This window comes from Rhineura floridana, chromosome 3, assembly GCF_030035675.1.
Source record: "Rhineura floridana isolate rRhiFlo1 chromosome 3, rRhiFlo1.hap2, whole genome shotgun sequence".
Lineage (NCBI taxonomy): Eukaryota > Metazoa > Chordata > Lepidosauria > Squamata > Rhineuridae > Rhineura > Rhineura floridana.
Window position 1 is genome coordinate 224,329,129 of NC_084482.1, and position 144,179 is coordinate 224,473,307.

The 144,179-nt window shown below is 44.2% G+C and overlaps 2 protein-coding genes and 1 pseudogene across 2 annotated transcripts; all 3 read left to right on the forward strand.

The window, feature by feature from the left end:
• The first annotated feature begins 219 nt into the window (after nt 1-219).
• LOC133381782 (zinc finger protein 420-like) lies at nt 220-42,229 on the forward strand (annotated as a pseudogene).
• A 12,525-nt stretch (nt 42,230-54,754) lies between these two features.
• LOC133379063 (vomeronasal type-2 receptor 26-like) lies at nt 54,755-79,164 on the forward strand. The gene is made up of 7 exons (XM_061613672.1): nt 54,755-54,797; nt 61,153-61,237; nt 63,346-63,640; nt 66,232-66,327; nt 68,203-68,430; nt 70,274-70,400; nt 78,260-79,164. The coding sequence occupies exons 1-7, from the start codon at nt 54,755-54,757 to the stop codon at nt 79,162-79,164; spliced, it is 1,779 nt and encodes a 592-aa protein (XP_061469656.1).
• A 13,834-nt stretch (nt 79,165-92,998) lies between these two features.
• Nucleotides 92,999-100,366, forward strand: LOC133379064 (vomeronasal type-2 receptor 26-like). Its single transcript, XM_061613673.1, has 4 exons — nt 92,999-93,295; nt 93,890-94,021; nt 97,070-97,196; nt 99,462-100,366. Exons 1-4 carry the CDS (start codon nt 92,999-93,001, stop codon nt 100,364-100,366), a joined length of 1,461 nt encoding a protein of 486 aa, XP_061469657.1.
• The last annotated feature ends 43,813 nt before the right edge of the window (nt 100,367-144,179 follow it).

The following is a 144,179-nucleotide window of genomic DNA, read 5'->3' on the forward strand; positions in this document are numbered from 1 at the left end:
GCTGCTACTACTATACATATTACCCACACTTCACCAGGAAGTCCCAGGGCAGGTCACAACAATGGAAAACACAACATTAAAAAAGAGTTTGAAACAAATCAGAAGCCCCCTCCCTTTTTTTTTTAAAGAGGACAAATACAACACAATCCTCTTTGAGTTGGCTCGGTGAGGTGAGTTACCTTAAGGGTTAAAGCGAGAGAGTCGCAAGCTTCCTAGAGAGGCGCACTAGAAAGGGGAAGGCTCACTTCCTGTCAACCCCCACCCGACACCCTCCCCCCTGGCAAAGGAGCATCTGGTGAGTGCAAAAGGGCCTGTCCGGGCAGGGGAGACCCCCCCACCTCTACCCCCACCTTAGGGAGGGAAATGCCCCAAAGTTAGGAGAGGAGGGCAGTGCAGTGCAGTGTAGTGCGGTGCAATATAATACAATGCATTGCAATGCCAAGGGAGTGGGGTTTGGAAGGGCCCAGGGGGAAGTAGCTAAGAGGGACTGGGAGAGGCAGGCAGCTGCTGGTTGAGACCCCCCCTCGTTTTCAGCCCCTTCAGACAGGGACTGGGAGGGGGGCTGCTCCAGACTGTCACTATTTGGGGGGATGGATTCAAGCTCATACCGGCACATTAGCTTTGCGCACTTAAAGTGGATTAATGTGCTGTGCGTTACTCTAGCGCACCAAATTCACTTTTTATACACGGCAGGGGTTTTTTTGCGGGGGGGGGGGAGAGACCTCCGGATGATCTCTTTGTTCAGCATTTACGTTAATTTGTTTTCGGAAGGGGGTGGTGAGCCTTTCCCTCCCACCCAGCCCCATGTGATGTTGCTGCACTTGCTAGGGCTGATGGGAGTTGTAGTTCAGCAACATCTGGAAGATTTCAAAGGTTCTCCGCTCTTGGTCTTTGGGGAGGCTAAAGGTGCAATGGGCGTTCATCCCGACTTGCTTGCAGAGCCTTTATACGCCTTTGCCTTAATCATTTGCTCACCGCACGCTTTTCAGCGGGTTTCCCTGTCACTTTTCAAATTGCAACAAGTCAAGATTCTTCATTTTTATTTTAAATGGATTTGTTGTGCTACGATGACAAGCGTTGTTTGATCCGCTTTGATTGTGTAAACCTAATTTTTATTATTTTTTGCTGTGCACTTGGAACACAGGAAGCTGAGTTAACATAGCCCAGTGTTGTTGACTGCTGACTGGCAGGTTTTAGACAGGGAACATTGCCAACCCTATAGCCTTTGCCCACAAAACAGTGACTGGAGGCATCCTTTGGGGTTTGGAAAGTGTCAGCAAAATGCATTGGAAAGTGTAGGATGACTAAATGTCTGCCGGGAAGACATGTAAACACCCCACCCCCCAGAAAAGCAGGATGAATTCTCATTGTCATATAACCGTCCCATAAACAAATCCGCCACTACCCAGATCTCTTGAAAAACTCTGAGGGTCTTGGTCGACCACTTAATGACGTTTCTGTCTTTTGTAGCAACTGTAATGCACTGTGCTAGATGCTGTATGATGTTTGTGAAATTGTGTTTTTATTCTATAGTATTACAAAAATTGCATTCTGTGAAGCTCTAATTGTAATACAGTAAAATGCATTATAAGAAAGAAAAACATGATTAAAATCAAATATGAATATTTAAATGCAGACATGCCACTGACCATCTGAATGAAGTTTGTGGACCACAGACAGCAGAGTGGGAACCCCTGATCTCAACTCTGTGTAACCTTTGGTCAAGCAAGTCAGGCTCAGACAGTAAATATTTTGTGCAGCTGAGCCTTGGAGGGTTTCTCCAGGTCACCCATAATAGAGAATGTGTCCTTTCTTCTGCAGTGCTGGGAGACCCTGGGCCCAGCCCTTGAACTTGGAAGCCCCTTTTATATAACTTAGAAAATATAAACTGCTTGCAAAAAGAAAGAAATTATCCAAGTCTTGTTGTTATGTCAACTCAAGTCGATTACGACATATGGTGACCCTATGAATCAGCGACCTCCAAGAGCATCTGTCATGAACCACCCTGTTTGTCAATCCATCAAGGTTCTTATGAAGTTCCATAGATCAAGTGTGGCTCTAGAAGCAGACCCCGACTTTGCTTCCAGCCTCAGAGAGAAACCTTTTTGGAGTTTTAGTTTTTGTTGTTATATGGCTTCAGGTCGATTACGACTGCTGGCGACCCTATGAATCAGCGACCTCCAGGAGCATCTGTCATGAACCACCCTGTTCAGATCTTGTACATTCAGGTCTGTGGCTTCCTTTAAGGAATCAATCCATCTCTTGTTTGGCCTTCCGCTTTTTCTACTCCCTTCTGTTTTTCCCAGCATTATTATCTTTTCAAGTGAATCACGTCTTCTCACTATGTGTCTAAAGTATGATAACCTCAGTTTCATCATTTTAGCTTCTAGTGACAGTTCTGGTTTAATTTGTTCTGACACCCAATTATTTGTCTTTTTCACGGTCCATGGTATGCACAAAGCTCTCCTCCAACACCACATTTCAAATGAGTTGACTTTTCTCTTATCATAATTATGCAATTATGTAAAAAAAATGTAAATGTACTGCCTTCAAGTCGATTCTGACTTATGGCGACCCTATGAATAGGGTTTTCAAGGTAAGTGGTATGCAGAGGTGGTTTACCATTGTCTTCCTCTGAGGATGAGAGGCACTGACTGGCCCAAGGTCACCCGGTGTGGGGATTCGAACCCCGGTCTCCCAGGTCATAGTCCAACACCTTAACCACTACACCACACTGGCTCTCATACAATTATGTATAAAACATGGCTAAAGTCCACCAAGCAATTAAAAACATATACACATAAAACCACCATTAAACCTCCATTAAAAGCATAGATAACGTCAGTCATTTTAGACTCTGTGTTGAGGGTGAAAGAAAAGGAAAGGTGGAGAGGCAGAGGGGAGTGTGCGTGTGGGTGCTAACGGAAGGTTTAAGGTTGCAGGGGGGGCTGCAGCATGTGGAAATCAGCCAAGTGAAGGGTGTCTCTGGGTGTAGGTGGAGGATTCTTCCCCCCCCCAATCTCCCTTTCCTCCTCCAGCCTGACAACATCCCTCTGCCGCTCCTGCAGGGAGGATCCCCAACTGGCCTCTCGTTTGCTGGCATCATCCTCTGCTCCCGCTGGGAAAGACCTTCGGCTGAACACTTGGCTGTGTGCAGAGCAGCCCCCTTGGTCTGCCCTCCGGTCTGGGCAGCCCTTGACCTAAAAAGAGAGACATTGTCAGAAGAAGATCATTTGGTGATCTTGGAAGCCGCCGTGGAGTAGAGGGCGAAGATGGAGGAGCAGAACTCAGCCGGCCCTGAAGCCACTGAAATCGGGAGTGGGGAGGCATTCAGGGAAAAAGCAGAGCGGAAGATCCCGGGGGTGGACTCGGCCAGCTCTGATGAACAACGACAGCTCTTCAGGGAATTCCTCTACCAGGAGGCTGAGGGACCCCGAGAGGTTTGCAGCCAACTCCACGCCCTTTGCCGTCAGTGGCTGAAGCCCGAAAGGTACTCGAAAGCCCAGATGCTGGACCTGGTGGTCCTGGAGCAGTTCCTGGCTGTCCTCCCCCCGGAGATGGAGAGCTGGGTCAGGGAATGCAGAGCGGAGAGCAGTTCCCAGGCAGTGGCCCTGGCAGAAGGCTTCCTCCTCAGCCAGGCCGAGGGGAAGAGGCAGGAAGAGGAGGAGGAGGAGGTGAGCAAAAATCTTTTCATCCTGGGGGCTCCTGGGAGCAGAAGCTCCCTGCATACCTCAAGCATTCCTGCTGGACGGCAGCGCAGTTCTTCCCAGGGCTCACCCAAGGACAGGATTGCAGGACCGCTTCCAGCAGATTGTTCTGTTGGTCACCTGCCCTTGATCTGGGGCATTCTTGCCTCTTCCAGATCATTCTCTAGGGTGTGGAGGAAGCCCACGGGAAGGGCAGGAGCTCAAGCACAGGGCGTCTGCTTTGCATGCAGAAAGCCCCAGCCTCAGTTGCTCTCGTCTCCAGGCAGGGTTGGGAGGGAACCCTGTTTGAAATCCTCAAGGGCCCCTGCCAGTCAGTGCAGGCATTACTGAGCTAGATGGCCAGACTCAGCATAAGGCAGCTTTTTAATTAAATCGGCCCTAAATTCAGAACCATTGAGGACTAGAATCTTGCTCTGTTTTTAGGGGAAGAGTTGTAGCTCAATGGTGAAGGTATTATTTGCATGCAAAAGGCCTCAGGTTCAATCCTCAGCACCTCTAGGTGCAGATAATCATATATCCTGAAGAGCTGTTGCCAGTCAGTGTAGACGTCACTGAGGTAGACAGGCCAATGCTCTGACTCTGTAAAATGCTCCTATTCCGGCCCTGCTGATTGTGACAAGGTTTTTGCAGAGCTGGAGGAGGAGAGGGGTGAAAATCTATCCCATCCCCTTAACCCCTCTCCTTGTTCCCCCCTGCGTGGGGTCCTGCCTGCTGTTTCAGGTGACGGGCTCGTTCCTGGAGGCGGCTGCTGATTCAGGAAAGGATCTGCCGAACCCCTGCCAGAAGCCGCTCATCATGCAGATTGCAGAGGAGGGTCAGACTCAAGACATGTCACTGGGTAAGGCAGGATTCCTTTAGTTTCTGTGCGCTATAAAGTTCCCCAGGAGAAATTCTACGCCTCGTTCCTCCCCTTGTGGAGTCCCTCTGCTCCTACTCAGAGTAGACCCCACTGAAATGCATGAGTTAGACACGCCCATTAATAATGTTGAGTAGCGTTGGAAGGCCACCACGTGTCTCCTGTTTTAACTGCTGAATTGTTTTAATGTCATTATTTTGTTCGTATCGTATGATATATTTATTTGGGTATTTTTTGAAAAAATAAACCATTGTTGTAAGTCTCTTGGCCTATGACCCAATACATGTCTACACAGAAGTAATCTCCATTGGGTTCAATGGGACTTACACCCAGGTCTGTGTGTATTGGAGACTTGGAGACCTTCGGGTAACAAACGACTCACAAATATTATTATTCTGATTTATGTTTACATTTTAATTTTAATTTTTTTTCTCCTCTTCTTCATACTAATTTTTAGGGTTTTCTTTCTCCTCTTTCCCTCCCCCCCCCCAAACACTTCTTTGTGTAATCTTGGGTCTTTTTTAAACCTGATTTATGGAGAATCTGGAAGGGGCAAATTGAAAGACATGCAATCTACTTATGTCCCACTATATTATCTTGTTTCTGAATATGCGTGACTATACATACAAAAATCTGCATTAAAATATAATTAATCTCTCGCTCTCTCGCTCGCTGTCTCCCTCCCTCCCCCCCCCCTCTCTCATCTGTTGATTATTTTATTTGTTATTGAATGTATATCCCACCTCTCCTTACAAAGGAGCCCAGGCTGGAATTATGATTGCTGCATTTTTATTAAATCTTGTACACTGATATACCACCTTTTAGGGTACAGTTGCATCTTCAAATCGGTCAATCAGTCATTCAGCTGCCAATTAGTAACCAGGTTCAAGGTGCTGGTTTTGACATATAAAGCCGCATACAGTTTGGGACAGGATACCTCTCAGGTACCCAGTCATCCTCTCTGCTCTCCAGGTGAGGGCTTCCTGCAGATACCAGCAAAAGGGATGGAAGAATTACGCAAGCAGAGCACATGATTTTGGTCACATGTGACATTCTGTATGCAGTCCTGAAGGCGAGTGCTGCTCATTGCCTTGGTTTGTGAAATAAAGTTTCTGCAGCGTTGTGCTTCAACTCTAGAACTCCTTCCCATTAGAGGCACGGGCTGCATACAGTGTTAGTATGTAGAGTAGACCCATTGAAATTAATGGATGGCTAACCTGAAAGATTGTTTTGTTGCGTGTGCGTGTATAGATCATACAAGGATGGAATCCAAGAGTCGCATAGAACAGGAATAAGCTAGGCCAGGCAAGTTTCTTGTAAGAGTCTTTACTAGGCAAAGACATTAGACACAGTTCTCTTCACAGACAGCCTTTCCCCCACACTGAGTTTTTCCAATCATCCCACCTTATCAGGCTTCCCAGCCAGCTACTGACCTTGGCAAACCTGGCGCTCTGTTCTCACAGCTTAACCCTTCTGCTTCAGGTTTCACTCTCTTTGCTAAAATCCCTGTCTGTGAGTCTCACAGCCTGCTTCACTGACCAACAGCCCCCACCTGAGACTCACAGATTACAAAACTTCATTGTTCATTATTACATTTCTACAATATTAACTTTTCATTACAATACATATCAGTACATGGTTTGTTTTCTTACAGTTTCTATTTACATTTTCAGTTCAGTTCTTGTTTCTTTATTTCTTTATTCACACAGGTTTTACAGAGTCATTTTTGTTCACTTTTATTTGATAATACATTTATATTTCATTCCTCAACACAAAACTTCCACATGAGATCCATTGTTTCTTTATCTATTGGTCCTTCTTTTTTCCCATTCTACTGGATATTCATCTGTTTCATTATTCTGTTGTGTAACATTAAATGTGAATCTCTGAGGTGGTTGACCTTTCGTTTTTCTTTCTGATCTCCTAACATTATCTATTTCCATTTTTCCTCACTCTCTATTTTACTTGGACCTGCACCTGTGTCTGCACTTGTACTTGGCATTTCTGTATCTTGCATTGCCATGTCTTCACTTCTCAGCCTTTTTACAGTATGTTTGCCACCGTGTATTAGATCAGTCAATGCAGTTCTTAATGGAATTTGCTGCCCAAAAGGAACATCTGCTGCTTCCTGCTTGCTTGCACTATCAAGTATCACTGTTTGACTGTCTCTCCAAGGTTTATCTATCACCTTTATGCTTCTGCTTAACACTACTTGTTGTTTCTCAGGCAACCAAACTCTATAATATGAATTCTGAAATCCCAAAATGCGTCCTGCCTGAGCTCTTGAGCCTAATTTACCATGCCTTTTCTGTTTTGCAACATGTACCCAGCATTTTGCCCCCAAACGTTCTATGTGTTTCTTCCAGTCAGTTTCTCATAGGGAGACATGCCTATTGTTCTGTGCATAAGGCGGTTCTGAATATAAACAGTGTACAGAATACATTCACCCCAATAAGTGTTATTCATATCTGCATCTGCTAGCATGGCTCTCATTGAATCCTGCAATGACCGGTTCCTCCTCTCTGCAGTTCCGTTGGAGGATGGGCTGAAGGGAGCAGTGAGACTCTGTATTATTCCCTTCTTTTCCAAATATGTTTTAAATGAATTACTGGTAAATTCTCCACCTTGATCTGATTTGATATTTTTGATAACAACCCCATATTGTGTCTCTGTTCTCTGTATAAATGCCTTCAATTTCTCTTCTGCTTCACTTTTCTTTTTCAATAAGAACACATGTGTAAATCTGGAGAAATCATCCACAATCACTAAATAAAACCTTGCTCCACCTTTTGAGCACTGGAAAGGTCCAGCCAAATCGACATGTATGAGCTGATAGGGTTCAGTGGTCGTGCTTTCACAGCTCTTATTTACCGGAGTCACAGTCATTTTTGTTTTATAGCATACCTCACACTCATCCACATGCTCACAATGTGTTAATTTCAAATCTTGACTATGCTTTGGGGTGTTTTGTACCTTTTCAAAATGTGTGTGTGCTAATTTTCTGTGCCATTCATGTAAACAATTATCATGTTTCTCTTTATTAACTCCTATCCAAGCACACGTGGGTTTATCAAGATTGCACTCAACCATAAACATTTGGTTCTGTAATTTCCCTTGCATGCATATTTCACCATCCTTTCTCACAAAACATCTATCCCCTTCAAATGTAACTTTACAACCTATTTGAACCAATTTTCTTACTGATAGAATGTTATATTTTAAACCAGAAACCAATAATACATCTGTTAATATAGTTCCCAAAGTACTCAACCTGAGTGTGCCTTTTGCAATCGCGTCCTGAGTTGATCCGTCAGCCAGATAAATCTTCTCCTGCGCCGGCTTTGAAGTGTAAAATAAACTAGAGTCTGTGATTAGGCAATTAGACGCTCCACTGTCGAGAAGCCACTTAGAGTTAATGAGTTTATTGTCCTCCTTAGTAACAAAGTTCACGCTTGTTCTCTGACTTTCAAAGTCCCTGTTATTTCTCTTCTTTAAACAATGTCTCTGTATATGTCCACGGGACCCACAAAAATAACATATTTTATTCTCTTGCCTGCTTCTTTGATTTTGTTGTTGTTGTACAGTCACAGTCTCTTTTAACTCTGTTTTCTTATTCTCTTGTCTTCTATTCCACTCTTGTTGAAGTTTCTGTTCTACAAAGTCCAAATTCAGATGTCCGTCGGGTAAAGTTTCCAGGCTAGAGACCGTGACATCCCATTTTTGATCAAATGAAGATAACAGTATATAGACCATCTGAATGTCACTATGATGCACTCCTCTATCTTGCAGCTCAGCATTTAATCTACGAAATTCAGCCAGATGCTCTGTCATAGTCACTTCATCTGTAAAACGCATCTGATAAAGTTTCTGTGCTAAACACAGCCTGCTCCCAGCAGTTTGCTGCACATGAGAGGCTCTTAGCTTCTCCCACATCTGATTAGCTGTCGGCTCATTACTCACCAGCAACAGTTGTGAATCAGACAGCCCCAGAGTAATAAAAGCCTTCGCTTTCTCGTCTTTCTTCAACCACGCTGCTGAAGGAGCTGCCGGAGGGGGGTTTTCTACGACATCATTCAAATCTTCTTTAATCAGAACTGCTCTCATTCTCCATTTCCAGCTGGAGTAGTTTACAGCATTCAGCCTCTCCATCGGCATCCCGGATAACAGGTTTACAGCCATGTTGCCCACTCTTACTTGCCTCTTACTTGCACTTTGTTTCTCTCTGCACCAACGTCACGTCAACAGCTCTCAAACCCGCTACCTTGTATGATAAGCTGGGCCCATAACCCCTGTTGCGTGTGCGTGTATAGATCATACAAGGATGGAATCCAAGAGTCGCATAGAACAGGAATAAGCTAGGCCAGGCAAGTTTCTTGTAAGAGTCTTTACTAGGCAAAGACATTAGACACAGTTCTCTTCACAGACAGCCTTTCCCCCACACTGAGTTTTTCCAATCATCCCACCTTATCAGGCTTCCCAGCCAGCTACTGACCTTGGCAAACCTGGCGCTCTGTTCTCACAGCTTAACCCTTCTGCTTCAGGTTTCACTCTCTTTGCTAAAAACCCTGTCTGTGAGTCTCACAGCCTGCTTCACTGACCAACATGTTTTACCTCTTACATACCCAGTCAGTCACTGCACTTTGCAGGTGAGGGCCTCCTGTAGATGCCATCTTATCAGAAGCTCCGTTCTGCACAACATTGGAAGCAGGACTTTAGTGTGGTTGCACCTACTCTGTGGAATTCCCTCCCCTTAAATATTAGACAGGCACCATCTCTGTTATCTTTAAGTAGAGACCTTATCCCAGTCTGCATCTTTGTTGGAATTACTTTTTAACATGATTTTAAAGCTGGAAGGTGCAGCTGGTGCAAAATGCGGTGGTGCAACTGTTCACTGGGGCAGGGTATCACCAACATGTCACCCTGCTGCTGAAAGAATTGCACTGGCTGCCCATTAGCTGCTGGGTCAAGTTCAAGGTTCTGCTTTTGGTGTACAAAGCCCTACACATCTTGGAACCTGGATACCTGAAAGATTATTTTACCTCTTATATACCCAGTTGATCAGGGTGCAGGTAAGGGCCTTCTGCAGATATAATCTCATCTGGAGGTCCATTCTGGACAACATAGGAAGTGGGCCTTTACTGTGGTGGCACCCACCCTGTGGAATTCCCTCCCCTTAAATATTAGACAGGTGCTGTCTCTGTTATCTGAAGACCTTCCTCTTTCAACAAGCTTTCTAAGTAGAGATCTTATCCCAGTCTGTGTCTGCGGTGGAATTGCTTTTTAAGATACTTTATTGTTTTATCGCTTGTCGTTTGCCTGGTCTCCTTTGCGAGGAAGCATGGGATATAAATTTAATTAATAATAAAAGTAAAATAAGTTGGCAGCATGAATGTCATCATCAACAACACTGCTTTTCTTCTTGGGAGGAAGGGTGGAATATGCATTTATTAAAATACTTACAATAATAAAAATGTCTGTTTCCACCACTTTCCTCTTCTTTGCAGGCAATGGGATGGAGTCGCTGATCCTCTCTGAATCATTCCCGCTTTCTGAGGGAGCTGCAGGAACATTGCAGCCAGCTCGGGTAAGACCGTCAGATAAACGTGCACAGGCCTCCACCTTTCTTTCTTAGCAGACTAAAATGCAAACCATTTCTTAGGGTATGCATCCCTGCTCGGCTGTGGAGCTTGCTGGGGTACACAGAGATCTGCCTTTTTTCCTTGGGACAGCTGGTATAGCACAGTGGGGAGCAGAGCCTGGCTGGGAGTCCAGAGTCTGTGAGTTCAAATCCCCGCTCGTGTCTCCTGGGCGTCAAGGGCCAGCTAAAGATCACCCCCCACAGGGAGTGGCTCATGGGTTATGTGCCCTGCCACCTGTGCAGCCGTGGGCAAGCTGCATAGTCCCAAGGAGCCCAGTTGCCCCCCAGTGGGCAGTTGCGGACTAGGAAGGGGCTGGCTTGTGCAGCTAATGTAATTCAGATGGAATGATGGGGGCTGGAAACAACCCTATAGAGGGATAAGTCCTATTTATTTATTATTTGATTTATATCCCGCCCTTCCTCCCAGCAGGAGCCCAGGGTGGCAAACAAAAGCACTAAAAACACTTTAAAACATCATAAAAGCAGACTTTAAAATACATTCAAACAAAAAATCTTTAAAAACGTTTCTTCAAAAAGCTTTCAGAAGATCTTCTAAGATTAAAAAAACATTTTTAAGAAGAAGGTTTAAATCCATATTAAAAATATACATTGAAACGGATGCAGTTTACAGCAGATTTCGGTTATTATGTTAAAGCGTTTTTGGAATGCTTTCTTTTTGTAAATTTTACCGATACGGAAAGAAAGGAAAATGTCGGGAGCTGCCCTGAGCTTCTTGGAACAGAAACATGTCATTAAGATGATCAAAGATTCTCGTTAGGAGGGATTAGCTATTAAACACATTTATCCTGTCTCTTGTGCCTGAAGCAGGTTATAAATGTGTGTCCCTCCTCGCCTAAAGTCTCGAAAAGCAGGAATAGCAAACACAAGTGCATCACTTAAAGATGCCATCCAACAGAAGCTGTGAGCTCTGCTTATTTTTCCCAGGTGAAACTTTCCGTCCGCTGGGGGGTCATGGGGGTGCGTGGGATGCATGTCAGCGACCTCTCTTGGGATCTGTCAGTGAAGAAGGATACTTTTCTTCCTCTTCCAGGGTCTGGTGGCCTTTGAGGAAGTGGCCGTATGTTTCACGGAGGAGGAGTGGGCCCTGCTGGATCCGGGCCAAAGGGCTCTGCACGGGGAAGTGCAGCTGGAGAATTATTGGAATGTGGCGTCTCTGGGTAAGGGGCCTGCTTTGCTCACAGGGAGGCGCGCTGTTGAGTCCTTGAGGGGACTCAAGGTGGCTGCATTACTTTACGCTTGCTGACATTGCGTTTCATTTGCCATTTTACTGCCCATTCACCCAGTTTGGAGCGCCTTGGTTTAACCACCCTGAACAATTTAGTATCATCAGCAAACTTGGCCACCTCGCTGCTCACCCCAACTCTAGACCATTTATGAACAAGTTCAAAAGCACAGGTCTTTGGGGGACTCCACTTTCTACATCCCTCCGTTGGGAGAACTCTCCATTTATTCCTGCTCTCTGCTTTATCTTTGTTAACCAGTTCTTGATCCATAAGAGGACCTCTCCTCTTACCCCCCCGACTGCTAAACTTATTCAGGAGTCTTTCATGGGGAGGGGAGGGGAGAGTGCTCTTAGCACTCAGGACCTGCTTGCGGGCTTCTGATGGGCATTTGGGTGGCCATTGTAAGAACAGGATGCTGGACTAGAGGGGCCATTGGCCTGATCTAGCAGGGCTCTGTTCTTACGGGTTTGGATACATTCAACAGTCATGGCATCCCGCAAAGAATTCTGGGAGCTGTAGTTTCTTAGGGGTGTTGAGAGAAGACCCCTGTTCCCCTCCCAGAGATGCAATTCCCTGAGTTCCCTGGGAAGCAAGATTGATTGTTAAACACCTGTGGGAATTGTAGTTTTGTGTAAAGAGGAGGAGTGTGTGTGTGTGTCATTATAGGACTGCATGGCATAAAGTTTGGTTTGTGGGTGGGCGGCAAAAAAGGAATTACTTTATTTGCTCAGATATGTCATAGCTCAAGGACTGGTGTCGATTTGATTTGCGTGATATGTGGATCGTGTCTTTGGTCAGAGGAAATGTCACTTCCTGGGGTCAATTAGGTTTACCTTCTGAGTCAACCTTTTGCTTAGATAATTTTTATCCGTGCCAACACTTCTCCCATGATGATATACCCAGCCTGTCTCCTGAAGCAGCTTCTTACAGGGCTTACAAAGGCAGGGGGTGGTGGTGTACGGCTTCTTCTGTATAGCATTGAATTTGGCATGGTAGCTGATTTAAAACTTCTTCCTCTAACCTGCATTGCCTTCTAACCGAGTTTATCTCTTTATTCCAGAAGGTGATGGGTGGGATAGTAAGAATGATGAGGGGCCACATGGAGAGACATCAGAAATAAAGAAATATCAAGAGTCAAAAGAGGTGATCAGTAATCAAGATGAGCCAGAAAAGCTGGATGGAAATCAAACAGAGATGTGGCCGAATGAACCCATTACTTGGCAGAGTGGCAATTTCCATGAAGGTCCACTTCAGCTGGAAAAACAGCTGGAAAAACAGAAAGGAATGAGAAAGAATGTCTGCCCAGTGTGTGGGAAAAGCTTCAATCGCAAATCAGACCTTAATGTCCATTGGAGAATCCACACAGGAGAAAAGCCATATAAATGCCTGGAATGTGGCAAGAGCTTCAGGCAGCTTGCAAGCTTCTCATCGCATCAAAGAATACATACAGGAGAGAGACCGTATAAATGTTCAGAGTGTGGAAAGGGCTTTTATGACAAATCAAGCCTTGTTATTCACCAAAGAATTCACACTGGGGAGAAACCATATCAGTGCTTGGTATGTGGAAAGGGCTTCCATCAAAGTTTCGGCCTTACTTCCCATCAAAGGATTCACACGGGAGAGAAACCCTATGTCTGCTCAGAATGTGGAAAGAGCTTTTATGATAAACCACACCTTACTAGACACCAAAGAATTCACACAGGGGAGAAACCATATACATGCTTAGAATGTGGGAAGAGCTTCAGCCAAATCACAAGCTTTACTTCCCACCAAAGAATCCACACTGGAGAGAGACCCTTTATGTGCTCACACTGTGGAAAGAGTTTTTATGATAAATCAAATCTTCTTACACATCAAAGAATTCACACGGGAGAAAGACGATATGAATGCCAGGAGTGTGGAAAGACCTTCAGTCAGAAAAAAAGCCTTACTTCTCATCAAAGTATACACACAGGAGAGAAACCATATCAATGCCCAGAATGTGGCAAGTATTTCAGGCAGCATACAGACCTTACATCCCATCAAAGAATTCACACAGGGGTGAGACCATTCCAATGTCTGGAATGTGGAAAGAGGTTTTATAGAAAAGCAGATCTAAATAGACATCAGAAAGTTCACACTGGGGCTGGAAGACCCATTATTGCTTGGAGTGTTGAAATGGCTTCAGATGGTGTATCAATCTTATGTCCTCTAGGAGAATTCACAGAGGAAAACCAGTGTATGACTTCTGAGATTAAGCAAGAACCTTGTTGCTAACTCAGTCCTTATTAGTCATCAGAGAATCCACATAGGAAGTAGACCTCTCCTAAATAAATACTTGAGAGTGTGTGGAGTGCGATAAAAGCTTTTGAGACTCCAAAAGCTTGCTCGCTATTCCCAATAAAGGTTTGGCCTTACAAAGGACTTCTTATTTTGTACTTGTTTTTGCACTTATGGGTCTGTGAAATAGTTTTAATGCTATTCTGACAAAGGAATGAAACGTCAAGTCTTGCAGAGGCAAGAGTATACCATGATAAATAAGGTTTTATTTGCGAAACCGATTTAGGACCAGTTCCTCTGTTGGACCGCCTTTTCTCATATGAGTCTGTCTGGATATTAAGATCATCTTACAAAAGTCCTCTTGTTCATTCCAAACCCACTTCTGGTTGAAACGAGAGGTCTTTCTCTGTTGCCACACCCACAGAGCTCCTTTCCCATGGAGATTTCTTTTGCTCCCTCTTCGGTGGCCTCCTGCGGTAGTGTTAAGACCAGCCTTGTTTTTAAGCACTAGTCTGGTAGCCATAGAGGACAAGGAATTGTGGGCAGGCAAGTGAGAGGGCTGGCGTCGGAGGGATCAGAGCACTCGTGCCTCATCACTCAGCTCAGCACAGAATGCAAATGAACTGTCAGAAAAGGGACAGAATTCTTCATCCCACAGCAAGCTAATAATAATAATAATAATAATAATAAAGGGTAGGCTAGGAAGCTTTAGCGAGCTTATTTGCAAGGCTGGTATAAGACCTTCCCATTTAGGAAGGCATTTGGTATTTAGAGTTTGGATTTTATCGCTTGCTTTGCCATAATTTGTAAGCTGCTTAGAGGGTTTTTTTTTTAATCTATTGAGTAAGTGGTATACACATTTTATTAAATAAATAAAAATAATTGATATGTGATCTTTCTGGGGGTTTATTTTAATGTTTTCACTGTTGCTTTTTAAAATACATCTCTATATATAAATCTTTTATTGATGGCTTGTTTTCCGTTAAACACTACTTGCCTTTTGCTCATTCTTTTATCTTTTCTGAATTGCATTTTATTTTTTTTCCTTATCAGCATTGAGCTATATAAGGAAAGGCGGGGCGTAACCATTTTAAGCAGATTAATAAAGGATAACTTATGGAGGTACAATTTCCTCGCTTATATGAAAAGGGGAGGGTGGCAATGGTATTCCTTTTGTACGCACCGATTTGAGTGGGGATGTGTAAATGGGAAAAGATCTGATGGATGCAAGTGAAGGATCTGCACCTGCCCAGCACCCTGTAGCCATTTCTTTGAAGGAGCTCTCACTGCTGCTGTGGAAACTCTTGCGACCCTTATTAGTTTTTTGAAGGGCACCAAATGACTAAGAACATAAGATCCCTGCAGCCGGATCAAGTCAAAGGGGGGCATCACGTCCAGCATCCTGTTCTCACAGTGGCCAACCAGATACCCTAAAGGGAGGTCCGCAAGCAAGACTGGAGTGCAAGAGCACTCTCCCCTCCTGAGGTTTCCAGCAACTGGTATTCAGAATTACACTGCCTCCAACAGTGGAGAGAGAACATAAAGGTAAAGGTGTCCCTGCACTTATAGTGCGAGTCGTTTCCGACTCTTAGGGTGACGTCTTGCGACGTTTAGTAGGCAGACCGTATTTATGGGGTGGGATTGCCAGTTCCATCCCTGGCCTTTCTTTACCCCCCAGCATAGGCCGGGTACTCATTTTACCGACCACAGATGGATGGAAGGCTGAGTGGACCTCAACCCCTTTTACCGGAGATTTGACTTCCTCCTTCTGTTGGAGAGCTTCAGCTGCGTTACCGCCGCTTACCACTCTGCGCCACGGAACATAGTACATAGTAAAACAGGAATTCCCAGTAGATAGAGCAGGTGGCCCTGTTGAAGCCCTTGTCATGCTGTGGAACAGAAAGGCGTATTGGGCTCTCGACACGGTTGCCCCGGAACGTCCTCTCCGGCATTGTGGAGCCCAGTTTGCACCTTTGTACACCAGTGAGCTAAGGGCAATGAAACAGGCTGGACGACAGCTAGAGTGCAAGATGTGCTGTGAGGCTGATTGGGCACGAATAAAACATAAGCATGCCTACTTTGCAGTGGTGAGGGCAGCAAAGAAGGCCCACTTCTCTGCCACCATCGCATCCTCAAGTAGCCGTCCGGTGGAGCTTTTCCATATTGTCAGGGGTCTGTTGACATCAACTCCAGGAAATGGAGTCTTAGACCCTTCGGAGGCCCACTGTGAATTGTTTGCAAGGCACTTTGAGGATAAAGTTGCTCACCTCCGTAGCAGTCTTGATGCCCCCTCCACATCTACTGTAGTCCCTGTGATGACTGGTGGGGGTCCTTCCCCTGCCTTTCACCGTCCCAAGAGCCAGTTCCCCACCTTGGGCAATTGATCCTGGCAAAATATCCTTCCCTGCCAAGGCTGTGCATGCTCACAACAGCCCTGCAGGGTAGATAGCTGCCACCACCCCTTATATTGAACTACTCTGAGCCAAGGGGGGACTCAGAGCCCAGAAAACGTGCCAGAAATTCCAAAGGGAAGAGCCAAGGAGACACTCCTTGCCCTGGAGCCTTAGGCAAATACCCAATTTACACAGTAGTCATGGTCAATGGTCAAGGTACCAGGTCTAGAACTAACCTCCTTAAATGAACACACACTGGTAAACAGAAGTAAGTTTATTAAAGACTAAAAGAGGTGCACAGTTACAGCAGCAAAATGGTTCCTTAATATCAACACCCAAAGGGGGCAAGGTAAAACATAGGGAGTTCAGTCACAATAAAGAAAACAGAAAGGACTAGCTAGCCTAGCCTAGCCTAATACTTACAAAAAGGCTTTCAGTTGCATAGTCACCTCCCCTCAGAGAGATAACAGCCAGGATAGTCAAAATGGAACCTCACCGGGGAACATCAAGTTTTTAAACTGTTTTTAAATTTTTTAAATTGTGTTTTTAAATTTTTTTGTGTTTTAAAATCTGTATATTTGTTTTTATTTTTAATTGCTGTGAACCTCCCAGATAGCTTCGGCTATGGGGCGGTATATAAATGCAATAAATAAATAAGTAGGCATGATGGTACCCAGGAGAGGAACAAACCTTAGAATTTTCTGCCCATACTTATGGCAAGATCCCCGGCAACAGGCTGGAGACAATTATCCGATCATGGACTGCTTTATGAGGTAAGGGCTCATTCATCACCGGCCAAATGGTACATCCTCCGTGAAGCTTCCCAGGCTTTATAACCTTGATGGAACCAGGCCCTTTACTGATAAGAAGGTGTTAGGCTGGGCCCTTTGAGTAGCTGCAGCTGGGCAGTAAAATGGCCAACTCATGCTGGCTTGCAAAAACCAAATGTTAACCTGTGAAGGTCTCACACTGTCAAAAAGAAACCCCACAGGTCCCCAGTGAGGTGTCCAGTGCAACATGTGCTGCAATTTCTTGGGAAAGGTTTCAGTTGATGCGGCCTGATGACATGGACAAGGTGCTTACAACAATGTGGCCAGCAATGTGTCCTCTCAACCTTGCCCTTCTTGACTTATTAAAGCTTGCCGAGGGAGGTTGACTGAGTGGATCCAGGGTGCGGTCAATGTTGTGGGAGGGAGTTTGCGACAACTACCAACCAGTCGCAAATACCCCCTACTTAGGGAAGGTGAACAGCTGGTATAACACAGTGGGGAGGAGACCCTGGCTGGGAGTCCAGAGTCTGTGAGTTCAAATCCCCACTCGTGTCTCCTGGGTGTCTAGGGCCAGCTAAAGATCACCCCACAGTGAGTGGCTCAGGGGTTACGTGCCCTGCCACCTGTGCAGCCGTGGGCAAGCTGCATAGTCCCAAGGAGCCCAGTTGCCCCCCAGCTGGCAGTTGCCGACAAGGAAGGGGCTGGCTTGTGCAGGTGTGGCAAGCTGAGCAGGCCCTAGCCAGCTGGAGAGGACTAGCCTCAGAGGGAGGGAATGGAAACCCCCCCCTGAATACCACTTACCATGACAACTGTATTCATAGCGTTGCCATAAGTCGGGATCGACTGAAGGCAGTCCATTTCAATTTAGGGAAGGTGATTGAGATGGATGTCATGCAGCAATTGCAATTACTCTTGGATGAAATAGATTATCTTGACCAATTCCAGTCTGGGTTCAGGCCTGGTTATGGGACCGAATCGCCCTGATGGATGACATTTATCGGGAGAAGGACAGGAGGAGTGCGACCCTATTAGTCTTACTTGGCAAGAATTATTCTTACTTATCTCTCAGCAGCTTTTGATACCATTGACCGTGGTATCCTTCTGGACCAACTTGGTGAGATGCTTGATATCATAATGCCATTATACAAATCTATAGTGTGGCCACATTTGGAATGCAGTGTACAGTTATGACCACTTCACCTCAAAATGAATATTGTACAGTTGGAGAAGGCTCAGAAGAGAGCAACCAAAACGATCAGGGAGATGGAGCACCTCTCCTATGTAGGGAAGGTTGCAGCATCTGTGGAAGAGGCAATCTCCACCACAGAAGGCAAGTAACTCCAGAGGAAAGAGCAGGCTTTAAGGAATAGGGTAATTTTTCTTTAGATATTCTTGGACCTTGAAGTAAATGGCCTTAGGGATGGACCGCAATTCAGCAATCCACTCTCCCACAATATTCTTTCTTTATATTCTTTCTTGAGACATGTTTTCAACACACCGGCCTGCCACTGTCATGCATAGTGATGTCAAACACCCTGTGGCATGATTTGGAATTGGGGTGGTGTATAATGAGTTTTCTCTGAGAGCCAGTGTGGCATAGTAGTTAGAGTGTTAGACTATGACCTGGAAGACCAGGGTTCGAATCCCCACACAGCCATGGAGCTCACTGGGTGACCTCGGGCCAGTCACTGCCTCTCAGCCTCAGAGGAAGGCAATAGTAAACCACCTCTGAGTAGTGTTGTGTAGTGGTTAGAGTGTTGGACTATGACCTGGGAGACCAGGGTTCGAATCCCCACGCAGCCATGAAGCTCACTGGGTGACCTTGGGCCAGTCACTGCCTCTCAGCCTCAGAGGAAGGCAATGGCAAACCCCCTCTGAATACTGCTTACCATGAAAACCCTATTCACAGGGCCGCCATATGTGGGAATCAACTTGAAGGCAGTCCATTTCCATTTATAATAAGTTTTCTACGTGAGTCTTCAGAAAAAGTTCGCCTGGTTTCTCTGAGAGTTCTCTGCTGGCTCTTGACTGATGATGAGTGAACATTATCGTTCCAGTGTTGCTGAACTACACCTCCTATCATCCCTGGCTGGTGTTCATGATTGTGGAGGCTGATGGGAGATGTAGTTCACCCTTCCCAGATTCCGACAAGCACTCCCAGCCTGAGGAGGTCATCCCGCAATGCAACGAAGGGTCAGTCGCCATGTTTTCCTGTTCCCTTGGCTACATGGGCTTCCTGGCTGCCATCCAAAATACCAACAGTATATATTGCCCACTTTTGCTAAAACCTCTCCCTATTGGCTATCATATGTGTCTGTTCCCAGGCACCCACCTAAACTGGAGGCTGCTGTCCCCGCCCCTCCATTGCAGTTGCAGCCTGGCCTTGTAAGAACCCCTCCTGCCCTTAATTGAGGATGAAAAGGTAGGGAATAAGATGGGCACAGACAAGAGCCAATGGGATGGAGCACTCAGAGAGGAGGGAGCCAATTACAAAGCAGCCCCCAAGGCCCCTCCTCCTTCTTCTGAGGAGAAGGTTTGGAGGGAAGGTCCTGAAGGTTTTTCCTGGCTCAGAGCTCAAGGAGAAGGACCATGTCCTGCTCCTGCGTCCTGCTCCATTCAGATGGAAATGCCCAGAAGTGCCCCAGAGACCTTCAAGGGGCCTATAGTCCATGTGCTTTGGCACCCATTCATCTTCTCCTTGCAGCTTTAGCGGCAGCGTGTCAAACAGAATTATGTCTGGAGGGCACCAAGTACTCTAGTGGTTCGTGCACTTGGTGGGAACAGCTATCCAAAATGTTTTATTTTCTCCATTTGCAAAGGTACTATGGAACCCAAACACAATGGTGACCCCTGCCCTGAAAAGAATAGCTAGGTCGTTGCTCATCTGATGGTAAGTCTCCACTAAAGGCCATTCCAAGCTCACCTTTCCCCTCCCTGACCCTTCTCAGAAGATGAGTTCTCACAAACATGTTTTCCTCCAGCTCTCCACCTGCTTCTGAAGCCACACAGAGAGTCAGTGGAAGTGCAGAGGTGAGGCTTCCCTTTATAATGATCAAAATCACTGTGATTTATTCCTCTACTTCTTGACAAAAGTCAAGGGATGCCTCTATGATTCTTCCAAATACCAGTTCCTGGAAACTGCAGAAGGGAAGGGCACTGTGGCACTCAGGTCTTGGTCGCGGGTTATCCATGGGCACCTGGTTGGCCACTGTGAGAACAGGATGCTGGACTAGATGGTCCACTGGCCTGATCCAGCAGGCTCTTCTTGCATTCTTAAGTTCTTATGAAAGGGAGGAAGTCTCTTGTGGCATCAGTGGATCTGGGCAACTCCATGTTGGTGTATTCCAGCATCAGCCAAAGGGCTCAGATATGCCATACTTTTAGAAAGATTTCTGCTTGCCATAGGGCAGGATGAGGACCTCTGAGGGGCATTGTACTGTTCCCATCCACTAAAAGTCCCCCCCCCAACTTCTCAGATTTTAGTGGGCACATTTTGAAGCCTCATGTCACATTGATAAGAGCAGAAATGTATTCGTTTTCTACAATGGAAGATTAAATGTTTTAGGATGCTATATTGTCTGTGCAATATCAGGTACAGAATGCACACCCTTGTGAGGACCACGGCCCAGGAGGGGTTAATTCCCTCTCTTTTGAGCTGCAGGAGGATGCAAGCGAGACCCTCTGCTCAGGGGTGATGAGGCTGCACAGTGTCCAGGGCAGATTCCTTGTCTTGAACTTGGGGTGCCAACGCTCCCCAGTCACGGGCTCTCCCCATCTGAAGCCCAGGGGTCTCTGTTTTTCATATACCTGCTCCATGTTTCCAAAAACAATGAATAAAATTCAGATTTGGGGGACATGTTTTAAGGGGTTTTAATCTTCTGTGAAGCTCTGAATACATATTGCACATTATAAAGGCAAACCGTTCAGGGAGGAAGCCTGCTTTGCAAACCATGCAAGGTCCTGAACCAAACGGAGGTTTCCAGGCTGGACTTATATCACACACGACAAAGCAAGAACACTTGGGCCAATTTGAATCAGTCAGGGTAGGGGTGAGAGAGAATGGGTATAAAACTGGCGGGGGGTCAATGGGTGCCAGCAAGGTACACATCACGTGTCCATATCATGCAACAAGTGTGGCTTCCCAGAGATTGCTCCTGGGTCTCGTGTGTTCAACATCCTCTTTCAACTTCAGGAGAACGAAAGGGGAGGAAACTCTTTGCAAAGGACACAGACTTGCAAGGGACTGCCTTGGGCAATGATCCTTGCTACGATGATCCAAGCAACTTCTCCCTGGGACTCCACAGCAGATGGGCTGGTCCCCAAAAGTTGGAAGTTTGACAAGTGCTGATCCAGAGGAAAAGGGTGAGGGAGAAAACTGGGGGTGGCCTAAGCTTTGCAAGACTGTTTGTGCCTTTGATCTCCCTCTTCCCTAGAGGAATGCTCCTCTGAGCCTGAAGCAGCCTGAGACATTCTGTGACAATCACAAGTCTTGGGTTTTGCAAAAGCGAAACCTTTTGTGCCTCTGAGCATATGGTGATTGGTGGCAACACCTGCAATCAGCCCAAATAAAAGAAACAAGGCATGTGCCGTACTCACCTTGTTTAAGCAGGGAGGAAGCAACAATATTAAGACAGTTGATACAGTTCAGATAGACGCTTTAAATATGTTTGATTTACTTTGCAATTTTAGTGAAGTTTCCTAAAGTAAATCATTTTCTTTTGCTTCTGTTTCTGTCAATATGAGAAATAGCAATACTTTGCAGAATTTACACTAAAAAAACCTCCAAAAACAATTGTGGAATAATGGCACTGACTATTCTTCAGAATAGTCTCCAATGGACATCCGGAGTGTCTCAGTTTGCACAAGATAAAAGAGTGAGAGGTGAAACATACTCTAGCAAATGTCTAGGTGAGCTCTATGTTTTTAATTGACCATGCCCACCTTTCCTTACGTGGAGTGGTTTTAGCATAGCAGGTTGAAAACATGCATCTTGGCCAGGCCGAGTTTGTTTTTTCCAACAGCTAGATTCATTGCTTAAGTAGCAACATATTGTAGTTAGTCCGATTTTACATCGAACTGCAGTTTCAGATTCAACTGTTAATGCACCCACAATAGAAACAGAACATAACCCCCAGTTTAAAACACAAAAGGCTGTCTTCACCATCATATGACGTTAACCAATAAAAAGGCTTTGAAATTAATAAAAATAAATTTGACACAGATTTCTAGGACGAATAATGAGATATGTATAATTTTCTAGGTTAGATTCTTTGTAGAAACAGTAGTAACACAGGAAAGAAGCCAAGCAAGAAGAACACCAACAAACATACAAAAAATTCAATTCTCCATCTTTGGAGATGTAGTCCTGATTGCAGCTGTTGCCACCACTCACCATATGCTCAGAGGCACATCTTCCCAAATTCTTCTATACTATACAGGAAGTGGATTGGACTGTGAAAGACCAACCCAAATTGTGTTTGCATTTTGACCAATTTGTACGGCAGTACAATATCCCAGAGAGGAGGTCAGGTCTCCTGCCCCCTGGTGCATTCACTATAGCCGCCCAATTTCCCTGTTTTTTGATAGAAATATCTGTGGGCTATAGGTATGTTCTTAAACTGCAAGGGTTTTTTTTTGCCTATTAGTGAATTATCATATACCCGGTCGATCACTGTGCTCTGCAGGTGTGGGCCTCCTGCAGATACCATCTTTTCAGGAGTTCTGTTCCACACAACATAGGAAGTGGACCTTTAGTGTTGTAGCACCTACCCTTTGGAATTCCCTCCCCTTAAATATTAGACAGGTGCCATCTCTGTTGTCTTTTCGGTGCCTGCTGCAGACAATCATTTTTCAACAAGCACATCCAGCACCTACACCGATGGAAGTAGGATACTTGAAACCAGACCAGAACAATAAACCATGGGAAGACAACAAAAACGACAGACAAGCTATAGGGAAACTCCTGTACATCAGCACAATAACCAGACCAGACGTGGCGGCAGCGTTGGGATACCTTTGCAGAAAAACCAGCTCACCAAACAAGAAAGACTGGGAAGCAGTCGAGAGTGGCAAGATATCTGAAAGGCCCTGCAAACCTAAAACTAAAGCTATCAGCTACTCAAAATCCCAAGCTGAGATACGCTGATGCTGACTGGGCTCGAGACACCAAAGATTGCAAGTTAACCAGCGGAAACCAGTTCTACTACGGGCAGTCACTTATCTGCTGGGCGAGTTGAAAGCAAGAGACTGTAGCACACTCAGAATGAGAGACAGAGTATGTATCAGCTGATGAGGCATGCAAGGAAATGCTGTGGCTACGCAAGCTTTTACGAGACTTGGGCATATCTGAACTGGTGCCTATCAGAATATTGAGGACAATCAAACTTGCATAAGACTCGTGGAATCAGAAGTTCCACTACCTAAAGGACATAAGGGAGACAGGACTTCTCGAGATGACCTACTGTCCAACAGAAGAGATGACAGCTGATGCATTGACCAAGCCGTTGGGCAAAGTCCGACACCAGAAGCTACGAGGCAAGATGAACCTTGTAGAGTGAACCAAGTTCTTATTGAGAAGGAGTGTTGGAATATGTGGCTCAACTCGAACTGGTGGGTTGAGGCTGCATGGGTTTAAAAAGGGTAGCTAGAGAGGAGACCTCCTGGTTGCTCGGCTAATACCTCTCCTTTGATCTCCTGCTGACTGTCTCTTCCTGTTAGACTGATATTCTCAGGGTGTTGACTACATCTTTCGGCTTCTTCTTCTTTCTCCTGAGAGAGACAGAGATCTGGATCTTCTCTTTGTCTGCGCTCTCCTCACACAGCATGAGGGCAAGTACTAGGCTTAGTGTTTTCATCTCCAAGTTAGCTGGATGTAGAGCTCTTTCGTATCAAGTAGGTACTTCCAGAATAAAGTAGTTCTTTCTTATTTTGAAGCTTAAAGTCTCAGTGTGACTAATTCCAGGGAAGGTGTAATATTTAGCAAGGATTCAAAACACACAAAGCTCACTCAGACGCTATCTTTCGCTAATTTTGCTACTCTGCAACAGCTACAACTTGGAAGAAACCACAGCAAGGCTGTGAATCTGCGGCTAGATTGAAATGGGTCAGGGCAGACTGTGACGCCCTTCCCTGGCTCTCCCAGTCAGGTTCCTACCTGCTCATGGCTACTGCCTTTCACTAGGCACCACCAGGGACTCCACCAGTCCGGACTGTCCTTTTTTATGGTTTCTCTCTCCGCTCTAGCACAGATCTCAATAGATCCCCCTGCTAGGCAGCACCACCTGTCACGTCCTATAACCAATGTTCCCAGAGACTTTGCCTCAGCCTCTCTGTATCTGGTTACTTTAGTGACTGCGTGCTTCTGCTGTTCCCAACCCCCTTGTATCAATGCAGATAACTCATAACTTGGGGTTGCTCTGGATACTTATAATGTTATCTTCTCCTCTTCACCGCTGCCACCATTTGTTACTGTTTCCCTTCAGCCTTGGTCATTACCTTACCCTCCCTTCTGGTCTGTGAAACCCCAGCCAAGGATCAGGCCTTCGGTAAACCAAAATAGTATTTATTAAATAACATTAATAACAAGATAACTTGGATAATGATCTACAAGCTTATGGTTTCATCTGTTACTGTGATATTTGACTTATATCTAATCCGAACTCCACCTCCCTCTTTCTCCACACTCTCCTGACATACACCAACTCACACCCACCTCCCAACTCCACCAAAACAACCCACTCACGTCCACCAAACACCTCTCAAACAACCCACTAACATCCACCCAGATTCAACTGTCATCCTTCCATTTATACTCTCAGCCATCCAAAACTCAGCCAATCATCCAGCATTCTACTGCTCATTTACTCCCCCCTCCTCTTTCATTCCACTTACCATGTATCTTCTATACAAACAGCACTTACCATATATACATTAATACAGGAACATCACACAGACCACAGTCAGAGGGCTGTTAGTTGTGATCAAAAAGTAGCTGGATATTTACAGAGCAATTAACAAATTACCCGCTGTGAGCAGATAGAGTCAGCAGAGAAGGGGTGAGGTCTGTCCCTGGAAACTGGGCTCACCCTCAGGGTCTGGGGAGACAGCTGTGGGTTCCTGCCCCCCACCCCACCCTGCAATAATCCGGAAAGTGGGAGCTGCAGACTTGCAGCATTTGGCTGGGAATAGGTGGCCAAATAAAAAGGGAGAGGGAGGTGGTAAGACACCCCCCTTCCAAGCCCGCACTCCCACCCCCAGCAGCCAACCTAGGACTGAAACGGATTCGGAGGGAGAGTGTCCAAAGGACGAGGTTCATCATGAAGGAAAAGTGCCTTCAGTATGGCTAATTGCCATTTGGATGAGGAGGAAGAGCCTGGATTGGGTCTCAGCTGCAACAAAGGAAAGCGGGGCGTTTATTTTGTCCGGAAGGAAGGGGCTTCCAAGATGGTACTTGCTGAGAGGAGGTTCACAAAGAGCCTTCTGGATTGGCAACGCGTCCTCTGGAGGTGGGAGGTGAGTTGACTTTGCTCATTTGCAGCTGGGGTTTACTTTCTGCGATTGTGTCACTCTTTGGACGTGTCCTTACAGTTGTGGTTGCTGTGATCGCCAACGGCTAAAGTGACAAAAAGCTGAGCCTCTCAACAGACAAAAGATGGAAGATGCAGCTCCATCACAGAGCACCTGCTTCACGTGCAGAAGGTCCAGCCCCACAAACCATCTTCCCAATGAGCTATGGGGGGGAGGGGAAGAGGGGTCGGTCTCTAAACAACTCTCAGAACCCATCACAAACTATGGTTCCCAGGATTCTGGTTCAGGGAAGCCATGAATGTTGTTGAAAGGGGCGTGATCCTGGTTGCAATGTGTAGCACAGCTGCTTCAGATGGTGGCGGACTCCCCTTCCTGTAGAGTAGGGTTGCCATTTTCCATTTCCACAAATCCGGGCAGGCTAATTTACATATTATGTAAATTATTTGCATATTATGCATATTATTTGCATATTATTTGCATATTAATATTTGGATTGTCCAGTTTTGTTTTTGTGCCTAGGAATTACCACCAAAAACTGGGGAAAGATGTGAGAAATCTTTTTTAAAAGCAACCTTTTCAGCCTTAAATGCCTAGACTCTAGTTTCCAACACTATGGAGTATTAATTGATTGATTATGAGGATTTATATCCTGCCCTTCTGCTGTTAAAAACAGAGCTCAGCACAGCTTACAAATATAATAAGAACAATAAAAATACACAATCAATAGAAAAATATAATAAAAACACAAAATAGCAACAAACATAAAGTAAGTCAGGGCAGCAGTACAGTTAACCATATACAATATATTTCAAAGATGTGGTGGGTGGAGAAAAACAAGAAGCCAAAATGTTAGGAAAAAGAGTCTTTCACACCACATGCTCAGTTCTAAATACTGTTGCAGCAAGTTTTACAAGTTCCTCCAGTATTCCACTGGTGCAGGCACTCAGACATTCAAAGTATCTGTATGCTTCTTAGGTTTTATAAAAGCAGAGCTTTGCTTAACTCAAAATTTCTTCTCCCTTTGATCAACCACATCTACACAGGTTCCACCTCCATACTCAAAATGAAACTGGGCTTGGAAGTGTGCAACAACCCCACACATACCTTGCTAATTAGATTACCAATGCCAGGATGTCTGTCTTATCGACTACTCTCCTGCTCCCCCCTCCCCACTGGGCATCATGAAAGACCCAGTCCTGGGCTCAGAAAGAAAATAAATATCTGGTCCTCTTCAAAGTACTGATAAGCCTCTTGTTTTAATTGAAATAATAATTATAAATTCTTGCTCTTCTCACTAATGGGAGTTAATTATCTTGCATATGCTGTTGTTACTTCTATGGCTGTCAGGTTAAAGATAAGTGAAATGTAAATAGGAAAAAAACAACACAAAAGGCAGTATCACTTTCCTAAATGTAATACCATACCAACCACAACAAGATTCCTATGAGTAAGGCAGAAAACTCAGCATCCCACAACCAGTCAGGATTCATAACCAAAAACCCAAACTAAAAAAATCCTAGCAGCCAGTCAGCCAAGGTCACAGAAATCCCCATGCAGCACAACCTGACCTGGGGACTGCAGTTAATGCAGAATGCTGCAGCACAACTGCTGACATGAGTGAGATCCTATCAGCTTATAATACCTCTGCTCTGAAATCTGCATTGGTTGCTGATTTGCTACGAGGCCAAGTTCAAGCTGTGCTTTCCATGTTATGGGTGCCACATAGTACTTGTTCTGCTCTTGTAAGAAATCAGTCCTATTAAGTGGCAGCACCTACACTTTGGAACTCCTTGCCTATTGACATTAGGCAGATGCCTCTTTTCAGCACCTGCTAAAATCAGTTTTCTTGAGGCAAGCCTCTCCAGGCGTGTGGAAGCTATTGTGTTTTTAAATCTCTTTTTTAACTCATTGTTCGTTTTATTATTTTGAATGTTTTTAAGTATCTGTCCTGAACTCTTTTGCCAATAATTTCATTGTTTTAATTCTTTCTGTAAACCGCTTTGACATTTTTTACAATAAAGTGGTATATAAATGTTGTAAATAAAAATAAATAAATGTTGGAGTCACTGTGGCCCTTGAGTCTCTTCCCACTTTTAGGAACCAAGGAATCTGCCTTATACTGATTCAGGCCATTTCGTACCATGATTTCTTAAATGCAATACCATACCAACCACAACAAGATTCCTATGAGTAAGGCAGAAAACTAAGCATCTCACAACCAGTCAGGATTCCTAACCAAAAACCAAAAATATGATAAATGAAGAAATATTTATATAAGCATGACTATCAAATTATACAGCCACGAGAGGGGCTGTATACTATAGTCAGCGGGGATTTTTCGCATTCCGCAATGTTAAATGGCAAATAACCCCCCATGCCATTCTGATGCTTCCCATAAGCTCATTTCAAAACAAAACCTTACATAATTTATAGTCCTGAACTCAGAAACTGGATGAGAGCTAATGGACTGGATGAGAGCTAATAAACTGAGACTCAATCCAGACAAGACTGAGACACTGTTGGTGAGTGCCTCCCCTGCCCAGATGGTGGATGTTCACCCTGTTCTAGATGGGGTCACACTCCCCTTGAAGGAACAGGTTCGTAGTCTGGGAGTTCTTTTCGATCCTTCCTTGTCTCTTGAGGCGCAAGTGGCCTCGGTGGCAAGGAATGCGTTCTACCACCTTCGGTTGGTAGCCCAGCTACGCCCCTATCTGGACAGGGATGACCTCGCCTCAGTTGTTCATGCTCTGGTAACTTCTAGGCTGGATTACTGTAATGCGCTCTACCTAGGGCTGCCCTTGAAGACAGTTCGGAAGCTTCAGCTAGTGCAAAACGCAGCAGCCAGACTGCTGACGAGGACCAGCCGGTCAGCACATATAACACTTGTTCTGGCCCGTTTGCACTGGCTACCTATTTGTTTCCGAGCCAGATTCAAGGTGCTGGTTTTGACCTATAAAGCCTTACACGGCATGGGACCGCAATATCTTGTGGAACGCCTCTCCCGCTATGAACCTACCCGGTCACTTCGCTCAGCATCTAAGGCCCTCCTCCGGGTACCAACCCATCGAGAAGCCCAGAGGACAGTTACTCGATCTAGGGCCTTTTCTGTAGTGGCCCCCAAACTGTGGAACAGCCTCCCCGAAGAAGTACGCCTGGCGCCTACACTTCTATCTTTTCGGCGCCAGGTTAAGACCTGGCTATGCTCCCAGGCATTTTAAGTGTTTATGTTATAATTTAAATTTTTTATTTTTTATTTTTTTCTTTAGTTGCTGCTTGTGTTTATTGTTTGTTGTCTGATTTTATTGTTGATATTTTGTATTTTAACCTTTTTGTACACCGCCCAGAGAGCCACTCGCTATGGGCGGTCTATAAATGAAACAAACAAACAAATAAATAAATAAATAAATAAATAAAATAAACGCTTGCTTAACAACCCTGTCAATTTTCATGGCGATACACAAAACAGTCAGAGAGAATAGACAGTTCAAAGTGTGAAAAGGGAGTTATAATCTGTTGTCATTCATTAAAAATCAGCCATATTCACAGAGTACCTGTAATCCTAATACTGACATTGCCCCATACTCTGACCTTCATCTGCTGCAGTTTAAAAGTTTAAAAAATGCCTGGCCGATTTTTAATTAATTTAATAAATTTTGGCTGGGACCCAATCATAGCGCAGAACATGCTCAGTAAGGACCAACTGTCAGTGTTCTAAAAGCCTCATAGCTGCTGGGCTTGGCTAATCAGAGGGCCACACCCACACCAGACTTGATTTCACTTGAGACAGTCATGGCTTCCCTCAGAGAATCCTGGGAAGTGTAGTTTGTGAAGGGTGCTGAGAGGAGACTCCTATTCCCCTGAGAGTCAGCCACCCTGACTGAGGTCTGTGAGAGAAACAGGGTGTCTCCTAGCAACTCTCAGCACCCTTCACTAACTACACTTCCCAGGATTCTTTGAGAGAAGCCATGATTGGCTTTGAGACATGGCTTTGAGAGAAGCCATGATAAATTGTTTTAAAAAGATGAGTTTTTAAATTTGTATATTTGTTTTTAATGTTTTTAGTTATTGTAAACCGCCCAGAGAGCTTCGGCTATGGGGCGGTATATAAATACACTAAATAAATAGATAAATAAATAACGATTGTCCAAAGTGTAATAGAGGCCTAGTGTGGATGTGGACAGCGACAGCTTTGTTTTAAATTTGGGTGGGAGGTAGGGTTGCCAGGTTCAGGGCATGAGACTGATCCTGTATCTTTAAGAGAAGAGACAGTCAGCCAAGTGCAGGTGTTCTTGCAACATTGTAATGGGAAAAACCACAAGGTGGAATTCTCCCTTCCCCCTGCCCAACTGTGAAAGATACAGAAGACGTCTTGGTTGGCAGGCCCAGCCTGGTCAGTTTTACCTATCCTAATCATGATTGCATAAGAGTATATCCGATTCAACTCAATAATCATACAAATGATCAGACCTGCCTTTTCCCTCCTTCCCCTTTCCTCTCCCTTTTTCCTCCCTTCTTCCTTCTTCCACCTTCCCTGCCCACTCCATCCCTCCATCCCTCCCCCCCAGTCAGTTTTACCTATCCTAAGCATGATTGCACAGGAGTAAATCCCACTGAACTCAATAATCAATAAACATGCAAACAACCACATCTGTCCTCCCCTCCCCCTCCTGCCTGCTCCCCTCCCAGTCCTCCCCTCTGCCTTTCCACCCCTCCTGCCTCCCTCTCCTCCCTTCCCCATCCCCTGTGGTCAGTTTCACCTATCCTAAGCATGATTGCCTGGTGTGTGTGTGTAAATCCCACTTAACTCAATAAGCATGCAAATGATCAATCCATTCTCAGCAAACTTGCACAGAATCCCATTTCTTACCTCCCGGATTAAAAAGCAGGGAAATTCACTGATAGGCAAAAAACCTTGCGGTTTAAGAATGTACCTATAGCCCACAGATATTTCTACCAAACTTTAAAAAGCAGGGAAATTGGCCAGCAATAGTGAATGCACCAGGGGAGCAGGAGACCTGAACTCCTCTCTGAGATATTGTACTGCCCTACAAAGTTGTCAAAATGCAAACACAATTTGGGTTGGCCTTTCACAGTCCAATCCACTTGCTGTGTAGCTTGGAAGAATTTGGTAACATGTGCCTCTGAGCATATGGTGAGTGGTGGCAACACCTGTAATCAGCCCAAATAATAGAAGATATGTCCTGTGCTGATCTTGTTTTAGCCGGGAGGAAGCAACATTATTAAGACAGTTGATATAGTTCAGATGGTCACTTTAAATATGTCTGATTTACTTTGCAATTTTAGTGAAGTTTTCTATAGGAAATCATTTTCTTTTGCTTTTGTTTCTATGAATATGTGAAGTACAGCAACACTTTGCAAAATTTATACTAAAAAAACTCCAAACATAATTGTGGAATAATGGCACTGACGTCTGCAAAATAATCTCCAGTGGACCTCAGAAGTGTCTCAATTTGCACAAGATAAAATAGTGGGAGGTGAAATATATTCTAGCAAAATTCTAGGTGTGCCCTATGTTTTTAATTGATTGTGAACACCTTGCCTTAAATAAAGTGGTTTAAACATAGCAGGCTGAAAACATGCATCCTCTTTTTTCCAACAACTAGAGTCATTGCTAAAGTAACAGCATATTGGAATCAGTCTGATTTTACATTAAACTGCAGTTTCAGGTCCAACTGTTAATGCACCCAAAATAGAAATAGACCATAACCTCCAGTTTGAAACAAAAAAGGCTATCTTCACCATCATATGACATTAACCAATAAAAAGGCTTTGAAATTAATAAAAATAAATTTGACACAGATTTCTAGGATGAATAATGAGGGAAATAAAGTTTTCTAGTTTAGATTCTCTGTAGAAACATTAGTAACACAGGAAAGAAGCAAAGTAAGAAGAACACCAACAAACATACAAAAATATAATTCTCCATCTTTGGAGATGGCAGGTGTTGCCACCACTCACCATATGCTCAGAAGCACATGTTACCAAATTCTCCCAAGCTACACAGCAAGTGGATTGGACTGTGAAAGACCAACCCAAATTGTGTTTGCATTTTGATGACTTTGTAGGGCAGTCCACTATCTCAGAGAGGAGTTTAGGTCTCCTGCTCCCCTGGTGCATTCACTATAGCTGGCCAATTTCCCTGCTTTTTAAAGTTTGGTAGAAATATCTGTGGGCTATAGGTACATTCTTAAACCGCAAGGTTTTTTGCCTATTAGTGTGAATATATTTATTATTTACACAAACTGTAAAGATATTTATAGTGCAATCCTAGGTTTATTTATTCAGAAGCAAGTCCCAGTGTATTCAGTGGGGCTTACTCAAACAGGGACAGAAATGCAACCTCAAGTGATAAGCAACATATGGGATTAGCACTGCTTTTACAAAAAGCAAGTATTGGGAAGGTTTTCAAAACACTGCCCAAGATCTGACTCCTGCACACAAGAGGAAAAGAAACTGAAATGTATATACTTACCCAATTTATGAGATTTTCAGATAAATGAGGGGGGGGGAAACCACCATTTTGTTTTCTAGACACAGCCTCAAGTCAATGAAACTGAAACAATCCTGGCTTCTCTGATTGGTTGCAATGCTGAACGGGCGGGGTTAAAGCTACAAAGTGCTATAGCACTGTAGTACTGTTTAAAGAAAGATTTAATAGTCAGGGGGGCGGCTAACGTTTTTATGTATATCTCGAGAACCGGACCACCTAGAAACTTAATTTTTTAAAAAAATTAAAGGTGAGAATCCGGGTCACCTAAAGGGCTACCCGGGCGCCGGGTGGCATGCAAAGAATCTGGGTAAAACCCGGCTAACCGGGCAATATGGCAACCCTACTGTAGAGGCTTTTAAGCAGAGGCTGGATGCTCCCCCCCCTCCCACAGGGATGGATTCACCACCCCAACTCAGGGATAGGCTAGATGACCTTTGATGTCCCTTCCAGGACTGAAAGAGGAATAAAAAGGACCCTCCTCCTCTGTCCTTCAGAGCAGTCTGGGGGCCATATTAGTCCATTGCAGCAACAGGAATTCCTGTGGCCCTTGAAAGCAGGGCCGGGGAACCATTTGTTTCAGGCCGAGGGCCGTATTCCCTTCGGGGCAGCCATTTGGGGGCCACATGTCACTGGTGGGCAGAGCAGCAAGTGTGAATTTAAGGTTTCCCTCCTAGCAAAAGCTCGCAAGGAGGGGGCAAAGCAAGGCCAGTAAGCAGGCAGATGTAACTGTCAATCAACCAAAAAAGGGGAGTGAAAACCCCAAGGGACACCCCCTCATTTCCCTCCCGCCCCCCTCAAAAAAGGTAATGAAAGGCAAGCAAGGGGTGGTGCTCAGGGGGAGGGCACAGTTTAGCAGGATATTCTCCTTCTGTCCTGCTGGAAAGTCTGCATCCTCTGAGCATGGAAAGATGGTCCCTCGCAGGGAGAGTGATGGCTGCAGGCAGAAGAGAGAGAGAGAGAAAGAGGAACACATCACTATGGGGAGGGGGAAATAATCCCAGCCAGGCTTTGGGGCCATCACCTTGGATATGGGGCCAACCCAAAATACCAAGGCAGTGGGGGGGGCACTGCACAATCCCTGCCATGATTGACTCCCCCCCCTCAGGTGAAATCCCACCCACACAGCACAGAGCGTGGAGCAAGCACCTCTTTCATTCTTTAATAAAGTTACTTCTATTTCCCAGTGTGTGTTCATTCAGGAGAAGGTGAGCCCTAAACCGGTACCTTGGCCACTGACCATGACTACTGTGTCAATTGGGGATTTTGCCTAAAGGCTCCAAGGCAAGGAGTGTCTGTTTATCTCTTCCCATTTGGGAATCCTTGGCAGTTTTCTGGGCTCTGAGCTTCCCCTTCGCTCAGGGTGGTTAACCAGTTTAAGGGGCTGTGGCAGTCTACCTTATACTGCAGGGCTGTTGTGAGCGGGCACAGCCTTAGCAGGGAAGGATATTTTGCCAGGATCAATTGTCCCGGGTGGGGAATTGGCTCCTGGGACGAGGGAGGGGCTCCAGGGACTGGCACCCCTCCATCACACCCTCCTTTTGCGTAATACAAAGACTGAAAGCAAACCAGAGCTTCTTGCAAAAGGGGAGTCCCTTCTCAGGGCTGACTAGTGACAAGGTTGCCAGGGATTTCATCTCATCTCCTGCACCGATAGATCAGCATGTGATGGAACATGTGGGAACGTCGCTAATAAATATTTTGATGTAATTGATTTTCTTTTTATGGCCACAACTCCTTGATTTTGAAGCATGTATCGCCCAAGATTCAAATCTTTCTCACAGTTGGAAAGACTAACCTGATGTTTCACAGGTATGCTTTCCTAGAGGTCATGTGACAATCACTTATGAGCCAAATGGTTTTTCAGAGCACCCTTTTATCTGCCAGAAGTGGAGTCATTTGTCAAAAGTCTAGGACGACTTTAGAGAGAAGAGACAGAACTGGGAATGCAAAAAGGAAATCAACCGAGAAACCTGATGTCTTGCAAAGATGATGTCTTTTTTAAAATAAACCGAAATAAGTAATTATGCCAGTTATTAAACTGGAAACAAACACGTCAGTAAAATAAATAGGAAATCAAACTGTCCATGTGTAAAATCTAAATGGATGTTACATTATTAAACCAGAAACATGCATTTAAATAAAAAAATATATAGAAACTGTTCTAAAAACCTAAATGGAATGTGTGTTATTGGTTTTTCTCATTACAGTGTTGCAAGAAAACCTGTACTTGGTTGAATTTTCTCTTCTCTTAAAGATACAGAATCATTCTCAGGCCCTGAGCCTGGCAACCCTAACAAATGCACATCCCCTTCATGTCATGGGGCCCAGAGCACGCATGATGTTGAGGACTCTGCTGCTGCCCCTCCAAGGACTTATGCACATGTGTACAAAGCTGGGGATCCCACGCGAGAATTACTGCATACACGGGCTGCACATGCGAATTCTCACCCGCAGCTCCTCCTGGCCCTGTGATCAGGCGGAATGAGAGGTGTGCTTCATTTTTTTCTTACGTTGGGGATGAGGGAACAGGGATCAGGTTCTGCTTCTCCTGAGCACCTCCTCCAAACTCCAGACCTCTTCTGGCACAGCTTCTTCCTGCTTCCTGGGATTCAGCCTCACAGGTTGTCTAGTTCTGGCTTGCTGCTAATCTCCTCCACTACTCCCTCCCTCAGGATTCCTCCCTCAAGGCCTGGGCCCACACCACTCCTACGCCTTTCCCTGGGGTACCCGGGGTGCCAAACTGCCAAGAGGAGTTTCTGGGCGTGGTCCACTGGATGTGGGTCACACCCTCTGCTGCACTCACGGAAGATGACACAAATGTACATGCCCTTCATGTCATGAGCAAATGTGCACCCTCTTTGGCAGATGGAGGGGGGAGGAGTGCCCAAAGATAAATCGGGGGTCACACACCTGACAAATTCAATATCAGACAGGTGAAGCTTTCCCCATCATTTTAGTTCTGGACTAGAAAAGGCTTCCTCTGTTTAATATCTGCCTGCCACTCAGCTGTTAAAGGCATGAGAGCCCTGCTCTCCTTCAGCGCCAACCAGAATCCATGCAAAGAACTCCAATTTCATGAGCTATAAATGAGTTGTGTATTGTTTTGTATCTTAGCTGGGGGATTGTTTTATCCTCTTGAAATGGTAACCCCGGGACCTCCTGGTGGATAAGAAACACTCACGAGAATTCTGCTTTCAGGCTTCCATCTTCAAGCACACTTAAGAAGCAGCAGAATTAAACTCTCTCATACCTTTATTGAGCATTTGCTGTGATTTCTTTTTGGGCGGGTAATGCGACCACAAGGGAGCATTCATCCTGATTTGCTTGCAGGATGTTCACAGGTCTTGGGAGTGCACTGTGAGCGCTCACCACAGTAACGCGAGAGTCCCAGATGGAAGGCATTAGGAAGGAGATCTGTCTCTGGCTGGACTCGGTCACTTCAGACTGCAAGAGGTCTGTAGCAGAGTGGGATGTTCCTCCATACAAAACAATGGAAATGGACTGCCTTCAAGTGGGTCCTGAGAGAGACCTATGGCGACCTCATGAATAGGGTTTTCATGGTAAGAGGTATTCAGAGGTCCTTGCACAGAGAAATCTAACAGGTAAAGGAAACAGGGTTTAGGCTACCCTAAGCTGTTCCCTCGAAGCCCTTTTTTTAAAATGTGCATGGCATTTTTATTTTTTAATATGGGGAAGGGTCACCGCCCGGCCAGAAAAGGGCTTCCCGACTCCCTTCGCTCTCCCTGTGAAGCAGCCGAGGAGCTCCAGCCACTTTAAGGGTTAACAAAGGACAACGGAGCGGAAGGGAAGAGCCAAAGGAGGGAAGTCCCTTTCCTGCCCCGCCTCTCGGTGAGAAATGAAGGCGGGAATCATGGAGCAGTTTTTGTGCGCAGCGATGTTGGCGAGCGGGGCTGCGCGGGGGGAGTCTGGAGACAAAGGTATGCTTTGGGGGCAGAGGGGAGGGTGGGAGAGGGCGAGGACCCCCCTGAAGCGCCCCCTCCCCGCAGCGCCCCCTCCCCGCAGACCCTCCAGATCGGAGGCTGCAGCTCTGCCCCTCCCGTCTGCCTCCCCCCTGAGCTGGGCTGGTTCAGCTGTGATAGCTGAATAGAGAGGCTACACTTTCAATACTGCCATTCTGCCAGCCCTCCCCAGTTTCCAGTTCGGTTGGAATTAAGGTCACCGTTTAATTTAGGAAAGCAGAAACGTGGCCCTGCCCTCCTTGTTTTAGGGTAGCCCGGCAGACAAACTGTTTAGCGAGCGACGTTTTTCCTGCAACGGGTGCAAATTGGTGGGAGCTACTTCCTGCTCCCTCTTCCTACACCAGGTGTAAGTTCCCTACTAAATCAGAGGGCATTATCCAGTTTCTCCACACCACGCGCCTTTATGGCACATCCACAGCGTACATGGAAAGCACATGGCTTCCTCTAAAGAGTCCTGGGTGCTGTAGTTTATGAAGGGTGCTGGGAATGTAGCACAGTGGGGAAAAGCTATTATTCAGGATTCGTTGGGGGAAGCCATGTGCCATTTGTGTTGAATGTGCTTTAAATGTCTGGTGTGATCATACACTTCTATCCTGTTTCCTTTAAGCTTTTTTTCTGCTGCAAAAATCCCCAAATGTTGCCACCTTGGAGTAGTTTGGTTGCCCATTTCTCTACCTCTTCCACCTGTAGAATGCTATTTTTGCAGTCAGGCAACCAGAACTGTAGACAGCATTCCAAGTAGGATCACATCTTAAATGTGTATAATGGCGTTATGATATTGGCAGTTTTCTTTTCCAGCTGTGTCTTAATGATCCCTCACATGGAATTCACCAATTTCACAGCTATAACATCAGTATCTTAATAGAGGCATCTGCTATGACCTCAGGGTCTCTCTCCTGTCAGTCACCACCTGTTTAGTTTCGATTTTTTACTTCTGTGCATCACTTTACGCTTGCTTACATTTAATTGCATTTGCTCTTTAATACTGAAGCCTGCTTGGAGAGTTCCTTTTGGAGTTCCTCACAATCCTTCTTTATTTTAATCACCCTGAACTTGATATCAATAGTAAAGTTGTTTACATCACTTTTCACCCCAAATCCATGTCATTTAGAAACAAGTTTAAAAGCACAGGTCCTAATCCCGAAGATTGGCGGGGGGGGGGGAGCACTTCTTACATCCCTCTATTGGGAGAACTATTCATTTATTCCGACTTTCTCCTTCCTGATCTTTAAACACTTCCTGATGCATGAGAGCATATTTCCTCGTATCCCATGATTGCTGTGTTCCACTCCATGTTTAGTAATTCTGTCTTTAATAATATTTTCCACTACTTTTCCCGGAACAGCTAATAGGCCTCTGATTTCCCAAATATCTTCTGTGTCCTTTTGGCTTTCAAATTGTAATACGTTTGCCAGTCCATATGGTAGCAAGTCTTTGGTAGAAGGTGCATATTTTTGTTAGAAGATCAGCCATGTCACATTTGGGTTGTTTTCAGACCTCTCAGGTAGATGCTGTTTGGACCTGAGATGATTTGTGAACACTAAAGGAAAAGATCTCACTTGCCCCTTCTCTCTTCAGAGTGCGAGTGGAGGGCAGATGATGTCCACACCTTGCCTGGGAGTATGAATGAGGAAAGCAATGGTTTTCTTCTTCCAGGGACGGGTGACCTTTGAGGAAGTGTCCTTGTACTTCACCCAGGAGGAACGGGCTCAGCTGGATCCAGACTAGAGAGCTCTGTACAAGGAGATCATGCAGGAGATTCCTGAGATGGCGACCTGTTCTGTTAGAATTAGGAGAGGTTAAGGATAGCCTTCTTACTCCCTTCCTGGCACTATGCTTCACAAATCTGACCCACTATGCATTTCATATTATCCCGTAGAGCTGCCAACATTTCCTGGACCCCCTTTTGCCAGACAGGAAGACTCTGGGGGGCCAGTTTAGTGCTTATAATTCTGGGATCGTAGCGACAGCACATCCTACGCTTCCCAGCCAGAGCCCTCTTTAACTTAATGTAAGGCGGAAAACCAACACTCTCCCTCTATTGCTGCCACCAATCTGCAGAGTCAGCTTTTCTTTAGCACCTCAAAATCCTTTTACTGGGTAGTGGGGCACCCACGTTTTAGCTCAAGGATCTACCTGATCCAAAGTCACTACTTACCTCCAGGATATTGGTTCTCTCAGGAGTAAAGCTGTTTGGCTGGTCCACTGCAGGCTTTTTCCTGATGGTGGATGAGGCACAAAGGCTGCATATCTCAGCCCACCTTTTAAGGGTATTCTTGGAGGTCGCTGTTTCATAGGGTCACCATAAGTTGTTGTCAACTTGGAGGCACATAACAACAAAGGTTTGTGGAGCACTGGGCTCTCTTGGATCAATTAAAGCTGGACTCGAGTAGTGTAGGTGTGTGTGTGTTATGTATCTTCAAGTCGATTACGACTTATGGTGACCCTATGAATCAGTGACCTCCAAGAGCATCTGTCATGAACCACACTGCTCAGATCTTATAAGTTCAGGTCTGTGGCTTCCTTTATGGAATCAATCCGTCTCTTGTTTGGTCTTCCTCTTTTTCTACTCCCTTCTGTTTTTCCCAGCATTATTGTCTTTTCTAGTGAATCATGTCTTCTCATTATGTGTCCAAAGTATGATAACCTCAGTTTTATCATTTTAGCTTCTAGTAATAGTTCTCGTTTAATTTGTTCTAACACCCAATTATTTGTCTTTTTCACAGTCCATGGTATCTGTAAAGCTCTTTTCCAACACCACATTTCAAATGAGTTGATTTTTCTCTTACCTGCTTTTTTCACTGTCCAACTTTCACATCCATACATAGAGATCGGGAATACCATGGTCTGGATGATCCTGACTTTAGCGTTCAGTGATGCATCTTTGCATTTGAGGACCTTTTCTAGTTCTCTCACAGCTGCCCTCCCCAGTCCTAGCCTTCTTCTGATTTCTTGAACATTGTCTCCATTTTCATTAAGGACTGTGCCAAGGAATTGATAATCCTTGACAAGTTCAATGTCCTCATTGTCAACTGTAAAGTTACATAAATCTTCTGTTGTCATTACTTTAGTTTTTTTGATGTTCAGCTGTAGTCCTGCTTTTATGCTTTCCTCTTGAACTTTCATCAGCATTCGTTTTAAATCATTACTGGTTTCTGCTATTCATTCATTCATCATTTATTGATATTTCTCCGTCTACTTTTCACACCTCCATCTTGGTCCAATCCTGCTTTCCGTATGATATGTTCTGCATATAGATTAAACTAATGTGTCTCACACCCTTTCCGATGGGGAACCAATCGGTTTCTCCATATTCCGTCTACAACAGTAGCCTCCTGTGCAGAGCAGTAGTTCGAAAATTACTGCATTCTTTGGGATCCCCTTTCTTTGGAGTTGGGATGCATATTAAATGCTTCCAGTCTGTGGGCCATTGTTTTCTTTTCCATATTTGTTGACAAAGTTTTGTCAAAATTTCGACAGATTCAGTCTGAGTAGCTTGTAGCAACTCTACTAGCATGCCATCTGTTCCTGGTGATTTGTTTCTTCCAAATATTTTAAGAGCAGCTTTCACCTCACATTCTAAAATTTCTGGTTCTTCATCATATGGTTCCTCCATGAACAAATCTGTCATCCTGTCATCTCTTTTATAGAGTTCTTCATTGTATTGCTTCCATCTTCCTTTTATTTCATCTCATTCAGTCAGTGTGTTCCCCTGTTGATTATTCAACATCCCTACTCTTGGTCTAAATTTCCCTTTAATTTCTTCCTGTACTCCTGCGTTAAATTTCTCAGTTTCCTCTTCTTCTATGTTTGCCGTTGGAGCATAGACTTAGATGTTGGTTATGTTGATAGGTTTCCCATTTAATCTCATTGAAATCACTCACTCAGACCTTGCGTTGTAGCTTCTAATTGCTCCTACTACGTCACTTCTCACTATTAGAGCAACCCCAATTCTTCTAAATTTATCATTTCCTGCATAAAATATTTTGTAGTTGCCTGATTGAAAACGTCCCATTCCCGCCCATTTTAATTCACTCACGCCATGTATTGTAATGTTGATGCATTCCATTTCTTGCGTGACAATTTCTAACTTTCCCTGGTTCATGCTTCTCACATTCCATGTTCCTATTGTGTGCATTGTACAACTCCGGACTCTCCTTTCGCATCTGTGTGCATCAGCCTCTGGGCTCCCTTTCAGCTTTGACCCAGCTGCATCATTAGTCACAGTGCTACTTGTCCTTGTCCTTTGTTCTTCTCCAGTAGCTCGCAGAGTGCCATCTGTCCTGGGGGGTCTCATCTTCCAGCACTGTCTTGGGTTGTACATAACATTTTGGGAGGGAGGGAGGGAGGGAGGGGATGGGGATGTGAGTTGCCCTCTGGGCAGTGGAAAAGACCATGTTCCTGTCAGACAGGATCCATCCTAGGGTTGTAAATTCCAGCTGTGCATAGGTACTGGGCTGTCCACCTTAAATGGAGGAACAAGAGAGCAGATGTTTGTTACAATTCTCTCTCTGTGTGTCTCTTTTCACAACCTGTTACCAAGCACCTACTGCTAAACTAACTCCGTACAAGGCCTCGAGCTTTGACAGTTAAACTCAACAGAGCTCCCAGAAATATGTTTTCAAAGTACAAATCATAATATATCCACAGGATTTCTCCACAGCATTTTATTGTTGGCGATTGCGTGTATAGATCAAACGTGGTTTGATCAATCGCCAACATTTATCTCCTTTCCTTTTCATTCCATCAGGATACATCTGGGGGATCAAGGCTGAGGGAGAACCCTCTGAAGTATCACTGGAAAAAGCTGAGGAACAGGTGCAGGAGCGGAAACTGAGGAGTCAAGATGGAGCAAACAGACAAGAGGAGAGACAGACTCACACAGGAGACAAACCTTATAAATGCTTGGAGTGTGGAAAGAGCTTCAGTCACAGTAGCACCCTTACTTCACATGAAAGAACTCACACAGGAGACAAACCTTATAAATGTTTGGAGTGTGGAAAGAGCTTTAGTCGGAATAGCAACCTTACTTTGCATCACAGAAGTCACACAGGAGACAAACCTTATAAATGCTTGGAGTGTGGAAAGAGCTTCAGTCGGAATAGCAACCTTACTTTGCATCACAGAAGTCACACAGGAGACAAACCTTATAAATGCTTGGAGTGTGGAAAGAGCTTTAGTCGGAGTAGCAACCTTACTTTGCATCACAGAAGTCACACAGGAGACAAACCTTATAAATGCTTGGAGTGTGGAAAGAGCTTCAGTCGGAATAGCAACCTTACTTTGCATCACAGAAGTCACACAGGAGACAAACCTTATACATGCTTGGAGTGTGGAAAGAGCTTTAGTCGGAGTGACACCCTTACTTCCCATCAAAGAAGTCACAGAGGAGACAAACCTTATAAATGCTTGGAGTGTGGAAAGAGCTTCAGTTGGAGTAGCCACCTTACTTCACATCACAGAACTCACACAGGGGATAAACCTTATAAATGCTTGGAGTGTGGAAAGAGGTTCAGTCGGAGTAGCAACCTTAGTTCGCATCACAAAACACATACAGGAGACAAACCTTATGAATGCTTGGAGTGTGGAAAGAGGTTCAGTCAGAGTAGCAACCTTAGTTCGCATCACAGAAGTCACACAGGGGACAAACCTTATAAATGCTTGGAGTGTGGAAAGAGCTTCGGTCAGAGTAGTCACCTTGCTTCGCATCACAGAAGTCACACAGGGGATAAACCTTATAAATGCTTTGAGTGTGGAAAGAGCTTTAGTTGGAGTGACACCCTTACTTCACATCAAAGATGTCACACAGGAGACAAACCTTATAAATGTTTTTAGTGTGGAAAGTCCTTCAGTCAGAGTGGCCACCTTACTTCGCATCACAGAAGTCACACAGGGGACAAACCTTATAAATGCTTGGAGTGTGGAAAGTTCTTCCGTCGGAGTAACCACCTTACTTTACATCACAGAACTCACACAGGAGACAAACCTTATAAATGCTTGGAGTGTGGAAAGTCCTTCAGTCAGAGTAGCCACCTTACTTCGCATCACAGAACTCACACAGGGGATAAAACTTATAAATGCTTTGAGTGTGGAAAGAGCTTCAGTTGGAGTAACGAACTTTCTTCGCATCACAGAAGTCACACGGGATAAACCTTACAAATGCTTGGAGTGTGGAAAGAAGTTTAGTCAGAGTAGCCACCTTACTTCGCATCAAAGAACTCACACGGGACAAACCTTATAAATGCTTGGAGTGTGGAAAGAGTTTCAGTCGGAGTAGCAACCTTACTTTGCATCACAGAAGTCACACAGGAGACAAACCTTATAAATGCTTTAATGATAATAAATAATAATTAACTTTAATTTCTAAGTCGCCTATCTGGCCGAATTAATGGCCACTCTAGGCGATGTACAAAAGAATAAAATATACATATAATTACAAATACAACATCAAAACTTTTTAATTAAGCTAAAACCCACCCACATCTTTACAGGATAAAACTGAATTACCCAAAAGTCCCGTAGGCCCGCCTAAACAACCAGGTTTTCAAATCTGGGCGGAAACGTACCAGGGAGGGGGCATGGCGCAGGTCATAGGGCAGAGAATTCCAGAGGGTGGGGGCCACAATCGAAAATGCCCTCTCTCTGGTCCGCACCAGCCTAGCTGTTTTAACTGGCGGGACCGAGAGAAGGTCTTGTGAGGCTGATCTCGTCAGGCAGCACATTTGATGATGCTGGAGGCGTTCCTTTAGATAAACTGGACCAAAACCGTGTAGGGCTTTAAAGGTTAACACCAACACCTTGAATTGGGCCCGGTAAACAACTGGTAACCTGTGCAGGTCTTCCAGCACTGGAGTGATATGATCACGGTGGCAGCTGTTCTTAAACATGTCGCCGCATTCTGTACCAGCTGTAGTTTCCGGACCATATTGAAGGGTAACCCAACGTAGAGCGCATTGCAGTAGTCTAAGCGAGAGGAGACCAGGGCATGTACCACCCGTGGGAGCAGATGGGCAGGAAGGTAGGTTCGCAGCCTCTGTATTAGATGTAATTGATACCAAGCTGCCCGGCTCACTGCCAAAACCTGAGCCTCCATGGACAGCTGGGAGTCCAAAATGACCCCGAGGCTGCGGACCTGGTCCTTCAGGGGCAATCTTACCCCATTTAACACCAGGTCAATGTCTCCCACCCTTCTCTTGTCTCCCACAAGCAATACCTCGGTCTTGTTGGGGTTCAGTTTCAGCCTATTACCTCCCATCCATTCACTTACGGACTCCAGGTACTTGGAAATGGTATCCACAGCCAACTCTGGTGAGGACTTAAAGGAGAGATAGAGCTGAGTGTCATCCGCATACTGGTGGCACTGCAACCCAAATCTCCTGATGATGGCCCCAAGCGGCTTTACATAGATGTTAAATAGCATGGGAGAGAGGATAGAACCCTGTGGCACTCCACAATTGAGAGGCCAAGGGTCTGAAACCTCCTCTCCCAATGCCACTCGCTGATGCCTATCAGAGAGATAGGAATGGAACCACTGTAAAACAGTGCCCCCTATTCCCATTCCCTCCAGGTGATCCAGGAGGATACCGTGGTCAATGGTATCGAAAGCCGCTGAGAGATCCAGGAGGACGAGGAATGCATGTTCTCCCCTATCCAACATCCTCCTCAAATCATCCACCAGAGCGACCAAGGCTGTTTCAGTTCCATGTCCAGTCCGGAATAATCTGCTTCATCCAAGTGTGTCTGTAACTGTTTGGCCACCACTCGCTCAATCACCTTGCCCAGAAATGGTAGGTTAGAGACTGGGCGAAAATTGTTCAACTCTTGGGGATCCAAGGAGGACTTTTTCAGGATGGGCTTTATTACCGCATTTATAACCACCTTTATTACCGCATTGCACCCTCTTCCAAGGAAGCATTTACTACTGCCTTGATCCCTTCGCTCAGTCTCTCTTTGCAGCCCACAATGAGCCACGTAGGGCAAGGGTCAAACAGACAGGTGGTCGGCCTCACAGTAGAGAGCACCTTGTCCACTTCCTCAGAGGGAAGAGGCTGAAACCGATCCCACCGGACCAGGATGCAACTGGCCAACTCTGGCCCACTTCCTGTATCCACGGCGTATGGAATCGTGCTCTTCAGGTGCTTGATTTTATCAGCAAAGTGTTTGGCAAATGCGTCACAGGAGGCTTTAGAATGCTCCATGGGTTCCTGCGCAACCGGACCAACCAGGCTTCGGACCACTTGGAACAACCTCCTGGGACAACACTCTGCGGATGCAATAGAGACAGCAAAGAAATCCCTCCTTGTTGCCTTTGTTGCCACTTGGTAGGCAGCTATTGCTGCTCTAACCAGTGTCCGATCGTCTTCGGAGCGAGATTTCCGCTACCGGTGCTCTAGTTGTCTCACCTCCTGCCTCAGACCCCGTAAGCGTGGTGTATACCAGGGTGCAATCTGAGTTCTATTCAGGGGGAGAGGACGTTTCGGAGCCACCCAGTCTATTGCCCTGGTGATCTGCCTATTCCACTCTGTCACCAGGGTTTCGACCGGGCGACCTTCTGATGGCTCCAAATCTCCCAGCGCATTCAGGAATCCCTTTGGCTCCATCAGGTGTCTGGGACAGACCATCCTAATTGCTCCCTTTCCCCAGTGGAGGGTGTGCGGCCATGAGAGGTCCATGTTCACCAGATAGTGATCTGACCATGTCACGGGGTTTGAAGAAACAGCCCCCATTTTCAGAGCACTTCCTCCCCCTCCCGAGACAAACGCAAGGTCAAGAGCATGACCGGCTACATGGGTGGGCCCACAATTACTAAGGTACAGTTCCCAGGAAGTCATGGTTTCCATGAAATCCCGAGGAGCTCCTATGAGAGCTGCCTCGGCATGCAGGTTAAAGTCCCCCAAAACCAAAAGGTTGGGGGAGAGAACCCGCACATCCGAGACAATCTCGAGCACCTTGGTCAGGGAGAGAGCCGCGAAGCGGGGTGGGCGGTACATGAGCAGAATCCCTAAACTGCCCTTAGGGCCTAACCTCCAGTACATGCAGGCAACAAACTTGGTCTCATGGAGAGGGAGTCTGGCAAAACTCAAGGACCCCCAGTAGATGACTGCCATTCCCCTTACCCGCCTACCAATCCTCAGCTGCTGCGCATACTGGAAACTGACTGGACACATGGCCTCAAGCACAGGAGCTGAGGCCTCATCCAGCCAGGTTTCTGTAATACACATCAGGTCTGCGTTCTCACCCACGATCATGTCATGGATGAGCGATGTTTTCTGACACCCTTACTTCACATCAAAGATGTCACATGGGACAAACCTTATAAATGCTTTGAGTATGGAAAGAGCTTTAGTCGGAGTGACACCCTTACTTCGCACCAAAGAACTCACACAGGGGACAAACCTTATAAATGCTTGGAGTGTGGAAAGAGCTTTAGTTGGAGTGACACCCTTACTTCACATCAAAGATGTCACACGGGACAAACCTTATAAATGCTTCGAGTGTGGAAAGAGCATTAGTGGGAGTGACACCCTTACTTCGCACCAAAGAACTCACACAGGGGACAAACCTTATAAATGCTTGGAGTGTGGAAAGAGCTTCAGTCACAGTAGCAACTTTACTTTGCATCACAGAAGTCACAGGGGACAAAGCTTATAAATGCTTTGAGTGTGGAAAGAGCTTTAGTCGGAGTGACACCCTTACTTCACATCAAAGATGTCACACGGGACAAACCTTATAAATGCTTTGAGTATGGAAAGAGCTTTAGTTGGGACTTCCGGGAAGGGTGACTTAGCCTGTGCCTGCTTTTGAGACGGGCTCCTGCCTCAAAAGAAGCTTATTCAGATATATCAGTCAGTTTTTTCTTTTTTTTTTGACTGATTAAACTTCTCCCGGGTAGGGAGAAACGAAGAGATTAACCTCAAAGCCTATTTTTGTTGGGACGACCAGATCTCATTAATTTATGGGACGAGGTCCAGCCGACGAAGGTGGGACGGATTTTTAACAGCAAGCTCTATCTGTTAAAGCGAAAGTTCATCTTATCTTCTAAGAGAGAACGCACTAACAGGCAAGCACCCTTCTTTCTATATTTTTCTTTTACTTGACTTAAATTGTTGCTGTTTAAAAGAGATTTGCCAGATTGATCGGTTTTTGACATCTCACTGGGGAGCCGTAACTTCTCTCTGCTACGCACTAATTAATAGCTTATCTCTGTTTTTGTTGCAAAAAGCTGTCCTGGATTTGCATTCTAAAGATACACACAGAAGAGGGATTTCTATTCCAGATTTTTATTTTGAAAAATATTATACTGTTTTGAGACTACTCTCTTTTTGGTCTATTTTATTTTGACGAATCTGTTTCTTGACGATTGCCATTAATTGCTTCGATCCTGGGAACTGCATTTTGTTTACTTAACTATTGGAGAGATAAGGCTGTCTGCTCTGTTTATACTGTGATGTCACCAAGTTTGGAGTATTAACCCAATTGTTGCTGAAATAAGAAGTGGTTTTCCTATATTTTTCTTTTAAAATGGCAATTAAGAAAGTGGCTGAGAATCTGGAAATAACTATGTTTCAGAGAATAATGAATGAGATTGAGATAACGAAAATTGAATTGAGTAAAATGAAGCAGGAGATTAAAGATATAAGGGTCCCTGTGAGAGAGGTGACCCTGGAAGGGGTCCCTGTGAGAGAGGAGACCCCGGAGATTGGAATAGGGGTCCCTGTGAGAGAGGAGACCCTGGAGACTGGAATAGGGGTCCCTGTGAGAGAGGAGATCCCGGAGATTGGAACAAACGTGGAACAGGAACAAGATTTGGAGTCTATGGACTTTAGAAATAAAATCTATTGTTTGGAACTCAATGTTATCTCTGAAGAAATTAATGAAGATTCTAGAGATAAAGTTATCAAGGGCATGGATTATCTTCTGGACTGGAATGATGTGATGGAGCCCAATATAGAGAAAATCTATGGAATTAACTGCAGCCATGTGACAATGGAAAAACTTTTAAGAGATGACCCAGTGTATTTTGAAAAAAAGATCAGAGATATGATTTTACAGCAGTATTTCAGCAACTTATTCAGAATGGATGGCAAGAAAATATTTGGGATAGAGGTAATTCCCATCAGACTCTTATTATATGACTATGGCTTTGACAGCAAGATTATTATGGAATACTGATAATGGACGATTGGATATTGAAATTACTGGACTTAACAAGACTACTGAAGATGGAAGATGGAAAATGGAACTAATAGAGATAATAGAACAATGGCTACTGAAATTACTGAACCTAACAGATTCTGATGTGATGGATTAATTGAAATGTTTATTTTGACTATGGTTATGACAATAAGATTATCATAATTAGTAATGAGATGGATTAATCGATATGCTTATCTGGAAAAAAAAAATGATAGATATATTTCTTAAAGAATTGAAACCTCTCTTTGACTTTTTGTGGAAAGAATAAAGTAATGTTTATGAGATTTGATGATTAAGTAAGATAACTACTGGAGGAAAGTGATTTTATAATATGACTTAAGAGACAGGATTGCTATATATTATAGACTTATAACTGATTTGATCTTTGACAAATGGGAAGTCAATATTTTACTCTTTATTTTTTATTTTTGTTTTTTTTTTTTTTTCTTCTTTTCTTTTTTTCTTTTTGTTTAACTATTTTTGATTTTGTTTTTTGTCTTTGAATGTTTTATGATTTTGTCTTGTATGTTTTATGAAAATCTGAATAAAAATTATTGAAAAAAAAAAAAGAAAGAGCTTTAGTTGGAGTGACACCCTTACTTCGCACCAAAGAACTCACACAGGGGACAAACCTTATAAATGCTTGGAGTGTGGAAAGAGCTTTAGTTGGAGTGACACCCTTACTTCACATCAAAGATGTCACATGGGACAAACCTTATAAATGCTTTGAGTGTGGAAAGAGCTTTAGTCGGAGTGACAGCCTTACTTCACATCAAAGATGTCACATGGGACAAACCTTATAAATGCTTGGAGTGTGGAAAGAGCTTTAGTTGGAGTGACACCCTTACTTCACATCAAAGATGTCACATGGGACAAACCTTATAAATGCTTTGAGTGTGGAAAGAGCTTTAGTCGGAGTGACACCCTTACTTCGCACCAAAGAACTCACACAGGGGACAAACCTTATAAATGCTTGGAGTGTGGAAAGAGCTTCAGTCACAGTAGCAACTTTACTTTGCATCACAGAAGTCACAGGGGACAAAGCTTATAAATGCTTTGAGTGTGGAAAGAGCTTTAGTCGGAGTGACACCCTTACTTCACATCAAAGATGTCACACGGGACAAACCTTATAAATGCTTTGAGTGTGGAAAGAGCTTCAGTGGCCCCCGACTTATGGAAGAATCTCCCTGAGGAGATACGCCTGGCGCCAACACTACTATCCTTTCGGCGCCAGGTTAAAACTTTCCTCTTCGCCCAGGCATTTTAATATGTTTTTAGTATGTTGTTGGGATTGTTTTAATTCTTAGAAAATTTAAACTTATAATGTGTTTTAAATTGTTATGTGTTTATTGTATTTTGATGTTAGTCTTGTGAACCGCCCACAGAGCTTCGGCTATGGGGCGGTATATAAGTTTAATAAATAAAATAAATAAATAAATTCAGTGACAATAGCAACCTTACTTCGCATCAAAGAAGTCACACAAGGGACAAACTGTATAAATGCTTGGATTGTGGAAAGAGCTTCAGGTGGAGTAGCATCCTTATAGTTCATCAGAGAAATCACAGAGGGAACAAACCTCTTAAATGTTTAGAGTGTGGAAAGACCTTCAGGTGGAGTAGTGCCTTTACTCAACATCTAACGGACGTCATCCAAAAGGGCCCGGGAGTTCCACCATTGCAGGCTCAGACCAGAGACCTATTCTATTCTACATGCTGCACCAGACACCTGATTCCACTAGAGCAAGATTACATAAGAACATAAGAAGAACCTGCTGAATCAGGCCAGTGGCCCATCTAGTCCAGCATCCTGTTCTCACAGTGGCCAACCAGGTGCCTGGGGGAAGCCTGCAAGCAGGACCCGAGTGCAAGAACACTCTCCCCTCCTGAGGCTTCCGGCAACTGGTTTTTAGAAGCATGCTGCCTCTGACTAGGGTGGCAGAGCACAGCCATCATGGCTAGTAGCCATTGATAGCCCTGTCCTCCATGAATTTGTCTAATCTTCTTTTAAAGCCATCCAAGCTGGTGGCCATTACTGCATCTTGTGGGAGCAAATTCCATAGTTAACTATGCGCTGAGTAAAGAAGTACTTCCTTTTGTCTGTCCTGAATCTTCCAACATTCAGCTTCTTTGAATGTCCACGAGTTCTAGTATTATGAGAGAGGGAGAAGAACTTTTCTCTATCCACTTTCTCAATGCCATGCATAATTTTATACACTTCTATCATGTCTCCTCTGACCCGCCTTTTCTCTAAACTAAAAAGCCCCAAATGCTGCAACCTTTCCTCGTAAGGGAGTCGCTCCATCCCCTTGATCATTCTGGTTGCCCTCTTCTGAACCTTTTCCAACTCTAAAATATCCTTTTGGAGATGAGGCGACCAGAACTGTACACAGTAGTCCAAATGCGGCCGCACCATAGATTTATACAACGGCATCATGATATCGGCTGTTTTATTTTCAATACCTTTCCTAATGATCGCTAGCATGGAATTTGCCTTTTTCACAGCTGCCGCACACTGGGTCGACATTTTCATCATGCTGTCCACTACAACCCCGAGGTCTCTCTCCTGGTCGGTCACCGCCAGTTCAGACCCCATGAGCGTATATGTGAAATTCAGATTTTTTGCTCCAATATGCATAATTTTACACTTGTTTATATTGAATTGCATTTGCCATGTTTCTGCCCATTCACTCAGTTTGGAGAGGTCTTTTTGGAGCTCTTCACAATCCCTTTTTGTTTTAACAACCCTGAACAATTTAGTGTCGTCAGCAAACTTGGCCACTTCACTGCTCACTCCTAATTCTAGGTCATTAATGAACAAGTTGAAAAGTACAGGTCCCAATACCGATCCTTGAGGGACTCCACTTTCTACAGCCCTCCATTGGGAGAACTGTCCATTTATTCCTACTCTCTGCTTTCTGCTTCTTAACCAATTTCTTATCCACAAGTGGACCTTGTGATGCGTCCTTCCCTGGCTCTCCCTGTCAGGTTCCTACCTGCGCGTGGCTACTGCCTGTCACTAGGCACCACCAGGGACTCCACCAGTCCGGACCGCTCTCTCTTATGATTTCTCTCCCCGCTCTAGCACAGATCTCAACAGATCCCCCTGCTAGGCAACCACCAGTAACGTCCCAATACTAGTATTCCCAGAGACTCTGAATACTGGTATTGTTATTCTCTTCACCGCTGCCACCCTTTGTTACAGTTCCCCTTCAGCCTTGGTCATTATCTTACCCTCCCTTCTGGTCTGTGAAACCCCAGCCAAGGATCAGGCCTTTGGTAAACCAAATTAAGTATTTATTACAGATAACAAAGCTAACAAGATTAACAAGATTTCTTCTTAAGGCACATAAGCATATGGTTTTACTCAATACTAATCCGAACTCCACCTCCCTCCTTCTTCACGCTCTCCTGGCAAACAACTCTCTCAAACCCCACCAAGCAATCCACTCTTTCTCTTCTCCCCCCAGATTCCACAATTCACCACCTCACATTTACCCATTTTTACCTGTCATCCTTTCATTTATACTGTCAGCCATTTTAAACATTCAGCCAATCATCAAGCATTCTATTGCCCATTCACTCCCCCTCCTCTTTCACTACTTACCATGTATACTCTAAACAACCAGCACTTACCATATATACACTAATATATAGGAACATCACAGACCTCTCCTTATTCTATGACTGCTAAGCTTCCTCAGAAGTCTTTGGTGAGGTACCTTGTCAAACGCTTTTTGAAAGTCTAAGTACACTATGTCCACTGGATCACCTCTATCTATATGCTTGTTGACACTCAAAGAATTCTAATAGGTTACTGAGACAGGACTTTCCCTTGCAGAAGCCATGCTGGCTCTGCTTCAGCAAGGCTTGTTCCTCTATGTGCTTAGTTAATCTAGCTTTAATAATACTTTCTACCAGTTTTCCAGGGACAGAAGTTAAGCTAACTGGCCTGTAATTTCCAGGGTCCCCTCTGGATCTGTTTTTGAAGATTGGCGTTACATTGGCCACTTTCCAGTCCTCAGGCACGGAGGAGGACCTGAGGGACAAGTTACATATTTTAGTTAGCAGATCAGCAATTTCACCTTTGAGTTCTTTGAGAACTCTTGGGTGGATGCCATCCGGGCCTGGTGATTTGTCAGTTTTTATATTAGTTCCTCAGAATCCCTTCCTGCAAATGTTAGTTCAGGTTCAGGGATCTGCCCTATATCTTCCACTGTGAAGACAGATGCAAAGAATTCATTTAGCTTCTCTGCAATCTCCTTATCATTCTTTAGTACACTGTTGACTCCCTTATCATCCAAGGGTCCAATCGCCTCCCTAGATGGTCTCGTGCTTTGAATGTATTTATAGAATTTTTTGTTGTTGGTTTTTATGTTCTTAGCAATGTGCTCAAATTCTTTTTTAGCATCCCTTATTGTCTTCTTGCATTTCTTTTGCCAGAGTTCGTGTTCTTTTTTATTTTCTTCATTCAGACAAGACTTCCATTTTCTGAAGGAAGACTTTTTGCCTCTAAGAGCTTCCTTGACTTTGCTCGTTAACCATGCTGGCATCTTCTTGGCCCTGGCGGTATCTTTTCTGATCTGCGGTATGCACTCCAGTTGAGCTTCTAATATAGTGTGCCCAGGCATTTTAAGCTTAAATTTAATTTTTAATTTTTAATTTAATTGTAATTTTTATTTTAATTTTGTATTCTAATTTTCTGTTTTTAAATATGTTTTTTAATCCACACTTGTTGTATTTTTATTGTGGTTTTATCTTGTGTACACCGCCCTGAGAGCTTGTTGCTATAGGGCGGTTTAGAAATGCAATTAATAAATAAAAATAAAAATAAGAAAATAATTTTTAAACAACTTCCAAGCATTTTCGTGTGATGTTACCCTCTGGACGTTGTTTTTCAGCTTTCTTTTTACCAATCCCCTCATTTTTGTGAAGTTTCCTCTTTTGAAGTCAAATGTGACTTGGATTTTCTTGGCAATTGGCCATTTACATGTATGTTTAATTTAATAGCACTGTGGTCACTGCTCCCAATCGGTTCAACCACACATCTCGCACCAGGTCCCGGTCCCCACTGAGGATTAAGTCCAGGGTTGCCGTCCCTCTGGTCGTTTCCATTACCAACTGGTCTAGGGAATAATCATTTAAACATTAATCTTCTGTTAAGCTCTGAATACATATTAGTCCAACACTGTCCCAGGGGAAGGCAGAGGTGCAGTCATGCTTAGGAGAGATGAAACTGACCTGAGGGAGTGGCAGGGAGGGGAGGGGGTGGGGCAAAAGGGAGAGGAAGGGCAGGTTCGATCATTTGCATGCTTATTGAGTTCATTGAGATTTACTCCTGTGCAATCATGCTTAGGATAGGTGAAACTGACCTGGGGGAGGGACAGGGAGGGGAGAAGATTGGATGGTGGCACTGGGCAGAGAGGAAGCCCCTTTCCTACACTCAACATCCAAGGCCCTCCTCCGGTGCCTCCTCCTAGGGAAGTTTAGAGGAGGCAACAAGGGAGAGGGCCTTCTTGGTTTTGGCTCCCAAATTATGGAATGATCTCCCTAACGAGGTGTGCCTGGCACCAACACTGTTATCTTTCTGGCACCAGGTCAAGACTTTCCTCTTCTCCCAGGCATTTTACCATGTCTTTTAATTGGCTTTTAAAGATGTGTTTTTAAATTTGTATATTTATTTTTAATGTTTTAATTGTTGTTGAGCTTTGGCTATGGGGCGGTATACAAATGTAATAAATAAATAAATTGTGAACAGCATCATTGCTTTTTAGGCTTTCCCCCACCTTTTCATTCTACAGCAGGCACATGTAGCCTTCCACCCAAACTTAAACCAAAGCTGTCCCTGGCCACATCCACACTAGGCCTTTATTTCACTTTGGATAGTCATGGCTTCTCTCAAAAGAATCCTGGGAAGTGTAGCTAGTGAAGGGTGCTAAGAGTTGCTAGGAGACACCCTGTTCCCCTCACAGACCTTCAGTCAGAGTGGCTGACCATTAAACCAGTCTGGCCACTGGAGTTCTCTGAGTGGAACAGGAGTCTCCTCTCAGCACCCTTCACAAACTACACTTCCCAGGATTCTCTGAGGGAAGCCATGACTGTCTCACGAGAAATCAAAGTCTGGTGTGGCTGTGGTCCCCTGATTAGGCAAGCCCAGCAGCTGTGAGTCTGGCTTGTAGAACACTGACAATTGGTTCTTACTGAGCATGCCCGACACTATCATTCAGTTCAATGCAAATTTTCTTAAATTAATTAAAAATCAGCCAGGCATTTTTTCAACTTTTAAACTGCAGAAGATGAAGGTCAGAGTATGAGACAAGGTCAGTAATAGGATTACAGGCACTCTGTGAACATGGCTGATTTTTAATGAATTTCAACAGATTGTGAGAACTCTGACAGAAAGAAGTCCAAAAGGGCTCTGGGTTTTTTTCTCACTTTTTAGACTTTGAACTCTTGATTCTCTCTGACTGTTTTGTGTATCGCCATGAAAATTGAGAGGTTGTTAAGCAAGTGTTTCTGAGTTCAGAACTATAGGTTTTGTAAAGTTTTGTTTTGAAATTAGCTTATGGGAAGCATCAGAATGGCATGGGGGTATTTTCCATTTAACACTGCGGAATGTGAAAAATCCCCGCTGGCTATAGTATACAGCCACTCTCGTGGCTGTATAATATTGAACAGTTATAAAATAAATGAAACTTTGGGGCTCCCAAGTCAGCTGTTGACTTGAGCTACTAGTCAAAAGGGATTGTGGGCCATCCAGTTCTATTTCCTGCAAACACAAACAAAACCAAAAACTACACAGAAGTCTTATTATGTTAGGTGATGAAAAAACGACTGATAACAATGTGAAAAGTAAACTGAGTAGTCCCGGCTCCCCTAGAATCCCAAACCCTGATCAACATGCCCATCTCTCCTCTCCCTGCAAAAGATGCTCCCTGCAGACTCCACTGCGACTCTCCACAGAGTATTCACCAATGTTGAATGAAGGGAACAATCCTGAGTAGTCAATCCCATGTTAAGGGTGGTGATGCCCTTAATATCCAGTACGACACATTCAGGAAGGAAGCCGGCTTTGCAAACCATGCAAGGTCCTGAAGCAAATGGAGGTTTCCAGATTGGACTCGTATCACACATGACAAAGCAAGAACATTTGGGCTAGTCTGAGTCAATTGGGGGGGGAGAGAATGGGTATAAAACTGGAAATGGAAAAGGAAATGGACTGCCTTCAAGTCTCTCCCGACTTATGGTGACACTATGAATAGGGTGATCATGGTAAGCGGTATTCAGAGGGAGCTTTCATGATGGTGCTTGTTTGAATTAAGCAAGTAAACTAAGTAAAGGTTTCTGAGCAGCCTTCTGGTCCCTGCACAGAGAAATCTAACAGGTAAAGGAAACAGGGTTTAAGCTAACCTAAGCTGTTCCCTCAAAGGCTTTTTTTAAAAATGTGCATAGCATTTTTATTTTTAATATGGAGAAGGGTCACCGGTCAGAAAGGGGCTTCCCGCCTCCCCTCGCTGTCTCTGTGAAGCAGCTGAGGAGCTTCAGCCACTTTAAGGGTTAAACAACAGCAGAGCCAAAGGAAGAGCTCAAACAAGGGTTTCCTGCCTTTCCTGTCCCTGCCTCTTGGCAAGAAATGCAGGGTGGAAGTGCCGGAGGAGCCCGTCTTTGTGCGCAGCGATGTTGGCAAGCGGGGTTGCACGGAGGGAGCCTCGAAACAAAGGTATGCAATTGGGGGCGGAGGGGAGGTTTGAAGAGAGGAGGACCCCCCTCTTAAAAAAAGGTGGTAAGAGAAAAATCAACTCTGTTGAAATGTGGACTGCGCATACCATGGACTGCGAAAAAGACAAATAATTGGGTGTTAGAACTAATTAAACCAGAACTGTCACTAGAAACCAAAATGATGAAACTGAGGTGACCATACTTTGGACACATAATGAGAAGACATGATTCACTAGGAAAGACCATAATGCTGGGAAAAATAGAAGGGAGTAGAAAAAGAGGAAGGCCAAACAAGAAATGGATTGATTCCATAAAGGAAGCTACAGATCTGAACAGGATGGCTCATGTCAGATGCTGCTGGAGGTCGCTGATTCACAGGGTCGCCATAAGTTGTAATTCACTTGAAGGCACATAACAACAACCCAGCAGACCCTCCAGATCTGAGGATTCAGCTCTGCCCCATCCCGTCTGCCTCTCCGCTGAGCTGGGCTGGCTGTGTTGGGGCTGGATCAAAGCATCCCTCAGGCACATCTGTAGTTTTGATAATGAATTTAAGGGCCTTAAGCCTGGAGATGGAGGCACCTCATAGTTGGAACAGAGCTAAGGAGACAACAGTGCGCTAAATGGACCGGTTCTTCATGTGTCCTCATTTGTCCTTTGGTTCAGCTGTTATAGTTGAATAGTGAGGCTCTTCTTTAAATACTACCATTCTACCAGCCCTCCCCAGTTTCCTATTTTGTTAGAGGTCGCCATTTAATCTAGGAAAGCAGAAACATGGCCCTGCCCTCCTTGTTTTTGGGAGGCCTGGCAGACAAACTGTTTAGCGAATGATGTTTTTCCTGCAATGGGTGCAAATTGGTGGGAGCTACTTCCGCTCCCTCTTCCTACACCAGGTGTAAGTTCCCTACTAAATCAGAGGGCATTATCCAGTTACTCCACACCACGCACCTTTATGGCACATCCACAGCGTACATAGAAAACATATGGCTTCCTCCAAAGAGTCTTGGGAGTTGTAGTTTATGAAGGGTGCTGGGAATTTTATTCACCCTGAACTTGAACACAAACTGTTTAGCGAGTGACGTTAACTTGATTCATCCAGTTAATGGCACCATTCCAGGCACAATACAGTGACATCTCGCAGAGGAGGCTATCCACTTTGCTCAATTGAATGATTTTTCATAGCCCACAGCAGATTTTGGAATGCTCACCGCAAATTCCCGTTTTCTCTTCTTTATTTTAGCTGGGAAAGACTGGCATCTCTTAGAATACACCCTCCCTTTTCCTGGGGTGTATGATTTGTCCTGGCCCAGACTACAGTTTGGGGTGGGCACCCCTAGTTACTTATTTTTCCCTTCATGTTTTTGTCTGTTTTGGTTTGGCATAGATGCCGTCATCCGTGCCCTGCACCCAGTCAATCTGTAAGAAAGGGGTGGGTGTCTTCTTACATCCCTCCATTGTGAGAACTATTCATTTATTCCTGCTTTCTCCTTCCTGATTTTTAAACACTTCCTTATGCATGAGAGCATATTTTCTCTTATCCCATGATTGCTGTGTTGCACTCCATGTTTGGTAATTCTGTCTTCCATAATATTTTCCACTACTTTTCCCGGAACAGCTAATAGGCCTCTGATTTCCCAGATACCTTCGGTGTCCGTCTGGCTTTCAAACTGTAATACATTTGCCAGTCCATATGGTAACAAGTCTTTGGGAGAAGGTATTCACCGGTCAGAAAGGGGCTTCCCGCCTCCCCTCGCTTGGGGTTGTTTGGGTTGTTTTCAGACCTCTCAGGTAGATGCCATCTGGACCTGACATGATTTGTGAACACTAAAGGAAAAGATCCCGCTAGCTACATCTCTCTTCAGTGTGCGAGTGGAGGGCAGATGATGTCCACACCTTGCCTGGGAGTATGAATGAGGAAATCAATTGTTTTCTTCTTCCAGGGACTGGTGACATTTGAGGAAGTGTCCTTGCACTTCACCCAGGAGGAACGGGCTCAGCTGGATCCAGACTAGAGAGCTCTGTACAGGGAGATCATGCAGGAGATTCAGGAGATGGCAACCTCTTCTGTTAGAATTAGGAGAGGTTAAGGATAGCCTTCTTACTCCCTTCCTGGCATCCCTGCTTCACAGATCTGACCCGCTATGCATTTCAGATTATCCGGTAGAGTTGCCATCATTTCCTACACCCCCTTTTCCCAGACAGGAAGACTCTGGGGGCCAATTTAGTACTGATAATTCTGGGATCCTAGGGACAGGATCCCCTGCGCTTCCCAGCCAGAGCCCTCTTTAACTTACTGTAGGGTCTAAAACCAACACTCTCCCTCTATTGCTGCCACCATTCTGAAGAGTCAGCTTTGCTTTAGCACCTCAAAATCCTTTTATTGGGTAGTGGGGCACCCACGTTCTAGCTCAAGGATCTACCTGATCCAAAGTCACTACTTACCTCCAGGATATTGATCCTCTCAGGTGTAAAGCTGTTTGGCTGGTCCACTGCAGGATTTTTCCTGATGGTGGATGAGGCACAAAGGCTGCATATCACAGCCCACCTTTTAAGGATATTTCCTCCCACAGAGGTTTGTGGGGCACTGGACTCTCTTGGATCAATTAATGCTGAACTCATGTAGTGCAGGTGTGTGTGTGTGTGTTATGTCCCTTCAAGTCGATTACGACTTATGGCGACCTCCAAGAGCAACTCTCATGAACCATCAGATCTTGTAAGTTCAGGTCTGTGGCTTCCTTTATGGAATCAATCCATCTCTTGTTTGGCCTTCCTCTTTTTCTACTCCCTTCTGATTTTCCCAGCATTATTGTCTTTTCTAGTGAGTCATGTCTTCTCATTATGTGTCCAAAGTGTCATGAAAACCTGAATTCAAGATGATTGTGTAGCAAAGAATTGTGGGGTTTCATTTGTTAATGTGGGATCTTAAGAGGTTAACATTTGGTTTCTATATTGGAGCTATGAGTTGACAGTTTTATTTCTCGGCTGTGGGTAAACAGAGGCCCACCCTAAGACCACCTTGTCAGTAGAAACCTGGCTCCATCAAGGTCACCAAGACTGGGATGCTCCATTTGGCTGGTGATTGATTGGCCCTTTCTTATTTATTATTTATTAATTTAAAATATTTCTATCCGGCCCTTCTACCCTAAAATAGGGCATTCAGGGCGGCTTACATTAAAATTGAGCACATACATAATAAAATTGTACACAATAAAAATCACAAAAACATTAAAATACATAAAAAGCAATTAAAATACATAAAGTAATATATATACATATACACAGACATACACACACATATGCATATATAGGGAGCGGTACGACTGCAAGAGTAAAATTTAACATAGAAAGCATAAAATCAGTGTCAGGCTCTATCTTCAATCCCTCCCAAAGGCTCTCTGGAACAAGATCACTTTCAGAAGTCTCCAGTAAACCAACAGGGAGGGAGCAGAGCGGACTTCTTGGGTACGATATTCCAAAGCTTGGAGGCCACAGCTGAAAAAGCTCTTTCTTGCATGCCTGTCAGTCTAACACCTTTCACTCCGGGCATGCAGAGGAGACCAGAGGCAGATGATCTTAAATCCTGGGCAGGTACATATGGGCGTAAGTGTTTCCTCAGGTATACTGGTCCAAGGCCATTTAGGGCTTTAAAGGTCAGAACGAGCACTTTGAATTGGGCCCGGAAACAAATTGGGAGCCAGTGGAGTCGACAAAGCACAGGGGTGATATTATCCCTGCGCCGTGCTCCAGTTAACATTCTGGCTGCTGCATTTTGAACCAATTGCAATTTCTGAACCGTTTTCAGAGGCAGCCCCACATAGAGTGTGTTACAGTAATCAAGCTTCGATGTCACCAATACATGTGTCACTGTGGCCAAGTCAACTGTCTCCGGGAACGGACACAGCTGGTAGACCAGTTTGAGTTGGCCAAAAGCACTCCTGGCTACCACAGCCACCTGATATTAAAGCAGCAGGGCAGGATCCAGGAGGACTCCCAAACTGCGCACCTACTCGTTCAAGGGAGTGCAACCCCATCTAGAACAGGTTGCAACCCCGTCCCTGGTGCAGTTTTTCCCTTGACCAACAGTACTTCCATCTCGTCTGGATTAAGTGTCAGTTTGTTAGCCCACATCCATCCCTTCACAGCCTCCAGGCACTGGTTTAGGATGAGCACTCCCTCCCTGCAGTCAGGTGGTAGGGAGAGGTAGAGTTGAGTGTCATCAGCATATTGATGACATTGTACTCCAAATCTCCAGATGAAAGAGCATGGGAGACAGAATTGAACACTGCGGTACTCCACAGGCCACCGGCCAGGGGGTCGAGCAGTAGTCTCCCAGCACCACTTTCTGGGGCCTGTCCATCAGGTAGGACTGGAGCCACCATAAAACAGTGCCTCCCAATCCCAACAGTTTCTGCAGGTTGCAAATGTATTTATGAATGCAACGGGTTGGTGACTGTGATGGCCCTGTAAATATAATACTGTAAATATGGTAAGTGCTGGTTTATTAGAGTATACGTGGTAAGCAGACTGAGTGGGGGGGACTACATGGGTTGGAATGTTGAAGAGTGTTGTGTGATGATTGGCTGAGCATCTGGATGTCTGAAGGTATAAATGAGAGGGTGACCGTTGTGGGGCAGTGTTGAGAGGAGGTTTTTGAAGAGGGTTGTGGTTGGTTCTGGGTTTTGGAGGGGTGGATTGGATTTAGGTGGGTAGTGACACAGGTTATTTATGACTAAGAAATATAAAGAGTAACACATCTTATGAAACTACACAATGTAGCAATAGGCCAGGAGGAGACTAAGGCACAGTCTCAAGGCAATATTGTTTACATGCCTGTGTTGAGGCTTATCTGCCCAGATCGAGGGCCCTTTATTTATACTCAAAAAGACCCTCTGGGAGGGGGCACCTATTCCTGCGAGATTTTCATCTTTTCCGGGGTTAGTGTCTTTTGATCTCACACCTCTAACGTTTGTTTATCTCACAGCGACCTTGAAGTTGTTCTATCCTGAGTTCAGAATGCAGCGGTGAAGCCTTCCCCCACCCTCTCAGAATGTGTGAAAGCCTTCTCTCTAATGAACTCATCCTGTTTGTTTTGACTAATTAAATTGCCTTGACCAGCCTCTGTTTTTAGGCAGAGCACTAAATCTTCTTTTCTCACCTGTGTGTTTCATGGTCATCCAGATTTTATTTATTTATTTATTTATTATATTCATATACCTCCCCATAGCCAAAGCTGTCTGGGCAGTTTACAGTTAAAGATCCTGAACTTTCTTGCCTCAGGGAAGGGGAAAAAAACCTTTGGCAAAACAGAGCCTACGGAGTGGCTGCCTGAGAGCCCCCTAGCTGATACCGATCTCTTATGAGCTCTTTCACAGTCCACTCCAACGATGTCCTCCAAAGCCAACTTGCAAAGGAAAAGTCTAGTGTGTCAGGCAGGCCTAGGCCTAAGGCCTGGCTTTGACTCTGCTCTGCTCAGACTCTTGCAGGATTGCCTAACATCACTAGTGATCCCACGAGAGTAAGCATGGGGGGAGGAGGAATCTCCCTAGTGGGATCACTCCTGGGGCCACACTCTGCCCCACAAATACACCCCATGCCAGGCATAAATTGGTTCTTACAATGTGCTGCTTGCACCCACTTGCTCTTGGGGGGGGGGGAAGGAGATGTAGCATCAACTTCTTTCCCCCTTCCAACCATATTTTTCATTCAATAAACCCTTAGTCCCACCCAGAGCTTGGAAAAGTTACTTTTTTGAACTACAACTCCCATCAGCCCCAGCCAGCATCTGCTGGCTGGGGCTGATGGGAGTTGTAGTTCAAAAAAAGTAACTTTTCCAAGCTCTGGTCCCACCCCCTGAAAAACTCTGGGAACAAATCCAGGTCAGGGTGGATGGTCACATCTTCAGGACAAACCCCACCTCCCATGTCACCACATCAGCACTCTCATCCATGCATGTGTCCCGTCACCTAAGATGTTGGCAGGAGTGTCAACCCCACCACCATCTTGAGTGACAGTAGGCAAGTGCGCTGTTGCAGCAACACATGAGGTGGGGTGCTGGGCCTATTCAAGCCTGCACTGGCTACTTTGTGGTGTGTGTTGGGGAGCATCACAACAACCTGGGCCCACGGCAGTCTCTCTCTCTCTCTCTCTCTCTGTGTGTGTGTGTGTGTGTGTGTGAGAGAGAGAGAGAGAGAGAGAGAGACAGAGAGAGAGTTTCTCCAGTGTGCAAATGTACTTATGAATGCAAAATTGTTTGTAACCCTTGCCCTAGAACGATAACTTGTTTCAGGCTCATCTAATGGTGGTTCTCAAATAAAGGTCATTCCCCGCTCAGCTTTCCTCTCCCTGTCCCTTCTCAGAATATGGAGCCACATCGGTGACTTCTCTTGCAAACATGTTTTCCTCCAGCTCTGCACCTGATCCTCAAGCCAAACAAGTGCAGAGGTGAGCTTCCCCTTATAATTATTAATTATTGATTTAATTACCAAAATTACCCTGCAACTATCACCTTTTGAGACAAATAACAGAAATGTCAGAATTGAGAGCAGCATGAAGAAACTCACAGTGCGAAGGCTTCATATCATCTCTTTGCTGCCCCAGGCTCCTTCTGGGAGGAAGGGTGGGACATAAATTTAACGCATGAATGATTGAATGAAATAAAATGATTGGCGCCTTGGTCTTGCAAGAGACTTTGCACTTAGAAGTGGCTAACCCAGTTGGGAGACCCACAGTGATGCTGCTGCTGCTGCTGTTGCTGTTTCCTTGTGCTGCCTCTCGGATCTTGAAGGCAAAATGCCCCTTGAGCCTGAGAAGGGACCGTCCAGATGCACTGAATTATTACAAGCCAGGAGACCACCTCGTAAGTGGGGTCATATCTACAACACACGCTCTACATGGACCAGAGGATTTCCGCACACCATCCCAAATGGTGATTTATGAGTAAGCCCTTACGCAGCAATCGGTTTAATGGTATTCAGCCATGATTTTGCCCACCCCAGTTATCTTTATTTGCCAGGAATAAGCCCTGTTTTCTGGAGCTTGTTCATGGCCAATCTAGAACTTGTCCACATCCAGTGTATTGCCTCCATCTTTCATTTCCCTACCTGCAATAAACAAAACATCTACTTATTAAGTCATTAATAAATTGAAGCCCAATCCTGAAAAGACATTGGCGTTATGTGTTCGAAGATTGCTGATTGAGAGTTAGGAAGATGATGTGATCTTGTTGGGGTTTCACACCCCTGGCAAGAGCAGTTCTGTAGCTTGGGGGTGCTCCTGGATTCAGAATTCTCACTGGAGGTTCAGGTGAACTTGGAGGATAGGAGTGCCTGTTTCCAGCTCTGACAGGTTCTCTAGCTGTGGCCCCTTTTGGAATGAGATGATTTGGATACATCACGAGCTCGTAACTTCCAGATTGGATTATTGCAATGCATACTATGTGGGGCTACCCTTGAAGACAACTCAGAAACTTCAACTGGTCCCAAATGCAGCAGCCAGATTATTGGCTGGGGTACTATTTTGGACTGACATAAACTCCATTTTAAAACAGCTGCGCTAGCTGCCAGTTTGTTTCCAGACTTAATTCAGAGCGTTCACATTTGTGTTTAAAGCTCTAAACAACTTCGGCACCAGATATCTGAAAGACAGCTTCTCTATAGAGCCTCTTGGGTGTTACGATCAGCAGAGGGGCCCCACTTGGTAATTTCACTGCCCTCAAAAACTTAGGGGGTGGCGGCCTGGGCAGGGCATTCTCTGTGGTGGTCCCTAAGTTGTGGAATTCCCTCTCATTCCCCGCAGAGGTGCAACCGGCATCTTCATTCTGCGGCTTGTGTCATAGGCTGAAAACAGACCTCTTTACCCTGGTCTTGCTTAATCCACCCTGAAGGGTGGGCATTAAATAAAAGTAATAGTTATAATAGACAGTAATATTTATATTAATTATTAGGGTGGCTCGTAAGAAAACAAGTATAAACCGGCATAAAAACAGGTGTAGGGAGGGAAAACAACTTAAACTTAAATTCTGGTAGAGCAGCCTTGTGGCTGCTTCCCCCCCCCCCCCCCGTGGCTAATGGAGAATACGCAAAAGAGAGAACAATGGAGGAGGTAGAGAGGGGAGAAAACCAGGAAGTTACATCACAGTAAACAAACACAGAGCTGTCCCCAAACTAGCTAGAGGTTCATCTCCCTATATCTGTACTAAAGCATGCAGGCTTGCTTATTCCCAACATCTATTTCACATGGACTCTCATATATTTCCCTCCTCCCTTTTCAAGCAAGACAAACTCCAGCAAAGCTACCCTGAAGCTTTAATATCTCTTTACAATGTCTAAGTGCTGAAATCCATTTTTGCTTGGCTCTGTTTAACCACCAAGCCGCTCTTGGCTCACAAACCATTATGTGATGAGGATCTCCTATTTAGAGTCTTGCTTTGAACTGTGCTGACACTGGTGTCATTCTATGAGCAAAATCCAGAGACTGAAGATTAAGAAAGCAGAAATTTGACATGTTCTCACTGAATGGAGAATGACATTATGATACACATTTTGTTGCAGGACAGGAGGGCTCATTGCCTACTGGTATCTGCTGTCCTTCCTGATTGCCATTCATGAGATCAATCAGCATCCCAGGATCTTACCCAACATCACCCTGGGCTATGACATCTATGAGAATTATTTCAATCCAAGAACGACTTATGATGCCATGCTAGATCTGCTTTCTCCTGGGAGGGCTAATGTTCCCAACTACAGCTGTGGAAGACAGAATAAGGCTCTGGTTTTCATTGAAGGGGTCGACTCGGACACTTCTGTCCAGATTTCAGCTATGCTGGGAATAAACAAAATCCCCCAGGTATGAATACTCAAGCACAGGCAGCCACCCCTTTGCCAGACAAAATGCCAGGAGTCATTTAGAAGGGCTGCCCTTCCAACCACAATAGTCTCCCAGCCCCCATTTACCAGTCCATAGCAGGCATGTGGATGTAGGGAACATGTGAGATTCCCTAAGGAAGGGTTTGTCCTGCTGGGGGAACAATTGTCCCCCAAAAAGAATAATCAGAGCACTCTCTGACAGGGGGTGTGGATTGAGCTTTGGACTAAAGTCCCTGGGAAGCTACAATAGCAAACTCTGGAGAAGCCAGGCTGTGAGATTCCCAGTAGCTTACTGGGAAAGTGCAGTGGGGAAATGTGGCATGAATTTTAGCTCAGGGAGACAGAAATGCAGCTCCCACAACTTCCACAAGGCCTTTAAAGGGTCTGTTTGGCAACAGTGATTTTGCTCAATACAAGTAAAGATATACTATCCCAACCAAAATGAGTAAACTTGAAGACTAAGTTGGGTAAGGGGAAAAGAGTGAAATGTTTCTGAAAAGGAAAAGGAAAAAACATACCGCTTTAATCCAATACAAACATATAAAATATAATCAAACCAAATAAAATTCCGAAGATGAAACAGTAACAACTGGATTTCTCAGTTCAGGTCAACATCCTTAGATACAAAGTTTGTCAGACCAAAGGAGTTTTGACCCAATCGGTCTTGTTCAGTGGTCAGAAGAAGATTATTATGGTCACAGAGAATTGTTCCTCTAGGTTACTCCGTCTAAACAATGTGGTGAGCTGACCAGTCATGTAACTCATGACCATACAAAAGTATACACAAGTGGTACTAGTTAATATTAAAAGTTGTGTTGTCCTGGTGATTTTCAGAGCTGACACTCAGATACATAAAAGCTTTACAGAATTACCAGAACACAGCCACATTTATGGTTTGCAGATCTTCTGAGAACAGCTGCTCAGAACCAGTAGGGTGCTATCTGTACTGCCTTCTTCCAGTTGGATGCCTCTTTCTTTTTTTGAAGTGCCGTCATGAGCAGTACAGGTATGCCCAAATTTGCCCATTTCCCTTGCAAAATCTCTGAAGGGATTGACATGGTGATTCCTGCTGCAGAGCTGATCTTCCTCATGCCACCACAATAGGCTCCTTCCATTGTGAGCATCAGCTGATCTGTCAGACGTCATCATAGCTTACAATGGTAAATCTAATGTACCAGATAGCTCCTCAGCAGTGCTCAGATGAGAAATGAAATGAAAAGTGAGTCCAGGTGTGGTGTGGTTGAAAATGACGCTCTTTCCATCTGTACAACAGTCAATGTAAGTGGCCCATTGCACACATCACATACTAAGTTTTACTTGCTTTTATCACAAGTACAAGTCATGGAATCATAGAATAGTAGAGTTGGAAGGGGCCTATGAGGCCATCAAGTCCAACCCCCTGCTCAATGCAGGAATCCAGATCGAAGCATTGCTGACAGATGGCTGTCCAGCTGCCTCTTGAATGCCTCCAGTGTCGGAGAGCCCACTACCTCTCTAGGTAATTGGTTCCATCATAGAATCATAGAATAGTAGAGTTGGAAGGGGCCTACGAGGCCATCAAGTCCAACCCCCTGCTCAATGCAGGAATCCAAATCAAAGCATTGCCGACAGATGGCTGTCCAGCTGCCCCTTAAATGCCTCCAGTGTCGGAGAGCCCACTACCTCTCTAGGTAATTGGTTCCATTGTTGTATGGCTCTAACAGTTAGAAAGTTTTTTCTGATGTCCAGTCAAAATCTGGTCTCCTGCAACTTGAGTCCATTATTCCATATCCTCCATTCTGGGACGATCAAGAAGAGATCCCAGCCCTCCTCTGTGTGACAACCTTTGATGTACTTGAAGAGTGCTATCATGTCTCCCCTCAGTCTTCTCTTCTCCAGGCTAAATATGCCCAGTACCTCACATTAAACTAATGCTCCAATGAGCTTGCAAAAGATTGTTTCTCAAACAACAAAAATATCATGGAAGATCAGTAAAGTGGCCCTAAAATGTTCAGAGTACTCTATTTTTTATTATTTATTTAAAATATATCTATCCTGCCCTTCTACCCTATAATAGGGCACTCAGGGCGGCTTACAAAAATAAAACCAAGCATGTACATAATAAAATTGTAAACAGTAAAACCACAAAAACATTAAAATAAATTAAAATACATAAAATACAATATGCATATATATACACACATGTATACATATAAGGAGTGGTACTAAAGGGACTACAAAGGTAAAATTTAACGTAGAAGGCATAAAATCAGTGTCAGGCTCTACCTTCAGTCCCTCCCAAAGGCTCTCTGGAACAAGATCACTTTCAGAAGTCTCCAGAAGACCAACAGGGGGGAAGCAGAGTGGACTTCTTGGGGGAGGGTTTTATTTATTTATTTAAAATTTAAACTTTTATGTCATCTGAAAGGTCAGAAAAGGGTTAAACTGCTGCCTAGGAACACTCTACGTCTCCATTAACAGAGTGCATAGAGAAATGAAGGGCATCCTGTCCACAGTTTTCAATTAATAAATAAAATCTGTGATTTGCCCAAAAAACAGAACAAATCCTCCATCCCTTCCTCTCCTTACTAGGTCAACTATGCTTCTGTTAATCACGTTCTTGACAAAATGCAATTGCCTCTCGTCTACCGGATGATCTCAAATGAAGAACCTCCAAGCACAGGGATTGTGAGTCTACTCCTGCATTTCAAGTGGACATGGATCGGTCTCTTTGCTCCTGACACCAACAATGGAGAAAGGTATCTGAACACCTTGACGCCTGTTCTCATTAGCAGTGGTGTTTGTGTTGCCTTCTCACAAACCATCTCACGAGAGGCTCTTTTTATAAAGGATTTGTACGAAAAGCTCCTGCACAAGACTTCATTTTCCATGGACAGGAAAATCAATGTATTTCTTTACTACGGGGAGTCTCAGTCTTTCTTAGAGGCTGCACATACACTAGAAATAGTGGACGCAACCCTGAAGCCAATTATGGGGAAAGTCTGGATCACAATAGCTTTGTCATATGTCAGCTCCAACATGTCCCCCAAGATACTTGACAACAATCACATCCATGGTTATTTATCTTTATTTGTCCACACCAAAAAAAGATCAAAACATGATGACAAGATGCCAATCCTCTATGGTAATCCAATTTTGCCAGTAGGACATCATTGCTTATATTCGAGGCATCTGTTATCTGTGAAAGGCCAGAACCAATGCAGAGTGAAGGAGAACCTGGAGGGCTTCCCTCAGGATGTCCTTGAAAGGAGCCTGTTTCAAGACACTTACGGCATTTACAACACAGTCCGAGCTCTGGCACACGTCTTGAATGCTGCATTCTCATCCAGATCCAAACGATTTTCGATGGTGGATGGAAACAGATTGGAAAGTGAAAGGATCCAGGTATCGCAGGTATTCTTTTTCCCCTCTAGTGATATGGCTGGATATGGTTTCATTGACAATGACAGTCAGTTCCACTCTGCAGATATTATTTTTACTTAAAGATGCAAACTAACAAAGGGACCATAACTCAGTGGTAGAGTCACGGGTTCAATTCTTGGAGTTTCTAGTTAGATCTGTGAAAGACTTCTGTCTGAATCCTTGGGAACCTGCTACCAGTCAGGGCTGACTGTGTTGCTGTGTTGTTGATCATCTTGGTATGATGAACATGTGATGTTCCTGTATGTGAATGTAATGTAAATATGGTAAGTGCAGGTTTATAATAGGAAATATGGTAAGTGGAGTGAGTGAGAAGGGGGAGTACATGGGCTGTAGAATGCTGGATGATGATCGGCTGTGTGTTTGAATGGCTGAAGGTATAAATGAGAGGATGACAGTTGAGTCGTGGTGGGGGTTGGACAGGGGGGTTGGACAGGGAGGTTGATGTGGAGAGTAAGAGGTGGCTGTTGAGGTATTGGATTGGGAGTTCTGAGGCAAATAGTAGGAATTAGGAACATAAGAGAAACATATATGAAACCATATGCTTGTCAATGAAATCTATTTGTAATCTTGTTATTCTTAGTGTTATCAATAAATATTTTCTTGGTTTACTTAAAGCCTGATTCCTCAGCTGGGGAATCTTAAAGATGCAAACTAACAAAGGGAGCATCACTCAGTGGTAGAGTCACTGGTTCAATTTTTGGAGTTTCTAGTTAGTTCTGTGACAGACTTCCATCTGAATCCGTGGGAACCTGCTACCAGTTAGGGCTGACATACTGAACTAGATGGAGCAAAGGTCTGACTCTGTATAAGGCAGCTTACTATCTTGGAGGCAGACTCTGAAAGGCTTTCAGAAGCGTTGGTGAGATGAGGTGCCATTTTGCCTATTTCTGAGGTGAGGTGGACTCTCCTCATACCCAATGGCAACTCTGTTTCTCCTGGTGCCTATTTCTTAGGTTCCACTGCTGGGAGAAAGCCTAGTTTCCCAACACCACAATTACATTGTGAACATTAAAAAAGCATCAAGGCTGTATGGCCAATCTGTGTTTAGAAGGCACGTGGACCAGCAGGGTGGGAATGACCAACTTTTGCTCAATGCTGGGATTTTCTCTGTCATTCCAGGTTCACCATTTCTTGAGCAATTTCCAGTGTTACAATTCTTCCATGGATGGTGCATATTTGGATGAGAAAGGGGACCTGGCTGCTGACTTTGACATTGTGAACTTTGTGATGCTTCCCAACAACTCCCTTCATATAAGGAAAGTTGGGTGGATGGAGAGTCACGGATCTCCAGGCATAAAAGTCACCATTGATCAAGATGCCATTGTGTGGCCCCGTTGGTTTAACAAGGTAGATGAAGCCATTCAGTTCACTTTACGCTTGTTAATAATTATTAATCCCACACCCCCAGCTTTATTGATTGGGGGAAAGTGCTTGTATTAAAAAGGATGTTTTTTCAATATTCACTCCTTTGCCAAATACATTTGCTCACACAATACAGCTACTCCTTCACCAAAAAGCATAGCAATTATAAATTACTTTATTTACTTATTTATTCATTAAATTAATATTCTGCCCTTCCTCCCAAAGAAGCTCAGGACAGAAAACAATACAGTTTAAAAACTATTAAAAAGAGTTAAAAACGATCACATCCTTCCACAGCTAATAATTTCAGGGCTGCCCAAACAATACATCCACTCCTTCACCAAAAACATGGCAATTATAAAATATTTTGTTACATTGTTTATTCATTAAATTAATATTCTGCCCTTTCTCCCTTTTGAGGACAGAAAACAATGCCCTTTAAAAACTATTAAAAAGAGTTAAAAACGATCACATCCTTCCACAGCTAATAATTTCAGGGCTGCCAGGAACAATAAGATGCCTGAGTAAACAGGAATATTTTAAAATTCCTCTTCAGGGAAACTGACACATTTCACCAGGGAGGGCATTTAAGAGAGTGGGCGCCACCACCACCAGGATCGTCTCAGGGGTCACCAACTGGAATACACCCCACGGCAGCACAGTATTAAAGCTCTAGTTTTCCTACTCTCATGTTACGTCAGGAGCAGGCAACCTTTTTCCCCTGTCAAGGGCTACATTCCCTCAGAGGTAATCTTTCAGGGGGCTTCATCCTTGCAGGAAGTGGAGCCAGAGTCAATGTGTCAATGATGGGTGGAGCCAAAGATGAAAGTTTTCTGTATCAACCGATGCAGAATAAAAACAAACCTGACTCAGTTTTCACCACTTAGTATATTTCCATATCCTATTCAGGACTGTTCAGAAGTAAGTCCTACTGGTTTTGAGGGGACCAAAGCAGGATGGAATCAAGGTTCCCCGAAGCACAAATTCTTTGGAGGCCAGTCTGCCTCAGGTTGGAAGAAACAGGTGAGAAGCACAGATTGTAATAGGGTTGCCAAAGACAGACTGTTGACTTTTCGCCGAGCCTTGAAGACCTGGCTCTTCAGGCAGGCCTATGGGATCTCTGGGGTGGGTTAGGTTTTATACTATGTTAGCGTAGGATGGTTCTGTTAGATGAGATGTTATGATATTAATACTGTGATGATTATGTATATGTTGAGATTGTATTTTATATTGTACATCGCCCAGAGTGTCCGTTCAGTCAAACTGAAAAAGTGCAGCTTCCAAATGAGTAACATGGGCTCCTTTGAACCTTCCCAATACGTGCATTTTTTCTTTACTTAAGGTTTCTAACTGACCCGAAGGAAATAGCAAACATGGAGAAGAGGCAAGGAAACAGGGCAGAAGAGGGGAGGGAAAGATCTATGTAGTGGCCTGCTCTTGGAGAGAATCTATGAGGTCAGGTGGACTTGAGAATGTCATGGAGAAGGCTGGGCTGAGAAGATCATGAAGACTGAACTAGCCTCTAGCAAGGGTTATCTTAAAGTGAAATTGTATACATGTTTAAACAAAATCAAGGTCCAAACTACTCATGACATTCAACTTTAATCTTTTTTTTAAAACAATAATAAAAATAACAGTTTCTGGAGGGCCTGATCTGGATCCAGACTGTTTAATTTTCTTCCTTCCATTCTGCACCCCTGACAAAAACACCTTCCATAATCACCCCACTGCAGTTGCTATTGGAATGGGAGGGAAACTCCTATTGACTCCGATGAGTTTCCATAGGCACAAATACCCCTAACACGTGAGCCTCTGTCTTTATGGGCAGATGGTGCCTCGTTCCAGATGTACTGAGAGCTGCCGCCCTGGGGATGTCAAGGTGATCCGGGAAGGAGAGCCGCTTTGCTGCTATGATTGCGCTCCCTGCGTGGAAGGGACAATCTCCACCGTGGAAGGCAAGTGACTCCAGAGCAAAGGGCTATAGCTTTGTAACAGAGCGTCTGCCTGGCATGCAGAAGGTCCTAAGCTCAATCCCCAGCATCTCCAGGTATGGCTGGGACACCTGCCCCAAAACATGTAGAGCCACTGCCAAGTCATTGGACACAATACTGAGCTAGATGGAGTTCTCTTCTGGCTCTTAATGTGGTGTCAATAAACTGATGGTGAACTAAGATTACCATGCTTTCCTCCTAGGAAACCTAATTTGTTCTTGCCAGTCTGGTCCCCATTCAATAGCACCAGCCATCGCAAGGGGTCATTTATTTATTTATTTATTTTATTAGATTTATATACCGCCCAACTAGCATTAGCTCTCTGGGCGGTGAACAACAGAATATAAAAATACAAAACATCTCAGATCTCATAATAAATACAGCATAAACATATATAAAACAAGAAATCAAAAACAATTACAACAAAATTTAAAACTAAAACGAGTTACATATTAAAACGCCATAGCAAAGAGGCAAGTCTTAACCAGGCGCCAAAAGGAGAGCAATGTCGGCGCCATACGCACCTTTTCGGGGAGACTGTTCCACAGTTCGGGGGCCACCACTGAGAAGGCCCTAGATCTTGTCACCGTCCTCCGAGCCTCCCTATGAGACGGAACTCGGAGAAGGGCCTTCGATGTGGAGCATAGTGTATGAGCAGGTTCATATCGGGAGAGGCGTTCCGATAGGTATCGTGGTCCCGTGCCGTATAGGGCTTTATAGGTCAAAACCAACACTTTGAATCTAGCCCGGAAGCATATTGGCACCCAGTGCAAGCGAGCCAGAACAGGTGTTATGTGTTCCGACCGCCTGGTCCCCGTTATTAATCTGGCCGCCGCATTTTGGACAAGCTGTAGTTTCCGAACTGTCTTCAAAGGCAGCCCTACATAGAGCGCATTGCAGTAGTCCAGTCGTGAGGTTACCAGAGCATGTACGACTGATGTTAGGTCCTCCCTGCTCAGATAGGGACGTAGCTGGGCTACCAGCCGAAGGTGGTAGAAAGCATTCCGTGCCACCGATGCCACTTGGGCCTCAAGTGACAGGGAAGGATCTAAAAGAACCCCCAGACTACGAACCCGGTCCTTTGGGGGAATGTAACCCCATCCAGGACAGGGTGTATATCCACCATCCGATCCGGGAAACTGTTCACCAGCAGCATCTCAGTCTTTTCTGGATTGAGCCTCAGTTTGTTAGCTCTCATCCAGTCCATTATCGCAGTCAGGCAACGGTTCAGCACATCGACGGCCTCACCTGAGGAAGATGAAAAGGAGAAATAGAGCTGCGTGTCATCAGCGTACTGGTGGCAACGCACTCCATAGCTCCTGATGACCGCACTCAACGGCTTCATATAGATGTTGAAAAGCATGGGAGACAGAACCGAACCCTGCGGGACTCCACATTGCAGAGCCCACGGTGTCGAGCAATGTTCCCCAAGCACAACCCTCTGGAGACGACCTGCTAAGTAGGAGCGGAACCACTGCCAGACAGTACCCCCGACTCCCAACTCCGCAAGCCTCTCCAGAAGGATACCATGGTCGATGGTATCAAAAGCCGCCGAGAGATCAAGGAGGATCAACAGAGTTACACTCCCTCCGTCCCTCTCCCGACAAAGGTCATCATACAGGGCGACCAAGGCTGTCTCAGTGCCAAAATCGGGCCTAAACCCCGATTGAAACGGATCTAGATAATCAGTTTCATCCAATAGCACCTGGAGCTGGCCAGCAACCACTCATTCCAAGATCTTGCCCAGGAACGGAACATTTGCTACTAGTCTGTAGCTGTTGAAATTTTCCGGGTCCAAGGAAGGTTTTTTCAGGAGTGGTCTTACTGCTGCCTCCTTCAGACAGCCCGGGACCACTCCCTCTCGTAAAGAGGCATTTATCACTTCCCTGGCCCAACCAGATGTTCCATCCCTGCTAGCTTTTATTAGCCAAGAGGGGCAAGGATCTAGTACCGATGTGGTTGCACGTACCTGTCCAAGCACCTTGTCCACGTTCTCGAGCTGAACCAACTGAAACTCATCCAGTAAAACATGACAAGACTGCGCTCTGGACGCCTCACTTGAATCATCTGCTATAAACTGGGAGTCTAAGTCCCGGCGGATGCATAAGATCTTATTCTGGAAGTGTTCAGCAAACTCATTGCAGCAGACCATCGATGACCCTACCGTGTCCTGAGGGTAAGTATAGAGTAACCCTCGGACAACTCTGAAAAGCTCCTCTGGGCGGGAAAGAGATGCCTTAATAGTGGCAGCGAAATATTGTTTTTTCGCCACCCTGACCGCTTCCAAATACTGCTTAGTGGAAACACTTACCAGCACATGATTGCATCCATCGGGAGTTCGTCTCCACTTCCGCTCAAGCTGTCTCCTATCCTGTTTCATCGCTCTCAGCTCAGGGGTATACCAAGGAGCTGTATGAGCTCTACACAGGAGAGGGCGCACAGGAGCAATCGTATCAACAGCCCGAGTCATCTCCGCATTCCACAGTTCAACCAGGGCTTCGATAGGAGCGCCAGTCTTATCAGCCGGAAAATCCCCAGAGCCCTTTGAAAACCTTCAGGATTCATTAGTCTCCGGGGGCGGACCATTTTAATAGGTCCCCCACCCTTGCAGAGGGGAAAAGCCACTGTAAGTCTAAACTTCAGCAAGCGGTGATCTGTCCATGACAACGGGAGAGATGTAAAACTCCCCACATCCAGATCACCATCCCCATGTCCAGTTGCAAAGACAAGATCTAGAGTATGCCCCGACACATGTGTTGGGCCGCTGATATATTGAGACAGCCCCATGGTTGTCATGGAAGCCATGAAGTCCTGAGCCGCCCCAGATAAAGTAGCCTCAGCGTGGATGTTGAGATCTCCCAGTACCAATAGTCTGGGGGATCTCAACAGCACCTCCGAGACCACTTCCGTCAGCTCAGTTAGGGAAGCCATTGGGCAGCAAGGTGGGCGGTACACCAACAAGATTCCCAGTCTGTCCCTCTGACCCAACACTAGGTGCAAACACTCCAGACCAGTAACTGCATGGACATGGTGCTTGATGAGTGAGATGGAACTCTTATAGACCACAGCGACCCCACCTCCCCGACCCTCGGATCTACCATGATGCTGAACCAAGTACCCCGGTGGGCAAAGCTGAGAGAGACTAACTCCTCCCTGCTCACCCACCCAGGTCTCGGTTATACATGCCAGATCAGCTGCCTCATCCGCAATCAGATCATGGATGAGGGAAGATTTATTTTGTACCGACCTGGCATTTAAAAGCAGCACCTGGAGATCTGAGAGTTGGCTGATAGGACAACCGACAACCCTATGGATGTGAGAAGGACCGGAACAAGGCACAGCCATTACATGTCTGGGCCGCATTCCCCTTACCTGGCATGTCCTTCTCCCAACGCCATACCTCCCTCTGCCCATCACTACACTAATTGGGGCCCGCTCCAGTCCCCCCAATGGGCGAGAAAACCTCTCTCCTAGGCACATGATAGAACTTAAATACCCAAAAACTTAAAAACAATAAAATGAAACAATATACACACACACACTCTCATACACATCAAATGCACTTACATATACATAACAAGGACCGAACATACATATATACATTCACACATCATCCACAATCAAGCGCCTCCGCACAATCCCACACTCAGTACGACAGGTACTGATGCCAAAAACCCTTCTTCTTCGAACGAGAGGGCCGCATTGTCAGACAACACTAAAGATGGTTGGAGTGTGTCAGATGTGTCAGCTGTGTCAGCTAACCTCTTCGGCGCAGTGCCATCATCAGGAACCAGGCTCCCCCAAAAGTTACTCGTGTCTCTCTTGATCCGAAAAGCGAAGCCGGGGACACCCAAAATGCCCGGCAACGGCAGCGACAAAGAAGCGCAAGCCACAACGCAAAGCTGTAACAGCGGCAAGAGAACACGAATCCACAGCGACGAAGCACAGGGCCACAGCGACGGCGACTGGAACAAGCTCCGAAGGGAAAGCAAAACACAGCAGCAGCCAATCGGAACAGACCGCACACCCAGCCGCACGACAGCGACGAAAGAAGCACAGACTGCAGCGGGGAGCAGCATCGAAAAGAAAAACAGCGGCAGTGACAGAGCGCCGATGGAAAGCGCACATGCCGCCCAAAGTGGCATAGACCACAGCACCAGCAGCAGCAAAACGACTGCAGCCACCAACAAATCCAAGCACAGAGCCAGCAACAGCTGCAGCGAGGCGCACAGCAGCAGCGAACGGAGGCGACAGCCAGAGACGTAGGGACGCAAACAGACAGCCAAGAAGGCAGGAGGCCGTCCTCATCCCCAGCCTCAATTTCTGCACCTCGCAGTTCGCAGCTCGCAGCTCATGCACAAGTTCTTAAAGTCACAGTTCTAATAGTCTGTTTATGCAGATTCTGGAAAGCACAAATGGGAACAAGAGGGGAGCATCTGTGGACAGCACTGGGGACGGGGGTATGACTGAGTGGATCCAGGATGTGTTCAATGTATCTTTGCAGGAAGGAGTCGTCGCAGCCACACTGAAAGAGGCAGTGATGACAGCCCCTGAAAAAAAATCCACCCTGACGCCACACTGGTTTGTGACAACTTCTGCCCTGTTGCAAATACACAATTTTTTTCAGGAAGGTGCTCAGAGCTTGGAAGTAACTAGTTACAAGTAACGAATTACTTGTAATTCATTACTTTTTGAGGAACGAGTGGTAATTCCTTTACATTTTGATTGTAATAGAACTAGGAGTAATTTTACTACTTTTGTGGAGTAATTGTAACGTTTCCAGAATTACTTTTGGGCATTACTCGGGGGGGGGAGCAGGAGGAGTCTTCTGCTCCTCTGATTTGTGGATGAAAATCATGTGCCTCAAACTGGGCTTCTGTGCAGCATCGCTCTTTCTTCATGCTCTGTGGATGGGCAGGAGGCTACGAGGGAGGAGGCGGAGAGTGAGACGGGGTGAAGTGGAGAAAACAATTATTTAAAAAAACGAATAGTGGTGGTGAAGAATGGAGGGGGAAAGGATCCAGAGGTCAAGAACATGGATAAAGGAGGAGAAGGAGGCAGCAGCAGAATGGAGATAAAGAACTGTGGAGGTGAAAGATAACAATGTGTGTGTGTGTGTGTGTGTGTGTGTGTGTGTGTGTGTGTATACTGTGTTTGCACTTGGCACACAAAGTGGCCTCCACCACCCTGTCTGGCTAATGTGCTGCATTTGCAGTATTTTAACTTTTTTGCATCTCAGGGGAAAATGTTTGCTTGAGTGAGTGTCCCTTAGTTGGTGACAGGGCAGGGTCTGGGAGGTGGCTAAGTGAGAGAGATTATGCTGGCTGGCTGAGTGGGGAGGTTGCACTTGGATTGGCGTGGAAAGATCTGAGTAGTGGCCTCAGCCTCCCTCCCCACCTCCCTTGGAAGAAAATCTTTCTGCTACTTCCGGGAGTACTCCAGTTCAATCTCAGCCTTTCTGCGGAAGAAGTCATGGAGGTCCTGCAGGAGCTGCAATCGGGGTTCAGACTACTCTTCTAGGCATTTGGACTGTCCCACCAACTGGGTGCAGATTTATTTTACTTGACTTTCATATTCTGCTATGATCTCTTTATCTTTCTCGAACTTAGTTCGAGATGACGTCTTCGGAAAGCTCTACCAAGATCCTAACGACCTTTTTCCTTTAGAAGGAGCAGAAAGGCCCTCCCTCGGCTTGGTCTGCTCTGTTGGATCACTTTTTCAGCTTAATCCTTTTCACTTTGCTGCAAAGAGAAAACAGCGTCTCATCTTCTCTCTCTTGGGCAGGCAATTCCCCAGCATCTCCCTCTTTCGATCAGCAGCCGCTTCAAAAAACTGAACCTGGTGCGGATATGAGATGGAACTACTGCCCTTGTGCTAACGACCTGAGTGAATGGAGGGGGGAGGGGAGAGGAGGAGGGTGTGTCACCTGCACCCAAGAAGCCTTGAAAGAGCCATTGCGTGTCAGAGAGGGAGAGTTCTTTTTAAAAACACACACAATAAATAAATCACTAAATATCGCCAAGCGCTGGAAGCCACCAAGTTAAATAATCAGAAAAAGCAGCAACACATGCAGCACAACAAAATGCTCACTGGGACAGGACGTTACTCCACTGCTGAAAGAATTGCACTGGCTGCCCATTTCCTGCTGGGCTAAATTCAAGGTGCTGATTTTGGTGCACAAAGCCCTATACAGCTCGGGACCAGGATTCCTGAAAGACCGTTTTACCCCTTATATGCCCAGTCGATCACCGTGCTCTGCGGGTGAGGGCCTCCTGCAGAGACCATCTTACCAGGAGGTCCGTTCTGCACAACATAGGAAGTGGACCTTTAGTGTGGTGGCATCTAATAATAATAATAATAATAATAAATAATAATAATAAACTTTATTTCTACCCCACCCTTTTTCCAGTAGGACTCAGAGCGGCTTACAACTAAAAACATACAAAGTATACAATTAAAAATAGAATTAAACTTTGAGAAAAATTAAAACCATAAAACATACGTTAAAAACAGCAGACAATTTAAAATAATAAGGCCGTATAATGTAGTCACCAATCCTAGGACACTTAATCCTAGTCGTTCTCTATCCCAAATGCCCGTTGAAATAAAACATCTACCCTGTGGAATTCCCTCCCCTTAAATATTAGACAGGCTCCATCTCTGTGGCTTTTTGGCACCTACTGAAAACCTTCCTCTTTCAACAAGCCTTTTAACTAGAGGCTTTTATCCCAGTCTACACCTGTATTGGAATGCTTTCAACATGTTTTGTTTTTAAGAAGTTTTTAATATCTTTTTCGTGTTCTGTAATGATTTTAAAGATGTTTTTAGAGTTTGCCGCACTCTGCTGCTTTCGGGAAGAAGACAGGATATAAATTTTGTATTATTGTTGTTGCTGGATGGGATATTATTATTATTATTATTATTATTATTGTGGTTGTTTATTCTTGCAAATAATTGCAAGAAATAATTGAGAGGACTGATTCACCCTTACAGAGAATATGCTTATCTGCTAGTGCTTGGCCATGCGAAGAAGATGCAATTCTCCCTTACAATGACTGAGTCAAACTATCTGCCAAGCCTAGGGCTGTGTGCTTTGATGGTGAGGACCCATACGAAATGTAACAAAATCACAGCAACTATGCAAAAGGGAGAACTTGCCTCTTTCAACAAGCCTTTTAAGTGGAGACCTTATCCAAGTCTGCATCTGTGTTGGAATTGTTTTTTAATATGTTTTTAAACCACTTTTTAAAAAAAAGTTTTTAATCTTTTTTTAAAAAAAATATGTCTTGAAAGCTTTTTAAAAATGTTTTTAAAGACGTTTTCTTTAAATATATTTTAAAGTCTGTTTTTATGATGTTTTAAAGTGTTTTTAGTGCTTTTCTTTGCCGTCCTGGGCTCCTGCTGGGAGGAAGGGCGGGATATCAATCAAATAATAAATAAATAAATAAACTGAGAGCAAATCCCTGCCTTGTTATTTTTCTTCACCACAGCTATCAAAGCCACTCCTATCAAAAGAACACAGTGCCATCAGCTCCATATATTTTGGATGAAGATGATTTTGACTTGGCACCATTTTGACTCGGTGCCATTAACATCGTCTTGTCCAGTCTGCCCCCTTAGGCTGTCCACTTGAAGCAGCCCCTGAATAAAGGCAGAAAAACAGCTTCCAAGTGTTTCCACTTCTGCTACCACCATTGTCCAGTGGTAGAGCATCTGCTTTGTATGTAGAAAGTCCCATTCTCTGTCCTAGGCATCTCCAAGTAATGCTGAGAATATCCGCTGCCTGATACCCTAGATGCTGATGTAATTCTTCTACTTTTCAGATGCAGACCACTGCACCAAATGTCCAGAAGATCAATATCCCAACAAGGACAGAGATCAATGTGTCCCCAAGATTATGACTTTCCTGTCCTATGAAAAATCTTTAGGGATCACCTTGGCTTCTTTTGCCCTCTTCTTATCCTTAACTACTGGCTTCATTTTTGGAATCTTCATTAAATTCCTGGAAACTCCCATAGTCAAAGCCAACAACCAGGACCTCTCCTACATTCTCCTCACTTCCCTACTTCTCTCCTTTTTGTCCTCCTTCCTCTTCATCGGCCAACCGAGCAAAGTGACCTGCCTTCTCCGACAAACAGCCTTCAGCGTCATCTTCTCAGTCGCCGTCTCTTCTGTCTTGGCAAAAACCATCACTGTGGTGCTGGCCTTCCTGGCCACAAAGCCAGGGAACAGAATGAGGAGATGGCTGGGAAAGAGTCTGGCCAATGCCATTGTCACTTCCTGTTCAAGTGTCCAAGTTGTCATCTGCACTATGTGGCTGGGGATTTCTCCACCCTTCCCAGAGTCTGACATGCACTCCCAGCCTGGAGAGATCATCCTGCAATGCAATGAAGGGTCTGTCACCATGTTTTATGGATCCCTCAGCTACATGGGTTTCTTGGCTGCCATTTGCTTCATGGTGGCTTTCCTAGCCAGGAAGCTTCCTGGGGCCTTCAATGAAGCCAAGCTGATCACCTTCAGCATGCTGGTCTTCTGCAGTGTTTGGGTCTCCTTTGTGCCCACCTACCTGAGCACGAAGGGGAAATACATGGTAGCCGTGCAGGTCTTCTCCATCTTGGCCTCCAGTGCTGGGCTTCTGGGCTGCATCTTCATACCCAAGTGCTACATTATTCTACTGAGGCCTGATCTTAATACAAAGGAACACCTAACAACAAAAACAGAAATCTGATTGTTATGAAACATTTCCCCCCATTCATCATTTACAAGGTGTAACATCTTTGGTGTTTCAGATTATGTGAAATTATTCTGCAGGAGATATTGTTATCTATAATTACTTCTTGGTTCCTGTCAGATGTATCCTTGTCTAAAATGCACCCTTAATGATTTCTTTTAGAATGTGACATCCTTTGGGAAAACAGTGTGGAAATGCGCTGAAGCACAAATCAAGTAACTGATGAATAAAAGAAAAGACTAATTAGAAGGGGGTTAAAAATGGCTGCTCATATGAATTGTACTTTACTCATCCCTGATCACATGTGAATGTCTCCTCAAGGTGTGGCCAGGAAGAGAAGAGACTGGACCTGGCAGCGGTGTCACTAGCAGGACTGCGGGGGGGTGCAGACCTCCGTCGTGCGCCCTCCCAGGTGCATGGACGGGGGTGGCTGGCTTCGTGTGTGCATGCACGCATGCGCGCGCACTCACCACGCACTCCAGGCTTCACCGCCAGCAAGCGGGCACCTGCTTTCGGTCTCGCCTGCCCGCCTGCCCGCCTCCGAGGAGGAGTTGTCTGCTCCGATGCCGACCCTGAGCGCTTCTCGGCTCCTTTGCCGGGCAACGGGGCGGGGCAGTGCGGGGCTGGGTGGGGCTGGATATAAACAGGTAAAGTAATTAAAATGCTGATAGGTAGAAATGCAAGGAGTGCCAGGGTTAGAAGTATAAATCAAGTTTCTACATTTTCCTTTAAATGCATATATAGAGATTGATACTAAAGGGACTACAAAGGTAAAAATTAACATAGAAGGCATAAAATCAGTGTCAGGCTCTACCTTTAGTCCCTCCCAAAGGCTCTCCGGAACAAGATCAGTTTCAGAAGTCCCCAGAAAACCAACAGGAAGGGACTTCTTGGGGTAGGGTATTCCAGAGCTTGGGGGCCACAGCTGAAAAAGCTCTCTCCCGCATGCCTGTCAGTCTAACATGTTTCATTCCAGGCACACAGAGGAGACCAGAAGCAGATGATCTTAAATCCCGGGCAGGTACATATGGGCATAAGTGTTTCCTCAGGTACATTGGTCCAAGGCCATTTAGGGCTTTAAAGATCAGAACCAGCACTTTGAATTGGGCCCGGAAACAAACTGGGAGCCAGTGGAGTTGATAAAGCACAGGGGTGATATTATCCCTGCGCCGTGCTCCAGTTAACATTCTGGCTGCTGCATTTTGAACCAACTGCAATTTCCGAACCGTTTTCAAAGGCAGCCCCACATAGAGTGTGTTACAGTAATCAAGCCTCGATGTCACCAATGCATGTGTCACTGTGGCCAAGTCAACTGCCTCCAGGAACGGACGGAGCAGGTAGACCAGTTTGAGTTGGCCAAAAGCACTCCTGGCTACCACAGCCACCTGATATTCAAGCAGCAAGGCAGGATCCAGGAGGGCTCCCAAACTGCGGACCTGCTCCTTCAAGGGAGTGCAACCCCATCTAGAACAGATTGCAACCCCGTCCCTGGTGCAGTTTTTCCCTTGACCAACAGTACTTCCATCTCGTCTGGATTAAGTGTCAGTTTGTTAGCCCACATCCATCCCTTCACAGCCTCCAGGCACTGGTTGAGGATGAGCACTCCCTCCCTGCAGTCAGGTGGTAGGGAGAGGTAGAGTCGAGTGTCATCAGCATATTGATGACATTGTACTCCAAATCTCCAGATGAAAGAGCATGGGAGACAGAATTGAACACTGCAGTACTCCACAGGCCACCGGCCAGGGGGTCAAGCAGTAGTCTCCCAGCACCACTTTCTGGGGCCTGTCCATCAGGTAGGACTGGAGCCACTGTAAAACAGTGCCTCCCAATCCCAACAGTTTCTGCAGGTTGCAAATGTATTTATGAATGCAACGGGTTGGTGACTGTGATGGCCCTGTAAATATAATACTGTAAATATGGTAAGTGCAGGTTTATTAGAGTATACGTGGTAAGCAGACTGAGTGGGGGGGACTACATGGGTTGGAATGTTGAAGAGTGTTGTGTGATGATTGGCTGAGCATCTGGGTGTCTGAAGGTATAAATGAGAGGGTGACCGTTGTGGGGCAGTGTTGAGAGGAGATTAGACCAATTCATGGAGGACAGGGCTATCAATGGCTACTAGCCATGATGGCTGTGCTCTGCCATCCTAGTCAGAGGCAGCATGCTTCTGAAAACCAGTTGCCGGAAGCCTCAGGAGGGGAAAGTGTTCTTGCACTCTGGTCCTGCTTGCGGGCTTCCCCCAGGCACCTGGTTGGCTACTGTGAGAACAGGATGCTGGACTAGATGGGCCACTGGCCTGATCCAGCAGGCTCTTCTTATGTTCTTATGTTCTTAATTGCACCCAAAGGCTCCTAGTTGCCAATTTCAGTTTTAGGGTGTATATATGACTAATCACACATCATGGATTAGTTCATGGTCAGTACCAAGAATGACTGGGCCCTCCGGCACCAGACTGCCATGGGCCCAGGTTGTTGTGATGCTCCCCAACACACACCACAAAGTAGCCGGTGCAGGCTTGAATAGGCCCAGCACCCCACCTCATGTGCAACAGTGCACATGCCTGCTGTCACTCAAGATGGTGGTGGGGTTGACACCCCTGCCAACATCTTAGGTGATGGGACACATGCTGAAGTGCTGACGTGGTGACATGGGAGGTGGGGTTTGTCCTGAAGATGTGACCATCCACCCTGACCTGGATTTGTTCCTAGAGTTTTTCAGGGGGTGGGACTAAGGGTTTATTGAATGAAAAATATGGTTGGAAGGGGGAAAGAAGTTGGTGCTACATCTCCTTTCCCCCCCCCAAGAGTAAGTGGGTGCAAGCAGCACATTGTAAGAACCAATTTATGCCTGGCATGGGGTGTATTTGTGGGGCAGAGTGTGGCCCCAGGAGTGATCCCACTAGGGAGATTCCTCCTCCCCCCATGCTTACTCTTGTGGGATCGCTAGTGATCTTAGGCAATCCTGCAAGAGTCTGAGCAGAGCAGAGTCAAAGCCAGGCCTTAGGCCTAGGCCTGCCTGACACACTAGACTTTTCCTTTGCATGTCGGCTTTGGAGGACATCGTTGGAGTGGACTGTGAAAGAGCTCATAAGAGATCGGTATCAGCTAGGGGGCTCTCTGGCAGCCACTCTGTAGGCTCTGTTTTGCCAAAGGTTTTTTTCCCCTTCCCTGAGGCAAGAAAGTTCAGGATCTTTAACTGTAAACTGCCCAGACAGCTTTGGCTATGGGGAGGTATATGAATATAATAAATAAATAAATAAATAAAATCTGGATGACCATGAAACACACAGGTGAGAAAAGAAGATTTAGTGCTCTGCCTAAAAACAGAGGCTGGTCAAGGCAATTTAATTAGTCAAAACAAACAGGATGAGTTCATTAGAGAGAAGGCTTTCAAACATTCTGAGAGGGTGGGGGAAGGCTTCACCGCTGCATTCTGAACTCAGGATAGAACAACTTCAAGGTCGCTGTGAGATAAACAAACGTTAGAGGTGTGAGATCAAAAGACACTAACCCCGGAAAAGATGAAAATCTCGCAGGAATAGGTGCCCCCTCCCAGAGGGTCTTTTTGAGTATAAATAAAGGGCCCTCGATCTGGGCAGATAACACAGGCATGTAAACAATATTGCCTTGAGACTGCCTTAGTCTCCTCCTGGCCTATTGCTACATTGTGTAGTTTCATAAGATGTGTTACTCTTTATATTTCTTAGTCATAAATAACCTGTGTCACTACCCACCTAAATCCAATCCACCCCTCCAAAACCCAGAACCAACCACAACCCTCTTCAAAAACCTCCTCTCAACACTGCCCCACAACGGTCACCCTCTCATTTATACCTTCAGACACCCAGATGCTCAGCCAATCATCACACAACACTCTTCAACATTCCAACCCATGTAGTCCCCCCCACTCAGTCTGCTTACCACGTATACTCTAATAAACCTGCACTTACCATATTTACAGTATTATATTTACAGGGCCATCACAGTCACCAACCCGTTGCATTCATAAATACATTTGCAACCTGCAGAAACTGTTGGGATTGGGAGGCACTGTTTTACAGTGGCTCCAGTCCTACCTGATGGACAGGCCCCAGAAAGTGGTGCTGGGAGACTACTGCTTGACCCCCTGGCCGGTGGCCTGTGGAGTACCGCAGTGTTCAATTCTGTCTCCCATGCTCTTTCATCTGGAGATTTGGAGTACAATGTCATCAATATGCTGATGACACTCGACTCTACCTCTCCCTACCACCTGACTGCAGGGAGGGAGTGCTCATCCTCAACCAGTGCCTGGAGGCTGTGAAGGGATGGATGTGGGCTAACAAACTGACACTTAATCCAGACGAGATGGAAGTACTGTTGGTCAAGGGAAAAACTGCACCAGGGACGGGGTTGCAACCTGTTCTAGATGGGGTTGCACTCCCTTGAAGGAGCAGGTCCGCAGTTTGGGAGTCCTCCTAGATCCTGCCCTGCTGCTTGAATATCAGGTGGCTGTGGTAGCCAGGAGTGCTTTTGGCCAACTCAAACTGGTCTACCAGCTGCATCCGTTCCTGGAGGCAGTTGACTTGGCCACAGTGACACATGCATTGGTGACATCGAGGCTTGATTACTGTAACACACTCTATGTGGGGCTGCCTTTGAAAAAAGGTTCGGAAATTGCAGTTGGTTCAAAATGCAGCAGCCAGAATGTTAACTGGAGCACGGCGCAGGGATAATATCACCCCTGTGCTTTGTCGACTCCATGGGCTCCCAATTTGTTTCCGGGCCCAATTCAAAGTGCTGGTTCTGACCTTTAAAGCCCTAAATGGCCTTGGACCAGTATACCTGAGGAAACACTTACGCCCATATGTACCTGCCCGGGATTTAAGATCATCTGCCTCTGGTCTCCTCTGCGTGCCCGGAGTAGAAGATGTTAGACTGACAGGCATGCAAGAGAGAGCTTTTTCAGCTGTGGCCCCCAAGCTTTGGAATATCGTACCCAAGAAGTCCACTCTGCTCCCTCCCTGTTGGTTTACCGGAGACTTCTGAAAGTGATCTTGTTCCAGAGAGCCTTTGGGAGGGACTGAAGATAGAGCCTGACACTGATTTTATGCTTTCTATGTTAAATTTTACCCTTGTAGTCCCCTTTAGTACCGCTCCCTATATATGCATATGTGTGTGTATGTCTGTGTATATGTATATATATTACTTTATGTATTTTAATTGCATTTTATGTATTTTAACGTTTTTGTGATTTTTATTGTGTACAATTTTATTATGTATGTGCTCAATTTTAATGTAAGCCACCCTGAATGCCCTTTTTTAGGGTAGAAGGGCCGGATAGAAATATTTTAAATTAATAAATAATAAATAAGAAAGGGCCAATCAATCACCAGCCAAATGGAGCATCCCAGTCTTGGCGACCTTGATGGAGCCAGGTTTCTACTGACAAGGTGGTCTTAGGGTGGGCCTCTGTTTACCCACAGCCGAGAAATAAAACTGTCAACTCATAGCTCCAATATAGAAACCAAATGTTAACCTCTTAAGATCCCACATTAACAAATGAAACCTAACAATTCTTTGCTACACAATCATCTTGAATTCAGGTTTTCATGACACTTTGGACACATAATGAGAAGACATGACTCACTAGAAAAGACAATAATGCTGGGAAAATCAGAAGGGAGTACATAAGAACATAAGAACATAAGAAGAGCCTGCTGGATCAGGCCAGTGGCCCATCTAGTCCAGCATCCTGTTCTCACAGTGGCCAACCAGGTGCCTGGGGGAAGCCCGCAAGCAGGACCAGAGTGCAAGAACACTTTCCCCTCCTGAGGCTTCCGGCAACTGGTTTTCAGAAGCATGCTGCCTCTGACTAGGGTGGCAGACCACAGCCATCATGGCTAGTACCCATTGATAGCCCTGTCCTCCATGAATTGGTCTAATCTTCTTTTAAAGCCGTCCAAGCTGGTGGCCATTACTGCATCTTGTGGGAGCAAATTCCATAGTTTAACTATGCGCTGAGTAAAGAAGTACTTCCTTTTGTCTGTCCTGAATCTTCCAACATTCAGCTTCTTTGAATGTCCACGAGTTCTAGTATTATGAGAGAGGGAGAAGAACTTTTCTCTATCCACTTTCTCAATGCCATGCATAATTTTATACACTTCTATCATGTCTCCTCTGACCCGCCTTTTCTCTAAACTAAAAAGCCCCAAATGCTGCAACCTTTCCTCGTAAGGGAGTCGCTCCATCCCCTTGATCATTCTGGTTGCCCTCTTCTGAACCTTTTCCAACTCTATAATATCCTTTTTGAGATGAGGCGACCAGAACTGTACACAGTATTCCAAATGCGGCCACACCATAGATTTATACAATGGCATTATGATATCGTCTGTTTTATTTTCAATACCTTTCCTAATTATCGCTAGCATGGAATTTGCCTTTTTCACAGCTGCCGCACACTGGGTCGACATTTTCATCGTGCTGTCCACTACAACCCCGAGGTCTCTCTCCTGGTCGGTCACCGCCAGTTCAGACCCCATGAGCGTATATGTGAAATTCAGATTTTTTGCTCCAATATGCATAATTTTACACTAGTTTATATTGAATTGCATTTGCCATTTTTCTGCCCATTCACTCAGTTTGGAGAGGTCTTTTTGGAGCTCTTCACAATCCCATTTTGTTTTAACAACCCTGAACAATTTAGTGTCATCAGCAAACTTGGCCACTTCACTGCTCACTCCTAATTCTAGGTCATTAATGAACAAGTTGAAAAGTACAGGTCCCAATACCGATCCTTGAGGGACTCCACTTTCTACAGCCCTCCATTGGGAAAACTGTCCGTTGATTCCTACTCTCTGCTTTCTGCTTCTTAACCAATTTCTTATCCACAAGAGGACCTCTCCTCTTATTCCATGACTGCTAAGCTTCCTCAGAAGCCTTTGGTGAGGTACCTTGTCAAATGCTTTTTGAAAGTCTAAGTACACTATGTCCACTGGATCACCTCTATCTATATGCTTGTTGACACTCTCAAAGAATTCTAATAGGTTACTGAGACAGGACTTTCCCTTGCAGAAGCCATGCTGGCTCTGCTTCAGCAAGGCTTGTTCTTCTATGTGCTTAGTTAATCTAGCTTTAATAATAGAAAATAATAGAAAAAGAGGAAGGCCAAACAAGAGATGGATTGATTCCATAAAGGAAGCCACAGACCTGAACTTACAAGATCTGAACAGGGTGGTTCATGACAGATGCTGCTGGAGGTCGCCATAAGTCGAAATCGACTTGAAGGGACATAACACACACACACACCTGCACTACGTGAGTTCAGCATTAATTGATCCAAGAGTGTCCAGTGCCCCACAAACCTCTGTGGGAGGAAATATCCTTAAAAGGTGGGCTGTGATATGCAGCCTTTGTGCCTCATCCACCATCAGGAAAAATCCTGCAGTGGACCAGCCAAACAGGTTTACACCTGAGAGGATCAATATCCTGGAGGTAAGTAGTGACTTTGGATCAGGTAGATCCTTGAGCTAAAATGTGGGTGCCCCACTACCCAATAAAAGGATTTTGAGGTGCTAAAGCAAAGCTGACTTCAGAATGGTGGCAGCAATAGAGGGAGAGTGTTGGTTTTAGACCCTATAGTAAGTTAAAGAGGGCTCTGGCTGGGAAGCGCAGGGGATCCTGTCCCTAGGATCCCAGAATTATCAGTACTAAATTGGCCCCCAGAGTCTTCCTGTCTGGGAAAAGGGGGTGTAGGAAATGATGGCAACTCCACCGGATAATCTGAAATGCATAGCGGGTCAGATCTGTGAAGCAGGGATGCCAGGAAGGGAGTAAGAAGGCTATCCTTAACCTCTCCTAATTCTAACAGAACAGGTTGCCATCTCCTGAATCTCCTGAATGATCTCCCTGTACAGAGCTCTCTAGTCTGGATCCAGCTGAGCCCGTTCCTCCTTGGTGAAGTGCAAGGACACTTCCTCAAATGTCACCAGTCCCTGGAAGAAGAATACAATTACTTTCCTCATTCATACTCCCAGGCAAGGTGTGGACATCATCTGCCCTCCACTCGCACTCTGAAGAGAGATGTGGCAAGCAGGATCTTTTCCTTTAGTGTTCACAAATCATGTCAGGTCCAGATGGCATCTACCTGAGAGGTCTGAAAACAACCCAAACAACCCCAAGCGAGGGGAGGCGGGAAGCCCCTTTCTGACCGGTGAATACCTTCTCCCAAAGACTTGTTACCATATGGACTGGCAAATGTATTACAGTTTGAAAGCCAGACGGACACCGAAGGTATCTGGGAAATCAGAGGCCTATTAGCTGTTCCGGGAAAAGTAGTGGAAAATATTATGGAAGACAGAATTACCAAACATGGAGTGCAACACAGCAATCATGGGATAAGAGGAAATATGCTCTCATGCATCAGTAAGTGTTTAAATATCATGAAGGTGAAAGCAGGACTAAATGAATAGTTCTCACAACGGAGGGATGTAAAAAGACACCCACCCCTTTCTTAGGGTTTCACTGGGTGCAGGGCACGGATGAGGGCATCTATGCCAAACAAAAACAGACAAAAACATGAAGGGAAAAATAAGTAACTGGGGGTGCCCACCCCAAACTGTAGTCTGGGCCAGGACAAATCATACACCCCAGGAAAAGGGAGGGTGTATTCTAAGAGATACCAGTCTTTCCCAGCTAAAATAAAGAAGAGTAAACAGGGGAATTTGCGGTGAGCATTCCAAAATCTGCTGTGGGCTATGAAAAATCATTCAATTGAGCAAAGTGGATAGCCTCCTCTGCGAGATGTCACTGTATTCTGCCTGGAATGGTGCCATTAACTGGATGAATCAAGTTAACGTCACTCGCTAAACAGTTTGTGTTCAAGTTCAGGGTGAATAAAATTCCCAGCACCCTTCATAAACTACAACTCCCAAGACTCTTTGGAGGAAGCCATATGCTTTCAATGTACACTGTGAATGTGCCATAAAGGTGTGTGGTGTGGAGTAACTGGATAATGCCCTCTGATTTAGTAGGGAACTTACACCTGGTGTAGGAAGAGGGAGCGGAAGTAGCTCCCACCAATTTGCACCCATTGCAGGAAAACATCATTCGCTAAACAGTTTGTCTGCCAGGCCTCCCAAAAACAAGGAGGGCAGGGCCATGTTTCTGCTTTCCTAGATTAAATGGCGACCTTTAACAAAATAGGAAACTGGGGAGGGCTGGTAGAATGGTAGTATTTAAAGAAGAGCCTCACTATTCAACTATCACAGCTGAACCAAAGGACAAATGAGGACACATGGTCCATTTAGCGCACTGTTGTCTCCTTAGCTCTGTTCCAACTATGAGGTGCCTCCATCTCCAGGCTTAAGGCCCTTAAATTCATCATCAAAACTACAGATGTGCCCGAGGGATGCTTTGATCCGGCCCCAACACAGCCAGCCCAGCTCAGCGGAGAGGCAGACGGGATGGGGCAGAGCTGAATCCTCAGATCTGGAGGGTCTGCTGGGTTGTTGTTATGTGCCTTCAAGTGAATTACAACTTATGGCAACCCTGTGAATCAGCGACCTCCAGCAGCATCTGACATGAGCCATCCTGTTCAGATCTGTAGCTTCCTTTATGGAATCAATCCATTTCTTGTTTGGCCTTCCTCTTTTTCTACTCCCTTCTATTTTTCCCAGCATTATGGTCTTTCCTAGTGAATCATGTCTTCTCATTATGTGTCCAAAGTATGGTCACCTCAGTTTCATCATTTTGGTTTCTAGTGACAGTTCTGGTTTAATTAGTTCTAACACCCAGTTATTTGTCTTTTTCACAGTCCATGGTATGCACAGTCCACATTTCAACAGAGTTGATTTTTCTCTTACCACCTTTTTTTAAGAGGGGGGTCCTTCTCTCTTCCAACCTCCCCTCCGCCCCCAATTGCATACCTTTGTTTCGAGGCTCCCTCCGTGCAACCCCGCTTGCCAACATTGCTGCGCACAAAGACGGGCTCCTCTGGCACTTCCACCCTGCATTTCTTGCCAAGAGGCAGGGGCAGGAAAGGCAGGAAACCCTCATTTGAGCTCTTCCTTTGGCTCTGCTGTTGTTTAACCGTTAAAGTGGCTGAAGCTCCTCAGCTGCTTCACAGAGAGAGCGAGGGGAGGCGGGAAGCCCCTTTCTGACCGGTGACCCTTCTCCATATTAAAAATAAAAATGCTATGCACATTTTTTAAAAAAGCCTTTGAGGGAACAGCTTAGGTTAGCTTAAACCCTGTTTCCTTTACCTGTTAGATTTCTCTGTGCAGGAACCAGAAGGCTGCTCAGAAACCTTTACTTAGTTTACTTGCTTAATTCCAACAAGCACCATCATGAAAGCTCCCTCTGAATACCGCTTACCATGATCACCCTATTCATAGTGTCGCCATAAGTCGGGAGAGACTTGAAGGCAGTCCATTTCCTTTTTCATTTCCAGTTTTATACCCATTCTCTCCCCCCCCATTGACTCAGACTAGCCCAAATGTTCTTGCTTTGTCATGTGTGATACGATCCCAATCTGGAAACCTCCATTTGCTTCAGGACCTTGCATGGTTTGCAAAGCCGGCTTCCTTCCTGAATGTGTCGTACTGGATATTAAGGGCATCACCACCCTTAACATGGGATTGACTACTCAGGATTGTTCCCTTCATTCAACATTGGTGAATACTCTGTGGAGAGTCACAGTGGAGTCTGCAGGGAGCATCTTTTGCAGGGAGAGGAGAGATGGGCATGTTGATCAGGGTTTGGGATTCTAGGGGAGCCGGGACTACTCAGTTTACTTTTCACATTGTTATCAGTCATTTTTTCATCACCTAACATAATACGACTTCTGTGTAGTTTTTGGTTTTGTTTGTGTTTGCAGGAAATAGAACTGGATGGCCCACAATCCCTTTTGACTAGTAGCTCAAGTCAACAGCTGACTTGGGAGCCCCAAAGTTTCATTTATTTTATAACTGTTCAATATTATACAGCCACGAGAGTGGCTGTATACTATAGCCAGCGGGGATTTTTCACATTCCGCAGTGTTAAATGGAAAATACCCCCATGCCATTCTGATGCTTCCCATAAGCTAATTTCAAAACAAAACTTTACAAAACCTATAGTTCTGAACTCAGAAACACTTGCTTAACAACCTCTCAATTTTCATGGCGATACACAAAACAGTCAGAGAGAATCAAGAGTTCAAAGTCTAAAAAGTGAGAAAAAAAACCCAGAGCCCTTTTGGACTTCTTTCTGTCAGAGTTCTCACAATCTGTTGAAATTCATTAAAAATCAGCCATGTTCACAGAGTGCCTGTAATCCTATTACTGACCTTGTCCCATACTCTGACCTTCATCTTCTGCAGTTTAAAAGTTGAAAAAATGCCTGGCTGATTTTTAATTAATTTAAGAAAATTTGCATTGAACTGAATGATAGTGCTGGGCATGCTCAGTAAGAACCAATTGTCAGTGTTCTACAAGCCAGACTCACAGCTGCTGGGCTTGCCTAATCAGGGGGCCACAGCCACACCAGACTTTGATTTCTCGTGAGACAGTCATGGCTTCCCTCAGAGAATCCTGGGAAGTGTAGTTTGTGAAGGGTGCTGAGAGGAGACTCCTGTTCCACTCAGAGAACTCCAGTGGCCAGACTGGTTTAATGGTCAGCCACTCTGACTGAAGGTCTGTGAGGGGAACAGGGTGTCTCCTAGCAACTCTTAGCACCCTTCACTAGCTACACTTCCCAGGATTCTTTTGAGAGAAGCCATGACTATCCAAAGTGAAATAAAGGCCTAGTGTGGATGTGGCCAGGGACAGCTTTGGTTTAAGTTTGGGTGGAAGGCTACATGTGCCTGCTGTAGAATGAAAAGGTGGGGGAAAGCTTAAAAAGCAATGATGCTGTTCACAATTTATTTATTTATTACATTTGTATACCGCCCCATAGCCAAAGCTCAACAACAATTAAAACATTAAAAACAAATATACAAATTCAAAAACACATCTTTAAAAGCCAATTAAAAGACATGCTAAAATGTCTGGGAGAAGAGGAAAGTCTTGACCTGGCGCCAGAAAGATAACAGTGTTGGTGCCAGGCACACCTCGTTAGGGAGATCATTCCATAATTTGGGAGCCAAAACCAAGAAGGCCCTCTCCCTTGTTGCCTCCTCTAAACTTCCCTAGGAGGAGGCACCGGAGGAGGGCCTTGGATTTTGAGTGTAGGAAAGGGGCTTCCTCTCTGCCCAGTGCCCCCATCCAATCTTCTCCCCTCCCTGTCCCTCCCCCAGGTCAGTTTCACCTATCCTAAGCGTGATTGCACAGGAGTAAATCTCAATGAACTCAATAAGCATGCAAATGATCAAACCTGCCCTTCCTCTCCCTTTTGCCCCACCCCCTCCCCTCCCTGCCACTCCCTCAGGTCAGTTTCATCTCTCCTAAGCATGACTGCACCTCTGCCTTCCCCTGGGACAGTGTTGGACTAATATGTATTCAGAGCTTAACAGAACATTAATGTTTAAATGACTATTCCCTACACCAGTTGGTCATGGAACCGACCAGAGGGACGGCAACCCTGGACTTAATCCTCAGTAGGGACCGGGACCTGGTGCAAGATGTGTGGTTGAACCGATTGGGAGCAGTGACCACAGTGCTATTAAATTAAACATACATGTAACTGGCCAATTGCCAAGAAAATCCAAGTCACATTTGACTTCAAAAGAGGAAACTTCACAAAAATGAGGGGATTGGTAAAAAGAAAGCTGAAAAACAAAGTCCAGAGGGTCACATCACTCGAAAATCCTTGGAAGTTGTTTAAAAACACTATATTAGAAGCTCAACTGGAGTGCATACCGCAGTTCAGAAAAGGTACCGCCAGGGCCAAGAAAATGCCAGCATGGTTAACGAGCAAAGTCAAGGAAGCTCTTAGAGGCAAAAAGTCTTTCTTCAGAAAATGCAAGTCTTGTCTGAATGAAGAAAATAAAAAAGAACACAAACTCTGGCAAAAGAAATGCAAGAAGACAATAAGGGATGCTAAAAAAGAATTTGAGGAGCACATTGCTAAGAACATGCTACAACATTCCCCAGGTAGGAATACACAAGCAGAGGCAGCCTGTAGCTCTAGTTAATTTCGTGTGTGTGTGTGTGTGTGTATGAAAAAAGATGAGAATGATTGAATAAAATTGCTGCCTAGAGGCACCCTACATCACCATTAAATGAGTGCACAGAGAAACACTGTAGAACATGGCCTTCCCTGTCCTCAGTTCCAGTTAATAAATAATATCTGAGCTTTGTCCTGAAAACAAAAGAACCCTCCATCTCTTCCTCTCTTACTAGGTTAGTTACGCTTCTGTTTACCATTTTCTTGACAAAACACAATCTGCTTTCGTCTACCGGATGATTCCAAATCAAGAACCTCCAAGCCCAGGGATTGTGAGACTACTCCTGCATTTCAGGTGGACATGGATCGGTCTCTTTGCTCCTGACACTGACAATGGAGAGAGGTTTGTGAGGACCTTGACACCCTTGCTGATCAGGAGTGGAGTTTGTGTTGCCTTCTCACACATCATGTCACGACAGGCTTCTTCTACATATTTTTGGCATCTAGAGGAACCAAACCAACCTTTGATTTTCATGCAAGGACACGTCACTGTATTTCTTTACTATGGAGAGTCTCAGTCCTTCTTTGATGTAGCACACATGGTAACAACCATGGACACAACCCTGAAACCGTTTGCAGGGAAAATTTGGATCACAACAGCTCTGCCATATGCCAGCTCCAATACCTGTCTCTGGGCACTTCGCAACAAAAATAGCCGTGGTTTTTTATCTTTATTTATCCAGACAAAAAAAGGATCTAAATATGACGATAGCATGCCAGTTATCTATGGGGACAGTAATGTCTATCCACTTTGGCCAGAAGGATATGATTGCTTCTATTTGAAGCATGTGTTATCTGTGAAAGGCCAGAACCGATGCAGCGAGAAGGAGAACCTGGCAGGTTTCCGTCAGGATGTCCTTGAAAGGAGCCTGTTTCAAGACACCTACGGCATTTACAACACAGTCCAAGCTCTGGCACACGCGTTGAATGCTGCATACTTGTCCAGATCCAAGCGAATGTTGATGGCAGGTGGAAACAGGTTGGAAGGCGAAAGAGGCCAGCCGTCACAGGTATTTCTCCCCCCCCCCCGTCTAGTGATGTGGATGGATATTGTTTCACTGAACAAGGCAATCATTTCTATTCGGCAGCCGTTATTTTACCTAAAGATGCCAACTTGCAAAGAAGTCATCACTCTGATAAAGCTCATGAAGGCCTCAGGTTCAATCTTTGGGGGTCCACAGGTAGATCTGGGAAAGATTCCTGTCTGAAAAACTGGAAAGCTGCTGTCAGGCAACCTCATCGGTGCTGAAATAGATGGACTAGGGGTTTAACTTTATGAGGCAGCTTACTATCTTGGAGCGAGTCTCTGAGAGACTTTCACAAGCAGTGGTGAGATGCTGTGGCATTTTGCCTGTTTCTGAGGCTCGCTGGATTCTGCTCATCCACTGCTGCAATTCTTTTCCTTTTTCAGGTACCTCTTTCTTAGTCTTCACTGCTGAAGGAAGGCCCCATTTCCCAACACCACAGTTACACTGTGAACATTTAAAACAAAACAAAAATACCCTGCTTGGCCAATCTGTGTTTAGAACATACAGTATGTGAACTAACAGAGTGGAAATAACCAACTTCTCTAAATGCTGGGATTTTGTCCTCTGTCATTCTAGTTTCTTCCTTTCCTGAGAAACATCCGGTTTTACAATTCTTCCATGGATGGAGTGTATTTGGATGAGAAGGGGGACCTGGCAGCTGACTTTGACATTGTGAACGTCATGAAGTTTCCTAATAATTCCCTTCATGTAGAGAAAATAGGCAGTATGGAAAGACAGGGAAGCCCAGGCATACAAGTCACCATTGATCAGGATGCCATTGTTTGGTCCCATTGGTTTAATAAGGTGGGTGAAGCCATTCAATTCATTTCATTCTCATTAAGTGCTGATAATTTTATCCCCCGCAGGAGAAAAGCATTTAATCTTAAAGGAAAGTACCCTACATATCCACTCATTAACCAAAAAGCACGGCAATTAAACATTACTTTATATAATTACTTATTACATATATATCCCACCCTTCTTTCCAAAGGAGCCCAGGGCAGCAAACATGTCAGTGATAATTAAAATCTTCTAAAAACTGTTAAAAACAGTTCCAGGCTATGGTCTGAAGGCACATGAGACCAGCACGTCTGGTCAGTGTCTGGATGGGAGACTGCCTGGGAACCATCTGTAAGCTGCCTTGGGCTTCTATCATAAAAGGAAGGTGGGGTATAAATGTAATAAATAAATAAAAACAGTCATATACACTCAAAACTAATAATTTCAGCATTGCCAGGGACAGTATTTTTCAACCATCAAATATCTGCGTAAATGAATGTTTTTAAATTCCTCTTGAGTTAGAGAGATGCAACTCACCAGGGAGGGCAGCCCACAAATGAGAAGCCACCAGTGAAAAGACCCTGTCTTGGATCAGTGCCAACTGGGCAACCCCAAGTGGCATAATGAAGTTAAAGTTCCTGTTTTCTGAGTCCCATATTACCTCAGGAACAGGCAACTTTATATGGTCGTCACATTCCCTCACAGATATTTATCAGGGGATACATGCTGGCAGGGGCTGGACCCAGAGTTGATGATGGGTGGAACTATAGATGAAAGTGTTCTGGATCAACTAATCTGGAATAAAAATGATCTGACTTCAATTTTCACAATGCTCATTCTCCTTGATCCCTTAGCAGCTTTTGATACTTTTGACCATGGTATCCTTTTGGAGCATCTTAGGGAGGTGGAGCTTGGGGGCATGTGCTTCATAGCTCCAGGGCCACTTCCAAAAAGTAGTTATAGGAGGCCTCTGTTTGATACCATGGGAACTCTCCTGTGGTATTCCACAGGGTCCCATCTTATCCCCCATACTCTTTCACAGCTATATGAAGCTGCTGTGAGCTGTCATCAGGAGACTTGGAGTAAGGTGTCACTAATATGCAGAAGACGCACAACTCTATCTTTCTGTTCCATCTGAATTGGGAGAGGCAGTTGAGGTGTTGGACCGGTGCTTGGCGGCGGTGATGGGCTAGATGTGGGCCAATGAATTGAGGCTGAATCCTGAAAAGACAGAAGTGTTATGTGATCAGAGTTCTCAAGTCCGGGAGGTGGGGAGACAGCCTGTTCTGGACACTCCCCTGGAACAGGCAGGTCACCAGGGTCCAACATTGCCACCCTGGGCTCCTAATGGGAGGAAGGGCAGGATATCAATAAACAAATAAACTAAGTAACTAACTAACATTGTCACTGGAGACTCAGGTGGCCTCAGTCGCTTGGAATGCCCTTTTGTGCACAGATGACTTGGCCACAGTGCTCCATGCTCTGGTAACTTTGAGACTGGATTATTGAAGATGAACTCTTCTTGTCCCCTAATAGCAACCACCTCTAACTGTCCAACTCTGAGTTTTTTAATCCACTCTGCATTCTCACTCGCATACCTTGCTTGCTTTTTAATATGTTCTTAAACCTTTTTAAAAAAATGTTTTTAATCTTAGAGGATGTTTTGAAAGCTTTTTTAAGAAACGTTTTTAAAGATGTTTTGTTTTAATATGTTTTAAAGTTTGTTTTTATGAGGAAGGGGCAGGATATAAATCAAACAATAAATAAATAAAATAAATACCCCCTCCCACCTGTCATTCAAACATCATTTGTGCCTCTTTTAACATTCTATTAACACAATCTTACCTGAACACAATTTCAAAACAGCTTTTTGAAACATATGCATAATTATACATAATTATGATTTGATATCCACAGAGAGGAAGCCAAGGACCTGAACTTACAAGATCTGAACAGGGTGATCCATGACAGATACTATTGGAAGTCGCTGATTAATAGGGTCGCCATAAGTCGTAGTCGACTTGGAGGCACATAACAACCAACAACTCTGTCTCATGTTAGAAAACCAGCTTACAGGCGGAATGACTTTTACTGAGACCCTTAGACTGTAATGGGCAGGCAAAGCTAGGCATGCCTTTGTAGGCCATCTCTGAGCCTACAAAAGTGTAGTTTCCGGTCAGCAACCTGGGTTCCTTTGAACCTTCCCAATTCAGTTCAAAAATGGAAAAGGTTTCCAAATGACGTAAGAAAATTCACTAATAGGCAAAAAAAACCTTGCAGTTTAAGAACGTACCTATAGCCCACAGATATTTCTATCAATCTTTAAAAAGCATGGAAACTGGGCAGCTATTGGGAATGCACCAGCGGAGCAGAAGACCTGACCTCCTCTCTGAGATATTGGACTGCCCTACAAATTGGTCAAAATGCAAACACCATTTGGGTTGGTCTCTCACAGTCCAATCCACTTGCTGTGTAGCTTGGAAGAATTTGGTAACATGTGTCTCTGAGCATGTGCTGTATAATAACAAACACAGAGAAGATGCAATGGAACAGGCTAGAAGAAGTGAGAGCAAGGATCTAAATAGACTAGAAGAGGTCTGCTCTTGTAGGAAATCCATGAGGTTAGGCAGATTTGAGAACAGCACTGAGCGGGATGAAATAACTTCTTGCAAGGGTTAGCTTAAACTGCAATTTTATACATTTTAATCAAAATCAAGGTCCAAACTGTGGCATTCAACATTACTTGACATTTTTTAAAAAAAAGGCATTTTCAGAGGGCCTGATCATGATTGGGACTGTGATGTTTGGGTTAAGTGTTTAACCTTTTCCTCCTGTGGTAAACTCCAGATGACATTGCCTCTCATCACCACCACACTGGCACTGTTACTTGGCATGAGGGGAAAACTCTTATTGGCTCCAGTGAGCTTCCACACATAGAAATACCCCTCACTCTTGATCCTCTGTCTTTGTGGGTAGACAGTGCCTCGTTCCAGATGTACTGAGAGCTGCCGACCTGGGGACTTCAAGGTGATCCGGGAAGGAGAGCCACTTTGCTGCCACAATTGTGCTCCCTGCACGGAAGGGACAATCTCCACCATGGAAGGCAAGTGACTCCAGAGGAATGAGCAGAATTTTGAGGATAGGGCAATATCTCTTGAGACATCTCTAGAACCTGAAGTTGAAGCAAATGACCTTTTGTTGTTGTTATGTGCCTCCAAGTCAACTACGACTTATGGCAACCCTATGAATCAGTGACCTCCAAGAGCATCTGTCGTGAACCACCCTGTTCAGATCCTGTAAGTTGAGGTCTGTGGCTTCCTTTATGGAATCAATCCATCTGTTGTTTGGCCTTCCTCTTTTTCTACTTCCTTCTGTTTTTCCCAGCATTATTATCTTTTCTAATGAATCATGTCTTCTCATTGTGTCCAAAATGACCTTAGGTGGTGGGAAATGGTGGAAGTGGTGAAGGATTCAGTAATCAACTCCCTCACAATGTTATTTGTTTGTGTCATATCCAGACACACATGCACACATGCATGCACACACACACACGTGTGTGTTTTATATACAGTTGGTACACATTTTAATTTATTTACTAACCTTTGCAATTTAAACAAAATATGAGTTTGCAATATGCTGACTGCGTCAGACTATTAGGGCTCATTCACATGGGAGCTGGACTTAGTATTAAAGACAAAGCGTTTGCCATCGCATGAGATTGCCAAGGTTTAGACTTCCTACCATCCAATTGCTTTTTTCCATTCACACTGAAGGGAAAGGATCAATTACACAGCTTTCTAATGACCACACCCTCTTAAGGTCAAAGCACCACTTCCTCTGGTTACCTTGGCAACTGAGCATGCTCATTTGTTCCAGAGTAAGTTTTATTTAAAAAATTGTATTTTCACTGCTACAATCCAGTTGAAATACAAATATTTGTTTGAACAGTGTTATGCTTTTATGCACAAGTTGGGGGGGAAAGAAAAATAAAGTACCATTTGCAACAGGGTTGCAGAACGGGATGCAGCAGGAGGAGGAGGGATTGGGCATGGAGAGGGGAATAATTAACACATCACCTAAAAGAATTGGAGTAAAGTGTCTACAAACCCTAGAGATATGAACTGGTGATGGAGAATTTTCTCCTTCGGGACCTTTGACTGGAGCTCCTTGAAGAAAGTTGAAGACACAGGCTTGAAGCAAAAAGGTAAGTCTTTATTCTTTACAAGCATATGCAGGGTCAGCCTCTCAGAGACATCCAGGAGAGACTGCAATGAGGCACTGTGTGCAAGCTCTTTTATACAGTACTGATGCAGCATGTGACATTAGTTTACCAATCCCACAAGTTCCTTCCCACATAACGTAACAGTTCCTCCTCTCTGCAATCTTTCCAAACCAATCAGAAAGCATTAGGTAATTCTACTTCTTATTCCAATATTCTGTCCATCTTATTAATATCACCATTGTTCTGCTGTCTCACCTTATTGGTGGTTTTTGAGGCCAGTTGAAACCAGTTACTATTGTGAATGTGCCTTCGAGCAAGCCCGGTACATCCATTGTTCCATTGTTCTTGATCGGCCAGACAACCATGTTCCTTAACAATACCAGGTTGGGTTTGGCTTGCTCAGCTCAGGGTGGCTGAAATTCCATGAGCACCACAGTTTTAATAGTTTGTTACAGGTGTTCTTATTTCTTATATTTTCTTAGAAATTCCATTCCTAACTGTAAAACTTCATAGCTATGGAGGAAGGGTTATGACTAAGGTGCTGTACTATGGCTGGAAGTTCACATAGTTAAGAAATACACTGAGTAATTCTAAACCAGCCCCTGTCTTTCAGCCTCAGAGGAATGGAAAAGGCAAACCACTTCAAAATACCTTCTTACCATGAATACCCACTTACCAAGTTGTATTCTATTTATCAAAAGAGAAAACACACCAAGTTATTTTAAAATTTAGTATTAAAGCAGATCACTCCCATCAGTTACAAGTTAAATACCATTGTTTCAAAAGAGTGCCAGTGTGGTGTAGTGGTTAGAGCACTGGCCTAGGAGCTGGGAGACCAGGGTTCAAATCCCTGCTCAGCCATGAAATACAATTTCTCTCAGCCTAACGTACCTCAAGGGTAGTTTTGATAATAAAATGGGGTGGGGGAAAATCATGTACACCACCTTTAGTTTCATGGAGAAAAGGTGGGATAGAAATGTAATAATAGGTAATTGTAGGCTTCCCATTGGGGCAAATGGTTGGCCACTACGGGAACAGGATGCTGGACTAGATGGGTCCCCTTTGGCCTGATCCAGAAGCCTCTTCTTAGGTTCTTAACTGTGGATATATGAGTGATCCTGAAGCCACTCTTTTTCCTCTCCTCAGATGCAGAACACTGCACTAAATGTCCAGAAGATCAGTATTCAAACATGGAACGAGTTCAATGTATTCCCAAGATTATCGTGTTCTTGGCCTATGAACAATCTTTAGGGATCGTCCTGGCTTTATTTGCCCTGTTCTTATCCTTAACCACAGGCTTTGTGGTAGGAATCTTCATTAAATTCCTTGAAACTCCAATAGTCAAAGCCAACAACCGGGACCTCTCCTACATCCTCCTCATCTCCCTCCTGCTTTCCTTTTTGTCCTCCTTCCTCTTCATCGGCCAGCCAAGGAAAGTGACCTGCCTTCTTCGACAAACAGCCTTCAGCATCATCTTCTCAGTTGCCATTTCTTCTGTGTTGGCAAAAACCATCACTGTGGTGCTGGCTTTCCTAGACACAAAGCCAGGGAACAGGGTGAGGAAATGGCTGGGGAAGGGTCTGGCCATCTCCATTGTCATTTCCTGTTCAAGTGTCCAAGTTGTCATCTGCACCATCTGGCTGGGGATCACTCCCCCATTTCCAGATTCTGACATGCACTCTCAGCCTGGACACATCATTCTGAAATGCAATGAAGGGTCTGTTGCCATGTTTTACGGTTCCCTTGGCTACATGGGCTTCCTGTCTGCTGTCTGCTTCACAGTGGCTTTCCTGGCCAGGAAGCTGCCTGGGACCTTCAATGAAGCCAAGCTGATCACCTTCAGCATGCTGGTCTTCTGCAGTGTTTGGGTGTCCTTTGTGCCCACCTATCTGAGCACGAAGGGGAAATATATGGTAGCCGTGCAGGTCTTCTCCATCTTGGCCTCCAGTGCTGGCCTTCTGGGCTGCATCTTCATTCCCAAGTGCTACATAATTGTACTCAGGCCTGATCTGAATACAAAGGAACATCTTATGACAAAAGATGGCATCTGATTCTTCGTACATTATTTTCAATGTTGGGAATCTGAGTCCAGCATTGCAGTAATGAATATAAGCAACTTGCCTTGAGAATGGTTATTATGAGCTACAATTCTCTTGACTGTCCTGGCTAACCTTGTTGGATTCAGACTCAGACTCCCCCCCCTTTTATGTTTAATGTGGGATTTCAATTTCGAGTGTTTCACAAATCAGCTTGAACATTATACAGGATTCTGTGCCTCTGCACAACAGTACAAGGCATGACTATTCAAGCTAAGACATTGTTGCAACAATTAACCTCTTGGGACTCTTTTAATAGGCTCAGGATGGGCTCTCTATTTGCATGGGGAAGATTTCTCTGAATGGGACTGGGCTGGCAAGCAGACACTCCTACGAACAGGGGGGAAAGCTGGTGCTAACTGCTCATGTCTGCACATTTGCCTGCATGCCCTTGTCAATGGGGGGTGGATGGAGGAAGGTCAGCCAGATCCTGCTGAGACACCACCTCAGATTTCTTCTCCTCAATAGGAGGTGCTGGCAGTGGCAGCTTGCACAACAAGGGAGGGATGGGAGGAGGAATAGGGTCTGGCCCACTGTCAGACAGCATTTCTTCAGTTGTAATGGGAGTTAAGGCGGTGGAGCTGTGACTGACTAAAGTGCTGAAGCCTTCTCCTGTTTCAGATTCCTTCCACTGCATCCTGCTGTGTTTCTCTCCCAGAGTCCCATCTGCATACTTCTCTTGCTGATCCCTTCCTGATCCCTCCACAGGGCCCATGACATTGACAGATATCCCAAAAGCAACAGGTCATGGCTAGTGCATGGTGACGATGGACTTGATTTAATATTTTGCAAGCATCACTTTATGAGAATCTTTATGTTCTCACTATGAGAAATTTTATGACCCTGGTTTCAACTAAATTTGTATTCTTAATTGTTTCTATTGTTTTTAGATAGTTTAATTCTTTTCATATGTGGAATTGTTTTTATCGATGTTTTTACTGTGAAATATCTTCAACATATTTTATGGGAAGAGATTCATTTTGGCCCACTGTAAGCATGCTCAGAGTTGTATCTCTGAAACATTCAGTACAAAGTGGGGGACTTTGGTTTGTCAACTCTCAATCTATTTTGCTTTCTTTGGTTATGGCCTGTTGTAAAACATCTTCCTCCTCTCACCGCCTTTAAGAAAAATATAGCAATTTCCTTTTCATTTCGATCCCTGCTCTGCTCTGCAACAGGTTTTTGAATCCACCATTTTGCCTGTGAACCGTAAGATTAAAGTCTTCGTTGTATCTTCTGGCATAACCTGCCCTTTTCTCTTGAATATTAGGAGCTGTTGGATGTATATGTGGCTGCCCCATGTGGCGAGCCATTGAAATGCAAGTGGCAGCCTTTTCAGTGAAGTACCCTCAGGCTCTGGATTGACCCTCTTATTTTCCGAGAGCAACAACAAAAGCACTTAATAGCCATTTGTGGCTTATATTCTGCATTCACAGAATTGCATTTGGCCCACTGTAAACCTGAGTTCACAGAGTTGTTTGCCACCACACCAAAGAAGACTCGTGACACAGATATGGAATAATGTTATATTTATTTAAAATATAACAATTATATATTAAATCCAATTTCTGCCAATTACCAAATTAACGCTACTTCAGGCAGGTGAGGATACCTAGCTGAGAGGGATTTATCCCTCCAGTTCACTGGGCATGTCAGTCTCTACAGACCATGACTCCCTAGCAAAGTATGTGGGTGAAATTATCCCTCCTTGCCAGTAGAGTCAATCACGTGTTTCCAACCTCCGCACCCCGGCCCCGCCATACAGGCGTTCACCCTGATGCGCAAGTTGGTCCACAAGGACACCCCCCAAGATCCCCACCAGCCACGCCTGACTGGCGGTTCCCTAGTGAGCGCCCTTTAATACAATGCCTCAGTCACCTATTTTGTACCCCACCTTCCTCACCTGCCTGAATTCCATGCCAGCCAAAGCAAAACAACCCAAATCCCCCTTTTAGCCAATTAAATCAAATCCCAGCAGTATGGAGTAGGCAAAATGAAAGGGGTGCTGAAATCAGTATCTCCCCCAAAAGAATTCCTACTCAGCCCCAACTGGTGACTAGCAAAGCCCATACTGACCAGGGAGGGGTGCTGCTGCAAGGCAAAGGAGAGGCAAGATTCAAGGGAGGAGCTGGCTTATATGCCCTGCTCCTCCTTTACTCAGATTGACCCAAGGGGCCCCATGTGATGCAATTTTGAACCCTTCGGGAATGTTCCCGAGCCTTCTGCCAAGGTGGGGTGGTGGCAAACATGCCCCCGTCTTGGCGGGAACACCAATCTGGAATACTTAGTGCAAAGTGAGGGGCTTTGTTTTGTCAAATCTCAAACAATTTCCATTTCTTTGGTTATGTGAATGACCTGTTGTAAATATTCTCCCAGCTATGGGCCTGCTCTTGACATGAGTCATTGCCCACTAGCTTCTCACTGGTTGGGTCGCTAAATGTTCTCAGGTTGGCCACTGGATCCTTCTGAGCAAGAAGCAGTAGATCCAATGTCCTGGTCCAACTGAGCCCTGCTTGTTTTCCTGAGTGGTGGTGATGGGTTCCCTAATCAGTGCTGCACATACTTATGTGCTGAAAATGTCCTTCACAGTTTTACTCAGTTAGTAGTAAAGAAAGTCAGGGATGATAGAAGTTGTAATCCAAAATACAGTATATGGAGGGCACTAGCTTGGGGGAGGCTGATGTATCATGGAGAACTCTGGAAGCTCTACATGCCCAATGTCTCGAACTGGCTAGCATCTCCAGCTGAAGAAGGTGAAATAGAAGGGTTGGAAGAGATTTTGCAGGGTCACTGCCAGTTAAGGACAGATAATACAGGGTCAGGATATGTTGTATATGTTGGTTATTTGGTGTTACATAGATATTTCCCTCACAAATCATTTAGCATTAGATCCTCTACCACTCCCTGTTGACCTGAGCCATTTCCCACCCAACTTCTCTCTGGCTGCACCCCCACTTTCAAGGTGACAAGGCCTGCCAGGAAAACTCAGGGTATGATGTGCCTGACAATGGTCCCCAATACAACACTGATCAGGGGGCCCTTAGCTGGTGGCCAGGAGCACTTTTGTATGGCTTCAGGTGATGAAATATCATTAATTCCTTTTGGCTTTCCCCCTGTGATTTAAAAATGTATGTTATCATTTGTTCAGTTTTCTGTTCCTTGTTTGAAGTTCTTTGGCCAAAAATCAACATCATGGGCACCAGCCACCACTGCTCTGTGCTGGACATTGCCAACCATTTTGGAGTACTGATTTTAGCACACACGGAGACAGAGCCCTCTTCCTGGTAGTTCATGGACAAGATATTCAAAGATAGATGCACACTAGAAGAGTCTCACAATAAGCATCCTTTCCATTGATTGGTAACTCATGAGACATGACAATTGCCCACAAATTTTGCCACCCTGAATTGTTGGCCATTCATGTTTGAGAAAAGGTTTGGACTTTCTTTTTTCCTTTTATAAAATGTTCTTCATAGTAACTTCACCCTGCTCACCAGATCCCATTATGCTCAGGCTTGGACTCTGGAGAGTCTCCAGCGGACGAGTGCAATGTATTCAACCTATGAAGTGCTCTGTGATCAAAAGGGTCTCCCCCTACCTGGAAAGAGAGGAGTCATACATGATGACGATGGATGAAAGATCAACATGGGTGTTTTCCTTAAGGTCTTGGGGCCATATGTGATAAACCATAAACTCCATAGGGCCACAGCACCAGGGGCATCACTACTGGGGTGCGGAGGTTGCAGCCTGCACCTGGGTGTCACCATGAGGGGGGTGACACCCAGAGCCACCCCACCGCACGCCATTGCCCAGCAAGGCTGCTCCAACTCCTCCTCGGAGGCGGGTGGGCACGTGAGACCGGGAGCAGCGTCGGCAGGGTTAGGGAGGTGCGCCGGCATTCCCAGGCCTTCTCGGGCTGGGTGCCCCTCCGGAGCATGCCCTCCCAGTGGCATGGATGGGGTGGCTGGCCTCGCGTGCACGCGCACGTGCATGCAAGCCCAGCCACCTCGTCCATGCCCCTGGGAGGGCACGCACTGGAGGTCCACACACCCCCCGCACTCCTGCTAGTGACGCCGCTGCTCAGCACCAGTGGGAGGGTGGAGGGAGAGAGAAAATTCAGTTTGTCTAAGCTCACACATCTGTAAATTATGCTTCAGGCCTGCTGCACTAATACAGTCTACAAATTACTGTCATGCTGTTCAGGAATATTCCCATACCCAATGATATTATTCAAATAACTTTGAACCTCCTTCTTATTCCTAAGAATTGATGACATCATTTTTTGAAAGGCACAAGATACTGATGGCAGTCCATAGGGAATATGTTTAAAATGAAATAATCCTTCATGTGTAACAAATGCTGTAAGGTCTGCTAACTTTATGCAGCATGACTTGATGATATACACTCTGAAAACATGTCAAGAGCAGCAGCTGGAGTTGGAGTTTTGCTGTCTGCAGGCTGCTTGACTGGGCAATGGGGAGCGGCTCCTGCAAGACAAATGACACAGAGGCCAGGTTCACATGGGCGCTCAAATCCATATTGAATATGAAGATTTCCCCTTCACGATAGAGTTCCATGGTTCACACACGTCCGTCCTCCCTACCTTCCAATTTGCTGTTTTGTTCACACACATTCACATTTATAAGTATCACTGTTTCCTTGTGGCCCCACCCCAAAATTTACATGTTAACTCCCTCTGGAACATCCCCATTGCTAATCCAGAAGGGATTTCCTGTCAATTTCATGCTAAACCAGGAGACAGTGGTGGGTGCAATTGACACCATATTACTTTTTTGCTGTTGTCAGTTCCTGTTCCTCTAGACAAAGCCCTTTTTTTGTGAAGAAGGAATGAAATGTTCAGTGTGCAGTGTGTATATTTTTGTGTATGTGTGTGTGCTCGCACACAACCTCTTTGTGAATGAGATGACTGTGTCCCAGCTGGAAAGTGTTAGATGGGGGGGTTGGGTCGACCCCCCTCTCCTTCCCCTCCAGAAAACCAAGCAGGGCCATCCTGGCACATCCCACGGCAAGTCCTGCTCTCTGGGCTGCATCTCTTTCCTCCTCCTCGGTTGCTGGCAGCTTTCACACTGGCTGTAGGGAAGGCAGCCTTCGCTGGCCAGTAGGACTGCTTGCTGCAGCTGCCGTCACCACCTCAAATGAGAGGGGAGGGGAGGAGGGGCTGTTTGCCCACCCGCCCGCACACGCCCTGAGCACCAGCCCTAAATGCCCACCTGGTCTCTTCCCCACAGACTGGTGTGGAGTGAAGTGGCTCCTCCTCCTCCTCCTCCCCTCCGCAGAAAGAGGCACAGGGGAGAGTGGCAGCCCAGCACCCCTTCTCTTCCCTCACTGCCCCAGCTCAGCTCGTAAAGTAAAATAGTGAGCAAACGGAGTGCATCGCTGGTTTAAAGGACTGAGGGAGGGACCTTGTTAGGAAGGCCAGAGCGACCGGAAGTGCGTTCGTCAGCAGAAGGAAACAAAATGATGTCCATAGACAGTGTAGGGGATGGAGAAAGGGAGGATCTAAACCCATGCAGCCAAAAACAGGGGAGAAAGCAACCACACAGCAGGTTGGCAGCAAAGCAGGTGCAGGTTTTCAAACCAATTTTGGATTTTTATTGTATTGTTTTCATCCAGCAAAAACGTAATGCAAACGGTCCAAATTAAAAGTATCTGCAAAAAGCACCAGATACAATTTAAACTGGAATGTGATCAAGCCCAGAGTGTGAGGGAGCTCGGGCATGATGCTGGAGGAGGTGTGAACATAAGAACATAAGAAGAGCCTGCTGGATCAGGCCAGTGGCCCATCTAGTCCAGCATCCTGTTCTCACAGTGGCCAACCAGGTGCCTGGGGGAAGCCCGCAAGCAGGACCCGAGTGCAAGAACACTCTCCCCTCCTGAGGCTTCCGGCAACTGGTTTTCAGAAGCATGCTGCCTCTGACTAGGGTGGCAGAGCACAGCCATCATGGCTAGTAGCCATTGATAGCCCTGTCCTCCATGAATTTGTCTAATCTTCTTTTAAAGCCATCCAAGCTGGTGGCCATTACTGCATCTTGTGGGAGCAAATTCCATAGTTTAACTATGCGCTGAGTAAAGAAGTACTTCCTTTCGTCTGTCCTGAATCTTCCAACATTCAGCTTCTTTGAATGTCCACGAGTTCTAGTATTATGAGAGAGGGAGAAGAACTTTTCTCTATCCACTTTCTCAATGCCATCCATAATTTTATACACTTCTATCATGCCTCCTCTGACCCGCCTTTTCTCTAAACTAAAAAGCCCCAAATGCTGCAACCTTTCCTCGTAAGGGAGTCGCTCCATCCCCTTGATCATTCTGGTTGCCCTCTTCTGAACCTTTTCCAACTCTATAATATCCTTTCTGAGATGAGGCGACCAGAACTGTACACAGTATTCCAAATGCGGTCACACCATAGATTTATACAACGGCATTATGATATCGGCTGTTTTATTTTCAATACCTTTCCTAATGATCGCTAGCATGGAATTTGCCTTTTTCACAGCTGCCGCACACTGGGTCGACATTTTCATCGTGCTGTCCACTACAACCCCGAGGTCTCTCTCCTGGTCGGTCACTGCCAGTTCAGACCCCATGAGCGTATATGTGAAATTCAGATTTTTTGCTCCAATATGCATAATTTTACACTTGTTTACATTGAATTGCATTTGCCATTTTCCCGCCAATTCACTCAGTTTGGAGAGGTCTTTTTGGAGCTCTTCGCAATCCCTTTTTGTTTTAACAACCCTGAACAATTTAGTGTCATCAGCAAACTTGGCCACTTCACTGCTCACTCCTAATTCTAGGTCATTAATGAACAAGTTGAAAAGTACAGGTCCCAATACCGATCCTTGAGGGACTCCACTTTCTACAGCCCTCCATTGGGAGAACTGTCCGTTTATTCCTACTCTCTGCTTTCTGCTTCTTAACCAATTCCTTATCCACAAGAGGACCTCTCCTCTTATTCCATGACTGCTAAGCTTCCTCAGAAGCCTTTGGTGAGGTACCTTGTCAAACGCTTTTAGAAAGTCTAAGTACACTATGTCCACTGGATCACCTCTATCTATATGCTTGTTGACACTCTCAAAGAATTCTAATAGGGTACTGAGACAGGACTTTCCCTTGCAGAAGCCATGCTGGCTCTGCTTCAGCAAGGCTTGTTCTTCTATGTGCTTAGTTAATCTAGCTTTAATAATACTTTCTACCAGTTTTCCAGGGACAGAAGTTAAGCTAACTGGCCTGTAATTTCCGGGATCCCCCCTGGATCCCTTTTTGAAGATTGGCGTCACATTTGCCACTTTCCAGTCCTCAGGCACGGAGGAGGACCCGAGGGACAAGTTACATATTTTAGTTAGCAGATCAGCAATTTCACCTTTGAGTTCTTTGAGAATTCTCGGGTGGATGCCATCCGGGCCCGGTGATTTGTCAGTTTTTATATTATCCATTAAGCTTAGAACTTCCTCTCTCGTTACCACTATTTGTCTTAGTTCCTCAGAATCCCTTCCTGCAAATGTTAGTTCAGGTTCAGGGATCTGCCCTATATCTTCCACTGTGAAGACAGATGCAAAGAATTCATTTAGCTTCTCTGCAATCTCCTTATCGTTCTTTAGTACACCTTTGACTCCCTTATCATCCAAGGGTCCAATTGTCTCCCTAGATGGTCTCCTGCTTTGAATGTATTTATAGAATTTGTTGTTGTTGGTTTTTATGTTCTTAGCAATGTGCTCCTCAAATTCTTTTTTAGCATCCCTTATTGTCTTCTTGCATTTCTTTTGCCAGAGTTTGTGTTCTTTTTTATTTATTTCATTTGGACAAGACTTCCATTTTCTGAAGGAAGACTTTTTGCCTCTAGGAGCTTCCTTGACTTTGCTCGTTAACCATGCTGGTATCTTCTTGGCCCTGGCGGTACCTTTTCTGATCTGCGGTATGCACTCCAGTTGAGCTTCTAATATAGTGTTTTTAAACAACTTCCAAGCATTTTCGAGTGATGTGACCCTCTGGACTTTGTTTTTCAGCTTTCTTTTTACCAATCCCCTCATTTTTGTGAAGTTTCCTCTTTTGAAGTCAAATGTGACCGTGTTGGATTTTCTTGGCAATTGGCCAGTTACATGTATGTTTAATTTAATAGCACTGTGGTCACTGCTCCCAATCGGTTCAACAACACTTACATCTCGCACCAGGTCCCGGTCCCCACTGAGGATTAAGTCCAGGGTTGCCGTCCCTCTGGTCGGTTCCATGACCAACTGATCTAGGGAATAGTCATTTAGAATATCTAGAAACTTTGCTTCTTTGTCATGACTGGAACACATATGCAGCCAGTCTATGTCCGGGTAGTTGAAGTCACCCATTACTACCACATTTCCTAGTTTGGATGCTTCCTCAATTTCATATCTCATCTCAAGGTCTCCCTGAGCATTTTGATCAGGGGGACGATAGATCATTCCCAGAATTAAGTCCCTCCTGGGGCACGATATCACCACCCACAACGATTCTGTGGAGGAGTCTGCCTCTTTTGGGGTTTCGAGCTTGCTGGATTCAATGCCTTCTTTCACGTATAGAGCGACTCCGCCACCAATACGTCCTTCCCTGTCCTTCCGATATAGTTTATATCCAGGGATAACTGTATCCCACTGGTTTTCTCCATTCCACCAGGTCTCCGTTATGCTCACTATATCAATGCTCTTCTCTAAGACCAAGCACTCCAGTTCTCCCATCTTGGTTTGGAGGCTCCTAGCATTAGCGTACAGGCACTTGTAAGCAGTGTCTCTCTTCAAGTGTCTTTGGCACTTGTGGTTAGGCCTGTGGTAATTTTGCTCTTCTGAATTTATATCCTGTGCCCCTGCTCTCACAATGCCTACTTCTAGGCCTACCCCTTTTAAAATTTCATCATTTCTTTGGTTTTTATCCCAGGGGGGAGGTTTATTCCGAACCGGACCTTTCTCAGCTCCTGTCGGGTTTCCCCCCTCAGTCAGTTTAAAAGCTGCTCTGCTACCTTTTTAATTTTAAGTGCCAGCAGTCTGGTTCCATTCTGGTTCAAGTGGAGCCCGTCCCTTTTGTACAGGCCCGGCTTGTCCCAAAATGTTCCCCAGTGCCTAACAAATCCGAACCCTTCCTCCCGACACCATCGTCTCATCCACGCATTGAGACTGCGAAGCTGGGCCTGTCTGGCTGGTCCTGCGCGTGGAACCGGTAGCATTTCAGAGAAAGCCACCTTGGAGGTCCTGGCTTTCAGCATCCTACCTAGCAACCTAAATTTTGCTTCCAGGACCTCACGGCTGCATTTCCCAATGTCGTTGGTGCCAACGTGCACCACGACCACTGACCCCTTCCCAGCACTGTCTACCAAACTATCTAAACGACAGGTGATATCCGCAACCTTCGCACCAGGCAGGCAAAACACCTTGCGGTCTACACGCCCATCACACACCCCACTGTCTATGTTCCTAATGATCGAATCACCCACTACAAGGATCCCTCCACCCCCTGGAGATATATCCTCGGCACGAGAGGATAGCTGCTCATCCCCCAAGGAATGGGTCCCTTCTAAGGGATCATTTCCCTCTTCCTCAGCTGGATGCTCTCCTTCCCCGAGACCATCGTCCTCCATGATAGCAGGAGAGCTATCATCGTTGGAGTGGGACACAGCTATAACGTCCCTGAAGGCCTCCTCCACACACCTCTCTGCCTCTCTCAGCTTTTCCACGTCCGCCACCTTGGCCTCAAGGAAATGAAGTCGTTCCCGGAGAGCCAGGAGCTCATTGCACCGAGAGCACACCCACGACTTCTGTCCAACAGGCAGATAGTCGTACATGCTGCAGGCGGTGCAAAACACTGGAAAGCCCCCTCACCCCTGCTGGCTTCTTACCTGCATAGTTTTGTTTAAGGTTTATTACATCAATGGGTTGGAGACTGCGGTTTAGTTGAGGTCAGGGAACAGACGGGCAGAGTGGGGGGCCCTGGCCTCCTCGCCCTGCTGCCGAACTCGCCCTGCTGCCGAACTCGGTCTGCTACTTAACTCGCCTTGATGCTTTGTCAGCTGGGGCCTTGACTCCTCGTCAGCTGGGGCTCACTCTAGCTCATGGAGCATGGCTCTCCCAACTGGCTCTCTTCCTACAGCTGGTGCCTTGAATGCCCTCCCTGTGTGGTCAAGGCACCAGCCCCTCTCTGCTAGCTGTTGGATGTTGTATCTGGTGCAAGCAGATGCCCAGGATGCAGAACAGTATAGTGACAGGCTAGATGCCAGTTGAAGCAATGAGCCAGACAAGTAATAAGTTTTAAGAGTCACTTTACTGACAATAGAATATATCAAAAGCTCTCTCTCTGTACAAACTCATCGACCCCCCACACCGACTGGCCAGATCTGCTAAGTCTTATAGATAAGGCCAGCTGGTTGCCTTGGATACTTGTCCTTGAGATCTGCATGGACTCTGTGCTTCTTGGCCTTGTAACTCTGCTGTGCAAAAATACATTCAGGCACACTTTCTTTGCCAACACCCCGCACCTATTTTTCCATAGCATAAACCTTTATCATTTACATTACATCTTTCATGTTTCTTCTAACTTTTGTTATCACAATTACAGTTACATTTTTTGCAGTCACTTAAATTACATTTCTCCACATGATACATTTCTTTTCTTCAGTTTACATCAGCATCATTTGTAATACAGTTACTCCATTGCAATCTCAGCATCATTTTCATTATATTTCTTTCAGCAATTATTTTTCATGATTCCCATCATCCCACTTTTTCCAGTTACTGAAGTCTATATGCTTAATGGAATTTATTTTAAATCTAACAGGTGGAATACCTTTGGTTGTTCTCTCTGATCTGCGTGGTTGTATTTCTGCCTTAGTGTCTGTGTCTGTGTCAGGTGATTCCTCAGTTTCTCTCTCAGAGCTAGAACTTGATTCACTACTGCTGCCTGTTTCTTCTTGTTTTATTGGAACTGTATCTGCCTATTCTTGTTCATTACTAACTTCAGTGTTTCCCAACTCCACATATGTTTTCTCTTCCCAGTCCTGCTCTATTGCTTGCACGCTTCTGCTTAACACCACAGACCTTTGTTTTGGCATCCAAATTCTGTAATACGTGTTTTCAAATCCCAGCATGTACCCTTTGTCTGCTCTCCTTTGCAGCTTCCCTGTCCTTTTATTTTTGGGAACATGTACCCAGCATTCTGCTCCAAACCTAATCAAATGTTTTAATCTGGGTTTTCTGTCATACAATTTCTGATAAGGAGACATTCCAGTGGCCTTATGGAATATTCTGTTTTGAATGTAAGCTGAATACAGAACACACTCTCCCCAGAAACCTTGTGTTAAAGAGGAGTCACATAGCATTGATCTTATTGAGTCCTGAAGCAACCTGTTCCAGCGTTCAGCTAACCCGTTCTGATGAGGACTATAAGGGGCTGTTAACTCCTGTTTTATTCCTCTTTTATCCAAGTATTCAGTAAAAGAGTGTCCTAAGAACTCTCCTCCTTGATCTGATCTTATTCTCTGTATTTTGACACCAAACTGCACTTCAATTTTTGTAATAAATCTTTTCAGTTTCTCTGCAGCTTCACTTTTAGCTTTTAGTAAATAAACAGTGCAGAATTTTGAAAAATCATCAACTATTGTCAGGAAATATCTTGCACCCCCCTGAGTAGGTTGAAATGGCCCCACTAAGTCCACGTGTATTAATTGATAAGGTGCATTTGTACTGGGCATGGCTTCTTTGTTCTTTGCAGCCACAACTGCCCTAGTTTGTTTACACACGTGGCAGTCTACATATTTTTCACAGTTTCTCAATGTCACATCTGTTGTTTTCACCACATTTTCATATCCTATATGGCCTAGTTTTCTGTGCCATAAATGAACACAATTATTATGGGGTTTCTTATTAGCACACATGAGTACATGATTTGTTTGTTTCACGTGTAAGAAGAACAATGAGTTCCTCACTATTCCTTTCATGAATATTTTTTCTCCTCTCATTACATGCACTGAACCCCTTTTGAACATTACATTGAACCCCATTTCATTGAGTTTCAACACAGCCATAATGTTGCATTCAATATCAGGAACAAACAGCACATCAGTCATAATGGTATTGAAACCTGCTAATTTCACTGTTCCCCTACTTTTGATCTGTTTCTTAGATCCATCAGCCATTATTACATGATCCTCTACGTCACAAAATGTATGAAACATGGATTTATCTTTGATTATACTATTTGTTGCCCCACTGTCAATTGCCCATAAATCTTTACAGTTATTTCCCTGCTCATTGTTAATACATTGCTTATTCTTACTAGCATAGATCACCTGTACACATGGTTTTCTTCCTCTTTCTCTTCTTCTTGCTTCACAATTCCTTTGAAGATGTTGCTTGGAACCACAAAAATAACATGCCTTTTGTCCATACAGTCTCTCTTGTGCAGCTTTGTTGTTCAGCTTTCCTAAGTTGTGTTTAGACTCAGTCCTTTCTTGCTTTGCCATTTCTTGCCTTCTTTGAAATTCTTGTAAAAGTTTGCCTTCTATATAATCCATATTGAGATTTGCATCGTCCATTGCTTCCAAAGAGCTCACCAGACTATCATAACTTGAATCTAGTGAAGCTAATGTGATATACACTTTTTGCATTTGAGAATGTTCAATTTCATATTCTGACAACTCAGTAAACAGTCTGTTTATTTCCAACAAATGCTCTGACATGGTTGTATCTCCAGATAAGCGCATCTGATACAATCTTCTGGCAAGATATATTTTAGAACTGGCAGTCTTTTTCACATGAATATTTCTTAAAGTTTCCCAGGTTTCCTTTGCCGTTGTTGCATCACGCACGTGCAGTAATTGAGAATCATCAATAGCAAGAACAATTAACGCCTTTGCCCTCTCATCCAGCCTTCTCCAATCTGCTGGCACCCCGGAGGGTGGGTCTTCCGCGATAGCTTTCCACAGGTCTTCTTTCACTAGAAAAGCCTGCATTCTCTGTTTCCAAGTGCCATAATTTTTCCCTGTCAGCCTTTCCAAGGGAATCCCGGCCGATAACGTAACAGACATACTTTCACTTTTCACAGTTCACCGCCTTTGTAATTAGAGCTTCTCACCTCTGTCCTTCAGTCAGTTTTTCCCACGGCTCTCTCACAGCTTTCAGCTCAGCTTTCGGTTTCTCCGTCTCTCTGCTGTTTTACTCACTGGTCTGCAGTTCTGGCTTTTCTCTGCCGCTTTTCTGCAATCCTCCGCTCCAGGTAACCATCAGCACCAGGTAACCATCCTCTGCTACCACTTGTTGGATGTTGTATCTGGTGCAAGCAGATGCCCAGGATGCAGAACAGTATAGTGACAGGCTAGATGCCAGTTGAAGCAATGAGCCAGACAAGTAATAAGTTTTAAGAGTCACTTTACTGACAATAGAATATATCACAAGCTCTCTCTCTGTACAAACTCCTCGACCCCCACACCGACTGGCCAGATCTGCTAAGTCTTATAGATAAGGCCAGCTGGTTGCCTTGGATACTTGTCCTTGAGATCTGCACGGACTCTGTGCTTCTTGGCCTTGTAACTCTGCTGTGGAAAAATACATTCAGGCACTCTTTCTTTGCCAACACTAGCAACCCAATCCTGACAGTTGCAGGGGTCTAGGAGGGTCCTGGTGCCCCCTGCAGCCACTGTTCATAGCCTGGGGTTTCAGCTGACATCTGTGGTGCTCAACAGAGAGGTGTTAGCAAGAGACTATCAGTTGTTCCCCATACCTGAGAGGTGCTCAGAGTGCCCAGTGTTTGCAGAGGAATGCCAGGTGCCATTTCCCCATGAGCCCTCTGCCCCTTTCCCAAGCACAAGTCGCAGCATGGGGATATGACTGGCAGCATGCCACACTGTGGGTGTCTGGGAGTTGAGAGAGGTGGGCTGGGGCATGCTGGATTTATATCCTGCTCCTGCCTCCACATGATTGGTCAGGTGTTCTGACAGATCCAGCAAGCTCCTTCAGGGAGGTGGGTGTGAGGCTGGGCCCAATCTGTGTGGATCGGACCTTCCCCATTGGCTTCCATTGTGCATTTCACTTGGACTACCTTTTTTTTTTTTAATAATTTTTATTCAAATTTTTCAGAAGACAAACAAAACAAAGTCAAACAACAAAAACCTAACAATACAACAAAAGAAAAAAAAATAAAATAGTTGACTTCCGATTTGTCGCAGATCAGCTATAAGTATATAATATACATCAAACCTGTCCCTTAATACAGGATCACTTTTCTCCATAGGCTATCTTAGTTAATCGTCAAATCCCAATATCATCATTTTATTTTGATCGTTCAACAAAAAGTCTAAGAGAGGCTTCCATTCCTTAAGAAATGTGTCTGTCAATATTTCTCTAAGTAGACATGTCAATTTATCCATCTCTACTAAGTCCATTAATTTCAATAGCCATTCTTCTGTTGTTGGTGTTGATTCCATTTTCCACTTTTGTGCATATAATAATCTTGCTGCCGTAATCATATATAATATTATTCTTCCATATTTCTTTTCTATTTGTTTATCCATAAAACCCAATAAAAAAAATTCTGGTTTTGACTGAATATTTATCTTTAGAATTTTTTGCATCATCCTACCTATCTGTGCCCAAAATGATTTTGCCTTTTTACACAGCCACCACATATGATAAAATGATCCTTCTTGTTGTTTACATTTCCAACAAACATTAGAAACATTACTATACATTTTTGACAACTTTTCTGGAGTCATGTACCAACGGTACATCATTTTATAGAAATTTTCTTTAAGATTATAGCATAGTGTAAATCTCAAGCCTTTTTTCCACATATTTTCCCATTGATCCATTTGTATATTATAACCAAAAAGTTTTGCCCACTTTACCATACACTCTTTTACTTGTTCTTCCATATCCATTTTCAGCAAGAGTTTATACATTTTCGCAATTATATTTTCATCATTTGTACACAAACCTATTTCAAACTCAGATTTACTTATTTCAAACCCATACATTTTCTTGTCCATTTTATATCTTTCTAACAATTGTAAATAGGCAAACCATTGAGAACTATATCCTTCCTTTATCAGTTGTTCTCTCTCTTTCATTATATATTCTCCATGTACATTTTCTAATAGTTCTTGATAAGTTAACCATTTCTCTTTTCCAGCCATTTCTCTTCTATAAAACGCTTCTTGACTTGAGACACATAATGGTATTTTCGAATAGAACCTTGGTTTATATCTATTCCATATTTTCAACAGAGGACATCTTATAAAATGATTATTAAAGTCTACATTTACTTTTACTTTGTCATACCATAAATATCCATGCCATCCCCACTTCAGGTTATGGCCCTCCAAATCCAATAGTCTTTTATTCCTCAATAAAATCCATTCCTTTATCCAGACTAAACAGCAGGCAGCAAAATAAAGTCTCAGATTTGGTAATCCCAGTCCTCCTCTTTCTTTGGCGTCTTGTAGTAATTTAAATTTAACTCTTGGTTTTTTTCCTTGCCATACAAATTTAGATATATCTTTTTGCCATTGTTTAAAAGGTAAATCAGAGGATATTACAGGTATTGTTTGAAACAAAAACATCATTCTCGGTAATACATTCATTTTTATCACAGATATTCTACCCATTAATGACAATTGTAGTTTATCCCATCTTAGCAGATCTTTCTTAATCTCTGTCCATAATTTTTCATAATTATTATGAAACAACTTTGAATTTTTATTTGTCATAATGATACCTAAATATTTCAACTTTTTCTCTATTGTAAAATCTGTCTTGTCCATTAACTCTTTCTGTTCCCTTAAAGTTAAATTTTTCACCAACATCTTTGTTTTTTGATTGTTGATCTTAAATCCTGCTAACAGTCCAAATTCTTTTAATTTGTCCATCAATACATTAATTCCTTCCAAAGGGTTTTCTAATACAATTATCAAATCATCAGCAAATGCTCTCAGTTTATATTCTTCTTTTTTTATCTTTAATCCCAAAATCCTTTTATCTTGCCTTATATCTCTAAGCAGCACTTCTAAGACCAGAATAAATAGAAGGGGAGATAATGGACATCCCTGTCTTGTACCCTTTTGTATTTCACATGATTCCGTTAAATCTCCATTAACAATTATCTGAGCCTTCTGAGATGTATAAATCGATCTAATCCATTTTATAAAATTGCCTCCAAAATCCATTTGCTCCGAAACCTGAAACATAAATTTCCAATTCAAATTATCAAATGGTTTCTCAGCATCTAAGAAAATCAAAGCTGCTTGTTTATCATTTCGTTGTTCTAAATATTCCAAGACATTCAAGACATTCCTGACGTTGTCACGTAATTGTCTTTTAGTTAAAAACCCCGATTGATCTTCCTGGATAAATTGTTGCAATATTATTTTCATTCTTTCTGCCAAAATATTGTAAAAATTTTATAGTCATTATTCAATAGAGATATCGGCTGATAATTTTTTGTTTTAGTTAAATCTTGCTCCTCTTTAGATACTAATGTTATGTTAGCATTTTTCCAACTATCCGGTATCTTTCCCTCTTGCAAAATAGAATTCATTGTAGACTGTAAAGGTAGCAAGAGTTCTTCCTCCAAACATTTATAGTACACTGCAGATAACCCATCTGGTCCTGGCGCCTTTCCTGATTTAATTTTGTTTATAGCTTCAGATATCTCTCTTGACGTGATAGGGCCATTAATAGCTTGTCTCTGAAAGTCTGTAATTTTAGGCAAATTCTGTTTAGATATATACTCTTCTATTTTTTCAGATGGGATTTCCTGACACTTGTACAATGTTGAATAATATTGATGAAAAATCTTTTTGATTTTTACATTATCTGTCAGCATCTCATCCCCTTCTTGTATCTTTAAAATAAGATTTTTTTGTCAGTCTTTTCTTAATTTATATGCTAACCATTTCCCCGGTTTATTTGCAAATTCAAAAGTCCTTTGTTTAGCAAAATTTAGTTTCCTTTCAATTTCTCTAACTGTCAGCATTGATACTTGATTCTGTAACATTTTAATTTGATTTACAATAGAAACTTTAGTTGGATTCTTTTTCAATTCTTCCTCTTTTTGTTTTATTTCTTCCAAAATTAATTGCATTTTCTGTTGTTTCTTTTTTTTATTCAGAGTTACATTTAATAAAATATCCCCTCATAAATGCCTTACTTGTATCCCAAACAATATTTTCATTTGTTCCTTTATGTAAATTATGTTCAAAAACTCTTTTAATTTCTTCTTACATTCTTGTACTACTTTGTCATTCTGTAATAAAGATTCATTTAGTCTCCATCTAAAGCCAAGATATATATTTTTTTAAAGTTAATATCACAGGATTGTGGTCCGAAAAAGTTTTTGGTAATATATCCATTTTAAAAATATCTTTCACTAGATTTTTAGACATCCAAATCATGTCAATCCTCGAGAATGTTTTATGTCTTTCTGAAAAATAAGTAAATTCCTATGCATTATCATTTATATATCTCCAGGTATCCACCAATTCTAAATTTTCCATCAGTTCAAAGCAAATCTTCAGTAATTTACCCTGTGTCTCTTTAATATTTTTTTCAGAAAGTCTATCAATTTTTGGTGAGATTACCCCATTCCAATCACCCATGACACACCAATGATCATATGAAAACTCTGACAATTTTTCCATAAGTCCTGTGTAAAACCTTGTTTTATCTTCATTGGGGGTATAAATACCCACTATCAAAATATTTATGCCCTGTAAAGTAATTTCAACCCCCGCAAATCTACCACTATCATCCAGTAATATCAATTTAGGAAGCAATTGTGGGTTAATGTAAAGAACAACTCCATTTTTTTTTAATCCAGCCGAAATAAATTCTTCACCCAGATTTTTACAAATCAAATATTTGGAATCTTTCTTCTTAATATGAGTTTCTTGTAAACAAATTATATCCAATTTTAATTTTTTCAAATAATGAAACACTTTCTTTCTCTTCTGCGCCGTGTTGGCTCCATTTATATTACGTTAGATATTTGTAATCCATCTTTAAGCGTGTATTTTAAAATGTACCTGATGCTCCCTTTAATCCATCATCTTCCTTCCCCTCCTCTACATGTTCCTGTTGACTTTGTTTCCCAGGAATTATATCCATATCTTTGAGTTTATCTTCTTCCATGTCTTTTGAAGCTTTTCTCAAGAAATCCGTTGCTTTTTGAACAGTATTCAATCGATATTTCTGTTGTCTGAATGTAAAAATCACTCCTTCTGGAACATCCCATCTAAATTGAATTTTGCATTGCTTAAGTTTTTCTGTAAAGAAAGCATATTCTTTTCTCTTACATAAAAGTCTAATAGGAATTTCTTTCATCACCAGTATTTCCTTACCATCAATTTTAAAGGTATTGTTGAAGTGTTGTTGTAATACCATATCTCTGGTCGTCTTCTTTATAAAATGAACAAGCACATCTCTTGGAATTTATTTCATTGTTGCATATCTGGAATTAATTCTATAAACTTTATCTATTTCAAATTTCATCCGATCTTCATTCAAATCCAAAAATTTTACTAAAGCATTAACAATTTTATCTCTGATGTCTTCACCTGTTTCCTCAGGGATTGCACGGAATCTCAAACAATGTTCTTTATTTCTCACTTCAATCACAGCCATGTAGTCCAAATTTTTTTCTAATTCCAGATTTAATATATCTGTTCTATTCTCCAAGATTTGTACCTTTTCTTTAGTATTTTTTGCATCCTCCTTTATTTGCCCAATTGTCCCTTTAATCTCATCCACTTGTGTTTTAATATAGTCTTTTATATCTATCAATTCAGTTTTCATTTCCTGTTTTATATCACTAATCCCTTCCATTATTTTTTGAAACATATCTGGGGGTATAACCCCTTCCTGTGGATCAATTGAACCTCTTCGCTCCTGGGCCTTAGCTGCTTTTTTAGTTGTCATTCTCGAAAGAAGCCTTTAATTTCTGATATTAACCACTGTTCCAAAACCTAGAGGCAGTCTATTTCTTTTTTTTTCCTCCACCAACAAAAGAGTTAATATTCCAGGCCTATTATTATAGTCCGGCCAGCACAGTTCTTATCTATGTCCAGGACTGCAAAACAATTCTGGTTCACAACACCAAGCGATTAGTAACATATACAAACAGCAGATTCGTCCAAAAATAAATAATCCAAGGAGAAAAATAGTCCAAAATATATTTCCATCAAATAATAATTACCTCTCATCCGTTTTTAATCTTTAAAACTCCAAATTCAGGCCAGCTTTTTGTCGTTAAAAATATATATAAATTGTTTACATTTTCTTTCTTCCTTAATTATATTTAAATGAGAAAAAATATGACTCACCCAGATTTCTCAGTTGCTGATTCATAAACAAATCCCTTTTATTGTAGTAATTTAAGCCAAATGATAAGATTTAGACAGAAGGAGGCTCGCTGGTTAAGAATGTTTTTAAGAAGAAAAAAAAACACTTCGCTTTTTTTTCAGTACAGCTTGTTGGAAGTCCTGACTCCGTCTTCAGCCGATCGGTATGCCTTCTTATCTCAGGGAATTCCTGATCAATTCCAGCAGCCGACAGCTCAACGAAGTCCTGTGGAAAATCTGATCGGTTCACCTATACCTTGGAGAACATTTAAGCCAGTCAAAGTTTCCTCTTGGCTGGCTTTTAAACTGAAAAAAGCTTCCTCTGAGGCAGAGATCTCTCAGAGACAACCACCAGCTGGGCACTCACTTTCGGGAAGTCTCTCTTGGACTACCTTTTTTTTTTTTTTTTTACCAGCATATATTTACCAGGACTGGTGCTACAGGACCAAGCAGAATGCCACATAGCTTCTCCTGCCCCGCCACACCAGTAGAACAATCCTTTTTTACCACTTGCACCAGCAGCTTCTTCGCCACAGTCAGCTGCAGGGTGTGTGTGTGGCAGTTATCCCCACCTGTACTGCAGATGCGCTGGGACGGTGAACTCCTGCCTGCAGAGGCTGGTGGCAGTGGCAGCCTCCCACTTCCACCAGTGATCTGCCATTGCCGGACTCCTCTCAACCTGGCAACCAGAATGATCAAGGGGATGGAGCGACTCCCTTACGAGGAAAGGTTGCAGCATTTGGGGCTTTTTAGTTTAGAGAAAAGGCGGGTCAGAGGAGACATGATAGAAGTGTATAAAATTATGCATGGCATTGAGAAAGTGGATAGAGAAAAGTTCTTCTCCCTCTCTCATAATACTAGAACTCGTGGACATTCAAAGAAGCTGAATGTTGGAAGATTCAGGACAGACAAAAGGAAGTACTTCTTTACTCAGCGCATAGTTAAACTATGGAATTTGCTTCCACAAGATGCAGTAATGGCCACCAGCTTGGATGGCTTTAAAAGAAGATTAGACCAATTCATGGAGGACAGGGCTATCAATGGCTACTAGCCATGATGGCTGTGCTCTGCCACCCTAGTCAGAGGCAGCATGCTTCTGAAAACCAGTTGCCGGAAGCCTCAGGAGGGGAGAGTGTTCTTGCACTCGGGTCCTGCTTGCGGGCTTCCCCCAGGCACCTGGTTGGCCACTGTGAGAACAGGATGCTGGACTAGATGGGCCACTGGCCTGATCCAGCAGGCTCTTCTTATGTTCTTATGTTCTTATGTTCTTATGACGTACAGACCACTAGGACCATGCCCTAAAATGATTTTGTTTTATGGTGCGATGTACTATTTTGATTTCAAACAGTGTTGTAAGTTACTTGGAGACCTTTGGGTAACAAGCCACTAATAAATAAATATAAATAGCCAATGTGGTGTAGTGGTTAGAGTGTTGGACTACGACCTGGAAGACCAGGGTTTGAATCCTCACACAGCCTTGAAGCTCCCTGGGTGACCATGGGCCGGTCTCTGCCTCTCAGACTCAGAGGAAGGCAATGGTAAACCACCTCTGAATACTGCTTACCATGAAAACCCTGGATCGACTTGAAGACAGTCCATTTCCATTTTTCATTATTATATTATATTGTATTGTATTGTGTAGTATTGTATTGTATTGTGTAGTATTGTATTGTATTGTGTAGTATTGTATTGTAGTGTGTATTGTAGTATTGTAGTGTGTATTGTAGTATTGTGTAGTATTGTGTATTGTAGTATTGTGTAGTATTGTGTATTGTAGTATTGTGTATTGTAGTGTGTAGTATTGTAGTGTGTAGTATTGTAGTGTGTAGTATTGTAGTGTGTAGTATTGTGTATTGTATTGTATTGTATTATATTATTGTATTATTATTTAATAATAATAACAATAACAATAACAACAACAACAACAATAATAACAATAAATTCCTCCCCTAACAGAATAGCCTGACCCTGGCTCATCTGATGGAGGTTCTCAAATAAAGGTCATTCCAAGATCACTTGTCCTCACCAAGACCTTTTGCCAGAAGATGAGTTCTTACAAATATGTTTTCTCCCTCCTCTGTTCCTGCTCCTCAAGCTTCACAGAGAGGCCACGGTAGTGCAGAGGTAAGGTTTCCCCTGATCATTATCAAAATGATAGTGATTTGTTTTTCCTCTCCTTGCCAAAACCCAAGGGATCTACTCCCAAAAGTCACCTTTGAGGCCAGTAACAGAAACATCAGCATTGGGATGTAGCATGAGGAAACTGGGTGTAACAAGCCTGAAATGCCAGGTGTGTCTTTAAACGTCTCCTCCTGTGCCACTGAGAGCCTTGAGGCAGGCAGGGGCCACATCAGCATGATGGTTTCACACCATCTCTCAGCTCATAACTTTCCTGAGGCCTTGGTCTTGCAGGAGACTTTGGGCTTCTTCCAAGAGGCAATGACAGACAGCAGACCCATTGTGATGCTCTTACTGCTGCTCTTGCTGCTACCCCGTGCTGCCTCTGGGATGCCGAAGGCAAAATGCCCTTTGAGCTTGATAAGGGACCATCCAGATGCACTGAATTACTACAAGACAGGTGACCACCTCATAAGCGGGGTCATATCTACAATGCAAGCGAGATTTAGTCCATATGATTTCTACAAACCTCCCCACACCTGGATTTACCAGTATGTATTTACATGGCAATAGATTTTAATGCTACTTTGCTTTGCTGAGATTTTGTCCCCTGCTGTAATCCTTATTTGCTGGGGACAAACCATGTTTCCTGGCACTTGTCCATGGTCCATCACTGCCCCATTTGCCTTTGGAGGAAGACTCCAGCTGAGGGAGTCTGAGAAGAGAGGCAGAGGGTTCAATTTTAGGGCCTTTGGAAGTGTCTTGGGGATGCTGCCTTCTTTCCTCCAGGTCTTATGTGGGAGGAGCAGACTGTGGTTGCTTGCCTCCCTCTATGCTCATCCTGTATTTGTAAATAAACACACACATTACAAAATGCCAGGGGAAACTGAACTGACTAGGATGCATGGAACAACATTGTATAACAATAAAGATTCTTCTGGGAGAAGTTAAACCAAAAGCCAAATCCCCTCTTTGATTTCAAATGATGAGACCAGCATCCCAGACAGGCTGTGCCAAAGATAATATCAATATGGTTCTTCTTATTTAGGAAGAATAGTATTTTTAACATGATAGTAAGAAGATGGTTCATTCTTTGTTGTGTAGACAGAAACTGCCAGCATATCCTTCCTTCATTTCCCCATCTGCATAAAACAAAAACACATGCCTATTAAGTTATCACTAGATTTTTTTTGTTTTTATAATGCATTTAACAAAGAATGTCCAACAGTGTCCAAATTGGCATCCACATAAAGTTGGCATTTACAAGAAATATGTGGAAGTGCAGCAAGGGCGGTAAGGTCCTCAGACCATTGAGTAACAGGCAGTGGGTGCTTGTCCTTCCAGGCATGAAGTGTAAGTCTCTTGACAACCATAAAAGCTTGTAAAATCTACTTTTTGCTATTAAGGTAGCAAATGATGCCTGTGCTTGAGTTGTGGCTGTTCTTTTTAAAGCAATACCAAATTCACGATTGAATGCAACGTTGTAATGAATATTTAGTTCAGAAGCAGGAATCTTCTTTTAGCGAGAATCTCAATTTCTTTACACAACTCCCTTGGCGAGCTTGCTTCCTGTTTCGGGATAAACAGATGCATATAGCATAGGGAAGGCTGATGAGGATTTGCTTGGAGGCAGCGATTCTTGTTGGATGTGGAAGGCTTGCTTCTTTACTTTCCAGATAGGAGACTAAGAAGCTGCCCCGGGCTCCTTCTGGGTGGAAGGGTGGGATTTAAACTTAATAAATAAATACTTCCCCCTCCCTTATAATACTAGAACCCAGTGAAGAATCTGTTGGGTTTTCATGGGCAGGGGTACATTGAAAGGCAGTTTCACCCCCAAATCTGAGACCAGTAACACATATATTTTCCCATCACCTCAAAAGGTAATGTGCATGACCTTAAACTGCAATTCTTTTGTAGGCTTAAATGACTGGATTATAGGGGGAGGGGGTCTTTGCTCAGCTCAGCTCCCAAGGATTTTCCACCCTCAGCCCAGGAGAAGCCAAGATCCCAAAGCCTTCCGAGTTCTTGTGCACTTCAGATACTCTCACTTGCATGTGGGGGACTCTGGTTTGCTCTGCTGACATGGGACTGGGCAGGCTATAACTGGACGGGTTAAGTCAGAGATGACAGTTGTATTAAAAACATTTGCAGAATATTTCTTATTTACTTGCCAATTCAGATGCTGTATTTGGAGTCTCATTCATCCCCCTCCAGAAAAGCTACCACTCCCCTCAAACCAATGCCCCATCCTTCCATTGGAGTCTGGTATATATACTGATAAGTCTGGTATATATATTGATCAGACTGGTGGTTGAAAAACAAAATTAACGTAAGATTTATTACTACTGTGAAATAAAGCCATTCTGAGTACAGGCGTACATGCAGCCATTATAGAGTCATGAGGCTAGCACTCTCTCACACTATCTCCAACTAGCTGGAAGGGAAGAGGAAGGAAGTAAAGCCTAAGAAAAAGAAACAAGTGATTTCTTTTAAAGAAGGAATCAGTGAGAGAATAGATTGCTTTCCTGTCTATAGCCCCCCACAGTTCAGTTAGTGCTTTACTCGCAACACCTCCTACAAACCTGAACTTAATGTAGTTGAGGGTGTGCACTCCTCCTTTCCATTGCTCAACCGCTCAAATGTGTTTGTCTGGCTTTAAGTGACAAGCAGCTATGTTCACAACACACATGAGCCTTTATGTGGTGAGGATCTGATATTCTCCTTCATGCTTAGATCAGTGTCAACACTGACATTCTATGAGCAAAACCCAGAGACTGAGGATTAAGAATGGAGGAGTTTATTGACTGGAGAATGATATTATGATACACACTTTGTTGCAGAGTAGGAGGACAGGCAGAGTACTGGCATCTCCTGTCTTTCCAGATTGCCATTCATGAGATCAATCAGGATCCCAGGATCTTACCCAACATCACTCTGGGCTACGAAATCTATGAGAATTATTTCGATGCAAGAATGACTTACAATGCCTTGCTAGATCTGCTTTCTCCTGGGAGGGCAAATGTTCCAAACTACAACTGTGGAAAAGAGAAGAAGCCACTGGCTTTCATTGAAGGGGCTGACTCAGACACCTCCATCCAGATTTCAACAATGATGGAGATGTACAAAATTCCCCAGGTATGATTACACAGGTGCAGGCAGCTTGCAGGCAACAACCTCTTTGCGGGAGAAAATGTCAGGAGTCATTTGGAGAAGGAAGGACTGGAAGCGTCACTCAGCTTGAAAGAGCAGGCTCAGTCAGAGCACTCTGTGCAACATAGTTGCCCACTTGAAGGGAGGAAGGGCAGAAGCAAGCTCACAGGAGACCACGCTATAAGGTACCCAGTAGCTTAGTGGGGAAACGGGGTGTGAATTCCTCCCTGGTGAGATGGAAATGCAACCTCCACAAGGCCTTTCAGGGCTATGTATGCTGTGCACTGTGACGTCCTTCCCTGGTTCTCCCTGTCAGGTTCCCACCTGCTTGTGGCTACTGCCTTTCACTAGGCACCACCAGGGACACCACCAGTTCGGACCGTCCTTTATATGGTTTCTCTCTCTGCTCTAGCACAGATCTCACTAGATCCCACTGCTAGGCAGCACCACCAGTCACGTCCTATAACCAATACTTCCAGAGACTTTGCCTGAGTCTCTCTCTAGCTGGTTACTTTTGTGACTGCGTGCTTATGCTGTTACCAACCCCCTTGTATCTTTATAGATAACGCATACAACTCTGGGTTGCTCTGGATACATGACTTGTTACAATCTCTCCCTTCACCGCTGCCACCATTAGATACTGTTTCTGTTCAGCCTTGGTAATTACCTTGCCCTCCCTTCTGGTCTGTATATTCCCCAGCCAAGGATCAGGCCTTTGGTAAACCAAATAAGTATTTATTAAATATCAGAAATAACAAGATTACTTTTAGAATGTTTCACAAGAGTATGGTTTCATCTATTCCTGTTTTGTACTTGACTTAGTATTAATCCGAACTCCAACTCCCTCTTTCTCCACACTCCTGACCTCCACCCTCAAACACCTCTTTTTCCACACTCCCAACATCCACCCAGATTCAACTGTCATTCTTCCATTTATACTCCCAGCCATTCAAACGCTCAGCCAATCATCCAGCATTCTACTGCTCATGTACTCCCCCCTCCTCTTTCACTCCACTTACCATATGTCTTCTATATAAACAGCACTTACCATATTTACACTATAAGCAGGAACATCACATGCACATCTTCTGAGAGCAGAAGTATTGGGGTGATCTCTATGAAGAGGGTTGCTTTATGCAGCAGAGTTCATTGGAGAGATAAAAGAATATGAAAGAGAGTGGTGTTTATCGTAAACAAAATAAACTCATTTTATTAAGAAAGCACACCTGGATAGGAAAGCCTAATCATCTATACTAGCTGGATTCAAAAGGTAGGGAGAGAATTGTGGAGAGGAGGAGGAGGAGGAACTGGAAGTGATGATAGCCCTGAGAATATCAGTCTAACCAATGAGAGGCATGCTTAAGCTTGAGGAAAGTAACAAAGACAGAATTCAAGCAGGGGCTCTTTCAACTGGCTTGCTATATCTATTGCCCCAATGGTCGATAAATAGATTCAGAGCCTACAGCGAGACAATGCATTGATAAAAGTGAAACTTCCAACACCCCTTCTCACTGTCTCGTGCTCCAATTCTCAACTCCCATCACTTCACGAAGATCCTGAAAAGACTCTCCTGGCAGTGGCTTGGTAAGAACATCTGCCACCTTTTCTTCTGTCGGAGAGTACAGCTCAATGAGCCTTTCTATTGTACATCTCTCACGCAGTGGTACTTGGTATCAATGTGCTTTGTTTGCGGTGACAAACTTTCTGATTGGGAGAACTAAATAAAGCTCTTGTTGTCTTCATGCATTCTAGTTAGCTTTGGTTCATTGATTCCAAAGTCTAGAGTAGGCTGTGTAACCAGGTTGCTTCTTGACATGCTTGTGCGGCAGATATGTATTCTGCTTCTGTAGAGGAGACGGCTACAACTGACTGTTTCTTACTAGTCTAACTAATGAGTCCTCCATAACAGAACAGTTTCCCACTAGTGGATGTTCGGTTTTCTCTGTCCTCAGCCCAGTTTGCATCCATATAGCCCACCAGTCTGGGATTACTATTTGCAGATTGCATGAATTTCAGATCTGCAGTTCCCTTTCGATATCTTCCTATCCTCTTGACAGCAGTCAAATCTTTCTTTGTTGGTGCATTAACTTTTCTACACAGTATTCCAACTGCTGCTGCAATGTCCTGTCTTCTTATAGTGGTATGTACAGGAGGTTTCCAATTTCTGTCATGTACTGACTGTTCCTTAGTCTCATTGTCTTTAAAGAAGCCCACTTCCACGGGTGTTTCTGCAACATTGGCTCTGTCAGCCCAAGCTGCTCTATCAGGTCCATTGGCTTCTCTTTCTTGTTAATGAAGAGCTTCCATTTTGTCCCCTTTCCATCTGGATTCCGAGATAGTAAGAAATGTCTCCCAGCTCTTTCACTTCTGTTTCCTTGTTAAGATTCCTCACGATTTCATCACTGTCGTTCTTGCCTTGGTGACCTAAGACCAAATCATCCACATTGGTCAAGATGAATGTCCATCTATTATTCTTGAACTTCGAGACTGATGAGTGTCCTTATTGAAGTATGTTTGACCACAGGTGCAAAGGTTTCATAATAATCTTCACCATACTTTTGGGAGTATCCCTTAGCAACTAGCCTAGCTTTGTAGCACTGCATATTCCCTTCCGCACTTCATTTGGTTCTAAAGACCCATTTACATCCAATGGTCTTTTTACCTTTTGGTAGCTCTGTAGGAGTAGGGTTGCCATATTCCAGTTCCACAAAACTGGACAGGCTAATTTGCATATTATGCAAATTATTTGCATATTATACAAATTATTTGCATATTAATATTTGGATTGTCCAGTTGTTTTGTTTTTGTGCCTAGGAATTACCACCAAAAACTGGGGAAAGATGTGAGAAATCTTTTTTTAAAAAGCAACATTTTCAGCTTTAAATGCCTAGACTCTAGTTTCCAACACTATGGAATAGTTATTTATTGATTAAGAGGATTTATATCCTGCCCTTCTGCTGTTAAAAACAGAGCTCAGCACAGCTTACAAATATAATAAAAACAATAAAAATACACAATCAATATAAAAACATAATAAAAACACAAAATAGCAACAAACATAAAGTAAGTCAGGGCAGCAATATGGTTAACCTTTGCTGGTCATTGACCGAAATAAACTTATTTACATTTTTTAGTATGGTTAACCATTACATATATGATATATTTCAGAGATGTGGTGGGTGGAGAAAAAGAAGAAGCCAAAATGTTAGGAAAAGGAGTCTTTCACACTACATGCTCAGTTGTAAATACTGTTGCGGCAAGTTTTACAAGTTCCTCCAGTATTCCACTGGTGCAGGCACTCAGACATTCAAAGTATCTCTATCTGTCTTAGGTTTTACAAAAGCAGAGCTTTGCTTAACTCAAAATTTCTTCTCCCTTTGATCAACCACATCTACACTGTTTCCACCTCCATACTCAAAATGAAACTGGGCCTGGAAGTGTGCAACAACCCCACACATACCTTGCTAATTAGATTACCAATGCCAGGATGTCTGTCTTATCGACTACTCTCCTGTGCCCCCCCCAGGCATCATGAAAGACCCAGTCCTGGGCTCAGAAAGAAAATAAATATCTGGTCCTCTTCAAAGTACTGATAAGCCTCTTGTTTTAACTGAAATAATAATAATAAATTCTTGCTCTTATCACTATTGGGAGTTAATTATCTTGCATATGCTGTTGTTGCTTCTATGGCTGTTACAGAGTGAGGTTAAAGATAAGTGAAATGCAAATAGGAAAACAACAACACAAAAGGCAGTAACACTTTCCTAAATGTAATACCATACCAACCACAACAAGATTCCTATGAGCAAGGCAGAAACCTCAGCATCCCACAACCAGTCAGGATTCATAACCAAAAACCCAAACTAAAAAAATCCTAGCAGCCAGTCAGCCAAGATCACAGAAATCCCCATGCAGCACAACCTGACCTGGGGACTGCAGTTAATGGAGAATGCTGCAGCACAATTTCTGACAGGAGTGAGATCCTATCAGCACATAATACCTCTGCTCTGAAATCTGCATTGGTTGCTGATTTGCTACCAGGCCAAGTTCAAGCTGTGCTTTCCATGTTATGGGGGCCACATAGTACAGTACTTGTTCTGCTCTTGTAAGAAATCAGTCCTGTAAAGTGGCAGCACCTACATTTAGAACTCCTTGCCTATTGACATTAGGCAGACACCTCTTTTCAGCACCTGCTAAAATCAGTTTTCTTGAGGCAAGCCTCTCCAGGCGTGTGAAAGCTATTGTGTTTTTAAATCTGTTTTTAACTCATTGTTGGTTTTATTATTTTGAATGTTTTTTTAAGTATCTGTCCTTAATGCTTTTGCCAATAATTTTATTGTTTTAATTCTTTCTGTAAACCACTTTGACATTTTTTACAATGAAGCGGTATATAAATGTTGTAAATAAAAATACATGAATAAATGTTGGAGTCACTGTGGCCCTTGAGTCTCTTGCCACTTTTAGGAACCAAGGAATCTGCCTTATACTGATTCAGGCCATTTCGTACCATGATTTCTTAAATGCAACACCATACCAACCACAACAAGATTCCTATGAGTAAGGCAGAAAACTAAGCATCTCACAACCAGTCAGGATGCCTAACCAAAAACCAAAACAAAAAGAGTTACAACACAAACACAATTCTTTTTTACATTCACTCCAAAGTCCCATTGATTTTCAGCACATTCATAACCATGTCTACTCAAAAGTAAGTCCTATTGAATTCAGTGGGATTTATTCTGGGCATATGGGATTAGCATTGCTTTTACAAAAGCAAGTATTGGGAAGGTTTTCAAAACACTGCCCAGGATCTGACTCCTACACACAAGAGGGAAAACAACTGAAATGTATATACTTACCCAATTTATGAGATTTTCAGATAAACAGGGGGGGGGAATCACCATTTTCTGGCATTGCAATGAGGTTTTCTAGACACTGCCTCAGGTCAACCAAATGCAACCCTGGCTTCACTGATCGGCTGCAATCCTGAATGGGCGGGGTTAAAGCTACAAAGTGCTATACAGTACTGTTTAAAGAAAGATTTAACAGTCGGGGGGCGGCTGACATTTTTATGTATATCCAAGAACCGGACCACCTAGAAACTTTCTTTAAAAAAATTAAAGCTGAGAATCTGGGCCACCTAAGGGGCTAAACCGGTGCCAGGTGGCATGCAAAGAATTCAGGTAAAATCCGGCTAACCAGGCAATATGGCAACCCTATGTAGGAGTCCATGTTTTGTTCCTGTGAAGAGATTCTATTTCTTCTCCAGCAGTTCACAGCCATTTGTCTGTCTCAGTATCTGACATCTCTTTTGCCAAAGGCAAGAGGTTCAGGGGAGGGGGGGATTTCAAAGGCAATCAAACACACTTGTGGAGAAGAGTTATTGCTTTATTGGACTACAGCTAGTGTTTCATGGCAGGCAAAGCAATAACACAGATGGAAGCAACTTCTGAGCACAGTTTTATCTTACGTTCTCCTTTCTGTTGTTGGGAGCCCCAGATAGCAACAATGGAGAGAACCCAGTTGGTCTGTAAGTACACAGCACCTCACCTATCCAAGTCTGTGTTGGAAACTTCCCAAACCAAACCCAGGGAACCTTATATATACTAAAAGAGCCCCTCAACTTGGGTGTAGGTTTGCACCTGTGATTTTAATTAGTTATACCTATTGGGATGGTTTTTTAACTTGGGTCTCATGTTTCTGTCTTGTTTATCAATCCTGCTGGTGAGTATCCTCGAGCTTTGTAGCAGCCTGATTCATTGCAGGTGACCTGAAGGCCAAGGTCGCAGCTTTTATCAGTGTGTGGAAACCTCTTCACTAACAAGCTATTGGCATCCCCTGTCTATTTTGGTCAATTAAGGGCCTCTCTTACCTCATCTGTGTTACATAAACAGAGTTTTCAGACTTATGTCTTATTGTATGCTGTATAGGCAGAGTGAGAAAGCAGCCAAAAGGTCCACCTGGCTGGGGTATAGGGGTGTGAGACAGTAGCATGGGACAGGGGAATTAAGCATGCCACCCTAAACCTTCTCATACATCTAGATGGCTTCCAGTTATTTTCCCATACATGTCTTGCCAGTTGGAGGGCTTTGGTGTCTCCTCCACTCTGGTTAGAAGAGACAGCCAATTGCATGTCATCTCATTGTTGGGTCTGCTTGAGGACCTCACCTCTGGATCAGCTCTTGCACCCCCTTCTTGCTTGAGTTTGCTTGAAGTTTCAAAGGTCACAGTCTTTGCTTCTTGCTGCAGCTTCTGCACTGTTTCTTCTCCTTTTGGGATGCCTAGTTTGATTTCTGACATTTTACTGGTATTTGGTGTTTGTCTCTCATTGAAGTATGCAATATTACAATACTACCTTGACTGTTTCTGTGATAGGATCATGTATGCTGTAGCCTTTGCAGCCAAATTCATAGCCAACAAATATGCCTACTTCACTTCTGCAATCTAGTTTCTTTTCTTTGGGAATGTAAGCACACACTTTAGACCCAAACATTCTAATATGCCTTACATTTGGTTTGGTTCCATTCCACAGTTAAAATGGTGTTGCTTCTGTACCTTTAGTGGGTAACCTGTTTTGCAAGTAAGTGGCTGTCGTAATTGCTTCCCTCCAATATTTGTTTTGCAATCCAGCTTCGAGAAGTTTACTTCTTGTCATTTCTAAGAGTGTTCTATTTTTCCTTTCTGACACTCCATTTTGTTCTGGGGTATAAGGAATTGTTTTTTCATGTTTAATGCCTTGTTGTTTATTCTTCAAGATCTTTCCCTGTGTATTCAGCCCCATTGTCAGTGTGCCAGAGTCTTGGGCTTTCTCCCAAATTTATTGCTCACTCTTGCCACATACTCTTTAAACTTTTGTAACACTTCATTTTTCTCTTTAAAGGAGGTAAGTTCCAGGTGCTATACAACCTGGCTTTTTATACACATTTCATCTAAGGGAAGACCTGTTTCCATGATCTTGTCAGCTACTGCCTGTTCACAGTTCTTTACTTTGCTTCTTTCTACAGCCTCATCAGGCTCTCCATTGGGTCATTAGTCAGGCTCCTGGTGGGACTTCTATTCTCAACTTTCTGGAAAGTCTGCTTTGCCCTGTCTGCGAATGTCAGCAGTGCTATATAATAAACTTCCTTTTGCTTCATGTTCAAAGTAAACATAACACATTGGCTGTCTGCATAGACATTTTATATGTGTGTCTGTACTCCACTGTAAGAAAACATTGTTCAGAAGGGAGGGTGGGAGAAAACCCATTTTCAAAAGAGAACTTTTCCTCTATGCTCTGTGCTATACTAAGCTACAAGCCAAACCACTATAAGCTTGTGTAAATGATCTCAGCACATTATATGTACATTTTAACCCAGATCCCACTACAAAACATTCCTGGACAAAACTCAAAGTCACATTTTCCTTAACTCAAAGTAAATTAAACATTCCTTCATATTCTGGAGGTGAAAAAGACCAATCTCAGTTGCCTCAGGTAAATTTATCTCCTGTTGCTTCAATTCTCTTACTGTTCCCAAGAAAGAGCTCATATGCTCTGATAGATTATTTGGCTCGTTAAGACTCTTATTGCAGAATTTTAGCATCATGGAAACTTGAGTATTCATTGTTTTGTTGAAAAACTTGCCTCAACCTTTCCTACATTTCATTTGCAATTTGCTTATTTTCAATATAGTAAATTAAATTATCATGTACAGCTAGAGATATGTGTCCTGTGGCTTTCCTGTTATGCAGCATCCCATTCATCTTCTTTTGTTCCAGAAGCCTCTGGCCTTGTACTTTGAGGACAAAGGCTAACTCCAAAGTATTCAGCAGTATTTTCATCCAAAAGAACCATCTTCTGTACTTTCAGTCATTTAGCAGCTCAGTGGCATCAGACCTCCTAGCAGATTCAGAAGTAGCCATCCTTTCTTATCTGTCTGTATTACACACTCCACAGACTCCTTTTTCTCTTACTTTTTAAAATCTCCAATTATGTCTGGGCCCATAACTTTATGCTTGATGTAGCAGAGTTCATTGGAGATATAAAAGAATATGAAAGAGACTGGTGTTTATCTTAAACAAAATAAATACATTTTATTAAGAAAATACACCTGAATAGGAAAGCCTAATCATCTACACTAGCTGAATTCAGAAGGTAGGGAGAGGAAAAATTGTGGGAAGAAGAAGGAGGAACTGGAAGTGATGATAACCCTGAGAATATCAATCTAACCCATCAGAGGCATGCTTTATCTTGAGGAAAATAACAAGGAGAGAATTGAAGCAGTGGCCCTTTCAACTGACTAACTATATCTATTGCCCCTAATAATTCAGAGCACACAGCGAGACAGTGCATTGACTGAAGTGACAAGCAGTGGAAAATGAGGTCCTAGAAACATTTGGGAGTAATGTTCCCATTACCTCTAAATGTGTTGTGTAGTGAGTCATGGAAAACAAAGGTAATCTTATTTTGGCCAGAAAGGACGTTATGAGCTGAAATATGTTTCTACTCCAGCAGCATGAATTTTGTTTTTGAGTGGTGATCATGAGTCATGAAATTTGCACATTTCCCTTGCAAAATCATAAAAAGGTATCAGTGTTGCATTTCCTGCTGCAAAGCTACTCTTGCACATTTGCCTCTCCCCTGCCCAAAATCCAGAAGGCCCAGTCCTGTCAGACATCACAGTTCAAAACGGTCTATCTAAAAGCTATGCATCAGGTAGCTCCTGAGCAGTGCTCAGGTGAGAAGCGGAGACTGAAGTGAGTCAAAGCACAGTGTTGCTGAAAAGTAGGCTCTTTCCCTACAACAAACAGAAGCGGAAAAGCGCATCCACTGCAGACTTGACATACTAGGTCTTGTGGGTTTTACTGGTTTTGGCAACTGTATATTACATTGTTCTAATCTGCCCTGCTTCTAAATAAAGGGCAGGAAATCTGTAAAGTGCAAAACTCATGCTTCATTGAGGTTACAATGGTGTTTTTATCAACAACAAAAATATACCAAAGATCACTGACCTAGCACAAAACTGGTGGAGATTATTATGCTGTTATGCTCCTCCTATTTTTTCCAGGTCCCTTATGCTTCTGTTAACCATATTCTTGACAAAACACAGTCCCCCTTTGTCTACTGGATGATCTCTAAAGAAGAACCCGAAAACCTTGGAATTGTCCAACTGCTCCTCCATTTCAGATGGACCTGGGTCGGTCTCGTTGCTCCAGACACTGACAATGGAGAAAGGTTCATGAAGGCCTTGGTGCCAGTGCTCATGGGGAGTGGTGTTTGTGTTGCCCTCTCACAGACCATCTCACGACAGATGACTTTTTCAAAATTTTACAATGAAGAACAGCAACAGAGATCATTGCTTTTCACATACAGACAAGTCAATGTATTTCTTTACTATGGAGCGTCTCAGTCCTACTTAGATGTAGCATTCATGATATATAACATGGACAAAAGCTTGGAACCAATTATGGGGAAAATTTGGATCACTATAGCCTTGCCATATGTCAGCTCGAGCATGTCTCACTACCTACTTCATATCGAGCACATGCATGGCTTTTTATCGTTATTTTTCCAGACAAAGAAAAGATCAAAACGTGATTATGATCTGCCAATTTTCTATCCACTTTGGCCAGAAGGATATGACTGCTCATATTCAAAGCATGTGTTATCTGTGAAAGGCCAGAAGCGATGCAGAGCAAAGGAGAACCTGGAGGGCTTCCGTCAGGATGTCCTTGAAAGGAGCCTGTTCCAAGACACTTACTGCATTTACAGCACAGTCCGAGCTCTGGCACATGCATTGAACGCTGCATACTCGTCCAGAAACAAGTTGTCCTGCCCTAATTTGAGAAATTCAGGTGCACTCGGTTCTGTGAGTTTTTCTCTTTTTATTAAGAAAGGTTACAGTTATGTCAAAAGCTTTTTGAATCATTCACCTAACTATGCTTTCTAGGAACTAATTCCCCCTCTAAGCATGTCTTCGCAGCCAGACATTGACTCCGCAACTCTCCCCACCTCAAAGCCCACTTAAGTAGGTTTCTTTTTCGTGCATAAACAATGGCTCCTCCTTAACCCTGGCTGTTGCTCATTGCGCCTCTGAAGCCTCCGGGAATGGTGCAAAGGGGGCTGGATCTTGGCTTCCCCCTCTGAATGGTGGGAGCTAATAGTCTGTTCAGGCATGGGAAGCTGCTGGGCGCCTGGCTGGGAATCAGCAAGTTGGCAAGGCAGCACCTTGGGCATGGGTGAGGGGGGAGTGTCCATAGGATGAGTCTCTGACAGCTCTTGCTGTGCTTATGTGGGGGGAAGGTGACTGGGCACAGTGCAAACCCTCCTCCCTCTGCTCATTGCCCCAGTCCTCAAAGTCAGAGTCCCCCTCCTAAAAGTCCTCCCTGTCCTGGGTCACAACACAAGCAGATGTTGATGTTAGGTGAAAACAGATTGGAAGGTGAACGAATCTGACCATTACAGGTATTCCTTTCCCCCCTCCAGTGATATGGATGGATATGGTCCCGCTGAAAATGACAATCAATTCCACTCTGCAGTTGCTATTTTACTTAAAGATACCAACTTGGACAGGGTCTATAGTTAAGTGGAAGGTCACTGGTTCAATCCCTGAGGTTTCCAAGCAGATGTTGGAAAGACTCCTGTCTGGAACCCTGGAAAGCTACTTCCAGCCAGTGTTGATAATATGAGCTAGATAGCCTGACTAGAAATGAGGTGGCATTTTGCCTATTTCTGAGGTGAGGTGGAATCTCCTCATCTCCTGCTGCAACTACAGTAGGGCCCCACTCATATGGCAGGTTACATTCCAGGCCCCTGCCAAAAACCAAAACCCTCCGGAAAGTGGGCCCCTGCTGATCAGCTGGAGCACTGTCAGCTGGAGTGCAATGGCTGGAGCTCCCCAAGCTACAGCTGATTGCCGTGCTGGCACTGCCTAGGCTCCAATGCCCCATTTCCTAACAGCACAGGTAGATGGGGAACATTTTTAAAAAATGAAAAACCCTGCATGGCCACAATGTGTCTTGACGTGTTCACCAGCAGGGAGGAAATAACCAGCTTCTCTCAATGGTGGAAATTTCTCTGTCATTCCAGCTTCACCCTTTCCTGAGAAACGTCCGGTTTTACAATGTTTCCGCGGATGGAGTATATTGGGATGAGAAAGGAGATCTGGCAGCTGACTTTGACATTGTGAACATTGTGAGGCTTCCTAATAACTCCCTTCATAAAAGGAATGTTGGGAGTATGGAGAGGGAGGAAACACCAGGCATAAAAGTCACCATTGATCAAGATGCCATTGTGTGGCCCTCTTGGTTTAACAAGGTGGGTGAAGCCATTTCAATCACTGTATTCTCTTAAACTTCTGTAAGGTTCTAATACTTCCTTGGGGTTTTATCCAAGGGTGAGGGGATGTATTCTTGGATTACAAAGCACTCTTAGTTTAATAGGAAAGGTTCCTGTTGACTTGTGCACCCAAAAGCAAGGAATTAAGTTCCCAGTCCTCCTAGTCCCATGTTACATCAGGAAGAGCAAATGTTTTTTGCTGTCAAGGGCCTCATTCCCCCCAGGGGTAATCTCTCAGGGGGTTGCAAGCCAGCAGGGGGTGGATCCAGAGCTGATGAAGGGCAGAACCAGAGTCAAAACTGTTTTGGGTCAACTTCTCAAGAATAAAATCTGTCCTGCTTCAGTTTTCACCATGGTTACTTCAGAGTAGAATTCCTAATTCTATGTAAGTCTACTAAGAAGTAAGCCCACTGGGCTTAATGGGGTTGCTCTCACAAAAGTATATAGAGCATTTATAAAGACACAGTAGATCAATCAAACTACAGCTCAAGAAGAAAGTCAAGCAGGCAGGCTGGCAGGAGCGTTTTTTGTATACATTCGCAAATGAACTAAGCAGGATGGGGCCTAGTCTCCCCAAAACAGCTGGGTATGATTCTTTGGTGGCTAGTCTGCATCAGGTGACAAAACCAGTGTACAAGCTGGCTTACTTTCCCTGAGACACACAGTTTATGATGGGGGTGTCTAAAGATAGGTGCATCTTTGTACGTCAACCCTGAACCCTGGAAAAGTGCAGTTTCCAAGTCAGCAATATGGGTTCCTTTAAACCTTCCCGATACAGTTAAAAAAGTAGGAATGTTTTAATTCAAGTTCCTAACTGACCCACCAGAAAAAAAAAGAATAAATGCAGAGAGGAGGCAAGGGAACAGCCTGTAAGAGGGAAGGGAAGGGATCTAGCTAGAGCAGAAGCAGTTTGTCCATGAGAAGAGTTTGGAACAGGCTGGGCTGAGAAGACAGAACAGACTGAACTAGCCCCTTGCAAAAGTTATCTTAAATGGCAGTCATATGCAGGCTTCACAGAAAAGAAGGTTCAAACAAGTTGTGGCATTCCATGTTACATGAATATGTTTAAAATATGTATATAAATAGCAGTTGGTGGAGGGGCTGATCAGGATCATGACTGTAGTGCTCAGGGAAGGAGTTTAACCTGCTTTTAGTGAGATTCCAGCCAGAAATACCATTAACATTTCATCCTCTGTCTTTATGGGTAGACAGTGCCTCATTCCAGATGTACTGAGAGCTGCCGCGCTGGGTACATCAAGGTCATCCAGGAAGGAGAGCCACTTTGCTGCTACGATTGCGCTCCCTGCATGGAAGGGACAATCTCCACCATGGAAGGCAAGTAATTTCAGAGTGGACCAGGGCTGATCTGATGGATAGTGATTCTCCTACAGCTCACAAGGCATCAACCCAGCCCTCCCCCACCCCCCAGCCTGGAAATCCTCTTGAAGTGATGGTTTCATGCAGGGGATCCCATAGTTCAGTCGGTGTCAAGTATGACTGTTGAATTTCTGCCCCTTAAACATTTCATCCCATTTTTAATCTGTATCCCAGTTTTCATATTACTGTATTCAAGACAACCTGCAACTCATAGAAATGACAAAATATACAATAAAATCATATTGCCGCCCTGTAACAATTCAAAATATTGCTAAAAATCAAATGAACAAAATCCAGATATAGTACTACAAGATACCAACAAAATATCAACATATGATAAAAGGAGGTCAACCCAATAACAAGTGAAATGCCACTGGGATGGTGTAGTGGATAGAGCATTGGATTAGGAATTGGGAGACCAGGATTCAGATCCTCACCCACACATCACCTCCCCATTGCCAGGACCACCTACATCTGTTTTCAAATGGACACACTGCAGGATAGTACAGTAGTGATCAGAAATGAGCTTTTATTTTGTTTTCAGAATGAGACACATTTCTCAAGAAGCACTTTTCACAGGTAAAAAAATATGCAATAGATGTAGATTGTGTGTAGACTGCATAGAAAAAAACCCAAGCACTCAGTCTCCATTTATTCCAAATACACACAACATTGTGTGATGCCTCTGCCATAGTCCTCCAGCCTAACATTCTGATATCGGCAAGGCCAGCACCCTTGCCAGTGAATGCACAACGTTGAGGGTTCTTGCTTTCTCCCTTCCTTCATGCCTACTTGGAGTCCTTGTATGTTGAATTTTAGTTCACCTGAGCTCACAGCTTATCAACAGCAGTTGTCAAATGCACGCGCAGGGTAGAGGACACCCCACTCAAGGATTCTTGAGTCTTGGGAGGTACCAGAAATTTTCTATTTGGGAGTCAGATTTCAGACAGCAGACTAATATTTATAATATACTATATATTCATATCTTGCACACTACAACAAATCAAATGCATTCTAGGTGGCCTTAGACACCATTGTGGAAACAAAAAAATACAAATACATATCAGCATGAAAGAAGTTGCTGGATATCCATTTAACATCAAAGTGAAAGATTCTGAAGGCACATCTTATAATACGTTCCAATAGATGGACTGAGCAAAACTCTTAAGTCATATCATAGAGCCAAAGCTTTTTTTGTCTTTGTCCATCACCAAAGCCACTCCCATCCTGAGATCGCAGTGCCATCAGCTCCATAGACTGGGAGTCAACATGCGTTTGAGTTGGCATTGCAGATCTTCATGCCATTAATTTCATCTTCCTACAGGCTCCCCGACACAAGACCTGAGCCTCTGGCCCAGTCAATTTCCAAATGAAGACAGGGAATTCAGCCTCCTGGTGTTTCCACTTCTGCTGGAGAAGGGCTGTAGTTCAGGTGGTACAGCATCTGATCTACATGCAGAAGGCCCCTGCTTTTATTCACAGCGTGTTGAGGTAGGGCTGGAAATGTCCCCTGCCTGAAATCCCGGAGAGCTGCTACCTATGTTCCTGTAGCTTCCCCCACATCAGCCTCTGCGCTAAGTAGCTCTCCAATTAATAAATGCGTGCAGAGTGGGAGGGGCAACAGTCAAAGGAAACTTCTTCTCTCCTGGACCCTCACTGCACAATGGTGGCTCTTCTCCAGTCTTTGCCTGAGCCATGTAAATGCTCACTAAATAATGTGTGTTTTGTGGAATTTAATAGAACACAGATAATTGTGGATATAGGATTGATGATGAAGCTGCTCTTCTTTTCAGATGCAGACCACTGCATCAAATGTCCAGAAGACAAGCAATCAAATAAGGACCGAGATCAATGTGTCCCCAAGACTATCACCTTCCTTTCTTATGAAGACATTTGGGGGATCACCTTGGCTTCCATTTCCCTATTTTTCTCCTTAACGACAGGCTTTGCATTTCGAATCTTCATTAAATTCCTAGAAACTCCAATAGTCAAAGCCAACAACCGGGACCTCTCCTACATCCTCCTCGTCTCCCTCCTGCTTTCCTTTTTGTCCTCCTTCCTGTTCGTCGGCCAGCCAAGGAAGGCAACCTGTCTTCTCCGACAAACGGCCTTCAGCATCAACTTCTCAGTTGCTATCTCTTCTTTGTTGGCAAAAACCGTCACTGTGGTGCTGGCCTTCCTAGCCACAAAGCCAGGGAACAGGGTGAAGAGATGGTTGGGGAAGAGTCTGGCCAACTCCATTGTCATTTCCTGTTCCAGTGTCCAAGCTGTCATCTGCACCATCTGGCTGGGGCTCTATCCCCCATTCCCATATTCTGACATGAACTCCCAGCCTGGAGAGATCATCCTGCAATGCAATGAAGGGTCTGTTGCCATGTTTTATGTTGCCTTTGCCTACATGGGCTTCCTGGTTGCCATCTGCTTCACTGTGGCTTTCCTAGCCAGGAAGCTGCCTGGGGCCTTCAATGAAGCCAAGCTGATCACCTTCAGCATGCTGGTCTTCTGCAGTGTTTGGGTGTCCTTTGTGCCCACCTACCTGAGCACAAAGAGGAAATACATGGTAGCCGTGCAGGTCTTCTCTATCTTGGCCTCCAGTGCTGGCCTTCTGGGCTGCATCTTCATGCCCAAGTGCTACATTATTGTACTCAGGCCTGATCTGAATACAAAGGAGCACCTGACCACAAAAACTAAAGATGGTATCTGATTCTGAGTACATTCTTTTCCATCTTTGGAATCTGCATCTAGATTGGCAGAAATGAATAGAAGCTATTTGTCCCAGGAGTAGCTATTACGAGTTGCTATTTTAACAAATCTTGCTTCCCTTTACAGATATCCCAAAAGCAACAGGTCATGCCCAATGAATGGGAATGCATACTGATCCTGGGATGATCACAGGTCCTTTTGATGTTTTGCAAGTATCACTTTATCAGAACCTGATTCTAAATAAATTTCTCTTAATATGCTGGAGTGACCTTAGTTGACTTTATCTGGTGTCATATAGACAAATATGTACCCTCATTTCCAACAACAACAAAATGCAATTACTGTTGGAAGTTTTACTTCAATCGATGCATTGTTCCACTGAGTGCTCTGAATCTATTGATCATTGGAGCAATAGATATAGTTAGTCAGTTGAAAGGGCCCCTGCTTGAATTCTCTCCTTGTTACTTTCCTCAAGTTTAAGCATTGCTCTGATTCTGATGTCAACAAACATATAGAGGTGATTCAGATGACATAGCTGGACTTTCAAAAGCATTTGACAAGGTACCTCACCAAAGTTTTAGTGAGTAAGCTTAGCAGTCATGGAATAAGAGGAAAGGTCCTCTTGTGTTCAGAAATTGGTTAAGTACTAGAAGCATACAGTAGGAATAAATGGATAGTTCTCCCAATGGAGGGATGTAGAAAGTGGAGTCCCCCAAGGATTGGCATTGGGACCTGTGCTTTTTAACTTGTTCATAAGTGATCTGGAGTTAGGGGTGAACAGTGAGGGTGCCAGGTTTGCTGATGATACTAAATTGTTCAGGGTTTTAAAAACAGAAATGGATTGCTCCAAAAGAACCTCTCCGAATTGAGTGAATGGGAATTAAAATGGCAAATGAAATTCAATGTAAACAAGTGTAAAGTTATGCATATTGGAGCAAAACAACAACTTAATTCCATATATACACTGATAGGGTCTGAACTGGTGTTGACTGACCAGGAAGGGTTACAGTGGATAGGTCGAGGAAGATGTCAACCAGTGTGCAGCAGCTGTGAAAAAGGCAAATTCCATGCTAGGGATCATTAGGAAGGGCATTGGAAATAACACTGCCACTATCACCATGTAGAGAATAACATTCCTCACAGACCCTTAGCAGCAGCAGCAGGAGGTATACAGTTATGCCACTGGATAAATCTATGGTCCAGCAGCTTTTGGAATCCTGCCTGATCCATCAGGCTCTTATGTGCTTATGCATCCTGGTTGCTACATAAGAAGGAAGGGCAATCTATGGGGATTCCAAGGACTACTAGAAAATAAGACAGAAGAAGGAAACCTTCACTAAAGAAGAGGGGTGAACTGAAGCTCTTCAGGCCCCCACAGATTCCCACTATCTGCTGTCCAAACAACACACTTATCAGTCACACTCTACTTCACTCATTGACTAAAAAACCTAATAGGCAGGAACAGCCAGGCTGGATCATTTCACAGAAGTTGCTTACAAGGATCCCTGCACATTTTGCGTCATTGCTTTCTTTGTAGGAAGGCTAGAGACTTACTTTTTTAAAAAAAGTAATGGTCACAGAGTCACATATTAATTCTACTTATATGTGGAATATAATTCCACATATGTGGAATCACAGAGTCTGAGACCCCTTTATGAGAGTGCCAGTGTAGGCCCTCGAGGGTGCTGGGTTAGCAGTCCTCACCTTACAACATATACACAAAAGCTGCTGAAGTAATGAGGATCTGCTATTTTTCCTCATGCTTAGATCTGTGCTAATATTGGTGTCATCCAGAGACTGAAGATTAAGAAAGCAGGAATTTGACACATTTTCACTGAATGGAGCATAACATTACGATACACATTTTATTGCTGGGCAGGAGGATTTGTGGTGTTCTGGTATCTCCTATCCTTTCAGATTGCAATTCATGAGATCAATCAGGATTTCAGGATTTTGCACAACATCACTCTCAGTTATCTTTCCAGTGAGGATCCAGTGAAGACTTCCTTTGATGTACCTTGATTTGAACCCAGTCACCTAGCTGGATCAGATGATGCTGGTCCTCTGGTTCCTTGGGTAGGACTGCCTGTATCTGTAATGAAAGGCCTTCATTCATGAAAACCTCATGACTATTTCATCATTTAAATGGAGATCACAATGGGCAGGATTTACAGGAAGTGAAACTGGGGTTCACATCAAGCGACCCATGAAGATTTCATGAAGTGACAGTCCAGATTTTTTTTTTCCTTTCAGCTGTTGCTCTGGTGCTCATAAGGGAAAGGAAATACCAAATTGAAGAATGAATTCCTTCAGCAGTCTTTTGGTAACTGTGATGGTGTTTGTCATGGCCCCGTCAGAGGACTCATCAGACGAGGATGACTTGGGAGTAACAGCAGCAGACCCAGAAGCAGCAGACCCAGAAGGAGAAATGGAGGAAACTACTGAGAACCCAGCTCCTTCTCCCCTTCAGCTGCAGAGCCCCCCAGACACAGCTGAAGCCCTTCAGCCAGACGCAGGCAGTGAACAGGATACTCCCCCCTCACCTGCAGAACGTAGACAACAGAAGGTCAGACAGAAGAGGGGCAGGCCTGTCCACTTAAGGCCAAAACGCTGATGGCTCACACCTGCTGACAAACCTGCTCCTTAAAAGACAAACCTTGGCTTCAGCTTGTTGCTGACTGTAACGTCAGGCATGGCTTCATGTGTTTCCAGATACCCTGAACCTTATCTTGGACTGACCTCTTGGCAACTGAACCCGGACATCTATTGACCTTGCTTCTGGACTTCTGGCTTGGCACGTAAGCTTGGAAAGGACCTTGCCCTTATCATGCTTCATCCTCGTTAGCCTGGCAGATTTACGACCAGACTGCCAGCTAAGGACTTTCCCGCCCTGGTAAATACCCAGGAATTTCCAGCCCCCGGCTGCACTGCTGTCTCAGTGCAGAGCTGACAGTGTTGGCCTTTGTGCGAGGATAGGCCTCAAACCTTCTAGAATACATACACACAATGACAAGAACAAATTTATAAGAACAACATTTTTGCATTTAATAACATAAACCTGAACATTTACAAAAGGTCCCCATGGTGGGGGATGGGCTGTCCTCTTGTCCTTACAGCTTTACCCGCATTGTGGGCTTGGCAAACAGGGGCAGAGCTTGGAAAAGTTACTTTTTTGAACTACAGCTCCCATCAGCCCCAGCCAGCATGGCCACTGGATTGGGCTGATGGGAGTTGTAGTTCCAAAAAGTAACTTTTCCAAGCTCTGGGTGCGGCAATATTGCTGGGCCACAGTTGGAAAATTTGGAGCATGCCAATCTTGCTGTACCGCTTGTGTCATCTGCCCCTTGCTAGAATGGGCCACTGTGTGGTATACCCCAGCAAGAAAGGGAAGAAGGACCATGGGTGCCACCAAACACCAAACGCAGACCATGGGTGTCTGGGTAGTGCCACAAATGGTCTGGGTGCAAGAGACACCCTGCCTGTCTCCATTTGTCTTTTTCAGAATCTGGGGCCTGATCATGAATGAGAGTAACATCTTCCATGGTAGCTACGGGAGAATGGGCCATGGTGGAGACATAACCTGGGAAGTGTAGTTTGTGAAGGGTGCTGAGAGTTGTTAGGAGACTCTGATTCCCCTGACAGAGCTCCAGTGGCCAGAGTGGTTTAACAGTCAGGCCCTCTTCTGGGGATTGTAGCTTTGCAAGGGGAATAGTGTGTCTCTAACAACTCTTAGCATCCTTCACAAA

Coding starts and splice junctions, on each gene's coding strand:
- LOC133379063 (XM_061613672.1), top strand. CDS start 54,755: ATGTTGGCAAGCGGGGTTGCACGGAGGGAGCCTCGAAACAAAG. Junction 61,238..63,345: donor CAAGCCAAACAAGTGCAGAG/GTGAGCTTCCCC, acceptor ATTTTGTTGCAG/GACAGGAGGGCTCATTGCCT. Junction 66,328..68,202: donor AACCTCCAAGCACAGGGATT/GTGAGTCTACTC, acceptor CTGTCATTCCAG/GTTCACCATTTCTTGAGCAA.
- LOC133379064 (XM_061613673.1), top strand. CDS start 92,999: ATGCCAGTTATCTATGGGGACAGTAATGTCTATCCACTTTGGCCAGAA. Junction 93,296..93,889: donor AAAGAGGCCAGCCGTCACAG/GTATTTCTCCCC, acceptor CTGTCATTCTAG/TTTCTTCCTTTCCTGAGAAA. Junction 94,022..97,069: donor TTCCTAATAATTCCCTTCAT/GTAGAGAAAATA, acceptor CTTTGTGGGTAG/ACAGTGCCTCGTTCCAGATG.